Source organism: Macrosteles quadrilineatus, unplaced genomic scaffold, assembly GCF_028750875.1.
Source record: "Macrosteles quadrilineatus isolate MER2022 unplaced genomic scaffold, UCM_ALF_1.0 Scaffold_2__2_contigs__length_208266976, whole genome shotgun sequence".
In the NCBI taxonomy this organism is placed as follows: domain Eukaryota; kingdom Metazoa; phylum Arthropoda; class Insecta; order Hemiptera; family Cicadellidae; genus Macrosteles; species Macrosteles quadrilineatus.
The window spans coordinates 115,089,819-115,233,997 of NW_026542595.1; the positions used below are offsets into that span (position 1 = coordinate 115,089,819).

The 144,179-nt window shown below is 34.5% G+C and overlaps 6 protein-coding genes and 1 long non-coding RNA gene across 10 annotated transcripts; 3 read left to right on the forward strand and 4 right to left on the reverse strand.

The window, feature by feature from the left end:
• Positions 1-719: 719 nt before the first annotated feature.
• On the forward strand, positions 720-13,482 carry LOC128987823 (spondin-1). The gene is made up of 14 exons (XM_054408856.1): positions 720-781; positions 1,611-1,770; positions 2,172-2,412; positions 2,704-2,851; positions 5,021-5,227; positions 5,820-5,943; positions 6,420-6,550; positions 8,239-8,467; positions 9,321-9,492; positions 10,747-10,957; positions 11,383-11,584; positions 11,751-11,921; positions 12,906-13,060; positions 13,323-13,482. The coding sequence occupies exons 1-14, from the start codon at positions 779-781 to the stop codon at positions 13,407-13,409; spliced, it is 2,241 nt and encodes a 746-aa protein (XP_054264831.1). The 5' UTR covers positions 720-778; the 3' UTR covers positions 13,410-13,482.
• A 10,457-nt stretch (positions 13,483-23,939) lies between these two features.
• On the forward strand, positions 23,940-37,282 carry LOC128985659 (esterase FE4-like). Of its 2 annotated transcripts, none has more exons than XM_054405418.1 (11): positions 23,940-24,063; positions 26,476-26,628; positions 27,899-28,036; positions 28,841-28,994; positions 29,502-29,687; positions 30,244-30,449; positions 30,681-30,852; positions 31,389-31,555; positions 32,023-32,197; positions 33,658-33,793; positions 34,605-37,282. In XM_054405418.1, the coding sequence occupies exons 2-11, from the start codon at positions 26,485-26,487 to the stop codon at positions 34,768-34,770; spliced, it is 1,644 nt and encodes a 547-aa protein (XP_054261393.1). In that variant the 5' UTR covers positions 23,940-24,063; positions 26,476-26,484; the 3' UTR covers positions 34,771-37,282. The 2 variants fall into 2 exon arrangements, with proteins under 2 accessions (XP_054261393.1, XP_054261394.1); XM_054405419.1 differs by having other exon boundaries at positions 28,844-28,994.
• A 3,122-nt stretch (positions 37,283-40,404) lies between these two features.
• LOC128987163 (phosphoribosylformylglycinamidine synthase) lies at positions 40,405-69,382 on the forward strand. The gene is made up of 24 exons (XM_054407900.1): positions 40,405-40,515; positions 42,311-42,580; positions 43,164-43,314; positions 44,088-44,238; positions 44,676-44,812; positions 45,150-45,262; positions 45,713-45,853; positions 46,339-46,451; positions 47,912-48,172; positions 48,827-48,900; positions 49,582-49,738; positions 51,309-51,532; positions 58,665-58,790; positions 59,106-59,342; positions 60,460-60,585; positions 61,157-61,337; positions 61,904-62,137; positions 62,264-62,538; positions 63,316-63,520; positions 64,282-64,458; positions 65,234-65,392; positions 65,907-66,059; positions 66,828-66,956; positions 67,685-69,382. The coding sequence occupies exons 2-24, from the start codon at positions 42,312-42,314 to the stop codon at positions 67,861-67,863; spliced, it is 3,972 nt and encodes a 1,323-aa protein (XP_054263875.1). The 5' UTR covers positions 40,405-40,515; position 42,311; the 3' UTR covers positions 67,864-69,382.
• A 116-nt stretch (positions 69,383-69,498) lies between these two features.
• Positions 69,499-89,384, reverse strand: LOC128987170 (DNA ligase 3). Of its 2 annotated transcripts, none has more exons than XM_054407908.1 (23): positions 89,249-89,384; positions 87,287-87,511; positions 86,753-86,867; positions 85,288-85,545; positions 84,641-84,747; positions 83,737-83,829; positions 83,252-83,370; positions 82,619-82,696; positions 81,994-82,153; positions 80,582-80,737; positions 79,661-79,792; positions 78,339-78,418; positions 78,090-78,177; positions 77,819-77,896; positions 76,955-77,078; positions 75,764-75,876; positions 75,408-75,512; positions 74,472-74,618; positions 73,575-73,805; positions 72,608-72,676; positions 71,776-71,864; positions 71,304-71,364; positions 69,499-70,585 (listed from the first exon to the last, which is right to left on the reverse strand). In XM_054407908.1, exons 2-23 carry the CDS (start codon positions 87,482-87,484, stop codon positions 70,484-70,486), a joined length of 2,703 nt encoding a protein of 900 aa, XP_054263883.1. In that variant the 5' UTR covers positions 87,485-87,511; positions 89,249-89,384; the 3' UTR covers positions 69,499-70,483. The 2 variants fall into 2 exon arrangements, with proteins under 2 accessions (XP_054263883.1, XP_054263882.1); XM_054407907.1 differs by having other exon boundaries at positions 72,608-72,724.
• Positions 89,385-91,579: 2,195 nt separating this feature from the next.
• LOC128987355 (insulin-like growth factor II) lies at positions 91,580-96,337 on the reverse strand. Its single transcript, XM_054408155.1, has 4 exons — positions 96,300-96,337; positions 92,929-93,085; positions 92,074-92,170; positions 91,580-91,791 (listed from the first exon to the last, which is right to left on the reverse strand). The coding sequence occupies exons 2-4, from the start codon at positions 93,080-93,082 to the stop codon at positions 91,788-91,790; spliced, it is 255 nt and encodes an 84-aa protein (XP_054264130.1). The 5' UTR covers positions 93,083-93,085; positions 96,300-96,337; the 3' UTR covers positions 91,580-91,787.
• A 1,528-nt stretch (positions 96,338-97,865) lies between these two features.
• Positions 97,866-100,476, reverse strand: LOC128984132 (uncharacterized). 2 transcript variants are annotated; one of them, XR_008489980.1, is made up of 4 exons: positions 100,397-100,476; positions 99,054-99,207; positions 98,326-98,425; positions 97,866-98,024 (listed from the first exon to the last, which is right to left on the reverse strand). It is a non-coding gene; the product is annotated as an uncharacterized LOC128984132 (long non-coding RNA). The 2 variants fall into 2 exon arrangements; XR_008489981.1 differs by lacking the exon at positions 100,397-100,476 and adding an exon at positions 99,344-99,403.
• Positions 100,477-105,180: 4,704 nt separating this feature from the next.
• LOC128987909 (insulin-like growth factor I, adult form) lies at positions 105,181-143,972 on the reverse strand. Its single transcript, XM_054408998.1, has 6 exons — positions 143,889-143,972; positions 121,119-121,232; positions 112,892-113,069; positions 112,246-112,372; positions 107,644-107,986; positions 105,181-106,975 (listed from the first exon to the last, which is right to left on the reverse strand). The coding sequence occupies exons 3-6, from the start codon at positions 113,064-113,066 to the stop codon at positions 106,877-106,879; spliced, it is 744 nt and encodes a 247-aa protein (XP_054264973.1). The 5' UTR covers positions 113,067-113,069; positions 121,119-121,232; positions 143,889-143,972; the 3' UTR covers positions 105,181-106,876.
• Positions 143,973-144,179: the final 207 nt, after the last annotated feature.

Below are 144,179 nucleotides of genomic sequence, written 5' to 3' on the forward strand. Positions count from 1 at the left end.
TAGCGGTAGGGAGGAGGGGGGGGGGCGCGAAAAACGTCAGCCTACTGGCGACTAGAGCCTTAATCAGGCCATGTGTATTTTGTAGGTAAAAGTGATGTTTTAACAGAAATCATGTTTTCTATGAGTTCTTATCAACAACAAGTTGTACAGGCTTGTGTAGCAAAACATATTCTGTATGGTAATTATTTTTTAACAAAGCCTTAAACTGCAATGCAAAGTACTAATCTGATATGTATTAGGAAAAGTTACACTTTGTATTATTTTAACAACAAAAAACAAAATTGTTTTTATTTGCACTAGATACATTTTTAAACAATTTTGAAAAAAAATTCATTGTTGACCTTTTATAATTTTTTTAAGATCTAATAAGATTTTGTTACTGTCGCTCATGTTTTTTGGTAGCTTGTTCAACATGTTGATAGTAATGTACTCTATAGGACTATTCTCGCTTAAAGAAAATCTATATTTTGGCAATAAGTGGGGTGTATGATTAATATTTAACTTTTCAAAACTTGTCTGATTACAGTAATGCAACTTAACGACATCTTGTAAACTTAAACTTCTCAAAAGAGAATACTATCCTTGGTGAGTCAATTTAATTAATCCTTAAACATTTAATTGAGCGGACCAGTAAAGGATAGACGTAAAGATAGCGATGATTGGCAGCGGACAGAAGCTGTCTATCATGTGTTTTATCAGTCTCGTCTGTCAAAGTTTGATCTTGCGGAACAAACAAAGAAGCTCTTTGACCCTTGGTCAGTCCGACGCAGTCTTCAACATGGTAAGCTTGTTTGTTATTGCTTTGTTTCAACTAATTTACTTTTATATGTTTTGAAAATATATTAATTTTAAGTTTTATATTTTGACGTTTTATAGAGACAAAAGGGAAAAAGTCTATATCTATAAGTAATGTATTTGTTAAGAGAGCGTACGTTAAAGACGTTTCTAACACAAAAAAGTATTGGAAGAACATAAAATAATATATTTTATTGATGAATTCAATATTTGAGGATATATACATGTTGATTAAAATATACACAATGAAACAATTTAATAAACGGTTAATCTAAAGTGATACGTGTAATTTGATCATGCTTAAAAGTTACCAGCTAAATGAATGAAACTGACAAAAACTAGCGGAAACTGGATTTGATTGGAAACACAAATGAACTGATAGGAACCTTATTAATTATAGAACCTTATTATTATAAGGTTATTGTGTTGGCTATTTTTAGAACTCAAGCTTGTTACCAAAGATGTTAAAGTGCTTTCATAAGTTATAAAATCCAACAAATATGTTTTTTTCCCACGCTATTGACTTTGCGAGAATAAAACTAAAAGTTATTAGACTTGTAAATAAAAAATGTAGTTCAATAGAATACTGATATTTTAATATTTTTAATTATACGGACGATTCTGGAATGGGTATTCCAGTTTGATTGCAAACTGTAATGAATAAGTGAGTTAATGTAGAAATATAAGTCTGCTGGTATAAAAAATGCATAAAAGTGTAAAAAAACAAAACTAAACTATCGTGTGTTGAAAAGAGAGTGATGAAGTGGTGAAGTCATATTAAAGTGTGATTACTGGGGATATTTTTTGTCCCACAGTTGGTACTACTGATATTTAGTAGCTGCGTAGTGGCAAGCCTGGCAGTTTGTCCGTTAGACCCCGGGACTCAAGCTTCCCCACGTACTCCTGGAGACGGAGGGTTCAAGATAAGAATCAGCGGAGAACCTACAGAATATGTGCCTCAGTCGATGTATGTCGGTAAGTTGGAATAATTTCTATTTTGACATAGCTGGAATAATAATGTCAATAGGAAATATGAAGAAGACAATTTAAGTGGAAGCATATATGCTCTAAATAAGAAATGTATTAAAGCTTTTTTCTATCTACACGTCATTACACTACGAACTGACAAATAGTATCTCCCAGTAGCTTGGAATATTTGTGGGTAAAGACTGCACAACTAACATTAAAACTGTTTTCAAAGGATTTTTGTGAACTTTTTTCTGTAAATTTGACAAAGTCTCCCTTGAATACGAAATATTTTGTGATACAACTGCTATCCATCTTTATTCTACAATTTTATAATGCAGTATAATTAATCTGTGATACTACCAAATCTGAAACCAGTTTACAAGGGTACTTTTCTCTCACTTCCGCAGTAACGCTGGAAGGTCTCCAAGAATTCCGCAGGTTCACGCTCGTCGCAGACGCCAGCCCCAGCGATGGCTCGGATGTCTCGCCTCAGCGTGTCGGCAGCTACCAGCTGTTTGGAGGAGACGCTACCTCCACTTTCAACCCTGATTGTATCAACACCGTCAGCGAGACAAAGGATCGTCCCAAACCGGAGGCTAGAGTTATGTGGAACGCTCCTGCTCCGGGTAGCGGCTGTGTTACGTTGCGGTGAGTAGAGAAACCATATTTGTAATTGTGACCTCAATATTGAAAGGTCACTGGTTCAATCGTGAGAAAAGTAAATAGCTTTTTGATTGTTTGAAACTGGACCTATCTGTCTTTGATCATTGGGCTTTTAATAAATGATCCTGGCCGAGAAACAGCTGATTTCAGTCAGAAACAAAGCTACACAGATCATCTCATTCCATTTTAAAATATGCACCAAAGTGTGCGTTGTTGGCTTAAATAATTTACCTCATTTATTATTATTACTATGAATTAAATTATATTTGTTTGCAGAGCCATGGTGTTCGTGGACGAGAGTAGATGGTTTGCGGAGGACGGACAGTTGAGCCGAACAATCTGTGAGTTAACGGAGAAGCCATTAGTTGCACCCTCTACTGGCTACACTGAGGAATGTTGCGCCTGCGACCAGGCTAAGTACAAGGTTATTGTTTTGTAATTTAAGTTTGTATGAATCAATATTTTTTTTTTTTTTTTTTTTTAACAGAGGGCCAGGCTTACAAGTTACCATGGGATAGCATCGCAGCTAGAACAGCTTATTGTGCACCCTCGTTCACAGGTCCTCATTCTCCGTCAAATCCCAGGTCCTTGGTGAACCGTGAGAGCGTCTTGACTATGGTGACCTGTTCTTCCCTTTGATCTCCCATCAATAGGCCAAGGGATCTCATACGCAGACCTTGTAGGGCTGGGCACCTAAATATACCTTCACAGCTTTCACAAGGTCTCTGGCTGGGGCAAGCCGTAGCGAGATTTCCCTGAAAGGACTCAGCTCCTGAACTTACTTGACCAGCCAATCCTTTGTGGCTGCGTCAGCACAGCCTCCACCTTTCTTCCTGGAGGCTTCATTAGAGTCAGCTTTGGGGGTACCACCCTTGCCCTGCTTTTTCCCAGCATCCTAGTTCCCGGAGGAACTGGCTTTGCAGGCAGCAGAGTTAGGGTGCTTAGCAGCCCACACCAGCCTCCTCTCACTTCTGGATAGCACCTTTTCGCCTTTGGCTAAAGCATCCACTATCCTCCGTCTTTCCAACTCACCCCTGGAAAGTCCTTTTTGTACGAGGGATCTCATACGCAGACCTTGTAGGGCTGGGCACATAAATATACCTTCACAGCTTTCACAAGGTCTCTGGCTGGAGCAAGCCGTAGCGAGATTTCCCTGAAAGGTCTCAGCTCCTGAACTTGCTTGACCAGCCAATCCTTTGTGGCTGTGTCAGCACAGCCTCCACATTTCTTCCTGGAGGCTTCATTAGAGTCAGCTTTGGGGGTACCACCCTTGCTCTGCTTTTTCCCAGCATCCTAGTTCCCGGAGGAACTGGCTTTGCAGGCAGCAGAGTTAGGGTGCTTGGCAGCCCACACCAGCCTCCTCTCACTTCTGGATAGCACCTTTTCGCCTTTGGCTAAAGCATCCGCTATCCTCCATCTTTGCAACTCGCCCCTGGAAAGTAGTTTTTCGTTCCTTTCCGGTTTCTGCGAGCTTGTCGTCATCGTCAGATTTCAGTAGACCTTCCTCCTCCATTTGGGTCAGACTGTCTACATAGATCTCACGAATACCGGGTATTTAAGTCCACCTCCCCAGTGACCCGATTAGGGAGGTAAAGGGTGTGTACGACTGGGTTACCCCTGGTTCCCAGAAGGCTCCGTTAAGACACTGAATATTAGGCCCCCAGTGCCACAAGACTCTTGGCACGGATCGCATTACACTTTAGTCTAGGGCCCCCCTCACTTGGTTCTGTAGGTGGACCAACACCCAGTGGCAGAAGGTAGCTCTCCGCAGCTAACAAGTGAGAGTTGGGGTTTAGGTTGTGGCCAATCTGCCGAACCAACCCCGCATGCGAGGTTTGGCCGGAACGGCGCGAAATTTTCTCCCACTCACTAAACCCCCATACCTTCCATGAATCAATATAGTTAATTAATTATTCCAGAAGACTAACTCTAGTCTGTTCAGGACCACCATGCCACTAAATGATATTATTTTTTTAACAGAATCCATGCCATTTGCAGCACTGTAGCTGACATATACGTTTTGCTATGTGTCTAGAAAATGTTTACAAATTATTGTATCTCCCGCTGCATTTGAGATAAAATCAGTGATACGTTTTTGACCGCAAGAAACATAATGGCCCTAGAACGAGTACTGAGGTTAAGTGCAGAAAATGGTTAGGAAGTTTGAAAATGACTGTGAAAATGAGGACCGCTCAGTTCAGTATTGCTTTGACCTTGACAGAGAAGGTTAAGTGAGTTCCGACACTCCAAGGATTCTTATACTCAGTGGTGATTTGAGTTACTCATGTTTCATCTCCAGCAACGAATTTACTCAACATTTTATCCCCTTCTTCCTCAGATAGAAAGAAATATAGATATAGAAAGAACTCGCTATCCTATTTTCCTTTGTGCTATTCTGTGTGAAGTATTGTTACGCACCAAGGAACAATTTATTCAGAAATAGACATTTTCAATAGATAACATTCATTGGTGATTGGCAAGATTTTAACCTGTGTTCCCTGGGACCAAAGTCCCCCGTTCTACCACTAGATCAGCTCTGTCCCCAAACACTTAGGGTATAATTTACACTAATCTACTCATTCTGATATTTCAGTTTGTCTTCGAGGGTCTGTGGTCCAACGTCACTCATCCGAAGGACTTTCCGTTCAGCTTGTGGCTGACTCACTTCAGTGACGTGATCGGTGGATCACACGGTCGCAACTTCTCCGTGTGGAAGGAAGGATCGACAGCTTCCAACGCCCTACGACAGTTGGCGGAGTGGGGGTCTGTCCGGGCGATGGAACAGGAGCTGAGACTGAAGGTGGATGTTGCTGGATTACTGCAGATTAGCTGATTTTATAATATAAATATTGATTTGGATTTAACAAAGATAAAGCTAAAACTGGTAAAAACTTTGGTCAACCCATTTATTTAAATAGGTCATTGTACTGTACAATCAATTGCCTGAAATTCTACTGAAAATATTCTTTAGCAAACCTTTTTTTTATGAAAACTAAGAAATACTGAAATATTGCTGTTACTGTGTTTAAAAAGTTTGAATTAGATAAAAATAAATTTGATCATAAAATTGAATCGATGGATAAACAGACAAAACATCAGCTACTTCTGTAAGCAATCTATGCAACTTTATGTGTCAATTAATATTAATAATTTGACTTAATTTTTACTTGTGTATTGGTGATTTAAAAAGAGTACGGTATAAAACCTTTTTTACACTAGATACTGCTACAAATGTATTAAACAAATGTTGACAACCAGTTTTAAACATTTGCAAAGTCTGGTGTAAATGCTGCTTCATAGTCATCTAAGAAAATAAAAAATATTAGAATAAAATAGAAGATAACGGTTTACAAAAAATTCTTAAGCTAATTGATTGTTGAACATGTTTCCAGAGCCGAGGTCTTAAGACTCTCATAAAAGCAGCTGGACTTTGGTATCCGAACGTCAACAGTAACACTTCCTCTAGCTTCCGTGTGGACCGCAGCAAACATCTGGTCTCTCTCATATCCATGTTTGGTGAGGAAAATTATTTTAAAAAAATACTTCACAATGTTTCAAGGTATTTTGTTTGATATTTGGCTTTCATTTTTATTAAAAATTGACATATCCAGTTAAAATATGTAAAAGACACAAAGGACATAACCTTAAACAAAAGTAGTAGAAAAATTAAAAAATATTCCGGCGTCAATAAGTGGAATTCTCCACCTTTCAAAAATGTATTTGATAATTGACTCATTCTATTCAGATATATACTATATATTAAGTATCCTACTAGATAAAGATGTGACCTTAATTGGTCTTTGTGAGATGGTTTTTGGATGTGCTGCAATCAACGGGACAATCTGAAGAACATTACTTTAATTTTAGTCCTGAAGATGATGAACTGGGTTCGGCCACTACCTTCGTTGATGCAACGATGCGGTCATCTCCTAAAGATTGAGATTGATTAGTCTATTTTGAAGGTAGAAAATTATCTTATTTTGTTCGGCCAGGACCGTCCCCCGATTGGGTAGTAGGAGTGTCCGGATTAAATCTTTGTCAGTCCGATTGTACCTGGCTGTCCTCCAAGACTATTGATCTTCTCCCTTACGACGCCGGAACAGACAGCGGCATCACCTACATGGTAACTAGCAAACATTAATACTTAAATGCTACTGAAATCTTCCTCAGGATGATGTGAATTTTTAATTTTAGCGAATTTCCCATTTAGGGAATAAGCTATTACCGTAGTACTCATGGAAAGACCTGGACCCAAGACCGTTTTTTTTTTTTTCGTTTTGCGGTCCCTAGAGGCCAAAAACACCACCCGTTCAAATTCATATATATATATATTTATATATATATATGTGTGTCCGTTAGCGCGATAACTCGAGCAAAGATGATCCGATTTTGATGAAATTTGGTACAAACGTGTAAACCTAAGTTTATTCGAACGAGTTCGCGAACCAGCATGATCGGACCATAGGAACGGGGGTTTATGGGGGCTTTTATGGGGTAAAAATGGGGTTTTCCCATTTTTGACCCTAAAAACATAAAATTTAGCAATTTCTTCCCAAACAATTTTGTAGAGCTTAAAAAAACAAATAATTTAGTATATTGAAGCGTTATAATGCGCCTAATGATTACGGAGAAAATTCCAAAAAATTGTAAATTTAAAATTCTTATGTTATTCTTATGGAGAATAAGTAAACTGTTGTAGTTTGCTTATTCTCCATAAGAATAGAACATATTTTGCCCAAATTTGGAAAATGTTTTTATATCTTACTAACTATTAACATTTGAGATAAAAAACACTTTTACCCTCCCTGTTGCAGCAAACCTTAGTACTCGTTAAACTAATGTTCTTTAAATAGGGAATAAATGTGATATTTTTAAGGAGACAATTTAGTGTAAATCCAATCAGGTAAATGGAAATTCGCTTAGTCTGCAGGTTTGCTGCGGCGGGGGTATTGTATTACACTTACAGTAAAGTTCTTACTTTACTCATTATAATTGGAGTATCTGATCTTCCATTATTCTGTCTGTGTTATACGACTGCATGTGGACAATTGAGTACAGTGAGGATGTGGCTAACTGTACATGGTACAAACCCTTGTTTTTACTGTGATTCACTCAAAACAAATTGTTTTGATTAAATTTACGTATTACTGTGTAGGTGATATTCAACTATAAAACAAGAAATTAAAAATAGATTTCATTATTTTTTGTGCTATCCAAACTTGCTGGAACCAGTTTGAGTCACAATCAAAACGACTGTACATGTTATCTGCACATTAAGTTCGCTTTTTTGTATTTCAATCATTGTGTGCCATGTTCTTGTTTAGTGTTGTGATTAATTTCATTATTTACTTTGATGTTTGGACAAATGGAAAGCTTTGGCGATGTTGTGTCTGCAACATAACTACTCACACAATTTAGGTGGTTTTAGGGGAAGAAATATATCTCCTCCACTTGATACTACCTTTAAAACAATAGCTCAACAGCTGAGGTTTGTCTAAATGTCAATCAGGTGCAACATATAGATTGAGCAAAAAAAGTGGGGGGGGGGAGATCTTCCCCTCAAACCGTTTTTTTAAATAGTCAGCGCCATTGTGTTGGCAAACATTTAGACTTCAGATGGAGGTGAGGAAGCATATTTTAACAAAGTTCTTTACTGATTTTCAATGCTCACTAATTATTGCCTGATGAATAAAATCTAGGTATAATAGACTAATATCATCCTTATTGTTTACAAGGCATTTTGGGGAACCAACCTTGTACAGCTTCACAGGTCAAAGTAATTTATTCACCTTAACATAATCTCCTTTTCAGTCGCCCAACGCTCCGACCATTCCTCAAGAGCCGATTCACAAGATCACAAGTCTATACCCAGAAGACCCAAGGGCGCCTTTCTACGACCCTAGCGGGAAACAGATCCCACCCCTGGCACGTCTGTACATCACCCTGGACAAGGTGATCCCGCGGGCGTGTAGCGACAAGACCGAGGACGAACTGCTAGAGGAGGTCGGGGTCGCTGAGAACAACGAGGACTCAACGAGAAGTAAGGGTTTGGTGTTGCGTCTTTGACTACTTATATAACTAGACATTCTATTTCAAGTTAAAATCGTATCTAGTTTTTTAATGAAAATTGACTAGTTGGGTTGAGTTAGCATTAGATTGTGTTGATGTCATTTACTGGTTTATGTTGAATTCACAAACTTTTTAAGTAAACCAAGCTGTAAGAAACACTTCCTGAAGACGGTGGCATCTTTTATGTCACATAAATCATAGAAGTATTGAAATATAAGAGAGAAAATTGAACTTTACGTTTACAGTGACATGCTTTGTGGGCGGTTCATTCAACTATCTTCAAAAATTTGCTTCAGCTGATCAATATAGATGGAATTTGCACTTAGATATCCAATAGTGAATGGTTGAATGGTTGTAACAGAATGTATTATGAAAAGTTGATCGTTGATGTATAGATTGCGTTTCTGTGTTTGGAAGAAATTCATTAAAAAAAGATGGATTTTGATACATTTTGCACTTGAATATTAATTTTTTTTTAGTTCATAATCACGAAGAATAACTAATTTGATTTTAGTTAATGGACTTTTCCTACGCTAAGTGTTTAGGTCATGTAATGTGTAATCTGAGTGGGAAAAAAGAAAGAAAAATTTTGTAGGTTAGGTTAGATTAATGACGTCAATTTAGGTTATTAGTTAGTTATTTGAAAACAGGAGGAATTTCCTTACCTCCGGGAACTTACTGGTCAGAATACTTAATGGTAAAGCAGTACCTTTACGGAAAAGTCCATTTACCAAAATTAAAATTATGGATTGGGTTTAAACATCCTGGAGAAATCTATTGGATGGTCTCTGAAAAACAATACACTTTGTGCGTTTCTGTGGCAGGAGAATGTGCGGTGACAGAATATTCTGCGTGGTCTGTCTGTTCCGTGACATGTGGCAAAGGTTTGAGATCTCGCAATCGTAGCTACTTAGACCCAGAGTTGGCCAAACAAGCGGACTGTGACAGACAACTCGTATCCAGAGAGATGTGTGTCGCTGACAACCCGCTCTGTCCGTGAGTTGCTTCACATTTATTCAGTTAGAGATTATACTGGGTGGCGCATAAAGAACGCATGGATTTGAGTTGAGTGGTAAGAGCAATAAAAGCGTCCGTGGAGGGACTGGGCCTGGTTGTTTTGTAGGTTATGGCGTCCAGTTTTAGTAGTAATGGTGCAATCAACCTGACGCATCACGTTTTTGCTGTAGAACATTTATTCAAAAATAATGAATCTGATATAACTGTTCAATGGCTTTTCCGTGCATAGTTCAATGGTTCAAAACAAAACCCGATCGCAACACAATACTTTGTTGGGTAGCTTCTTTTCGCACAACTGAATCAGTTATGAAGCAGAAGTGGTTTGGTTGTCCTTGCACGGCGCGAACTCCACAAAATGTCGACAGAGTAAGGGCGTCTGTTACACTAGGCGATGCGCTCCAACTGTGTGCTTGTCTTGACGCTCGTTGCAGGGCAACCTGAAAGACGAGTTAAAATTTCATCCTTACAAAATTATGATCGAACAGAAGATTTATGAACGTGATTACGAAAATGGAAACTGTTTTGAGAGAATGGTTGATGTTCTTGCCACTGATGGCGTTTTGTGTGTGATGTTAATGATGGAGCGCAGTTTCATTTGGATAGTTATGTCAATAAGCAAAACTGGCACTATTTGGCAGCAGAAGACCCAAAAGAATTGCATCAAAAACCACTGCACGATTTGAAACTTAACGTTTGGTGTAACTTTCGTTATTTTTGGGCCTTACCGTACTTTTTTCAGGACTCGCGGAACATTGAACTTTGTGCAGAAAAGCCTTTGAACAGTTTTAACAGATTTAATGACTTTTGAATAAATGTTCTACCGCAAAAATCCGATGTACCACGGACCACTGCACCATTGCTACTAAAACTGGACACCCTAACCTACAAAACAACCAGGCCCAGTCCCTCCACCACGCTCCTATTGCTCTCACCACTCAACTCAAATCCATGCGTTCTTTATGCGCCACCCAGTACTACTGCGGACATTTATTATTAAGATTAGAACAAATATTTTCATAATGTTTCGGGATCTTTAATTTGATACTGTCTTCCAGCATGTGTGTACCTAAGATATAACAATATTACTGTCGATTAAAACAAATCTACTCGACAAAACAAAATCACCTAAAAACGACACAGAATTACATAGTACACAAACAAAAATCAACACAAAACCCTGTGTGTATTTGTTTCGTTTGTTACATTGTTAACAGTGCTTTTCACTTTGTGCAGGGGAGATGAAGAAGAACTAGCAGTGTTTGACGAACGTCTCTGCGCCGTTTCAGACTGGGAGCCGTGGTCGGACTGTACCTCGATTTGTGGTGAAGGTCTGAAGATGCGGACAAGACACTTTGTGGAAAGAGGCGCCATCAAGAAATGCCCTCACGTTACTCTTGTAGAGAAGGAGAAATGTATGGAGCCTCCGTGTAGCTATGAGGAAGTCGTGAGTACTGTGATTCGTTTTTGAGATCGTTTTGTTTCATAATTTCTTTTTTTTTATTGCAGAATTTCTACAATTTAAAAACATACTCAAAATTTGATTTAGCTGAGTGAAGAATCTTTTAGTGTTTACAAAAATACAAAACTTTATCTCACTTGATGCTGGTACACTTGACCTGAAATCTTGTTTCATATTGGTTGATACATTTTTTAGCCTGTGTTCTTGATGTTATAGTGTCAGAAAAAATGCAAGTTTACCAGTTACGAACAAGTTCTTGAATATTAGAGAACCTAAAACAACATTTTAAAAACTTACTATGTACTGTGATAAATGTACATTCTTCAACTCTGTTCATCCAATTACTTTTAAACATAAGTTTACTGTCTTTTCAATGGCATCTTCAGCCTAAGAGCGACTTTCCTTTACAGCCAGACCCCGAGTGTCCAGTGACCGAGTGGTCTGAGTGGTCTCCGTGCAGTGTCAGATGCGGCCCCGGTGTCCGGCTGCGCTCTCGTATTCTTCTCTCCGAGCCTCATCTCAACGCTACTTGCGCCGCGCGACGTCAGCTGCAACAGCAACATCCGTGCACCGGCCGACAGGATTGTGTTATTGATATGAACACTGCCAAAGGTAACACTGAAAGATTCTTTGGTAGTCTTGGTGTATGAATTAAGGTATGTATTGTAAAAAGTTTAAAATACATGGTGATTCCTCTGCCACAATGGACCACGCGTTTTGATGTTGTACATACATCATCAGGTCGCACGGAACCTAAACTGTTGTTCCTCTGTTCCAGCAATCTGCATGTTGGATGCTGAGGTAGGCCAATGCCGAGGCTACTTCCAACGTTGGTTCTTCAGCAGCATGAAGGCGATGTGTGTTCCGTTTGTGTACAGCGGATGTCGCGGGAACAGGAACAACTTTCTCACGGAGGAAGACTGCCATCGGACTTGTTCTGCAGTTAGAGGTGATTATATTAAGTACTAGCTGTAACCCGCGGGCTTTGCCCCGTTTAACTTCTTAATTTTCAAGATTATCTCGTTCGCATGGCTCAATCACGTCCTGGTTGAAGTTTGTTCGCTACGCTCACTCACCTTTAGGTTGGAGCTCGTTCGCTACGCTCACTCACCTTTAGGTTGGAGCTCGTTCGCTGCGCTCACTTGCCTTCAGATTAGCTCTTTCGCTACGCTAACTCGCCTCCAGGTTGAAGTTCGTTCGCTACGCTCACTCACCTTTTGGTTGCAAATTAGCTGTTGTCATAAATGTAAAAGAAATAATAGTGCTGCACCCTGTTGGTAATCCTTGTAACTTTAATGCTATTGAACATCATAGAACAGAACCAACTTGTTTAATTGAAACAGCTGTTAAGATTAAATAATTCCATTTCTCATAAGGTTAACATGGGAAACTCCAGAGCCACTGGGGCGGAGCCCGAAAGGATTTTTGAAATAAGAATATGCCTATATGTTAATCGGGAATGTGAGCTATCATCATGCCAAATTTCAGCCCAATCCGACCAGTATTTTTCGAGTTTACTTTTCCCATACACACATACACACATACAGCAACCACCTCTTTTTTATAATAGTATAGATATAGATTTAATAGAAGGTGGCTGAGATATTTATACATATCCTCTTCTGTTTCAGTTATTTCTAGCTCTATGTATCAAGTAAGCCTCCTCATCTCCTCATTTTAACATTTATTTTGATGAAATCCCAAATCATCAGTACCATCTCTGGGTGCACATAAAATGTTTTTTGGGGTTTTAACTTATTTTTGACCAAATAAGCAAGAAATCTAAAATCTAACCCATTAGTACCATCTCTGAATTAATTTAATATGTTTTTATGGAGTTACGACACAATTCTAACCAAATGAGTAAGATTATGATAGGTCTAAAGTTGTTCATATCACTGTGTTCTCCTGATTTACTTTACATGTTACACAGATGCTCTGCTGGAAGGAGATCGTCCTGCTGCGCCCGGAGTTGCCAAGGCCATCACAGGTCCGCCCGTGGACTGCGTCATGTCGGACTGGTCCGCTTGGTCTGACTGCTCCGTCAACTGTGGTAACGGCTTCCGTCAGAAAACACGAACTGTGCTGGTAAGAAGGTTACTGCCTCACGTAACGTTAAGGATAGCAAACTCAACTTAGATGATCCCAAAAGTACAATAAAATAAACCTCAGAGCTAATTTATCTGTATGTATACAAACCTAATGTATTTTTCTGATCTATTCCTGTTCTTTAATTTTTTAAACTCCAAACCGAGCAACAGAACTATAAATTAATAATATTACTCTGATCTCGAAATGAAGTCAACAGTTTATTATTAATTTATTATAATCTAATGATTTATTTTCACAGGTTGAACCAAGGAACGGAGGTCAGTCTTGCCCTCGTACCGTCTCTAGACGAAGACGTTGTCACATTCCTCCCGAGTACTGTCGTTGAACCCACAGCTTGTCAGATATTCTAGTGTATTTGAAATTTGTATATCTTTAAAATAAACATTCATTAAACTATATATACATCTCCTATTTTACTTTATCCACAGTAAAAACTAGAAACATGTAGAGGGATGAGGTTCAACTTCCGGCATATGCAACAAAATTTTAGATTTTTCCAACAAATTGTGGGTAAAAATTTTTTCATCTAAAACAATAACAGTTACTTTTGATTAACAATTGTGACAATAAATGTATTTGTAAGCTGCTTTTTTATTGTTTTTTTTTCTTGCCTCGCATGGTGTGCTACTTTTCAAATTTTTTTTGCTACCGTAGTGTTTGCTATTACTGTTGGTAGCAAGATTTAACCTAGACCCAGGACCGATTTACTTTATCACTTCGATGTCCCCAGCACCATAAAAACTAAAAAAAAATAACATAAAAATTGGATTTTCTCAAAAACGGCTCTAACGGTTTTGATTAAATTTTGTATGCTATGGTTCTTTTGATTCTTATCAAAATGGTAAAACCCCCAATGCTGTGAAAATTAAGAATCAAAAGTTATTATAATTTTTGTGATTTTCCCCTTGAAATATAATAGTTACTCCCACTGCTTATGCATAATAATGGTTATTGACAAGCTAATGGGAGAATGTATGTGTCAGTTTGCTGATACCGTTTATTCTACACATCGTATTATCAGGTATCAATCAATCAATTTATTGAACAATAATATTAAATACATGCATATTAGACAATAGGTGCAAAAACCATACAAGGCTTGTCTGCACCAACATATTATGAAAAATATTTTTAGTTAATTACTATATAAGTCAAGTTCAATCAGCAATCAACACAGTTCTATGAGTGTCCTAACTTTCCATTGAGTTATCATGCATAGTTAAATCATCAAAAACCACTGATATTTCAATCCAAATCTCATGCAAATAACAATATATAAATAGTATTACTAACAAACAATGAACAACAGCACAATAGACTATAACAAATAAATAACAATATCTTTTAAAATTTATAAATATAACTAAAAAGACAGAAACAAATATAGCCAACACCTGAAACAAGCATATAAATAGATAATAATTTAAACATTCAGATAACATTCACTAACAGAAAGACCAGTATCTATATTAAATTGGTACAAGTACTTCTAGAGACCTGCAACCATATTTATTTTTAAATCTGGGAACATTGTAATAGTTTCTTCTCACCCTGTAATTATGATTATTTACCTGTTTTAGTTCGTTTTGAAATAAATAATCTGTATAAATTAAGATCATGAACAGTTTACTTACAGGCAAAGTTTTGGTGTATCGAAAAGTTTCCAATGGTGGCAGTTGACTTGTATTTAAAGGTACAATACACCTGATTGTTTGTTCCTGAATATTTTCTATTTTTTTAGATGGGTCATTGAGGCACTACCCCAAGCCCGTAAACCATAACGTATCACAGATTCACACAAGGACCTGTATATTAACAATAAGACATCGTATTATGGCAAGACACATTTTAAATGAAACAGCTTAAAAGTACATGATCTTATCTTTTTGCAAACATAATCTATATGTATGTCCCATTTAAATTTGTGATCAACATGCACACCTAAATATTTAAAATTATTAACATTTTCCAAATTTGTACAACTACAATTATTAACTAATGAATAAGTGTTGCAATGCAAACAGTCAAAACTGTGGTATTTAATAACTTAACTTTAACTAAATAACTAAATTAACTAAGTTAACTAAAACTAGTTTAACTAAATTAACTTTAACTGTGTTACTTTGGAACACTGAAAAGCAGGCGAATGAATAGGCCTATGAATAACCATTGACTTGCTACCATTAATTATAAGGCCATTATCATGACACCATTCTAACAAGTTATTTACCTACTGCACTTTGCAGTGCGTATCTGCTTCAGCCTCTCTAATGTCATTCTTGGCAACCACAATAGCAGTATCATCTGCATACATGTATGTATTAGCCTTTTTAATATATTTGGGAAGGGTATTCTTTCTTGCAAATTTTGATACTTCCCAAAGAGCTAGAGACTTGAAACATAGCTAACAAATGGATGACAATGCAATATTATATTATTTAATTTTCATATTTCCCTTGGGCTACGCCCCATGGGCTTGTTTTTGTTAGCTAGCTTTCCTACAAATTTTGATTTCAATTTTAAACGAAGTGCCCGATGAGCTAGAGACTTGAAATTTGAAATATAGCTCACAATTAAGTGGATGACAATGCAATATTATATCATTTAATTTTCATATTTCCCTTGGGCTACGCCCCATGGGCTTCCAAATTTTCCTTGTTTACATTTTGAAAGAATGTAAATATATCAACAAATTTATGTCAGCTGTAAATACTAAAATTTGACAGTTCGAAGAACAGAGGTTAAGAGGTACAGGTTATGCTCCCAAGAGATTCTTTACACAAACAAACATTCCAAATAAAGATAAACAATCTGATTGCAGATATAAAGGGTTTTTTTTTTTTTAACAAGTATTTATTTACAATCTATTCAATACTAGAATAATAAGTAAATTCAATAACCATTTTAACATGGGTTAGTTACACTCCATCAAGTGCACTAACATACAAAAACTTTTAAAAAGTTTAACTAAAAACGATTTGGAAGGTCTATTGGATTAACTCTTTTGAGACTATATGTAGCTTCACTATTGTCGAGGAGGTTAACAGCCAGGAAATTTGGATGGGTTTCTAATTTTCTTTGGTATTTTTCACTTCGTTTCTTTATTTCTTCTTTAACATAGGGTAATTTCGTATCTTGATGAATTACTTTATTTGTGACAAACCAAGGGGCTTGTAAAATTTTTCTCAGTGTTTTCGATTGAAACCTTTGAACTATTTCTATGTTTGAGTTGGAAGTGGTTCCCCAGAGTTGGATACCGTAGGTCCAAATAGGTTTCAATATAATTTTGTATAAAAGTAATTTATTTTCAACAGATAATTTTGAATTTCGACCAATGAGCCAATTTAGTTTGTTTGTTTTTAAATTTAAATGAAGTCGTTTGTTCCAAATGTGTGAATGCCATGTAAGCCGTCTGTCGAGATGCATACCAAGGTACTTAACTTCGTTGGATTGTGGAAGCATGACATTATTCAATGTTACTGGGGGACAAGTTCTTGTAGACATAGTAAATGTAACTTGAACGGATTTGGTTTCATTTACTTTAATTTTCCAATTCTGTAGCCACTGAGACAAATCGTCTAATGCAGCCTGAAGGTTTGATGATGCCAGAATAGGATCCTGATTTGATGATAAAAAAGCAGTGTCGTCTGCAAATGTTGCAACCGTAATACCCTGAGTACTTGGAAGGTCATAAGTGAACAAAATATACAAAATAGGTCCAAGAACACTGCCTTGTGGTACACCTGATTCAATTTCATGCACATCTGTAACTATATCTTGATATTTAATTTGAAAAAATCGTTTGGACAAATACGATTTCAACACTCCATAGTATGTATGGGGCAACAAAGTTTTAATTTTGAACAATAATTAGATATAAAGGTGTTTGCTAATAATGTAAATTTTTATTTATTTAGTATTCTATAAATAAACAATAAATTAAATAGATTGATATATTTTTAGTTAGTAGGTAGGCCTAGGCCATACATTCAATCTAATACATAATTATACAAAAAGAAACTCAAATAAACCTTAGATTCCCCACATGTCTCTGTCTTAATCTCACATAGATGCTTGAAATAGATTTAACATCCACACACATTAAAAACTAAAAAGTAGAAAATAATTTACAAATAAAAACTTTTTTAAATCAAAACGTTTTTAAACGCACTAAAAAGTAGAAAATAATTTATAAATATGTGGAGAGTATAAATACTTGTAAGATTTAAAACGAAAAACGTGGGGTGCATGCAATAGATCATTCGCAATTACCTTCACCTATTTAAACTAATGTATAATCATCAATTGCATGCACCTCACGTTTTTCGTTTTAAATCTTACAAGTATTTATACTCTCCACATATTTATAAATTATTTTCTACTTTTTAGTGCGTTTAAAAACGTTTTGATTTAAAAAAGTTTTTTATTTGTAAATTATTAACTATCAATTTTCTACATGTCAGATAATCTGAAAACCAGTTAAGAAATCTACCTCTTATTCCTATACTCCTTAACGATCCTATTATCTTCTCAAATCGCAGCGTGTCAAAGGCTTTTGTAAAATCTACAAATGTAACCAATATTTGATTTCCTTTATCTATCTCTTTATTTATGTTATTAGCAAATGCTTGCAATAATAACTCTGTGCTTTTGTTTTTCTGAAACCCATATTAGCACTTATCTATAATGTTATTCTCTGTCAGATATCTGTTCAGGTTTAGGGATATGTAAAGTTCCATTATTTTATCTATTGCACATAATATTGATATAGGGCGGTAATTTTGATATAAATTGTGGCATCCTGATTTATAAATTGGTCTTACAATAGCTGTTTTAAGTCTGGTGGGAATTCTACCCTCTGAAAGTGAATTATTTATAATATTGACTAAAATTTCTGAGACATTGGCACTACATTTTTTTAAGTCCTCAACTCTAATTCCATCAATACCTGGACTTTTTTTTCCTTTTTTCTTTAATTTCATTAAAATCATTTCTATGTCTTGCTTTTTAGCTTTTGGGTCGTATAGAGAGGTGTTTTGTATTATTTCCTCACTTTGTTCATCATCAATTAATTTAACATGGCATTTATGAACAACACTATTTATTTCAGTTGTAAAAGTGTTTGAAAAATTATCACATATCTGTTTTAAAGTACTTCCTTTATTTACCATATATTTTTGTACCATCTCATCCAATGCTCTGCTTTTTCTTCCTTCCCAAAACTATATTAATCTCTTCCCATGTCTGTTTTATATCTTTTTTATTTTCCTCAAAAATCTCGCCATAATGTTTTACCTTTGCTCTAAATATATCTTTATTTATAAGATTCCTTAGATTTCTATATTCATTTATTAAGGTTGTATTCTCTGGATGTTTCTTAATCCACTTAAATAATTTATCTCGTCTCTTAATCTTATTAACTATATCCCAGTTCATCCAGGCCTTTCTTGGCTTTTTTTATGTTCTGTACGTGTGATTTTAGCCTTTTCGTAAATAGAACTAAACCTATTGTACAATTGTTGATAGCTGTCATTTGAGGAAAGACCTGAATTTTGTAGTGTTGTCCAATCTATATTTTTTATGCCCAGATTGATCAAATTTTTATCTAGTTTTATTTTATTAGAAATAATATTATTCAGGCTTAAGTTTCCCTCTCCTACTTGAAGATTCAACAGGCAAGGGTAGTGATCAGATATCTTTATCTTGACCACAGCTGACTTTGGCCTGCTGTTGTTTCCTCTAATGTAGATATGGTCGATAAGAGATCTAATCAGTTTTCCTTGTCTTACTTCCTCCCTAGTATACTTTTATCGATTTTAAACCATTGGCTGCCATTAGGTTTTTATATTCATTCACATTGTTACAAAGTTTATCTTTTAAGTTAATATTTAAATCTCCAAGTGAAATAGTATATTTCATTACTAGGACCGAAAGTGGCATTTTCCGTCGCGCGCTCAAGTTTTTGTGTGAGGCGAAGCCGAACACAGGGAACATCAATTTCACGTGCGAGGCGAAGCCGAGTATGTGAGAGCTATTTTCACGTACGAGGCGAAGCCAAGGACGGGAATAATGGAGCAAGTGCCGGATAATAACTTTCGGTACGAGTTATGAACGATACTTTTCATCACGACGCAAAAATACACAAACACAGAATAGCAGACCTCAGTAATATTACAACTATTTTATTTCTCAATTAATTTGATTGAACATCAAAATAAAATAACATTTTCTAAAAGGAAACCTACGTATATTTCTCAATACATTTGGTTTAAAAATCAAAATAAAAGAATAAAACAACTTCGAACAATACATACAGCTGATTCAAATCATTAAATTAAACCATAACAAAACACTAGCACGCGTAGTGAATAAATAGAGAACTAATTGAGAGCGAGGGAAAATCAGCTGATCGATTTTCCCTCGCCCTAAATTAGAGCTTGGGAAACGACCACTTTCATTGATGTCAGCTATTATCGAAAGTAATTACTTTCGTTACGGAGTGATGAAAAAACATTTTTACTTTTAATATCTATTAATACTTCTTTTAATTCATTTATGAAAACTTTCTCATTAGTTTTAGATGGTTTATAAACAGCTAACATGCAAATAGACATATATATCCTCCCAAAATAATTTCAAATAACATATGCTCGAAACTTGTCTTTTGTACATATGGCATTTTTTGAATGGTGTGTTCTTGTTTTATGAAAGCACAAATGCCTCCACCCTTACTGTGTTCTCTTAAATTATACACAACATCAAAATTATCCAAAATTGAAAAGATCAGTGAGGCTTTGTTTTATATTAACTTCTGTAAACAATTACATCCAGGTACTTAATGTAGTTATTAAATAGCAATACAAATTCATTCCAGTGCTTTTTTAAAGATGCTATATTTAAATGTAAAAAAGTAACACCATTTTCAAACTTACTGTTCCTACTAAGAGATGTCAGTTCTAATATATCCTGACAACAGACAGATTTAATTTCTTCTTCCTCTACAATACAATCTACCATGGAAAGAAATTAATAAAAATATAATATCTACTAGAACTTACATTTTTAAAACACTACTTTATCTTCTCTAAGTCTGCTTCATTTTCAATATGGATAACACTGCTGTCGTCTTCCTTTCTCACTCGGACCATCCCATTTTTGAACAAGGTGTACTTATAATTCAGTCCTTTTGCCTTCTTCTTCACCTTTTTTAGTAGGTTACGGTAGAAAAAGGAGAGGTTTTCACTTATGTAGATTCTTCCCCCATTCTCCCCGGTGACCTCCACATTAGTGACAACTGTCTTCTTCGCTGCCAAAACTTTATTCCGCACTTTCCTACTCACAAATTGTGCTATAATTGTTGCTGGTCGGCCCTCAGTTTTGGTTTTAGGTAGGCGATGGGCAATTTCGATATCTTCCTCCCTCAACCTCACACCTACTTTTCAGCAATCTTCATCACCAGAAATTCGACATTTTCATTTTGTACTTCCATTACCTCATTAAATTCCAAGTTTTTATTTCTACCATATTGTTCAAGTTGGTTCACTTGCATCGAAAGTTCTACAATCTGCTTGTCCTTTTCAACAATAGTTTCTCTCAGTTGTTTCAATTCATTTTCCAGCTTTGGTAAACACTTTAATGCTGCATTGAATTCATCATATTGATTTGATAAAAATTCTTGGCTAGCCTTAATATCATTAGTAATTTCTTTAAGAGAATCCATATCCGCAGAGATAACTCGAATGAGATCCAGTTTTTTTTTTTATCTACACTCTTCAAAATGTCCTCTGTTGAATATCCTTGAAAAGTTTCATCCTTAATCTTCTCTACATCTGGGGTCCCTTGATTACTTGGACCTTGTGCTTTCTTTTCAGTTTTCGATCCTTTACATTTAAGGCAGTACCATTTCAGTTTTGCATCCTCAGACATTTTATTAAAAACAGATTCTCTTAAACCAGCACAGTGATGGTGAAATGTATGCTCACACTGTGGCTCCACACATTTTATAGTTTTTTTAGGCTCTAAATTAGGGTCCTTACATTGGTCACAAGCCATGGTGGAAAAGAGAATTAAATTAAATAAATATAAATATAATTGAATAAATATAAAACAACTTACAGTCTTTAAAAACTTGAAAATTCCTTCTAGGAACACTGTACAGTATAAGGAAAACAGCACAGAAACTGATAAGACAACCTCTCTCAACCACTGCTGACTACTGACTGAAAAGTAATAAACGGTATCAGCATTCTGACACATACTTTCTCCCATAAGTTTGTCAACAACCTTTATCATGTGTAAGCGGTGAGAGTAAATATACGGAAATGGGATTTGTACAATTTTCTTCATAATTTAAAGGACTATAACATACTAAATCTTTATCAAAATCGTTCGAGCCATTTTTGGGAAAATCTGATTTTCCGTTATTTTATGGGGTTTTAAAGGGAAAATAACATAATTTACAATAACTTTTGAACCGTAATTTTTACAGAAATGGGATTTGTACCATTTTGTTCAGAACATAAAGGACTATAACATACTAAATTTTTATCAAAATCGTTCTGGCCATTTTTGGGAAAATCCTATTTTCCCGTTATTTTATGGGGAAATCCCCATTAAAAATAAAAATTTCTAAAAAATGAAAAAAAAAACTATCAAGATTGTAAGGACCATAACATACTATGTTAAATCAAAACCGGATTTTTGACTAAAATCCTATTTTTTGTTATTTTATGGGGTTTTTATGGGGAAATAACATAACTTACAATAACTTTTGAACCGTAATTTTTACAGAAATGGGATCTGTACCAGTTTGTTCAGAATTTAAAGGGCTACAAATTACTAAATTTTTATCAAAATCGTTCGGACCTTTTTGAGAAAATCCGATTTTTCTGGTTTTTCATGGGTTTTTATGGAAAAATCCCCATTAAAAATAAAAATTTCAAAAAAAAGAAAAAAACACCTGGAGATACCATGGATTAGAACCTACATACCAAATTTCATCAAAATCGGACCACAGGTGTAGGCTCTAGCTCTGTACATATCCAGACACACAGACACACACACACACACACACACACACAGACATCACTTCGAAAACCACTTTTTTGGGTCCAGGGGGACCCAAAACGAATATATCCACTCAAAACTCAAACTCAAAAATTTTGACAAAAACAATACTTTCTCCATATTCTATGGTATAGGGGGAGAAAGTAAAAATTATTATAATTTTTGTGATTTTCTACTTGAAATATAATAGTTACTCCCACAGCTCACACATTATAAAGGTTGTTGAGAAGCTAATGTGAGAAAATATTTATCAGTTTGCTGATACTGTAAATTCTACACATATTATTATCAGGTATCAGAAAAGCAAAAACAAGGGAGATACACAATTTGAGCTTTAACCAGTCATATGGTGAAATAGTGTGTTATCTAATCATGAAACCATGTCGACAAAATATTTAATGAATCCTACAAGTATAATCAAACAAACAAACAAACCCCCTCTGCTGGTGCAATGATTCTGACCCCATTTATAAAAGCTGAAAACATAACGAGATAAAACAGTACATGTATGAAAAGATAAATTTTGATTCTATTAGACAACACATTTAGTTGTTTAATAACTTAGGACAATTTTTATTATTGATTAAAGTAAACACAATATGTACTTGATCTTTTACTTATTTTTAAAAACTGGAATCACTTTTTCCTACAGTCCTGACAAAGCAGGCTTCATGCACTGATTATAGCACGCAAAGTAGCTAATTGCTGCATTTACTTACTTTTGTCTCTCTCATTTTACTTTGCTGCACTCCAGTATTCCAACCAAACGACACAAAATAGTGTGCTTTTATAAGGCACGTAATAAGTTTAGGCTTCAATATAAGTTGGTAACACTTTCACTTTACTATGATCAGCTAATGCAGTGTTTCACAGCCTTTAAGTATTGATACTATGACTTAACCTGTTGTTTTGTGTTAACATTCTATTTTTGTTCAACGCTTGGACTAACCTAAAACGTGTTGTTTAATGTTTGAAAGAGTAATTATTTATATGCAGTATAGTAACTGTAGGAAAAATATAATTTGTAACGTGAGCGCAAAGTGCCACTTCACACACTACACAAACAACTATTTACAATAAAAACCTAACAAAAACATTACACTAGATTTCTGAAACTAATGTTAATTTATTAATAATGACAATAATACAGGGGGAGAAACTAAAACTGACTTGCCACCCCCTTTTGATATATTACAAAATTTTGGATCTGTTTTTTTTTTCAACTTGTGGCATAAATCAGTATAGCAGTAAATGTAATTTGGAAGCATCTCAAATTTCTTATTCATGATAGAACAAATAAATGTGATTTTGAAATCTATTAATTTTTGTAAAAATAAGAATTTAAGTTAGTGTGATTTTAAAAACAAAAATTCCACAGTCTCCTATTTCAGAATATTTACAAAAAAATTTGTTTAATGGTGTTTCAAAAGGGAACTTACATAACCTAATTTAATTTGAAAAGCATTCACATCATTGCTGGTGAAATATATTAAATTGACTTAAAGCAATGTTTAAGCACTTTGTCTTGTTTGTTTGGCACTTTGTAGCAGCCAAAACATGTTTTTATAGTGGAAAACAATTTCTCCAACACCACGAATTAGGCTGAAGCTACATCAAACCCAATTAAACACATTTGAATGTGATTATCCATAATTATATTTAATTGGGGTTACACATAAATGGTGACCTTCTAATCTAATCAAGAGGATTACACTTGAGTTGGGGGGTAAAGGAATGGCTAATAATCAGCTGATTGGTGACAGAGAGGGGGGGGGGGAACAGCTGACCCCTGAAGCAGCTGGTTCTAACTTTCAGTTGGCCTAATTCCAACCACCTCTTTGTCCATTCTCACTTACAGTTTCAGTCTTGTTTTAGGCAATTGATGACACATAACATAACCTGAAAAATATTAGGTAAGTTTCAATGTAGTTTTATGTTCAAAGTGATATTTTTTATGTAGTAAATAATTAGTTAATTTTCTTTTTCAATTAGTTGAGATGTGTTTGTGTTTTCAATGTGCAGAATGAAACATTTTATAGAGTGTTTTAGAGTTTTAAAATCCTTTAATAAGTGCTTCTTTGACATCAGATTTAAGTACTGTAACAATATTATCATTTTGTCCTTTTTAGTTATAATTAAAAATTTTCTATTATTCTGCATTTTAAGAATTTGTTCAAAAGTCTGTGCAAATTATGGAGATATTCAAAAAGTTGGGCCAATAATAATATAAAAAAAAACACAAAATAAGTTAGTCTGGAAAAATTAATTAATACCATCTTGTTTATCTCATATTGTTTCCAGCTTTTCAGAACAACTGTGCCTCGTCAAATGATCAAAACAAATTCACACTTTGAATAAAACCTTTATGAATAGGTAATTCTTGTCACTATACCTTCCTATGAGATTATCAATTTCTTTTCCTTTAGTTACATTAGTAAAAAAAGGATAACAATAAAACTGAAGTCTCTGACGCATTTCCTTGTTAAATTATTCAACTACGGCACTGTACCAATTGTTCTTTTATTTGTTCACCAAAAAAGTCTCCCATCAAATCAATAAGTTGACAAGGAAAGAACTACTTCGTTAAATTAACTTCCTCACGCAAGTCTCATTGTTGTTGCGTATTGTTGTCATCCTATGAATCATTTTCAACGTTTGAATGAATAGATGAAATAATATGTTTGTTTTCCACATAATTTACAGAATGGACAAAATACATACTTTTAATGCATAAACAACTACAAAATATAAACTTAAACTAAAATATACAAAAAAAAAAAAAACTGTAACTACACACCACTTGCAATTTTGTATCCAGCAAGAAATAACATCAAGTAATAATATTTTTAGAAACCTAAGAAATATTATGCTTTCCGGTTGGCCAACAACAAACATACTAATACTCCTAGTTATGTAACTTTTTCTTTGAAAACACTTTAACTAACCTGCTAATTTAACAATAATGACACCTTGCATTAGATCCCAAGGATAATGTTTTATAGTCGAGGAAAACGTTTAACCTTGACAATATCTTTTAGTAGGCATTGTATTCCTATGCTTAAGTTGTTACCAACATTTCGGAATGAAAAAAAACAGTTTAACTGAACCATGGACACAAAGTGCTACGGTAAAATAAAATTTTTTCTAATCTACCTATTTTTGAACATGTCAAACTAAAATGCTACTTATTGTGAACTTAGTGTAGAAAAGTGTGTGGTGTTTTTAATGTAGAATGAAAAAATCAAGAGAAAATTGAATGCTAAAGAAGCACTCTATGGAGTTGTCTATTCAATTGATTAAAACAGATAAGATATCAAATATATTTTTATATGTAATCTTAAGAAGCCTTCAAAATTTTTTTTAAATAAGGTATAAACTATAACTGTTTTATCTAATCTTAAAACTTTTCAACAATATGGTTGAAGAACCCTGTGAGTACAATTTCCACAAACTTTTATACTAACATTTCTTTTATTCTAAATAAAATCGTTATCAAATGATATAGTTCAATACTACACATAGACTAATTTACTAACTAATTTCAGTTCCTTTGTTGAAGATTGGTTCAAAATCAGAATTATAGTAAAAGAATATTTAATTTTTATTTACCTCCAATTTACAATAATCATTTTTTTTTTATGTCGCATAAATCGTCTATATGAAGCAAACCGAGCTCGATTTAATACGCAATTTTCAAGGTAATGATCGGATTTTGATTAAATTTTGTATGAACGTGTAAACCTACATTTATTCAAAGGAGTTCGCGAACCAGCATGATCGAACTATGGGAACAGGAGCGGGTTTTATGGAGTAAAAATGGTGGGGCAACCTAAAAACATAAAATTTTGCAATTTCTTTCCAAACCATTTTTTAAAGCTAAAAAAACAAATAATTTAGTATAGTAAAGCGTTGTTATATAGGTAGCTAACGGGGAAAAAATTCCAAAAAAGGTAAATTTAAAATTACCATGTTATTTTTATGGAGAATAAATAAACTGTTGTAGCTTGCTGTCTATGGACATATTTTAATGAAATTTGAAAAAAATTTGCTTCAGACTAAGCTATCAATATTTCAATAAAAAACACACCTTATTATCTTCCCTGTAGCAAAAAACCTAAGTACTCATTAAAATTAATGATATTGAAATAGGAAATAAATCTGACAATTTTAAGGGAATAATTTAGTGGAATTCCAGCCAGGTAAATGGAAATTCGCTTGGTCTGCAGGTTTGCTGCGCCGGGAGTATTTTATCACATACACAAATATCTGTTATGTTAAGAATTTGTACAGATACTGGCTTTAATATTAACTTGTGACGATTTCAGCTTTTACAAATGGGGTCTGAATATGTGGAACTGGCAACTAAGTCAGGAAAGTTGAGGGGATTAGTGAAAACAACAGCTTTGGAAAAGAAGACTTACCAATCGTTTCAAGGAATTCCGTACGCAAAACCTCCGATTGGAGAGTTAAGATTCAAGGTACAGTGTAACGCTTTGTTGAAAAGTTTACTCTTGTTTATTTTAGATTTTCATAACATAGTGTGTAAACATTGTATGTATAAATATTGATAATAATAATAATAATATAATTTATAATAATATTTATAATAATAATAATATATTTTTTGCAACTATTATAAAATTTAAAGTAAAAAAAATCTTAAAAGGGTTTAAACGTTATGGAAGATAATTAAATTGTCAATCATACCACTAATTTTAAACAGAAGATTGTTATTATAGTTCGGCCGCTTAGAAAGCGACCTCCTCCAGCATTGGTTTAGCATTAGCGCACAGGTCGTTTTCTAAGCGGCCGAACTATAGTACTAACTACTATGTTAAGACTTGTGAGAATAATTACGTTAACAAAACTATTTTACACCCAATATGTAGATAGATCTAGAAACAGAAGTGTATGGGTACTTAAACACTTTGTTTGTCAGGCTTTATGATTAGATAAAGCGGCTATATTTACCAGAGAAATGGTACAGAATAGAGACCTTTCCTTATTTGAACATTTCAGCTTTTAATATTTTTTTTGTAAAAAAGTATACTTTTTCGTACCGTAATGTTAATTTGCAAGATTTTGAAATTTTAGATTTTGTTCGTTTATCAAATCATCCTATAAAAAGCCCAATGAAAAAGGACAGTTGGGTTCAGTTTTTAACCATTAAAAACTTAAAAAAGTTATTGACCTTTCTAAGGATCGAACGGTCAACCTTATAATACTAGGCAAACACTATATGTCCTCTCTTACATGTGTAAGAAATCTTTGATGGAAAGAATTTTACATTCTGAAAATGTAAGCTTGAATATCATTTACTTACATAGTGACAGTATTTTACTTAAACATTTTAAACTTTTTCACTACCGTAATACAAGAGACACAAATGATAATATATTTTTAAAAGCTAAATATTGGGAAAAATACTGTAAAAAGAAAAATTGTATATGCAAACTCCAAAAAAATGTCAACTTCATTAGTTTGTTCAGACAATTCTGTTTAAAAATTGTTACTTGTCTGTCTTGTATAATAAACATCGTAATTGTAATTGGTCCTACTTCATATACATGAATATTTTTATTTTACTAGCGTGCTTCGTGACAATCGTTTGTTAAAACCCTACATAAACAAACCTTTGTACCTTCTAACAAATTTAGTGGTATAATGCTAAATTATCTTTTAAACATTTTAAAACTATTTAACACTTTATATCCTAGAGTATATTTTTTTAATACCGATATTTTACAGCCGCCTGTACCGTTTGGTCCGTGGGAAGGAGTCCGAGATGCCTTGAAGGAAGGCAACGACTGTATTCAGAAACATATGTTGTTCAACACACCTACTGGGGATGAGGACTGTCTGTACCTCAACGTTTACACAACTCAGGTTCGTAGTTTTGGAACAATAAAAATACTTGTGAAAATTACTCGGTTCAATAGTTTATAGCTTGGACTATAGACATTCCATCCCCATGTTAAAGTTGCTAGTTTTTAATCAAAATGGAAGTAGTTTAAGTGAGCCAGATGGATCGAGCTGATATAAATTACTGATTTCTGTTGAATATGCAGAATTTTTAACCAAGTCAAACTTATAGGACAACTTATTGTAAGGTATAGTATATTTTACACTGCTTTTAACTATCTCAGTAATAAAAATAACCATAGCCAGTCACAATCTGTGACTGGCTCACAGAACTGTGTTATTTTTTAGTAAAAAAATTGACAACCTGCTGGTCCATATGAATGGAATGTCTACTTCCAATACCGTATCCAAAAGTCAGTGGTTATACTTGACTCAGAGAAATAAGGTACGGAGGCAACTTGTTTATGGGACAATCGTGAACTTTCAGCTCTAGTATGTTGTGCCGGAAATATACTTGTGACAAGCGAGGAAGAGCCCTAGCTGCAAGCACTGTTTGGAAGTTCCTATCGCACAGGGCACAGGGTCTTCCTCCACCGTGTGCGTTGTAGTATATACGGGCTTGGGGGTGGTGCTAGACTTTGCCCTAGACACCACTTAAGTGTACCATTGAATGTCTCCTTTGTGCCTTAATTTTCTGTGTACCTGAGTAGACTTGTCCTCATAATGTCAACATTAAGAGCAAACTAAAAGTCGTTATCAACTTTTCCATTCAAAGACAAGATAAGTTGCGTCTTTCTAATTCACATGTAACGCAAGCTCCATGTCCAGCAGGCTGGGGCGTCTGCCAAAAAGGCAGTCATGGTGTGGATCCACGGAGGTGGATTCGCTCGAGGTTCTGGATCTTCCGAGATCTACGGACCGGATTATCTTCTAGAAGAGGACGTCGTCGTAGTCACTATCAACTACCGTTGTGGAGTGTTTGGTAATTAAGTCATTAAATTTTTTATATTTTGTGATATAAAAAAAGGTTCTGAATTATGGGCAGTTAATTATTATCATATTATGGGCTTAGCGGTCTTTGATCATTTGATTTTTAAATGGTCCCGCGGTTTACAGAAATGCTTGGTTAGTAACAAGCTACATAAAAAATCTAGCTTACATCGCAAAATTAATATTAATTTATTATCATCACATTACATCAATGTTTGACAGGCGATTTGTCTTCAAACTAAAATCTATTCTAAACAAACAAAACAAATAACAACAACCAAATACCTTGACAATCCTCGAAGATTTCCTATGATGCTAACAAAACTAGTAATCTAATAATAGATAGTGGATTGACGACAACAAAGGTAGATAACCTATAATATAGTCTTATAATAAGAGATCAGCCGCATCCACATCCGATCAAGAACCTCAAACTATGTAACCATTTTTAACAATTAAATAGTGTTTACAAAATATTTTTGGTTAATTTGATTGATAGGTTTCTTGTCTTTGGAGAACGAGGCTGTGCCCGGCAACAATGGATTGAGAGATCAAACCTTAGCTCTACGCTGGGTCCAGGCGCACATCGAGAGCTTCGGAGGAGATCCTGGCAACGTTACGATCTTCGGAGAGAGTGCAGGCGGCGCTTCGGTCCACTACCACATACTCTCACCACTCTCTAAAGGTTAGAGTAACTCATAAAGGGTGTCTGAAGGTATTGCGATTAAAATCCTTTGTAAGTACATTTTTTGTGATGGTCAATTTATGGAACGTAAACAATATAAGGTTGGATGGATACCATCAAAGTTCTTGTCATTCGTCTATTGGATATGATAACGATAGGAGTGTCCTTCAAAAATCAGTCACCACTTACCATCTTTAATGTATTTACTGTGTAGTTAGTTAACAGTCTAATTGTAATAGTATATTACGTAACTAGTTCTGAAAAATAGGTGTTTACCAGACGAGTGTGGAAACGTGTCGTGTAATAGGCCTATCTAAATGTTTGTTTGTGTTATTTATTTATTGTTATGTTTTTTTTTTACCCTGACGGTGCCTGACTAACGGTGAGACATGTATGTTTTTATCCTAACATCAGCAAAATTTTGATTACTTGATGAGGTAATTATACCATAATTTATAGTTGATCAAGAATGTATTTATGAACTAAACATTTCCTCTTAAACATACATGTTCATTTTAAGATTTATGCATTTTAATTGACATTACACTATCCACAGGACTGTTCCACAAGGCTATTCTTCAGAGTGGTGCATCGCTATGCCAGTGGTCCTTCCAGGAAAAACCTGTGGAGAAAACTTTCCTATTGGCCAAGAACCTCGGGTGTTCCTCCCAGGATCCTGACAAAATCCTGGAGTTTCTCAAGTCCATCCCGGCTCTGGACCTAGTCAAAGCTCAAGACAACGAGTCACTACCTACGGACAAGGTGAGAGATAGACATCCTATCTGTATAGACCAGCTGTCGAAATTTGTTTATTACAAAAGAACATAGTTCTGTGAGTCAGTCAGAGAATGGGCTAGTGTTCAAAATCATATTTTCTACATTTTGGTTCCATTCAGTTCGCAAATGATGCCAGTAAGCGGCGAGGAGCCTTCTTGCGGTGTAACTTAAAAAACCACCCTCGTAATTAAGTTGATCCTGATATTCTTGTTTCAGGAGAAAATCCAGAAGTTTGCTTTGCTGTTTCTTCCGTGCGTTGAGAAGCCAGGGACGTCTGCCGCTCCGTTCTTGCCCGACTATCCTCGTAAACTCATGGAACGAGGAGAATTCAACAGAGTTCCTGTCATCCTTGGTTCAACCGACAAAGAAGGACTGCTGGCGCTTGCGTGTGAGTTGCCCGTTTGGTTATAAGCTTGGATAGCTGAGTTTTCATCATATTTCTTATAAACAAATAAATTTTGCAATATCATTTTCAATGATGCAACTAAATCTAGGACTAATTTGGTGACAAAAACAGTTTGTACAAAGTTCATTTTTGGCGATGGTGAGTTTGTGTTACCCTAGAGATTATTGCGGACCTTTTCCATCACAAGAAAAAATGTTTGCTTGCTTCAGGATCTGAAATCTGATCCAAAGCTGGCAAATCACAATAAAAAATCACATAGGGAACTTTTATGGTAGTCAAAAAAATCCCTTAAAAGACAATATAATTTAAAAAAACGAGGTCACTATACGAGGAGATTATCCATAGATAAATAGCTCTAGCGATGCTGGGGTTACAAGTTCTTCCAGCAATCGGCTTAAACGATGAGAACGAGATCAGGTAATAGCTAAAAAAATTTGTTTGTGTCAATAGGGTAAAAAAAGTGTATATTTCTTTTCATATTATCTATTCGATTTCTTGATTTGAAAAATAATTTCCAGTGAAAGAGGTGAAATGCAATTTGGTAAATGAAGACTTGTCTCTGATGATTCCGACCGATCTTGCCATCAATAATCAAGCCGAGGCAGTCAACCTCGGCCAAGAGATTCTTCAGTTCTATACCAACTCTGACTCATTCTCATGGGACGTCGTGGCTGGATATATTGATGTAAGTGGTTTTGGGTTAAACACCTTCCTGTGTAGGCTGAACAAAGAACAATTGTGTTGATTGTGACAAAATCGGAAGGCGTGTAGGGTGGGTAGTGTGAGACAAAACTTCCTCCAATATTCCGCTACAGTAGAACCTAAATAATCATTAAGCAAGCAATACTGGAAGCAAGCTTTTCAAACCGACTCTCTTAAGACATCAGATTTGGTTATCCTCATTTAATGTGTGTCCACTAAAACGTAGTTATCAAATAATTCATTTTATAGGTGCTTAAGAATAGGTGTATCTAAAGAGGCCGCCAACCTTTTTTAAAAAAAAAAAAAAAAAAAAAAAAAAAAAAAAAAATTCACAAAACAATTCATGGAGGGTAAAAGGAATCATTATAAGTATTATAGATCAAGATTCTATTACAAAAATTCTGAAATTACAACTCTGATCTTTACGTGAACTAAATGTGTTTGTTGCAGTACATCAGTGATGTAGGATTCACTATAGGATTGGAGAACTTGAGACAGTATTTACTCAAGCACGAAGCGAAGCCAGTTTACTCCTATCTCTTCACGTACACATGTCTACGAGCATTCTCCAACTTCTTGATCCCTCTAGCGTACCCTCAACAGGGTACTAAATATGTCGGCTGTGGTGAGTGGAATTTTCAGAAATATTTCAAACATTAGGAAAATATTGAAAAATTGAGTGCAGATTTTACCAAAGCGAAGGGCATCAAGAAGCTTTTTCAAGGGGCAAACAATTTTAAAAGAAAACGCTATAAAACATATTTTTTGGGTTGTGGTGAATTTTGAAATGTTCTCTTTCAAAAACATGTTGTAGTCATTCACAATTATTTTTAGTCACTAGCACGTTCGCTACTGAGCGTCGCATATATGCGACGCCGCGGTCATTGCCACAGACCGAGGTATACATTTGAATCTTACACATAGACCGTCTGTCACTTGGATAACAGTACACACAGACCACGGGCGAAAACCTGTAAAACAGTGATCATTTACATTGTAATACGCTACAATCGTGTTTGTAAATAAATTATTCTTGTTTTTTTTTGTATCTTTTATAACCTTTAGTAATGTCGCATATTTGCGACGCCCGGTCTACAGCGAAGACAATAGTGAAAATTATCATAGTTTTCTTGAAATAGACTAAACGTCGCATATATGCGACAGTTCATTTTTTTGTGTTTTAAGGTGAAAGTAAGTAAAAAAATTACAGATTATTCAAGAACAGTTTATAACTGAACAAATATAAAAGCTACATAGGATAATGCAGCATACATACTGCATACATACATACAGTGATGCAGAAAAGTAAAGACCAGTTTTTCCAACTATTATATGATATCACCAATCATCATATACACAGACCAAGCGACGCAGTTGTGCGTCAGACATCTCTGTAGACCACTGCAGGGAATTCAGTGCCTTCAAATAGACCACTATAAAGATATAAGCATTTTAATAACATTAGAACCCCGACGCAAATATGCGTCGGCAGTCTATTTTAATGTGACTAGCCGTCTATATATGCGACGGCAGTCTATGGGTGGAAACCGGCCGTCGCAAATGTGCGTCGCTGGTCCATGTGAATGGAAAATTTCGTACTATTGCAGTAGCGAACGTGCTAGTCAGTAACACACCCTGGTGTATTAGGACTGTAAAAATCTAATCTGCATGATCTATTTTATATGATTATTCATGAATTAAGCAAAATTTATTTTTCCTACCACTGCATGGAAATTATCACATTTCCATAATTGTAAACAGTACGCAAAAAGTACCATTCCCGCTCGCTTAATCAGCTGATTTCCCATAGTTTTTGTTTCTATACCAACCACAGCCGCGGATCTTGTACGTAAGTTAACAGCCGGTAGATAAATAACATAACCTTTAAAAAAGAAAACATAACGTTAATGACATTATATATACTTCTAAGCCAAAAAATAATTTGTGTGTTATTATAAGTTAATTATGGTGGTAGGAACAATTTTGTGTGTATTGTGAGCACAAACCGTCAATGCCACTATTGCCCCTCCCGCAAGATTGCTTGCTCGGAAAGATTTTCAACTTCACGATTGCCAACTGTTGCAGGGGCGTCTCACGGAGACGAGCTGGTACACCTGTTCAAGACCAACATGCCCCAAGTTCCAATCCTTCCTCCACCCCCAGAAGATCAAGCCTTCTTGAAGAAGTTTGTGAAAGCTTGGACTACCTTTGCAAAAACTGGGTAATTATCTGTGAACAACATAAAAAAGTTAACATTTTTTACACACTTTTTAAAGATGTAAAATGCAACTTACATCTTCCAATCTCAGATTTGTCCGTTCTCCATCACAGCTACGCCTCAAAGCCCTGTGGAACATGACAAGCAAAGCGATGGACGAGCTGGTAAAGTTCTTGAATAATTTTATGTAGGGACACAAGGACTTGAGTTTACTATGGTTGAGCCGCCGACCCTCCAACAATTAATTGGCTCATAGAATTAAAGTTCTCACGGTTTCAATGAATTGTAATCTAAAATGTGTTCAAGAAAACTCAGGACATGATTCACACATAAGTTCAAGGTTTCATGTTGTATTCTTTTAGAAGTTTACAAGAACGAACACGAGTTTAGTGGGACAAAAACTGTTATTTTTGACAAATATTTTGAATTATTGTGTTTTTTTTTCACGGAAAGTAAATAAAAGAAACGTCTTATAACACTTAAAACATATATTTACGCTTATACTGTTACTCACAAGACGGTAAATATACAAAAAAGGTGGTAAGTGGTGATCGATTTCGATTGGACACTCCAATCATCATCAGACCCAATAGGCGAATGTAATTGTGTTCATTCGCCTATTGGGTCTGATGATGATTGGAGTGTCCAATCGAAATCGATCACCACTTACCACCTTTTTTGTATATTTACCGTCTTGTGAGTAACAGTATAAGCGTAAATATATGTTTTAAGTGTTATAAGACGTTTCTTTTATTAACTTTCCGTAAATTTTATAACACGTACAATGCTGATCAAGAAGTTATTTTTTTTTCAGAAACCCAAATTGCGGGGAGCTTGGACTGACATGGAAAGAAGACGGCCTTGAAGCCCCAAGTTTCCTCAATCTTGGCAAGGAAATAAAATCAGTAGATGGAATAACATTCTCAGAGAGAAAGGCATTTTGGAAAAATATTTATGCAAAATACTCATTGAATTTCTAACTTGTTTACAGTACCTCAATTTCATTGCACCTAAATCAATGATTCATTAATGTTCATGTAAAAATGAATTATTAAGGAAATTGACAGGAAAGCAGGCTTACCTTTTAATAAGTCCATAGAGACACATAAAATACATCACAAAAGTACAGTAGTACGTTTTGAAAGAGTGGTGGATTTTGTTTACACTTCTTTTGCTTCTGATTCATTTTCTGCTTGAAGTTGGGTAAAGAAGACCTCAGCAGGTTCCTTTTTATTGTGAATCATCTTCTTGAGTGAAAATTTAAAAACGTACGTTTTCATGTCCCTGGCATTTTACTTCGTAGCTACTGGATTTGTAGTTTATTATTATGTGTTTTAATATTTTTTGGGATGGGGGCAACATGTTACACACATTTATTTGGTTTTAAATAGGTTCTAGGTATTTTTTTCGTATTTTTAAAGTCTCGAAATTCACGACCATGACGTGTCCCTAGGGTACATTTTCCAACTTTCAAACTGTTTTAAGACTAATTATTCATGCAGCAATATATAAAGCCATATTTTTATGTCATCAATGGTTATTAAACTTACAAAAAAGGAGCATATTATAATTTTATTGTCATTGCAAACTGACTACCATGACATAATAAGTCTGTCCCTCGATTTGGCGTCACGACCATTTGGGAAAATTTTTCAACTTTGGAGCACGACAGTGGCAAGCCTCGCGTTGATGGAGTCAGTTGGTTTTAGAGACTAGTTCGGGGTGTACGTCAGGATTGTAGTGAAGGTCGTTTCGAGTTGAAAGGAGGAATTACAAGATTAATACAGGAAAGGTTGTGTTTTTTGTAATTTTGGTGTGTCCATGACCGTACATAGTCATTCGATGAAGTAGACATGGTGTTAATTTTTGTTTATAAGATATTTCAATTGCTAGATTAACCTAGAAGTCCACTTTGTATCCTCGAACATGAGGTGCAGAGCTACCGCCAGAACAGAGCCAAATAACACGTAATTTCACGACCAAAGTTTCACGACCATCGCGGGTTTTTTCACGACCTATCCAGCCTTATGGATTATAGTGTGTTTGGTCGTGACAATAACTTTAATATAATTGTAATTTGAACAGTTTAGTTCAATTGAAACACATATTTTTATTATAACTAATAGTATAATTAAAGGATTGTTTAGAAAGATTTAGATTGTTTTATAAATTTCACGACCGTACCGCTTGTCCCTGACCATCACGTTTATGATTTCTGTCATAAAAATTTCAAAAATTAAAATATCGTCATATTTCAATGTTTTATACACAAAAGAAGCACGCCTCTATGCAAACATAACGATTTTTCGGGTCTCAGGTAAGTTTTTTCGGAGTTATACAAACTTAAAAAGATTTTATTGGCTTTTTTTCAATTTTTTTGAGTTTTTTATTTTTTTCTAGAAAGACCAAATATACTAAAAGCTCAGTGACCTTTTTAATGTATAATGGTCATAAAAGTAAATTAGTTTATAGCAAAACATAGTTATAAAAATAATATTAACTATTTTTAATATTCATTTAAACGTCTGTTATGGTCGTGACAGGATTTTGTGTTTTTCCACTAAAGATGCTCTTTTAAAAAAAAAACTACCAAAGATATTGCGTTACCATGGACATTTTATGAAACTTCAAATATTAATGAAATCAAAAAAATAATAAAAGTTTTGAAAAAAGGGGAAAAAATTTGCAAAGTGTGTTTCCTGAAAACGTACGTTTTTAAATTTTCACCCTCTTCTTGTTCTCAACTAGGTTACCTTGAGGGCGCTTCCAATGAGCCGGTCTAGTCCAGAATCGGTGGCTATCCATCTTCAAGTAATGATAATCACTCTCTCCAGGAGTGTGAAACAAAGTCTTCATAACTTCAGTTCTTGTTGGGAAATTTCCTTCAAATTTCCTCCATCTGTACGAAATGTCCCAACAAGAACTGAAGTTATGAAGACTTCTTTTTGATTGATATCCAAGTTGTTCTCATCATTGGAGAGATTGATTTATATCAACAACTTGGATATCAATCAAAAAGAAGAGAAGGATATTGAATTGGTTTCTGTTGCCAAGCTAAGGATGGCATCTGAAGGAAATTTCCCAACAAGAACTGAAGTTATGAAGACTTTGGTTCACACTCCTGGAGAGAGTGATTATCATTACTTGAAGATGGATATCCACAGACTCTAGACTGGACCGGCTCATTAGAAGCGCCCTCAAGGTAACCTAGTTGAGAACCAGAAGAAGATGATTAGCAAAAAAAGGAACCTGCTGAGATCCTCTACACCCAACTTCAAGCAGAAAATGAATCAGAAGCAAAAGGAGTGTCAAAAAAATCCACCACTCTTTCAAAACGTACTACTTTTGTGATGTATTATATGTGTATGGACTTATTTAAAGATAAGCCTGCTTTCCTGTCAATTTCCTTAATAATTCCTGGTGAATGCCCTATTTTTTTTATCAGATAAGCATGTAAAAATAAAGATTTTTTATTTATGTTAAAAGTATGTACTTTAATGGTTTTCCTTTATCCTCCTTTTCTTAAAATTTTGTTGTGAACTCAAGTAAAGTTATCTATGAAGAAAAATAATGGCCTAAACAAATTTGTATCAATACATTGTATCTTTGGTTGTATTTTACTGCTGTGAAATAACACAGAGAATTAAGAACAGAGGATGTGCTTATGAGATATCTATGCGCTTAGCTCTGGTATGTTGGGGCGGAAATATACTAGCTAATAATACAGAGCAAGAAAGAGCCCAAACAGTGATGGCCACAAAATCATATTTGTATAGCAGGTTGTAGCACACAGGGTATTCCTGCAGCGTGAGCGCTATAGTACATGATGGCGAGAGGGAAATAAGGAGAGCGGAAGTGGAAAAAAATATAATTTGCTCCAGACATCAGTGACTACGGTGCTAGACCCCACTTCTTAGGCGTTGAATGTATCATCTGTTTCTTACTTCTCTGTGGAAGTAATTTAGTATACATTCCATTCATATTAAACACTGGAGGGAGTATTAGAACAATAAAACAAATTGATTGCATTATGGCAGCAACTTGTTTTGATATTTTATTCATTAAACCAACTTCATAATAATAATTCAAACTGTAAAGGGCAACTTGTAGCAAAGCTTGGCTGAAGATAAAATCAACATTTAGATTTATGACATTTATAACATTTAGAGTTTATGAAAAGCTAACGGGATGTGAATCTCTTGAGTTGTGGATCTCAAAACTTTGGACTATGTATTACAACATAATATTTTTGTAGATTCTATTTAAATGAGTAGCCTCACAATATTTTTGCATCAAACCAAAAACTTAAGTTGTGGTAACATGGATGATAAAATAAGACCTTAATTTAGAAACAGAGTAGTTATCTGTAGTGATAAAAGGAGAATGCTTATTTTTGGTAAACAAAAATAACATTTTACAGACATTAGTTTTGCGTCAGACACCTCTTGCATCTTACGCTTTTGTTGTAGGTACAGCAAAGTGAGTAAACAAGAATAATTATCAATGAATTACATTATTTTAATTTAGCTAATTTTAAACTATGTTGGTTGCCTACTCTTTTGGAGTAAAGTGATTTATATTTTTATATACAATGTCAAGATATCGGTACCTAGTTAGTTACTAATACAATGTTCAAGTCCATTGCTGGGCTATATTATCTTCAAAATAAATTTCAAACTGTTATTGTATCATAGTACTATCCCTTGGCTTGATTAATTCCTTTACTTGACGAAGGGTTTGTATTCATTGATGAAGGTCATTAGGAATGTTAATTGAATGGTGGAAAGCATAATAAAATTTCTCACAATCTTCAGAAAATTACATAGTTATCATGGCCACATGATTAATATTATGTAAGTTGGTCCATAGAAAAAAAGAAAAGAACAGCTGATGTTATTGTATTGAAAGTTTGTAGGTTATGTCATGAGTTGTTGTTATGTCGGATAGCGCTGGGTTCACAACGATATGGTAGGCATTCGGATAAGTATCGATCGTCGTAGTATGAAATGAACTACTATCGAACATCGTAAATCGATTGCCTCCTAGAGCGCTAGAGCCGAGCAGCCCAGCCGACTCGACTCGACACACAAAGAGAAAGAGAAGACAGACAGAGAGACAACAAAAACTAAGAACTAGCACTAGCCTTCGAATAGGATAATATTTCTTTTATTATTTTTAATTTAGTATTTAGTTATTTAATTTATTTCAACTTTGTTCCGTTTTATTTATTATTATTATTATTATTCGGGTTAAAAGGTAGCTTGATGATTAACTTTGTAACTTATTTAATTTAATAGAATCTTCAATTTACAGTAGGCTAAGTGGTAAATTAAATTGTCTCACTACTTAATCTTGAGGTCACATTTTCAATCCTGAGCAGTTTGTCAAAATTTGGGCCGGAAATTGCCTAGGCCTATACTGATGGCTGTTTTATAACTTATATGAGGATTAAACTTAAGCTTGCTTGTTTTAATAGCCAGCAGGGCCTACCTTTGACTAAATACAACAACCCAGTACTCAACTCATGAAATATGCCCTCTGCTCAGTTTGAGAATTCAAGTATTTCTTTCCTTGCAATATCTGAGCCCTAGAAACGGGCTTTTTGAGAAATGTGTATTCCCAAGACAGCTCAATTTGTTATTGAATTAGACAAGTTAGGCTAATCTACGCCAAAATTGCGTAAGTTTATTGGAATATTTTTTAAATTCCTCCGTGATATTCTTCTATTCAAGTTCTTATATTCATCATGCTGGTTCAGCCGTAGGCTACTTACTGTAACTTAATGTTTAGGATTAAACATTTTCATTGGCAAATGTTATAAGTTACCAGGTTCAGATATTATGATGTACTTATTTATTTATTTGCATTCACTGTAATATTGTGAATTAAATTATGGTCTTCCCGTAAAGGGCACATTATGACGTTTGTGACGACAGGCATAGGAGAGGAGTTAGAAGCAGCAGCAGAAGGCACCAGCGCATTGGCAATAATTTACTTGTACTTCGATCTTCCACCATGAGATAGCCGGATCCGATACTAAAAAGTCGACGTCTGTCATCCGGTTGAAAACAAGGTCGATTCTTATCCGAATGCCTACCATATCGTTGTGAACCCAGCGCTATCCTGTTATGTCATGTCTACTACTTGTTGCTTTCTGCTAGCTAGTGATGGGATAACCGAATGGTTTCCATGACCGAATAATCAATCAGTTATTTTTTGCGTCAATCGGTTATTTTTAGTTGAATGAATCACCGAATCAATTTTAGTCATTTCATTAGTCACTATCACAAACCACAACTAATTTTTATCCTATGGGAAACTGAATGGCATTTAGTCTTTTAGCGTCAATCGGTGATTTTTAGTCGAACGAATCGCCGAATAAATTTTAGTTACCTGAAATGTGACAAACTAAATCAACTAAATAACTAAATCACCGAATCGCACGGTAAGACTAATTTAACCGAACCAGGATAAAATAACCGAATTAGTCTATTCAGCATCAATAACCGATTGATTCGGTTATTTTCATTCGGTGATTCCCACCACTACTGCTAGCAATGCTAGCATGCCGGGATAGGGTTATCTTTCAAACTTCTAATCGAACTTGTTCTTGATTTTATATTCTTTGATTGCTGGAACAGTTCATATAATTTGTATACTTTCAATTACATTATACGTCTACTTGCGTAATCTGAATAATATTATCACCAAATCGTGGGAATCAGGTTAGTAATAGTTCTAAAGTTAAGGTTTACAACCTTTGTAGAAAAGACAAAAGAACCTAAAAACTCTTTAATAATGAATTAACACTCGTATCATTTCCCACGTTGTAAGATTAAAAGTTAGCACATTTTTATTGGTTTCTCATTAAAAAAATTAAATTCTGGTAGCCTATTAACTTACTGCAAAAATCAAATTTATAAGTTAGTAAGTTAGCCTAGCCCTAAATTGGTATGGCTGATTTAGTTTTTAAGTTACATAACCAAACCCATACATCCCTTGATGGATGTGACAGTTGAACTAAATGGAATTAGGCTAAAACATAAAATTTTATTTATTTGGAAAATCCAGTCATTTAATTTAAGAGTTTTTGAAACTCTACAACGTTTTGACTGCTTAAGAAAACCAGATGATAGGCCTATGGCAATTATATCAAGGGTTTCTAACCCCGATATATTCCAGCATTCAGTATTTGTTATGCTTTAAGTTACACCGCAGCAGCAGTATTGGTTAAATTTTCATCTCGAAAGATCCAAAGTATACCAAGCAACATTTCTTCAAACAGCAAAATGTTGAATCGAACAAACATCCTAATTTTGTATTATTTAATAAATAAAACTACCGTACTGTACCTAATTCAGTTACAGATATGTTAATTCATATTTTACTCGCTCAAATAGTTATTTTCTGAACAGTAGTTTTTGAAATTGTTGAAAACTAAATATCAGCATAAGTTATAGGTAACAGTAAGTTAAGTAGTACATTTTTGATTGAACTTAAAGTTAAATTGATTTTGATCAACAGGTTATTTTCCAGGGTTATAAATTAGATATTTCCAGTTTCTAGATAGGATACAATCTTTTCAGTTTTCGGCTGTATAAGAAGTGAATCAGTTGAAAGGTTAAAGGTCAGTGATTATCTAGATAAGTCAAATATTTTTGTGTCCGTCAGATTTTACTGTTAATTTCATGTAGTAAACCTAGTATTTTTCTAACCTTAAATAACAAAGCATACACACAAGTATTTCATGAGTAAAGTTAATTGTAATTGTTTTATGTTATTTGTACACTTGTTGCATGCAAACTACAAAATCATAAATTAGGTCTAAGTTATCTTCTTTTTGTTGTTTTGAAAGTGCTTCAGTTCAAATTAGGAATAAGTTGGAATTTTTTGTTTAGCTAAAATGAACATTTAATAATTTTTTAAAACATTGTTGTCTCATTTCGTCAAGACTACTCATTTGCTAGACGCCAACACACGATTTTGAGTAACAATTAATTGAACACTGTGACCAATTAATTAATAACCTTTTTTCCTACGACAATCCACAGTAGGGTACTATCCTGATAATTAGACCAATTCGTTAATTGGCAAAAATGTGGTTCGGATTCCACTATAAACTGTAGATCCTTTAGTTGCCATTCGCTGTATGGGCTATTAATAAACAGCTGTGTCTAAGGAACATGTCGACCTTAGTCACTAACAAGTCACTAAAAAAATAGAAAAATAGGTTTACTACATGAAGTTAACAATAAAATCTGACGGACACAAAAATATTTGACTTATTTAGATAATCACTGACCTTTAACCTTTCACTCAACCTACACTCATCCTCCATTCATACTTGGCTTAAAATACTTACATTCGTATGGCCGCCATTTCTAAGTAGCCTATTATGTATTGTTAAGACGCAGACAAGTTGTGAAAAGGAGGAATCTTGACGGAAATGTTTACAATCTCGTATAACTAATATAACCTAGTTGTTACTTTCAATGCGTCAAATTTTTCCACATTTTTCAGCATGGTCGTGTTACACTTCTACCGAGAGCCCGGGTTGTCGGACGGGTCTCTGTCTCGGAAGCTGCGAGACCTGAAGGCTCTTTCGTCACTCGTAGAGTCCTTGCGTACGGAGTTGTGCTACAACGTGGAGGTGACTGAGCCGCTGAATGAGACGCAGGAGGGACAACTGCGATGGGTGTTGTCCGCTCCTCTCAAACCTTCCGGTCTACAGAGTGAGCCTCACCTACATGGGCAGCGTCTCAGTAGCCTACTGGTGGAGATTGGTCCGAGGTACGTGGCAATGTATCCAATTCACCTCATTAATTTAAGAAAGCGTGTGTTATCTAAGCTGATGAACAAAGTGTAGAGTATAATAAGATCTGTGTAAGGTTATACAACAGAATTTCAATTTATTTTTGTTTTTCTATTTGGAACAAGGTTTCCATAACAGATCATGTCATATTAGTAGGAGAGTGGTTTAGGCCTTACGTATATGAGATACATAAATAGCTAGTCTAAGAGTCTAATGAGAAAACCGTCATAGACAAAACAGGAAAATATTTATAAGCTTTTAGTTAGGGAAAACATTGTTGCTCGCAGAAATCTACTAATTGCTAAACAAACATAACAAGCTTATTATTTCCTAAAACAAAGGGCACTAATAATTTGTCACTCACAAATCAAATCAACGTTGAATATTCTTGACGTACTATTTATACACCGGCGAAAAACATTGCAAATTGAATTTCTGTTTTTTAAATCCTGTTGGAAGAAATACTGAATTTCTAAATTGTTGTAAGCCCTCTAAAACAGTGTTTTGTTTGTTGACAATGACTATGTATTGTTGACTATGCATTTAAAAAAGTTGTTTCAGGTTGAACTTTTGCACAGCGTTTTCCAGCAACGCCGTCTCGATCTGTAGGTCCATAGGCTTAACGGGGGTTACTAGGCTAGAAGTTTCTACTCGCTACCTCATCTACTGGAAATTAGAAGGCCTTGACATCAGCCGAACATTGGAAAATCAGGTCAGATCTTTAGCACAACGTTTTGAAACCTTATAATATGTATGTTAGATATCAATTTCATTTAGTGTAGCATATTATTTTTATTTCAACGCATATTTTTCCATTGCCCTGAGCTTTGGTTTCACCGTTTATCTTTCTACCCATGTCCGGCCGATAAGAATGGAATTTCCCGACCTTTGTACTTTTCCATCGTACGATGCCCGGCCGCGGCACAGTCCGCTACTATTCCTCTCGACATTAAGTCACTTTTTCATGCAGCAATACGCTCACCGCTATAACAGTTTTATCATATATCTCATTACAAATCAAATTCAACCCTCATTAGGCCATAAAAGATCGTTTTTGTTTTGCTTTATATCAAGAAGTGAGTTTTAAGTTTATTTTTTCGTGTACATAAACTATTTCTAAAGACTTTAAAAAGTGTGCAGTGCAATCCCGGACAGGACGACATGACGCCAGCAGGTGGGGTACCCCAGCCGTGAACACCTTTCTACAACTACAAGGTCGGTGGAAATCTATTTTAAATATAATAGAAGCTGAAGTCAATCATTATAAAATTGAACTATTTTTAATCTCATTTAATATAAAACGATCTTTTAAAAATAAGCTAATTATTTCTGGGTAGGCCTAAGAGCTCATTGCTCACGTTTTATTCCAACACAATGTAAATATTAAAAAGTTTGTGTCTGTATATTATTTTATACTATGTTTAATTCACTCTAATGTATGCTAATAAATTTGTCCACTTCCTAAAATATTAATCTTTATATCAGCTGGTTGGAGCTCTTCACGACCGTATGACCGAGTGTAGATATCTCGAGCCTATCCAGAGTTTCGACCATGGAATCGTCCCGGAACCTTGGTTTTCCGTAGATGTGATGGGAAAAGGAAGAAAAGCACTTGAAGAAGTCAACGCTAAACTAGGTTTGTTTTATTGCAATATTTGAAGCATTTTGACAGTTAGTAGGCCAAAGTCGACCGCCTAGTTTTGGGATTGAATAACGTGGAAATTTACTTAAAACTACATTGCTATTGCATAGGCCTATGATTATTTACATCGATCCTATGTCTAGGTCTTACCATTACACCTACGGTAATAGCTTATTCCCTAAAAACAATTTTCTTACCTCAAACCTGTTATTGGAAATTCGGCCTATGACAGTGTGATATTATTGCTATTTATAGACAGGTTTTTTTTGTTTCTTGTGCCATGATCAACAATTCCCTAAACCTAGCATTGCAAACATTTTTTTTACCGCTAAGACAGTGTCTTTGATCTATACAACTTACTTTTTATAATTCACCATCTTACCATAGTGAATGACTCTAGAAAAGGATTTAATGGAATTTGTTATTTTCAGGTCTCGCTTTTGACGATTGGGACCTTGAGTTTTACACCGAGTTGTTTTCCCAAAAACTCAAAAGGAACCCCACGAGTGTGGAGTGTTTTGACTTGGCTCAGTCTAACTCGGAGCACAGTCGGCATTGGTTCTTCAAAGTGAGTTATAGCTTGCAAAGATCATCAAATTATTTCAATCAACGTTAACAAATTCATCAACGTTAACTAACGCATCTATTACAAGACTCTGAATAGCAAGTCACCCTTGATTACAAGTGTCTTTTTCAAATACTCTTGATTTTGCTTGACCCCTAATCACGTGATTTGCAAACCTTAACGTATTTGAAAATGAGTTTCTATATTATTTAAAATGATAGCCTATGCCAAATCTTATTGATGAAAGAAAGAATTCAATTTCTTATATTTCTTTGAAGAAATATTATTTCGGATGACCTAGGTGCTCGATTGGTAGGCTAATTTTTATCATAATTTTCAGGGTAAAATGATAATCAACCAGAAAGAAATGCCTGATTCGCTGTTGGATATGATTTTTAAAACTCAAGATTCAACAAACCAAAACAACGTGATCAAATTCAGTGATAACAGTAGGTAAGTTTTTGAGTGAAAAGCAATTTCTTATTCATCCAATTTCCACTCATGAAAGCACAAGTTAATATAGCAACAGCAACACAATACTATTAAGCTGAATATGATTAAAGAATAAGAAAGTGTGGAATAGATTAAGATTGTTTTGCATAACTTACAAAGATCAGCTGTTTCCTTAACCAGAATCAATAATTTATTAAAATCACAATGATCAAGGACAGCTGGGTTAATTTCAAACCATTAAAAAGATATTTGGACTATTTTTCACAGGATAAAACATGTGTGAGATCCTGATTTTTAGACTAATTCTTAAAAGTTTTTCGTAGGTGCTAAAGATTCTGACTTATTGCTGTTCTACCCCTACAAATCTCTTGGTTTGGTGCGTTTACAACATTTCATGCTGCAGTGCCTAGCCGTAACATTACCTAGTTCATGACATAGCTTTGTTTTCAGTGCCATCCAAGGCTATGAGCTAGAAAGACTGCGTCCGTCCGCTGTAGACACGGCGAGTAAGTTTATCACTTCCCGTGGTCTTACCCACATTGCCTTCACTGCCGAGACTCATAACTTTCCCACCGGAGTGGCTCCATTTAGGTAAGTAAAAAATGTACTGTGTGATTAACCCCGTATTAACTGTTTGGAAAGTGATATTGAAAGTAGTTTAACCAAGTCTATTTCTCTATGAATTGTCTTATCTCACTTTGTTACATTTCTAAATTATCTTTTTCTTTTTTTCCTCTGTTTTTTCCTGTTCTGAAATGTTTAACTAACTGCTGCATTAAACTCTATCGCCCGTTCGTATCGGAGTGTCAAATCTTTTAACCACAAATATCAAAACATCAGAAAAGAACTTCCCTAAGAGTGGGAGAAGTCTCAACAATGTCACATATTAGCTGGATACATACATACCAATTGCAAATGTGTCTGTTGGATTTTTCAACGCTAGGAAGGCACGTTGGATTAATTCAACGTCCACAGCGAACGAGTTACTGTAACTAATGATCTGTTTATGCAAGTATTACAAAAGTAGATGACATGTGTTTCACGTAAATATTACTAAAGTTGATGATTTGTTACAGTGGGGCGACCACAGGCACGGGTGGTCGTATCAGAGACGTGCAGGGCGTGGGTAGAGGGGGACACTGTATAGCAGGGACTGCAGGGTACTGCGTCGGCAACCTGTTGATACCAGGTTGGTGGCTGGCTGTTTTGTTATACTCAAGTGTACTAGGTATTAAATGGATTAAACTTTTTGTTCGGAATGAGATTTATATTTCCTTATCGATTTTCAGGACAGGATTTGATCCCTATGAAAAACGTGTTTGTTTAAAAAAATATTCCGCAAATATTTGTGCGGATAGCAATATTGAAATTTTAAACTTGTTGCAATTTAGCTGTAAAACATCAGTCTAACTATAAAAAATAGCTAGCTCAAACAAACTTGAATCTTCTTCGTTTTTAACTGTGTAAGTGTTGAAAACCTGTAGGCTAATACCATTGACTATTCGATACAGAAGTAGACATCCCATCTATATGGACCAGCTGTCGCCAATTTTTTATTAAAAAAGAACGTAGTTGTGTGAGCCCGGCACAGAATGCGCTAGTGTCCAAAACTCTATTTCATAGCTTATTTTTTGTTGACCAGGTTGATGGGTCAAAACAGTTGCTATAGCTCACCATAAGTCATTTTAGCGAATTTCCCTATAGGGAAGTAGCTATTACCGTAGGTCTCATGGTAAGACTTAGGCCCGGGACCGATTTACTTTTTCATTTTGATGTCCCCAGAGGCCAAAAACACCACTCGTTCAAATTTTTATATATGTATATATATATATATATATATATGTGTCCGTGAACACGATAACTTGAGTAATTTTTATCCGATTTTGATGAAATTTGGTTTGAAGGTGTAAGGCGGGATAAACTTGAATGAGTTCGCGATCCAGCATGATCGGACCATGGGAACAGGGTTTTATGGGGGGTTTTATGGCGTAAAAATTGGTTTTTCTCAATTTTGACCCTCAAAACACAAAATTTCCCAATTTTTCTCTAAACCTTCTTAAAGAGCTTAAAAAAACAAACAATTCAGTATATCAAAGTGTTTTTGTACGGTTATTGGTTACGGAGAAAACTAAAAAAATGTTAAATTTAAAATTCCCATGTTATTCTTATGGAGAATATTGTAAAATGTTGTAGTTTGCTTGTTTATGGATATCTTTTGATCAAACTTGGCAAATATATTCATTTTATACTAAGCAATAATTATTTTACTTAAAACACACACTTTATTAGTTTCCTTGTAGCAGCAAACCTAGGTACTCGTTAAACCTAATGTTATTTAAATAGATCAATTGAAAATCAATTCAGCCAAATGGAAATTCGCTTAGGCGTCAGGTTTGCTGCGGCGGGGGTATTTTTAAATTAAAGCTGTTGCATAAGATCATCAATAATTTGCTGTAGAATCCATATTACTATACTAAATAATTTGAATTTGTTTTAATTTGATTGCTTCTTTGATTACTAGTTGCACAAACAACTTTCAAAAATTAATTTTGTTCAGTGGTTTAAAACTAGTAGGCGTAAACTGTAATTTTTGATAATACCTTAACCCTCTTTGCCTCAAGAAAAATGTAACTTAAGTTTTACTTCTAGATTATCAACAACCGTGGGAGGACGCAGGAGCAGAATATCCGCCCAACCTCGCGTCTCCGTTGGAGATATTGGTGGAAGCGAGCAATGGAGCATCCGACTACGGCAACAAGTTCGGAGAGCCGGTGGTTTGTGGGTTCACCCGAGCGTTCGGCCTTAGTGACGCGACAGGACAGCGGAGAGAGTGGATTAAACCTATCATGTTTAGCGGGGGCGTCGGGGCTGTGGAGGCGGGGCTAGTAGACAAGGAACCTCCAGAGAAAGGTGAGATATATTTTAAGTTAGGTAACTTGTTTTAATTGAAAAATAAAACTAATAGACTTGTCCTATGGTGTTTGAACTACATTACTTGTCAGGAGTAAGGGAAACTCCTTCCATTTTTAATTGACTCTATTTCTAAATTTACCTAGTTAGTCTATCCAACCTAACCTGACCGGTGTATATGACTTTTCCCCCTGCCTATAAACATTATAGATGGATAGCTGGATTACCTGGATGGACAAGAGTGCTGATTTTCACAAGAAACACACAACTTTACACTATATACACAAAACATTAGAATATTTCACTGCCACTGACAGCATTTCCAACTAAGGAAGAGAGTTTTTTCAATAATTTTGCCACCATTGCTGTGATCTCGGACGATGGTGGTGATTTTCTGTAACCTCGGGAAATATTCAAGATTTTGTCGGGATCACAGCTTCTGCCCGGTTGTAATAACGATTCTTATTACTATAGTTATAGGTTTTAAAATTTCTTTCTTTGGTAATTAATTTGAAAATGTGCGATTGGGATGGTTGGAATTTGGGATAATTGGAGTTCTACTGTACTTTTAGACATTGATCATAAAGTTACTAGATAGTTCAGATTTAATTCGCTTGTATAAAGTGTCTTGAACCTAAAACCTGACTGTTACAGGTATGGAGGTAGTGAAGGTAGGAGGACCCGTGTACAGGATCGGAGTCGGAGGAGGATCTGCTAGTTCCGTACAGGTAACTTGATGCTGACACGTTTTTTAATCCTCCTATTTAATTATAATTCAGAATCATTGCTATCTGTGAAAAATATTATTTTCCTATCTGGAATGAAATAATGAAATTGCCATGTAAACAGTGACGCAACAATAGCTAGTCCTAGTAATCAGCTGATCGGCGATGAAGTAAAGAAAACAGGGATACCAATATATAAGCATACAAGCTTGTCTTGTCATTTAATGTGTCTCACAGTACTTTTAATTTGGATTGCGATTGAAAAATAACACTCTGTATAAGTGGGTGTTAATTTGATTTAAAACCGAAAATTTCTGAAAACCAACAATCGATGACACAAAACCTGAACCGAAACCAAACTGATGGGAATTTTAACTGAAAATTGACTAATTTTGTAAACGATTGTGCTGCAATAACTACATTAGAGTGTTAAGATAGCACCTTGAGATTGTGGGTTCGATCCCGTCAGGTAACTCATGAGATTTTCACCATCTGTGGCAGAGATTGATGGCAAATTCCTATCTAAATTAGAAAATGAACGTTTCAGGTAAAAGTTGACAAGTTGCATAAATTGATATGATTTTCACCTCAGGTAATTTAAACTTTAAATGTACTGTATAACATTACTGACCATTTTACTGTATTTGTGTATTTCAACGTCCCAAACTGTGTTCTTGCTCACAGGTTCAAGGAGATAATCAGTCAGAGTTAGATTTCGGTGCGGTCCAGCGAGGAGACGCGGAGATGGAGCAGAAATTGAACCGAGTGATTCGAGCCTGCGTCGAGAATCCTGGGGGTAACCCGATATGTAGCATTCACGACCAAGGAGCTGGCGGTAACGGTGAGTGTTTTAGGTATTATTTTATGTGAGTGATCTCGACGATGTAGTTTTTTGCTCTATTTACATTTCCACAGCAAATGTAAATTCTTCAGCAAATGTAAAAGGTTCTTCTACATCTTCTTACATCACTAATACTAATTTACGGAAAGTAAATAAGAGAAACGTCTTATAACACTTAAAAGATATATTTACGCTTATACTGTTACTCACAAGACGGTAAATATACAAAAAAGATGGTAAGTGGTGATCGATTTCGATTGGACACTCCAATCATCATCAGACCCAATAGGCGAATCTTTTAATATATATCTTTTAAGTGTTATAAGACGTTTCTCTTATTTACTTTCCGTAAATTTAATAACACGTACAATGCTGTTCAAGAAGTTATCTAATACGGGTACAGTTTCTTAACTGGGCTATGCTAATATCGATTGAAACTATCGATTCGATTAGTAAACCTTCATGCGATTTTTTCATTATCAGCAAGTTTGGTTGGTTAGGTTAGGTTATGATAGTTTAATTTTATAATAGATATATTTAAAAATATTGATATTGATTATTAATATTTTCAATTCAATAGTTTCAATCGATATTAGCATAGCCCAGTTAAGAAACTGTACCCTCTAATACTAATGTCCAATAATATTTACACGCCAAGTCACTTGTGTTCGTACTCACTGGAGCAAGGTTTAATGGAGTACAAATGGGGTTTTGTCATTTTTGACCCTCAAAATATAGAACTTTCCTAAATGTTTTACTGGTTAATGGTTATTTAAGAGAAAAAAACTAAATTATTCTATAAAAAATTAGTAAACTGTTGTAGTTTACTTGTCTATGGATATATATTTTGAAAAAAATTTGGCAAAATTATTTCATATTAAGCTACTTATATTTTACCAAAGAACACAATTTATTATTGATAAAATAAAATTATTACCTTATCCAACCACAGTTGTTGGTATGACGACTAGTTCTGTTCCTTAGAACTTCATCAGGTCATTTTGTATGCAACCACATCATCAATGTATAATACATTGTGGTATGTCAATAGATTCTTTAAAAAACCGTCACAATCACAATAATTAAAACTTTTCATGTCGACAAAATAGTTAAAATTGAGTAAAAATTGATAAAACTGATTAAAACTGTATAGGCTGGCCAGTACTGTCTTATTATTGTCACTAACTAAATGAAAATGACTAAATCATGATGTTTCTTCTTCTTCAGTGCCACCTGTATTTCAGTTTGTTTTGTTCTTCTTATTTTATACTTCTTTGATTTGTAACTTGTCAATATATGTATCAAATATAATATTTGACTGGAAAGAAGTCAATTATTACCTAAAATTTATTACCTACCCTATAGCAGCAAACCTAAGTAATCACAATACCTGATGTTATTTAAGGGGGAAATAAATGTAACAATTTTAAGGTAGTGAAAAATGAAAATCCAATGGGAATAGAAATTCACTTTGTATTCAGGTTTGCTGTGGGGGGTAATATTTCTATGAAAAGTAAATCAAACTATTTTTGCGTATAAAGTTGAAGTGTACCACTAGTCAATTTCTTAGGTAACGTGCTGAAGGAGCTAGTGGAGCCTGCAGGAGCCGTTATATTCAGCAAGCACTTCACTCTCGGAGATCCGAGCATCAGCACGCTGGAATTGTGGGGTGCCGAGTACCAGGAGAATGATGCGTTGCTGTGCCGACCCGACCACGCTGACCTGCTGAGGCAGATCGCTGCTAGAGAGAGATGTCCGGTCAACTTTGTCGGAACTGTCACCGGCAACGGCAGGGTGAGTTGGCATAGATTTTAATTTAGAGAACTAAGGTAGAAAGGAAACTCGCTTCCGGGACGAGCTTGCGCTTTAGGTTCTAGTATGTTATGCCAGAAATATATATGTGCCGAGCAAGGAAGAGCCCGAGCGGTGAGCACTGTGCGATAATTCCTATAGCACAGGGTACAGTGTCTTCCTCCACCGTGAGCAGTGTAGTACATGATTTTTTTTTTAAGGGAGAGGAGGGAAAATTCTTTTACGCACACAGGTAGCCAGCCTGTAGTGTGAGACTCCTGAATCTATCACAGACTACTCACTAAAAAACCCCCTCTACTCTGTTGGACAGCGAGAGGGCGGTGTTGGACTTTGTCCTAGACACCAGCACTAGAGCTAGACACCACTTAAGTGTACCATTGAATGTTTCCTCTGTACCTTATTTCTCTGTGCTCTCACGACAAATATGAAAAGCTGTTGTTCTTTGTTTTAGTTTCATTTTTAGGTAAGCTAGGCTCACACTATTTAAGGGAAGTTCACAAAGTCACACAATATTTTAGCTAAAATAGCCTAAAATAATGCTAGCTTGTCCGAAGGAATTACAAATTATGGTACTGGTAATCAATTGCCTTTGTGACCAACTAAGTGGTAAGTGACCATGTAGTATTTAAATTTTGTACATGTGTATGTGTATATAAATGTGATTCCGATTAAAAGAACTCCCCATCTGTAGAGGTAAGCCTGGGTCGCCGGAAGACTGCCCCCCGGAAAACTACCCCCCCATAAGCAGGGTGCTACGTCATATTGACGTCAGAGACCGGGAGGCAGTTTTCCAGTCACGGACACTCAAATTTAGTTGTCAAACAGTTCTAATAAAATAAATAAATAAATAAATAACGTCTTTATTTATCCAGCGTACATCAGATACAAAGTTCTGTTTTACATGCAAACTTTTGTCATATACAAGTAAATTAAAAAGAAACATTCTTAAAAAATAAAACTAAAGGTGCATATCTTTAACATTCTTCTTAAATACCATTAATCCTTTTTCTTTTACCCCTGATGGTAGAGCATTGTAAACCAGGGGTCCAAAGTAGGAAAAGGCCTTTTTCCCCGACTCAGTTCTGACCCGCGGTAACTGCAACAAGCCTTCCTGACGAGTACTGCGCCCACAGACCTCAGATCTTCGTACCAACTTGGTATTCAGATACTGAGGTTGGTTTGTCAGCAGCGTCTTGTGAACCAAAATTGATGTTTGGAGATCAGAGATTTGCTGTATGGATAGTGTATGAGATTTCAATCTAAATTCACTAATATGGTCAAATTTCTTCAAATTATAAACAAACCTCAGTGCATTATTCTGGAGCCTTGTCAGTATTTTGATTTTTTCTTTCGTTAAGCAACCAGAAAAGGTAGAGAGGCAGTAGCTAATAGATGGATAAACCACTGCTTGCACTATTTGAAGTTTTGCTGAAGTAGGCAATATGAACCTCAACCTGTGCAACCGTCTCAACTTGCCAACAGCAACACGACAGATACGGCTCACCTGCTCAGAAAATTTAAGAGTATCATCCAGATGGACACCAAGGACTCTTAACGAAGAACAAAGTGATAAAGGCATATTATCCAATGAAATCATCATACTACCCCTATTAGAATTCAGTCTGCCTTGCAGAGAAGAATTACTGACATGCAAAACTGAGCACTTATCAGGATTTAGTTGCAGCCCATGATCATCAGACCATTGCTTAACCACACTCAGATCACAGTTCACATCCCTGATCGCGTCAAGGAGATTCGAAGATGGAAAAGAAGCGATAAGATGTGTATCATCTGCATATGAATGAATAGCACAATACCTCAGTTGACTCCCAAGGTCGGAAGTGTAAATCAAGAAAAGGATCGGCCCTAGACAACTACCTTGCGGAACACCTCTAATCTTTGGCAAAAATTCTGACGCTTTCAGATCAACCTTAGTCTGTTGGGACCTATTGTTTAGGTAAGAGGAAACCCAGGCCACAGAGGTTACATCAAATCGGTAAAACCGCAGTTTAGAGAGCAGAAGATCAAAATCCACCGAATCAAAGGCTTGTGAATAATCCAAACCTGTGACAAAACTCTGCCAACCCCTATCCTTAGCAGATAACAGCTCATCCATGATATTCAAGAGTGCAGAGCTCGTACTGAAACCTTTACGAAAGCCTGACTGAGTCTCAGGAAGAATATTCTCAGATTCCAAGAAAAATGTCAACTGCTCAACAACAACCTTTTCTAATATCTTAGACATCACTGGGAGGATAGAAATGGGCCTGAAATGAGAAACAGAAGTAGGATTTGATTGTTTTGCCAGAGGAATTAGTATACTTTTTTTCCAAACATTAGGAAAACATCCTGTAACCAAGGACAGATTTACTAAATGACAAATAGCTGAGGCACAGTACGGACTCAAAGACTTGATCATGTCGACAGAAATTCCATCCGTTCCCACGGCACGGGTGGTGATGTTGTTCATGACTGCCTTGATAATATCCTCAGTCACAGGTTTAAAAGAGAACCCCTTCTTCACATCATTACTACTGTTCTGGTTATAAAAGTTCAATTTTTCCGCACTAATACAACAATTATTGTTATTATTAGTTCCCATTGTAGAGAAATATCGATTAAGTTCCTGAGGTGTAAAAGAACAATCTTTATCATCGGCAGACTCCAACACCCCAGTGGCTTTCAGAGATGCCCAGAACTTTTTAGGATCTTTACCCTGTACTTGACTTTCAAGAAAACGTTTTTTTGCCCTTCTTATAGCTAAATTGAGCCTATTTCTTGCTTTGCAATATTCCGCTCTTGATTCACCGTTCCTGTGATTCATAAAAATCTTACTTGATTTGTTCTTTATTTTTGTTAGAACGGCAATACTCATGTCTCTCCATGGAGCCTTTTTCTTCGTAGCTCGCTTCCTCACGACCGGAGCGCATAAATCATAAATTAGAAGTATCCTCTCATTTAAGGCCAGTACAACGTCATCTACACTATTGAGAGATGAAATGTAGTCCCAGTCAACTACTGATGCGAGTTCAACAAACTGTTTTATGTTGATATTTTTCAAATCTCTGTAAGACACAAATTTAATCTTTTTCTTTTTGGCCATTTTATGAGGGAGGTCACAAAATACCAAACGGTGATCAGTTATTTTCTTCCCTCTATAGTCAAGAATAGTTGACGTATCAACCATTCCCACCTCCAGCTTCAGGTCTCTGTCAACAATGATCAAGTCTATGAGGGAGGATGTCAGATGAGTGACACGAGTAGGCTCCTTTATAAGCTGACTCAGATTCATGGACTGAAGAAGAGAAGACAAGTACTTGGAATCAGGTTTTAGATTTTCCATGAGATTCACGTTTAAGTCACCCTGCAGAATCACAGCATTTACCTCCATCATCTGGTCAATGAACAGGCCATGCAACAATGAACTCAGAACAGTATATGGGACAGAAGGTGACCTATATACAAAACAAACACAAAGCTTTGATTCTTTCAAAGAAACAACACCACATAAGTACTCAAGACGATCATCAACATTGCAGAGCTGTATTGAGCGGAAATTTACAGATTTTTTTATATACAAGGCAACACCACCTCCACTCATACCAAGGTGAGAAGATCTGTCACTTCTAACCATATCATAACCAGGAATAGTATATACATCAGAAGACGTTACATGAGACAACCACGTCTCTGTGACTCCCAACAAATCAAAATCAAAATCCTCTACAACTGCACAGAGCTCTTCAAATCCAGTATTCAGAGAACGGATGTTAACATGTGCTATCCTGAAGTTCGAGAGGTCTGAAACACATAGTTTTCCGAAATTGGTTGGGCAATCGAAGAACATGACGGCTCAACTGACAATACACTGGGCTTCTCTTCCAAAGAAGGCCAAGAAGTTACCTTACAATACGGGCTAAATATGTTCTGAAACATGAAGTCACCGAGAAGACGGTTCCCACGTTGATTAAGGTGCCTTCCATCCTTAGCCAGATGACGCTTAGAAATAACATGTGATGCATTAACAAATTCTACCCCAAAATTGTTACACATGAGAAATAATTGATCATTAAAGAGGGAAAGGGCTCTGTGGCCTATGTAATTTCGAATTAAGACACTATTCAACAAGATTCTAGCTTTGGGAAAATTGCTTTTGGCCGTACACAAAAGGTCGGCCATCGAGTGCAGTACCATTTTCTTCCCCCACCCCCCATTATATCCTGGCCCTCCATTATACCCTAGCACAAGATCATTAGTACCCACAAATAAATAAATTAGATCAGGTTGGTCAGAACTGTGATTAATCAGCTTTTGTTTGATGTCAGTGACTTTTGCCCCCGGATTTACATCAACTACAACTCCATTTTGTTTACACTTCCCCCCTGAGAACCTCAAGAGTGAGTCCCCAATCAACAAATTCCCCTTGAATAACCCCTCACCATTGTTGACCACTGTAGGTCCCTGGGCACAATGCTCACCCGCAGAGTTATTAGTAGGCTTTACAGCCGGTCTAGTTCGTTTTACAAGATGTTTAGGTGACTTAAGTAGCCACCTCCCTGATGAATTACATATTGTTGCATCATTTACATTTTTATTTTCCCTCCCAAGAACTTTAAACCGATTAGTACAGTTGACAACGGGTTGCTTGTGACAAGACATTTTAACATTTGATTTACTCAGTTTCCTGTTTTTCCTTTTTACTTTTTCCCATTTTTCAGAGACATTAATTGATGTCTCAATACGATTGACCCTGTCAGATATAGTCTCATTAACACCGTTAACACTATTGATAATATTTACAATGGTTGGTTCTACAGTTTTGACAAGAGGGAGTGCTTTAGATACAATTGCTTGGGACTCAGATGACGAGAGATTGTCATTAGCTAAAAGATTACAAGATACCTCGTTAAAACCCTTATACCAGTCAACAAATGAAAACTCTTTCCCTAAAGTCAGGTTTGTGCAAAAACCCTCGTAAATGAATTTGGTATTCACCAGAACTCTTAGACCACATTCGAAGATTTTTTTGCTGAGTACAACTCAACTCATGGAAACAGCTATCTTTAAATCCCAGTTTAGAAGCTACGTGTTTTGCAGCAAGTGAATTTGTAGCTTGGAGAGAATCTATATGGTATACTGACTGGTAGGAAATGTCGACATACATTAGACTCCAGTGCGTACCAGTGTCATCCTGAAGAGTAGCTAAGTTATTACTAATACATAAAAAAACATAGTTTACTTGGTGGAACTTTAAATCAGCTAGAAGATTTTTTACATCATTAGTAGTACCATGTTTTACTACTTGTGTCACAGAGGGACCCATAAACAACACTCTGGAAGATGCATCATTCTCACTAAAGGACTGAAAATAGTCATCAAGAATAGCATCATCAACCCATCTACTTTTTAGCCAAGAATTTTCCTCCGCTTTTTTAACTGAGGATTTTAGTTTTGTGGCAAGATCAGTCAATTCTAAATTTTGAAGCCTGCTAGTTTCCAAGTCTAAGTTAAGCTTAGCAATAATTTTATCATTTTGTTCAATAACAGACTTCAAGTGCAAATATTCATCAGTAATGTTATTTAGCTTAGACTTAACACTAATTAGACTAGAGGACATGATACATTTTTCCTTTAAAGCATTCTCTTTTTCTTCGCGGATGACATCCAGTTCATTAAAGGAAGCATTTAGATCACATTGTCGTTGTTGTTTTTCACGATCAAGCCGGGATTCAAGAGTTAATACATCGCATTGGAGGTCTTTGATCACTGCTCTAGAGCTATTATCTGAAGTTAGCGCATCGTCCAAACGCTGTAGCAATTTACATATACCTAATTGGATATCAGTCAAAATAATATCTTGGTGATTAGCTTCTAACTTTTTTAAGTCCAGGCAGAGATTAGAGACCAGCATCTCTGTTTCCAAGTCAATGTTACCAGAAGTGGCGAATGTTTCTTCAATTATATTTGCAGTAGTGCTCGACATACCACGTGTCACCACCATTTTACAGGGCAAATACTGCTTAAAATGATGTATAAGGGTCACTGTGTATATTCGGCAGGTGACGAAGTGTCCAACCCCTTCATAAGCGTAAATGCAAGTCTGCAGTACAGTCAGGTGATGAAGTTGCAGCACAGAAGTTGAAGGCGCAACATAAATCCTTCGCAGCGGCTAGGTAGGCAGCGCCAGTCGGTCGTCAAACAGCGGTTAGTGACAAGCGGACATTTACTGCGGTGGTCGCCCGACAGTTGGCAGCGGCGCACGACGTCTGCGCAGAACGTCAAGATGTAGCGAAGATGGAGATGACTTTCTTCAACTGGTTGAGCTGATGTTAGTTACCGAGTGTGACAATCAGTTACTTACTGACGTCTGACATCGTTCGTAGACGACACTGGTCCTCCAAATATTAATAAAGCGTTGAGACACACTAATAAATATAGTCACTGCCAAATAACGGCGATAAAACACAAAACAAATGCAGAGTCACAATCCGTGTCAATCTATTGCAGACCAGGTCTGCCACCGTCTAATATACTAGTGGGTCAATCTAAGGGTTAATCAGTACTAGGTTAATCTAACCTAACCTAACCAACCAAACTTGCTGTAACATTTAGAAAATCTGTTTTATATTCACCACATGCATTTTCTATTATCCAATGGAGTTACTCGCATTAAAATTAAAATTACATAGCATGATTTGTCTAGGGGGGGTAGTATTCCAGTCGCGGACATGGCTTCCATATTGGTTAGTTGGCAGATTTTGTGACGTCACGTTTCACCTGGGGGGATAGTATTCCGCATCCCCGTAAGCCTGCTCTTTCTATCAAAAACAAAATCAAATCTGATTAAAACAGGTGCTAGCATTCAATAAAGACTTTTTTGCCAAATAATGCCTAATTTGTGTAATCTAATTTCCCAATAAACAAAGAGTATGTAATGAGGCTTTATCAGTTGACATAACGTAAATTATATAAGTTTCGTGTAATGTTGGTAACCCTACACTCTCTCGGTCCCATAAGCCATATTATCAGGAGTCAACTGTATTTTGACTAATTACGATTCTAAGGTACTAAAACATCATCATTGTAGTACACATTTTCATATTTTTGTACACAGGTTGTTCTATCCGAAGAAGAAAATCCAGACCCGTCCAAGTACCTGGATTCCAACCACAACAGCGAAACAGAGAATCACCCCTTCAATTTGGATCTTGAGCTGGTACTTGGGAAAATGCCTCAGAAGGTAAAGTAGACAAATTTCTATTAAAAAATGTGTAATGTTTGGGTATGGTAATCCTTAGCTTAAAGTTAGATCAATCAACTATTTTCAGTTGAAGATTTGACGACAGCTGCTTTGTTTACTTTAGCATTTAAAGTATGTATTCTTGGGAAAAGTCAATAGCTAGTCTATTTGATGGCTTGACTTACCTGTTATTTATTAGGCTTTTAATAAACGTTTCTGACCAAGAAACAGCTGATCTCAGCCAGTAACAAAGCTAGATTCAGCTTTAAAATATGCAATGTAAGCCACTGTCTTAAAGAGTTGAATTTTTCACAGGAGTACGTAATGGAGAGACAGCCAGTGGTGGTGCAAGCGTTAAACCTCCCTCCAGCACTGACCGTGTTGGCAGCCCTGCAGAGAGTGTTGCGACTGACGAGCGTCGGCAGCAAGAGGTTCCTCACCAACAAAGTAGACCGTTGCGTCACGGGGTTGGTGGCGCAACAACAGTGTGTCGGACCCTTACACACTCCGCTCAGTGACGTGGCTGTGACGGCTCTATCACACTTTAGTACGGTGAGCCCTCTGGTTGGACATAATCCACCTCCTTTAGCCTGACGTACTGGGTTCAAATCCCGATAATCACCAAATTGATTTGATCTAAGTGATAATTAAGGAAAGACAAGTGGCTTGTTAAGAGTTTTTTTATCGTAAGTTTAAATTTACCAAGCTTTATTTTTGTAATGATAAACAACGGAATTGAACTCTAGATCCACGGTCATGGCAGTTTGTCAAATCTAGGTCTTTCAAAACAGTGTCATTGAATAAGTAAGACAAGAGCTAGTTTTACTTATTCAATGTCGTGGCCATCACCCGATGACCTAGGTATGGGATTGAATTTTACTGTTCACCCTGTAATTTAGATAATGTTTCAATCTAAAAATATTTACTGCAATCTGAGGTAACGTTTGGCTTCTTTGTAAGTTACGTCTTAAATAAGATATTTTGCTGCATAAGTTGTCCTTACAGATTTGTGTCCAGTAAAATCTTTTATTCTAATTTTGACTTTTATGTTGCTTATATGGGAAAATTTGTCCAAATCACTTATTGGGCCTTTACCATTTAGCACTGTGGTTAATTTATGTTAGGTTAGAACTGAGGTATAATCTAAACCTTAGATTGTGTATTGTTGCATAACTTATATAGTGGTAGTGGGGTATTAATTGGGAGTGAGCTGGTCTAGTGTTAGAGAGAGGGAGTTTGGTCCCAGAGGTACCGGTTTCAAATCCTGTCAACCACCAAATTGATTTAATCTAAGTGAAAATGCCCTCTAGACCTAGCCTGAAGTAATGTGGAAAACATTTTTGGGCTAGAATCTAGAGAAATAAAAATAGGTGGGTCAATAAAAATCGTTACGTTTATACCTTGGAGAGTCGATACCAATGAAATAAAATGACAAACGTCTTTATTTTGGAGGGAAAATTTTGGACTAGCAAGACTTTTCTACCACTTAACCTTTAAAACAGAAATAAAATACTCCTTTTACTAAATAAAATTAAAAAAAAATAAAATCAATCAATTATGACATGACCTAGCTAATCCAAACCAGAGTTCCAACTTGTATTGCTAGGACTCTACTGTTCCTATGGGTTTTATTTATAGTTTTTTACTGTTAATGGTGACGTGCTTCTAGGAAGGAGTGGCTACTGCGATCGGAGAGCAGCCTATCAAGGGACTAGTGGACTGTGCTGCTGGAGCTAGAATGGCAGTGGCAGAATCTCTAACTAATCTTGTCTTTGCTCGCATCACTGATATTCAAGTGCGTAAACATTCTAAATCTGTGAAACCTAAAACAATCTAACCAACAACTAATTTTACTCAGTTAAATTATTAATGGAAATACTATTGCCCGATGTGCTCGGTTAGGTTAGGTTAGGTTAGACTACTATGTAGCAACCTTGATACAGAATCTTTGTATTTGTTAAGTGTCACCCAATTTTTAGCATAGGTTGTGTACCTCTTGTTGTTATAATTTGACTGTCTATTGCTTAATGATGCCTAGACAGTTTTAGAGTCTAGTTCAAGTTTTATAAGATCGTCAAATAAACAAATCGTTACAAGACAATCCGCGTGGTAGTCATATAATGAAAAGGAGCAACCTCAAAACCAAAAAAAGGAGCTTGTGAAAAGGAGCAATGGTCTAGTGGTAGAGCACGGAACTTTGGTCCCTGAGGTTTAAGTACCAACAAATCACCAATGGATTTTGCCTAAGTGATAATGCCACAACCCCTAGGTCTAGCCTGAAGTAATGTTAAAACAAATTATACCACGCTGAAGCATAGTCATAAAACGGAAAAAGGTCTAGGATTTTATTGAGATGTTACTTGTAGGACGTGAAATGCAGCGGTAACTGGATGTGGGCGGCCAAGTTGCCAGGGGAAGGCGCTGCGCTGTACGACGCGTGTCAGGCGATGTGTCAACTCATGTGTCAGCTGGGCATCGCAGTCGACGGAGGAAAAGATTCCCTCAGTATGGCGGCGAGAGTGGGCACAGACACCGTCAAAGCACCAGGTCTTCAGATTTGTCGTACATTTTTGCTTCTGTAGTGTTGATTGTGTGTATAAGTCATTAGATTTTGAATGTAAAATACCTCAACTGCCTTTTAATTCTCCAATACTGATACGTGTAGTTATCTAAAGATATAAAAGTACTGTACGTTAGGCCCTTCTTTTTTAAGTGTGTGAATATTTAGAAAACATCAGATGTATCCACAGGTTATGAATGAAGAACAAAAAGTAGCTACACATTTGTTTGTCAATATGTATAAAAAAAATATATATGACCAACTTAACAATATTTATGTATTATAAAGATGTTCACATAAAAAAATGTATGTTTTTAGTGCAGGAAGCGCGAAATGTAACTTTCAGAGGATTTCTGTTGAGCGCAGGAAAGTAGCTCCATAGTAGTGCTTACCACCTGATAACTGTACAAACATCGACCAGTCTGAGTCCATCTACAGAATCGGCAGGAATACCTGCTTCTTTTCCATGACATTTAAAATCATTATGCAGATATATATACGTTACTATTACAACTCCCTCGTATAAACGTACCACTCCAGCACTTTGTTGTAGGTGCGTTGGTGGTGTCTAGCTACGCGCCGTGCCCAGACATCAGCCAGGTAGTGACGCCAGACCTGAAGGCGCCCGGCGCTGGCTGTCTGGTGCTGGTGGACCTGTCAGGACGCGCCAGGCTGGGTGGGTCTGCTCTGGCGCAATGCTACTCTCAGCTCGGAGACACTCCACCCGACGTCGACGACCCGCAGCTACTCAAGCGAGCGTTTGCCTGCACACAGAAACTGATCGGAGGTAAGCTACGGTTATTTATATCTCGGATGTAAGTCTTACCATCCATTACAGTAATAGCTTATTCCCTGTAGGGAAAATGAACTAAAACTAGTTAAATGCAATATGTGTTATGTGTTTGTCTGGTAGAGCGAGCCGTACTATCAGGCCATGACGTCAGTGACGGAGGTCTAGTCACCTGCCTCCTGGAGATGTGTTTTGCTGGCGTAGTCGGGGCCACCGTGGACGTGCAGCAACGTTGCCGTGGCGCCGAGACGCCTCTGCACGCTCTGTTCGCCGAGGAGCTGGGCTGGGTGTTGGAGGTGGAGAAAGCAAAGGTCAAGCATGTACAGGAAGTTTTCAGAGACAACAACGTACCTTGCCTCTACCTCGGAGAGAGCGGCAGTCGTGGCATGAGCTCAAAGGTATTTATAACTTTAGTAGCGATGTCTGGTGAGTTAGCATTTTCTCTCATAAAAGGCCTTAGTGCCTGCAATGGTTCAGTTAAGGTCATAATACAGAGTTTTGGGTGTTTTTTTCCATTTTACAGATTCAATGAATAATTTTTTTTAGAGTGACATAATTTGTGCAAGTATTTGAAGCTGGTATGAATGGAGAGTTTATGTAGAGTAGAGGTAGATAATGGATGTCGCTTTGTTATGTAAGATAATTAGGATGGTTATCGAAGAATATAAATTAGAAGCTTAATTATCCAGGACAGCTGGGTTAGTTTTAAACCTTAAAAGAAATTACTTATTTGTCTCAGAATCATATTGCCAACTTTACGATTTTTAGGGGAGAGCCATTCAGTATCTAGTAGTATAGAAAGTAGCACATCTGCTTCTTACACGAGAAAAACGTAAATGAAATAAGCTAAGTTTAAAATATCTGACATTGGTGTAACGTTTCGGGAAATGTACATGTAATAATGGAATACTACACATATACTTACACTTATATATTAAATGGTTTGGATTCGATTTATTTGACTGTGGAGATAAATGTTTCCATTACCAGAAAGTAAAAGCTAGATAAGATAACACAGAACATATTAAACTGCAGTAAACTAATTCTAAGGATATTATCTCTTATTATAGTTATAAAAAAACATTAAGTTTATATGTATAAATTAAAACAAGCTAACACAATTTAGCGCTTGGAGACTAAAGCCAATATTCAACAACACTTTTTATCCATTGCAGATTGTTATCCGTGACGGAGCCGAGGTTCTGCTGGACGAGACTGTTTGGTCGCTGATGCGACTGTGGGAGGAAACGAGTTACCACCTGGAGAAGCGACAAGCCAACCCCGACTGTGTTAAGGCGGAGTTTGAGTCTCTAGCGTCTCGGACAGGACCACAGTACCACCTCACATTTGATCCAACCCCTGCCAAACCTCTGGCACAAGGTAAATCTACGTGAACAGTTAATTGTTACATAGAACAAGACAATTTTGAAAAGTTGTTCTGTTACCATGTACACTAAATATCTTGTACATACACAAACGTCTTCTTATGTTTTGGTAAACCTAGGTCTGAGTGTTTAGTAGGCCTGTGTTATCTTCCCATATTCCAGTACAGTTATTTTTCTTATACAATTAATCTGAGTTTCCACTCATCTCTTCTTCTTTTACTTATCTATCTACCTTTTCCATGACTTACTCTTGGTCTCCTTTGCTTTATCATCTTCATCCTTATTTTGCTGATAACACTCTCTTCATATTTATGTTTAATTCAAACCATATTACTTTCTTATCTGTTCTTCAGCTTAGTCTGTCTTTAATTATCTTTCTTATGGTATCTTCATTCCCTACTCAATCTCATCTTGTTTTACTTTTGAATCTGCATACAAATTTTGTAACTTAAATCGTACGCTAAATATCTGATAACTGAATATACATGGTCTACAAAAAGTGAAATGCAACAAAACTAAAGTTACACATAAACCTAGACTACATCTACTACATCTAGAATTGACTATAGAAGCAAATATAATATTTTCCATGACACAAGGGATGGTCCACAAGGAGTCTGCAAACTTAGTCTCAAAAGGGGTTAGGATTAGATTTTACGTTAGATTTTTTTTATATTTTATTCAAACCAAATCTAATGTATTAGAATAACTCTAATTCTTATATATGATAACCAATAATATTTTCTCTGTCCACAGGTCCCAGAGTGGCTGTTATAAGAGAGGAAGGTTCCAACGGTGACCGTGAGATGGCCGCGTCTCTGTTTATGGCTGGGTTTGAGACTTGGGACGTCACGATGCAAGATTTGCTGGACAAGAAAGTCACCGTTGATCACTTCCAGGGTGTCGTCTTTCCTGGAGGCTTCAGTTATGCTGGTACGATACACAGTGTGTCCAAGAAGAGGCTTAAACATTTAATTTTATTTATCCAACTCATATATGCACTGAACATTTTGAAACCACACAGTTCATAAAGTAGGTTTTGAAAATATTTTAGATGATAGGCTTCCACGGTCACGGTAGATTGTGTGAATAGTGGTTTGCCCGGAAGATGGATAGCTGCTACACATCCGAAACGTCGGCCTCTAGTTTTACTATTTCAACAACGGGGTCTTTCTTCACCCGAAGATCTAGTTTTGAAAATATTATGTAAAAATCTCAGCTGTCTAACATTTGTTGAAACAAAATGGGAACAATTGTACAAAACAACAACAAATGTTATTTAAAAATTTAAAATTCTATAAAATAATTATAGATTGTGGAAATTTAGAGTGGTGAAGATGCAAATGCTCACAAGAACCCTTCCACCACCACTGATGCTATTATTATTTTGTACTGGGGAGCAAGCTGGTCCTATGGTAGAGTGCGGGACTTCTGTCACCGAGGTCCAGGGCTCAAATCCTGCCGGTCACCAATGGATAATGCTGTGACCCTCTAGGCCTGCATGAAGTGATGTGTAAAACGATTCCGGAATCCGGGCTAGAACCTAACATCTTAGTATGTGAAGGTGGGACATAAAAGAAAGTGTTACTCTCAGTGTTTAAAGCCTTTCCCTCTTCTACTATACGCCATCTTAATAGACACGATCTATACCAATTAAGATTCAACAAATCTATTGACGCAAAGTTTGTGATAGCGTCTTGTGTTTCAGACGTATTAGGCTCGGCCAAGGGCTGGGCCGCTAGTTTACTGTTTCATCCTTCGCTGAAAGCTCAGCTAGAGTCGTTCACCCGACGAACGGACACATTCAGTCTTGGAGTGTGCAACGGCTGTCAGCTCATGAGTCTGCTTGGCTGGGTCGGACTACCAGGTACGTTGTGGCAATTAGGCCTTCACTTGCAAACCATTATCACAAATGATATTGAGCTGAAGACAAATGAAGTGTTTAATGAATGAGATGATCTTTCTTACCAAGATGTACTGGTTTTTTAGTCAGGATCGTTTACTGAGGGCAATTTATGAACATAAATGTTTATTTTTGAATCTTTAAATGTATCAATATATATATATATATTTTTTACTAGATCATCTTTCACACAAATTAAACATTCTACTTTGTGCAAATTAACAAGTCAGCAAAGTTGAATATTAACTTTGCTCACTATTTTATTCACTCCAGATGACAACAAAACAAAACAAAATTGCAAAGAGAGTAACATCTATGACTATTAATACAACTAGACATTCCATCCCCGTGTTAAAGAATGTCCACTTCAGTATAGAATAGTCAATGGTAACGTGTTGAGAAATCAGCTGTTTTCCAACCAAATCTAGTGAGCAAAATGCCACTTATGAAAACAGCTGTAAAGTGTTTTCTGTTGCAGAGAGTTCCGCCAAGCCAGACGTGGTGTTGGACCACAACGTGTCGGGCAGGTTTGAGTGTCGCTGGTCTACTGTGAGGGTGGAGACGTCTGCGGCCATCCACCTGCGAGGGATGGCGGGAAGTGTGCTCGGAGTGTGGGTGGCTCACGGAGAAGGTATTGAACAATTGTCTGGGTAGCAGAGTATTTATAGCGCTCGCCTTCAAATCCAAAGGTCACTGGTCCGATTCCAAGCGTAATCGTTACCAGACTCAAATGCCATTTGTCATTGTGCAATCAATGAAGCTATCTAACAAAGGTCGAAGTTAGATAATAAGGTCAGGGTTTGGACTGTTCCCTTTCAAAACGTTACTGGGGATTAGAGTAACACTTGTTATCGAGGTGCTCTGCTTATTTAAAGTCATGTTAAAAAGATCAATGAATTCACTGATTATCTTCATAATTAGTGCATTTCAGAGTAACGCTTTTGCCAACTCGTCTATTTTTAAATTATAATTTATAGCGAAGATAAAGATAGGTATTGAGGATAGATAGGTGGCTGGATGGGTGTGAAGGTTTTTTAAAGATATGTAACAAAGTTAAATGTGTTAGTGACTAAACTACTAATTGGACCAAGATAACTGGTTTGAGAAAGGGGAGTGGTTAAGGAGGGTGGTGTGGGGGATTCAAGTCTAGACTTGTTGTAATACCTCAGTGACAATGTTTCCTCCATAACACCCGTTCAGGTGAATTTGAATTCCCGAGGGTACTGTTTAATACAGTTTAGAGTCATGTTGTTAAGCTTGTCTTCTCAAAACGAATTGTTAAAGAATTTTGAATTACATCGTGATTTGGGAAAATGGTGTGTTATTGAGGTTATTTTGGTTTTTTTGTTTTTATGTTTTTTATCAATACATTCAGTTTAAGAGTAAACATTTTTTCCAGGCCGATTTACCTTGAGAGAACCTAAAGTTCTCGAGCAACTTGAGCAAAGAAACTGCTTGGCCTTGAAGTATGTTGACGACAACAGCGAGCCTACCGAGCGTTACCCCTTCAATCCTAACGGAAGTGTTGGTAAGTTGGGTAAATATACAAGTTGGATACTTCACTTTGGGGATGGACGGGTCCCAAAATGTTTGAGAAAAATATATGCCCGATCTTCAAGCTATTGGATTTTTTCAGAAGGGATTTGTTCCAATACTCCGAAATTTTGTTACAATTACAAGTGACAATTATTCCGCAATTGCGATAATCTTGATTTTGTTTTGATCACAGAAGACGCCCATAATTTCACCGCTATGGATGCTGATGATGTCCTTGAAATTGTGGGGAAAAAGATAGTCCTACAAAAAAATTACAACAGTGCAGTAAAGACTGAGAATTGATTTTGTTATCATTACTTGTCATTTTTTTTCCAAATAGCCAGAGTTGCAGTGGAATTGCATAAACAATAAATGGTGTATTTTTATGACTGTAAATGGACACTTTCAATCACATTTTTATGATTCTGAATGGATGAATTTAAATAGAACCAACTGAATAATAAATGGACTGTCGGTCATATGCTGTTGTCAATTATTCCAAATATCTTGGTTGCATACAACATTCAAAGACTTCCGAGTCATCATATTCATTTCCGTTTCCTGGTTTTCTTGGTTAGCTGGACACCCTGGTTAGTATATAGTACAAAACTTTGATTTTTATTTAAATACAAACTTTTTTAAGCCGGCAGGTTTTGGATTGGTTAGACTTTCTTATTAGCAAATCTCTGGTGCATAATTAATTTGTATACATGAACATAGGTGGTGTAGCCGGTGTGTGTTCCCAAGACGGACGACATCTTGCCCTCATGCCTCACCCGGAAAGATGCACCCTCTCATGGCAGCAACCCTACGTACCTCCCCAGTGGCACAACCTCCCGGCCGCACCATGGCTCACCCTGTTCCATAATATGTACAAGTGGGCTGTGGAACAACACTAGAACGACTGGCAAACAGAGAACGACAATTGCCTGGCTTCCAATATACCCGTGATAAATTTATGGAAAAAAACTTGTTTAGGAGCTTTAAATATTGATAGAACTAAACATTCCACCCCCATGTTAATGATTTCCCCAGTTTTGGAGTGAAAATGGACATAGTTGAATTGGGTCACCTTATGTAAATTAATGATTTTCAACCGAGTCAAACTAATAATACTTATTGTAAGGTAAAGCATTTTTTATGTCCCATCATAGTTACAAAGACTAACGCAGAAAATATTTAAACTGATAAGCAAGTGACCTATGCACTCTAATTTTCTTAGGTAAACTAGCTAAATTATAACTCCTTTTCAAAGATATCCTAAAGCATAAATTTTTTTACCATACATACTGCGAGTGGCTCATTTTACTGTTCCTTTTAAACAAAAAATGTGCTACAGCTGAAATACTTATAAGAATTTCACTGTTGTGTTCACGTGTTAAACACCCTGCACTATTCAGTGAAAAACGTAAAATACTTAATTTGGTTGGTACACAGGAATAAGTAGAACAAATTTGAATCTTGATAACAAGTGTAATTTAATTTATCCCTTAGATTCTATGCCATCATCACATATTGCCAACCTCGATAAGAAGTCAATCTTCAAGTCTTGTTTAATAATCCCCTTGAGTGTCTTGTTATCGAGGTTCTACAGTGGAACCTTGGTAAGAAGACCCTCGATAACAAGTCGCCCTTGATAACAAGTGTCATTTTCAAATCCCCTTAAAATTATTTTACCCCCAATCACATGTTATTACAAACCTCGATAAGAAGTCAACCTTGATAACAAGTCTTATTTTACTATCCCCACGAGAGTCTTGTTATAAAGGTTCTACTGTATTTTACTTTTAAAGTAATATTTAACTATGCGGTTTTAATATGAATGTATAACTTGGATAAAAATCCCATAATTTACTTAGTAGTCTGTGAGTTTTGCTATTCTGATCGGCCTTAAACTTTAAAAATAAGTGTAGACCTGTTCAAAAATTTATTAATTTTATATTGTTAGTTGATATTTTTTTATGAATAAATTAGAGGTCAGTTAGCTTAAATCAGGAAAAACTAGAGTTTAGAGCTCATAGAAATAAAGAAGTTTTGGAAAATCACTCCTATACTATGATAAAAAAATCACTTTTATTTTGTGATACACATTTTTGATTAACTATATTTAAGTGCCTTAACTCGGATACTCTCATACAAACCAACTGAACACATTCCATTCCCTTTAAAAGAAAAGAAAAATTATTTACGATATATATTTTATCACTTAGTTATAGAGTATATATGAGGATCTGTTATACTGAACTTGCCCTTAAGTTTCTTGTTATTTTATATTTTTATAGATCGTAGTTTTAAATATTATACCAGTTATGAAAAATAAAGGGGTATTTCCCGATTTGCTCAAATCATTTGTTAGTTTGTTAGTCGGACAAGAACTTTTTATAAATTTGTTACATATATTGTTCAATAAAGATGTTATTTTGCTATTTTGTCTTTGATATTTCCAAGGCCAATGTAAGGTAAAAGAAATTCACATATTAGTAAAAATATATAATTGAATACTCTTCATCTGTATATAAAACTGTTAACAATATTTAAAAAGTAGCAAAACTGTCATCCAAAAAGTAAAAAATACATGCATTATTCTAAATATGGACATTGGTTCTGAATACTAAGAAAGGTTTGCTTGAAATTTATCAAAATTCCCACTATATAATGGAAGTTTTTAAAGTACTTTTAGCAAATATAGGGGATAAGCTATCACCGTAGGACTCATGGTAAGACTGAACCTGGCATCACTTTACTATATTTTTTTTGATGTCCCAAGAGGCCAAAAGCGCCTCTCCTAGAGTAAAAATGATTGATATTGATGAAATTTGGTACAAACATGTAAACCTAAGTTTATTTCAACAAGTTCACGAACCAGCATAGTTGGAATATGGAAACGGGGTTGTTTATTAGATTTTATAGGCTTAAAATTAATTTTTCCCATATTTGACCCCCAAAACATAAAACTTTGTAATTTCTTTCCAAACTATTCTGTAGGGCTTAAAAAAACAGATTGATTCTGATCAAAATTTATTTTGTTTCCGTCCTTTTAACTCTAAAGAAAATGGTGTTACCTCCGATGCTGTAAAAATTACGGTTAAAAAGTTATTACTTTTATTACCTATAAAATACCATAGTTACTCCCACCGCTTTCCCATAATGAGAGTTGACAAGCTAATGGGAGAAAGTAGGGTCAAATTGCTGATATGGTTAGTTATTTCGTATTCAACTGAGTTGCCAGTATATTTAAATTAACTAATATTCAGCGTAGAGGAAGAGAGGTGGGGGTAGATTTCTGTCTCTCTCGCACTAACCTCACAACTCGTCACCCTAACACGATCTATGACTGGTCAACATCCCTTATAGTTTCCTCGGCTGTTCCATAAGGACATTTAAAAGGAAGAATGTTAAATCCATGACCATTCTAGGCCCTATCAAAAGTTCACCTCAGAAACAAGTGTTTACAAATATCTCAGCCAAACGTACAATGTAACAACAATAAGACACAATTTCATGGAGATTACACAATGTTTACAATGATCGGGAGTAGTGACTAGAAACTTGTAGTGTCTGTAGTTTGATGCTGTCCCAGAGCCAGGCTTCACTCACCCCTACTCCTGATAGGGGAGGGTTCTGAAACAGAACATAAGGGGTTGAAAGTGGAATATTACAAAAAAGTATTATATACCTTTTAAGACATTGTTAAAAGTCTAGCTCAACACAGCATTTCGCGGCAAGGTAGCCGTGCTGCTAACCTGATAGCGTTTGAGTACTGTAGTTCGTATAGTCTCACCTGTGAGCGCTAGTGTTGCATTTTGTCTTTAGTTTACTCGTCCTTGCTCGTCATCAGTGACATCGTCGAGTTGAACAAGTTGCACTAACAGGTGTAGGTCTGAGGACTTTCTACATGTGCGGGTTCGATTACCATACACGTGTAATCCAAAGGTAACCGATCCCACGTTAATGGGTTAAAACGTGAAGCGTTTTCCCTTCTGAGGATTCTAAATCAACCACTTGACGGATTTTTATGATTCCCCTTATGTGTATTGGACAAAAGCAACAGATAATATTTTAAGAGAAAGAAAATTTCAAACCATAATGTTAATTTTGGGAATTCACTTCTTTTAGAAATTAAGTTTTGATTTAAAAGAGGTTTAACAGCCAACGCTAAAAATTTTAATTCGATTTTGGCCCAAGATATTAGTTTACTGAATAGACGCTTGATTCCCATGTTGACGAAATTCATACAACTCATCGTTTTGTTTAATGTTAACAATAACGATAAAACAATTATTTGAGTTAATATTAAAATAGTTGAATTGGTAAAGTTCCGTCTTAATTTACAACTTACCCCGCCTTCATCGACAATCGTGTGGGTTGCTTCGTCTGCAGGAACTATTTCACCTCCGTAGCTACAAAACTTGTTAAGGATATACTTAAATCACTGCGTTTGCCATTGGTCAATAAGTAAATACTGTTAAATGAGGTTCAAAACTGGTTTAAGCTTTTGTAAAATATCCTCGCACAAGAATTTCCTAGAGTTTGCAACAAATTTAGTGTGTAATAATAAATAGCAATAATTATATGTACAGTAATAAGTATATGTATAAGTAATAATAAATAGCAATAAATAGTAATAAATAAATAGCAATAAATAGAAATGATTTGGTTTACGTTTATACAATAGTCAAACCAACATATATACAAAAATGCTTGTAGCAATATACATTAACTACATAAAACTAAATACTGGTACAGTAATGTTAAACAAAGATAAGTAGCCTAGTAAACTTGAGACAATCAACAAACTTTTCAAAGGATACGCTATAAAATATCGCTCCAAGACATCTCTTTTCTCAATACCGTCCTCAGGGAGGTGAAGTCTAACACCAACAAAAACATCTGGTAGCGGCTGAAACAAGTTTGTAGAATTGTTATAAGTCAATTGCTGTGCTCGCCACTTATGATTATTCAACATTGTTTTAGAGAAAAAAATATTTAGTTTAGACCATAATATATAAGGACATAGTATAAAATGTTATAAATTTTAAATCATAATGATTTTTGTTACAAAACTAACGATACATGTAGTAACCTGTTAAATCAACAACAATGAGCTTAAATAAAACCTTTGGAAATATGTTATCTTTTACAGGTCTTTCTGTGTTTAGACGATTTGGTGAAAACAGTCATATGAGCTAAACAACTAAACAAACGAGAATTATCAGCTGACCAATTGATTTTTACAGTATTCAAAAATATTGATAAAACAGATGTTGAATTCATGTTTAACCTTGCAATCGTCTGAGTTTACCACAGAGAAGTAAGGTACAGAGAAAACATTCAATGGTACACTTAACTGGTGTCTAGAACTAGTTGCTGGTATCTAGGGTAAAGTGCAACAACGCCCCTCTCGCTCTCAAATAACAATGTTCATGGTAGAGGAAGACCCTGTGCAATAGGAATTTCCTCTCAGCGCTCAGGTTCTTACTTGCTTGACACAAATATATTTCCGGCACAACATACTAGGACTGAAAGCACCCGGTCGTCTTGTCCTATACGTTAGTTTCCTCTGTACCTCACTTCTCTGTAGTTTACCGAGTTGGGAGGGTTAGTTTCTGTATTTTGCACGATAAACTAATCAAACAAACTTACATTTTTTAGAACTCTCTGTTTCTTCTTAGGCGGAGGATCTAAACTTGAATCGTTATTCTCGTCATCAACCTGCAGAATATCTCGAGTGAATTCGTTACCCATCACATCTGTTAAGTGCTGCATAAAACATTTTCCCCATGAGAAAAAACCCCAACACCTCAAACCTTTTTATATACATAAATGTTAGTCATACTTGTTTTTAAAATGAATAGAATATTACAGTACGTCACAAGACCAAGAGTTAGGTTTTCATGGTACCATCATGATAGTTTTGCGTGAGTACCGTTAAAACCTTTCCGGATTAATTGTATACAATACTTTTTGCCACACTACCACCAACAAATATACAGGGTAAGTAAAACACAACCCATACATACAATCACAACACTGTTTAATGTACTGCAAAAGAGTGTTCAACTTTTTGAAAAGATAATGTTGTTAAAACTTTCCGATATTTATTTAAAATGCAATGTGTTGGTCCAAAAATGTCCAATATTAATTGATTGTGTAATTGAGAAGGTAACATTGAAGAAACTCAAATAATGCCTTTTTGATAAAGTTTAGTAACGGACTCCAGATGATTTTACTGATCCTTTTTGTAAACAAACACTTTCTGGTCTACAAATAGTACAGAAACCAGCTGCTTACTGTGTAGAGTGCTGTGGTGAATATGTTAGTCCCAAAAACTTGGTGTTTTGTTTGAAAAGGTATCGAGTTTGAGAAATGCCAGTTTATCAATAAACAGTACAAAAAATTAAAACGGAGAGTTAATGTTAATATTCCTATTTTCACATATAGATACTAAATTTACAACACTATTATATTGGAAGAAAAGAAATCTATTTAACTTATTAGAAAAACCCATCACTTATTTTTTCCAACAAATTTGAGGTTATGTTGCTGGCTGTCAAAGACTGATGGGATTCAAATTCTACTAGCAGTATCCAAAGCCAATGGTTTAGCTTACCACAGTAACACGCTTCAGCATTTTCTTCCCAGGAACTACGTCCACGGCCGAAGGTCTTTCAGGTTCTGAGGCTCGTTTCTTACGAGGAGACTCTTCAGGTTTCTTTCGAGGAGAATCGTCAGTAGCCGCTCGCTTTCTTGGAGAAGATGTCGGACTCGAACTGTTCGACGTGGAACCAGACGCTCCTCCTAAGGTGAAGTCTGACGTGTCCTTGGACGTCTTGTAGAGTTCCTGCCATTTTACAGTGTTTATAAACGTGTAATATTGGTTGTGGTTGATTAGGATGGACAGTTGCTGCTTTATAAAAGATAATAAACGACATATTTTCTGGGTATGTAGGTAAAGCTAGAGAAGGAAGGGCGGCAATTTAGTTCCTGAGTTTTGCAAGTTGGACTAGTTGGATACCTTTGAAACTAAACTAACAGATCACTGCGATGCAGAAGGTTGTAAAAAATCTTATTTGGTAAATTTTTTAAAATATGTCAGATGGGAATTTTAACCATACATGATTGCATTTTCAGTAACTCAGATTTTCTGGTCAATGACTCAGTCTTGGGTTAGTTACTCCCAGTGTGTACAGAGGCAAAATAGGGTAACCTTGGAAACACCAAACATTGATATTGGTGAGTCGAAACATCGGAAATGGGGACTTTTTGGTCTACTTGAAATTGTCTGGGTTTACCATAGGGATTTTAAGGTACAGTGGAAACCCACAGTAGTACATATGAAACCCCACTTGATTAAGCAGGTGGCAAACAGCTGTTTTCCAGACTGGCTATCTGTGGGAAGTCCTTTAAAACAGAGTTGTGGCAAAAACATGCTTTTTATGAGTGAGTGTTCTGGGTTTAGGTATTTATTCGGTGCTTGTACTTAGGTTCCTACATCAAATTGACGTACCTGAAGCTCAGGCAGAGAGGTCGCAGTCTCCCAGTCTTTATCGCTCCGTATTCTGGTAACTCGAGGAAACCTCACGGATATTCCGGACGCTGTGTGAACATCGTGTTTTGTAAACTCTGCCCCTGTGATCTCCCAAACTGGTTGCGCCTGTTGAAATATCACTAAGATATTGTGAAAAGAATTTGTAAATGATCCCAGAGTCCACTGGACTCTGTTCACATTACCAGTCCTTTTCGGATTAGTGATTAGCTAGAAATGGAGTAAAATGGAACAAAAAAATATAATTTTAAATGACTATAAATGTCCCTAGAATCACCATTTATAGAATTTTGTGAAATTTTCCTAGAAGCACATCTAAGACTCCAAAAAGGTAACATATAGCCTATATGTTGTTTTCCTTTTAAAATAAATATATTTTTCATAATAGTATGGAACTATTATCAAAATTGTAAAAACAAAACGCTTAAAACACTGTAATAAAGAATTGAGAAGAGGAAAGCAAAAATTGACTTTTGCTACACTCGCATATTTAATGTTCATGATGGTGCAACTTAACATCGTTGAATATACTTTCCTTATTACAGCAAAAGCCTTATGACCGAATTCTCATGTTTCTGAAAGTAATTATGTACAAATAAATAATGAGTACACAGCTCCTATCAAAGAGACTAAGTTAACATTTTTGTCTTCTGTGTCCTCACCTTTTTGAAAGCACACGCACCGTATTCACTTCACGTATTTAATTAAAAGGAAATACTTTTTTGAACCAGTCAAACACCTGTAAGAATTTTCCTGTACATACATGTATTTTTAGATAAATTTCATCACTTGTGTAACCTAAAATTTATTTGGATTTTGTCTATAGATCAGCCTACACAATAATTTGGCCAAATACAGTAATAATTAAGACAAACAAATTGTACATTAAAAACGTACCTTTGGATCTCTTGCTACAAAGTCTGGAACCATCGTCTTTGTACAGTTCAGCCAAGAAGGAACTTTCGAGGCATCTTTGCTGATTTTCACCATATCCAACTCCGTCTGCAAGTTGAGAAAAAACACTTTAAACGTAGAAAATGGAACAAAATTTGAACTTTAAAGATTTTTGTTAGGATAGGCTTAACTAATGGGAACCATATTTACCATATTTTGTACTTGAGAGAACATTGGACCTAAAGCCTTGGTTGAAAATGCTGTCAGTGATAATAGTGGTTCGAACGTTTGTGTTAGTAAAAGTATTTTGAGTTTTTTTTGTGCCAGACTCCATAATCAGGAATAATAATAGAACTTACCTGTAGCCTTTCCAATGTTTTGTCATCGTGGCCTGTGTGAACTTTGGTGACCGTGCAGAACTTCCTAGTTTGCGGATTGTAACATCCCATAAGGAAAACGGACATCATTCCACCTGTAAAATATATTTCGTTTAGCATTTGGAAGCAGATAATCAAATACCAAAATAGTTATTTGTGTAACTAGTGGTGAAAGTGGCACTTTGCTGCACACGAGAGCAATGTTTACGCACGAGCCGCAGGCGAGAATGATCTCGAGTGCAGCAAAGGCCTTTTTCACTCGTGTTACACATTATATTTTTCCTACAGTCACTATAAAGCATATAAATAATTAGTCTTTCAAACACTATACAACACGTTTTTAGGTTCAGCTGGCAACACAAATGGTGCCCTAGAGAAAGTAGTACCCGCGGTCCGTATCACTCCGCTATTTTTCCTCGGCAAGAAATGTGCTCCGCGTTTTGAGAATATAGTTCCGTATGTTTTTGTAATTTGATGTGGTTTCCGCGCCTAAAAAAATGCTTCAAAGGTATTTTCTTGTTTATTAAGATCGTAGGAATGTTTTTTAAAAACGTTTAAAAGAAAAGTCCAGAAAGTTCAGAAATACCGAAACTATAAACACGAAATGACAGGTTAAATCGTAGTTATAATAGTCAATCAGCTGCTCATAGTATTATTATCTTTAAGTGTTGCCAACCTATTTCCAAGCGTACACGGATTACGTGCATAGTGGAACCACGCTGTTTTGTGTTGTTTCGTTGGAATCCTGATGTGCGGCAAAGTATAAACCGTACGGCAAAGTATAAACCGTACGGCAAAGTATAAATATGCAGCAATTAGCAGCTTTCTGTACTATAAACAGTACAAGGAAGCAAACTTTGTCGGGCGACTGTAGGAAAAATTATTGAACTTCCATTTTCAACAATCTATGCGGGTATAACACAAGAAAAACTTCCAAAAATCCTGTACTTTTTTGGGGTCTATCACTCATAATATTTCATTTTAGGGAATTTCCCATATAGGGAATAATCTATTAGTGTAAGTCTAATGGTAAGACTTAGACAGGGCTGATTGACTTTTTCGTTTTGGTGTAAGCAGAGGCCAAATCAGTTCAAATCCAGGTTTGCTGCGGCAGGGGAAAAACAAACAACGATTCTTCTCAAGTTAACAATATTGTACGTAAAAAACACTTACCTTTCTGCCCAGTGCCATACCAAGCTCCCAACACTATCAAGTCAGCTGAGTCAGCCATCGCTCCGTCCATCAGGTAATCTTTTTTCACCTTTAGCCAATGCCGTTTACCAGGCTCATAAATACTCTGAAAAAATATTGGTTTACGTACATACTGTACATTTATGTACCTGACGCATGAATGTTCTCTAGGAATATTTCAATAAAGATTTTGTCTATTGTCTATTGGTATGAAATAGTTCTATATGAAATATTAGGAGTCTGCAGGTCCTCAGTATTTTTTTCGGGTTGGATCGAGCTATCAGTTGGCCTGAGACATCAATACGAAACCAGAAATTTTTTTTGAGCCAAGCTTGGCTCAGATCAGTTAGCTTAGAATGTGGGTGGCTCAATTTTTGGGCCAAACCGAGCTAAGAAATTATTTTCGTGATTGCAGAAAGCATCTGCGAATATATGTGATTGAAAATTTATATTGTTGTTACGATTGCGGAAGACGTTCATAATTTTGCCAAGAAGATGTATTTGGCTTCACAATGACCGCAGAAGATGATAACGATGTCGTTGGGACAGCGGAAGATGTTCATAAATCGCCACAACCCCAGAAGATGTTTTCAGATTTTTTGTTACGGATACAATATTTTTTTTTTTAACCATCTTTCCCAAAGCAACCTGATTTTGGCCTGACCTAAAGGCTAAAATGTTTGACTTAGCCCAAAGGCCAACATTTTTTACCCGACCAGAAGTAATAATCTTCCCCCAAGGAATAGTTAATAACAACTCATTCACTTAACTATTTACAATATTTTTATTATTTAAAACATAAACTCTATATCTAAGTCCCTTACCAATAAAAACTATATGACTCACCATCAAATCTTTCAGCACAAGCCCCTCCAAGCCTAATCTGAACACTTCCGTCATCTTGGCTTCCAAATCTTTAGGATTCTGGAAAAATATTATTACAAAATTACTGACAAAGTATAAGGCATTGCGTTATCAATGGTTTTGGATGTGAAATCAATGCATTGGTTTGAAGGTTGTGATTCAATATATTTAATTAGTCAAAGAATTTAATCAATTTTATTGGGAAAAAATAATTGCACATAAGGATAATAGTTGCTAACATGGTTTTACTTACATGAATCTCTTTCTGCTCAGAGAATACAATGTGATTTTTTATTTCATTCATATTCTTTTCCAAAATCTTCCTTCTTTCTTTCAGAGGTCTGAAACATAATGTAGGGTGTGAGATGAAATAAAACTACTGAAATTATAAAGCCTGGTTAAAAACAGAGGTTTTGTGTCTCAAATCATCATATTACATCTAATAATTCTAATTATATTAGATATTGGTTGTATTTCTAGTTAGAAACAACCAGATACTTACTTGTTCATAAGTGATTCTCCGTTGTAGTAGATGCAGTCGAACACAAACAAACAAACGTTTGCGTCTTTAAACTCCGCTTTCTGTAACATTTAATAATCTATCTTACTATTATAAAAAAGAGGTGGTTGCTGTATGTGTGTATGTGTGTATGGGAAAAGTAAACTCGAAAAATACTGGTCGGATTGGGCTGAAATTTGGCATGATGATAGCTCACATTCCCGATTAACATATAGGCATATTCATATTTCAAAAATCCTTTCGGGCTCCGCCCCAGTGGCTCTGGAGTTTCCCATGTTAACCTTATGAGAAATGGAATTATTGAATCTTAACAGCTGTTTCAATTAAACAAGTTGGTTCTGTTCTATGATGTTCAATAGCATTAAAGTTACAAGGATTACCAACAGGGTGCAGCACTATTATTTCTTTTACATTTATGACAACAGCTAATTTGCAACCAAAAGGTGAGTGAGCGTAGCGAACGAACTTCAACCTGGAGGCGAGTTAGCGTAGCGAACGAGCTAACCTGAAGGCAAGTGAGCGCAGCGAACGAGCTCCAACCTAAAGGTGAGTGAGCGTAGCGAACGAGCTCCAACCTAAAGGTGAGTGAGCGTAGCGAACGAGCTCCAACCTAAAGGTGAGTGAGCGTAGCGAACAAACTTCAACCAGGACGTGATTGAGCCATGCGAACGAGATAATCTTGAAAATTAAGAAGTTAAACGGGGCAAAGCCCGCGGGTTACAGCTAGTTAATAATAAAAAGCAGTAAACTTCAAAGTACTCTAGTCCATTCAAAAAATTTAAGTGGTATAAAGGGAAGGTTTGCTGAGTTCCCCCACCACTTTTTTTAACTTAATGTATAGGCATATCAGCTGATCTTTTAACTTAATGTTTAGGCATATCAGCTGATCTTTTAACTTAATATTTATGTATATCAGCTGATCAGCTGTCGGCTGTAGATTCAAAGTTAGGGTGAAGTGGAGGCTAATGGAATCACTTCCCCTCAAACCACCTAAATTTTGTGAACGGAGTATGATACAGCTATTGCTATTATTATTGTACTTAGAGTTATAAGTACAATAAAAGACTTAGACATTACATTACCATTTACCAAACATGCAAAACCAGTGCAATGCTACTAATGCTACATGTGCTCACTTATACACACCTCATCTTGGATTTGAACAAACAAAAAATGAGTCTAACAGGGAATGAGTCTAACATCACAGACATTGTACAGAAGATCCATAGTTTTGCTTTAAAACTATAAAATAAAGTTGTAAATAATATCTAGGCCTAGTTTGAGATATTTTATGAAAACAATACCTTGTGAATACCGAGTGTTCCGAATGGCAGGGGTTTGCTCGTATTGACGTCAATCATTAGAATTTCACTATCCAAGATCATGTCTTGACCGTACGGGAACGCCTGGGGAATGTAGTCTTTAAAATGACTAACCTGAAAAAATAAACAGTTACTTAGTATAAATGAAATAGTTTTCCAACCCAAAACGTATACTTGGCACGTATACTGTCAACGTATGTAACGTAGCGTATTGGTATTTGGAACGTGGACTTAGGAATTTAAGTCCAGAATCCAATGAGTGGCCTTAATTAAAATTTCCCCTAACAGATTTGTGCAGTAAAGGTTGAGAAACTATAGGTAGTTTAGGTTAGTTTAGGTTATGAGCTACTTTTGTGAGCTTGAGTCCTAAGTTCAAAATAGATAAGAGAAGTGATCAGAATACCTTGAAATGTTTACAGCTTACTTAACAATTAGTTTTCAGTTAAGGAACAATTGTTCTACAGAACATTGGATGCCCCGTGTTTCTATACGGAGGATTTGTATCCCGAAAACAGGATTTCTAGACCCACACCCAGGACTAATACAGGAATTTGACTCTGTTGCCTGTTTTTCAACTGCTTTTCTGATAAAAACTAACCTCAATTGAGTATATGATTCTCACACAGTTTAATAGCAAGTTTGAAAGAGCTTTTTAAGAATACACCAAAAAGATTCACTCAAAATAGAACAGGGTAATACTCGTACATAAAAAGACAGGATTTTCTCGACCCGGTAAGCAGGATTTTATTTTTGTCTTGTGGATAAACTGCTTATCAAGTAGTTTTGAAAGGTGTTATTACTTTTGGGTAAACTTCAGATTTTTTTATAGTTTGCACCAGGGTACGTTTCAGAGGTGACAAACAAGAGAGAGTCGTCTTTAATTGTTGTCTCTTGGCTACAAACCTTATGAGGCAGAACCGGTTTCAGACTTCTAGAGAAGAACTTGAACTCGTTCCCTTGCTTGTGCACTTGTACTCTTTCTCCGTCGTACTTAATCTCCGCATACATGCCGTTGGGACACTTCTTCATAGCTTGCTCAACAGACTTGCACGCCTCCGCCTGCAAAATAAATGTCAATTGATTCAGGACTCGTTGAAAATTAATATGTGTAATACAGGGAGAGTTGTTCTATGAACAATACTGGAAATATTATGTTTATTGTTATGCAGGTGGTGTCAACTGTTCTTGTGCCCCTTACGAAGAAGCTAAAGAACAATTACTTATTTCTATAACTTAATGGTTTTTGGAGATGGTATTTTGAGCTAACGATTTGAATTTTTACTTAAATATAACAGTCCCGTTAATCTTTTATATATAAAATAAATATATATACACCTATTCAGAACCACTTGCTGGGGAGAAACGGTGACTGTATTTTCATAAAAACAAAGTTAAGTGGTGTAAAATACTACCCATTGTGTTCAGAAAAAAGAATACCTTGAAAATCGGGAACTACATACACATTTTTATGACCTGGAAAAAGTATGTAGTATAGAACCGGGAAATTTTTAATGATTACCAAAAGCATATGGCTGAGTATTTACTCATAAACAACATTCTCACCCCACTACACCTCTGTTAACATGTTCAGTACTAGGGGCGGGAATTCTCGTCCTACTGAACCGGCACCACTGGTGTGGGGCGGAAAACGTTGTCCTCCTTGCTTAACAACAATCTTGCTTCAGTGAGAGCTCAGCCTCGCACATGGAACGTTGTTTCCGATTGCCGCTTGTTGGGCCAGTTTTATACTTCAAACCAGTATAATTTGTTTTCAGAAATGACTATTTTATCGGTGGAAGGGACAGTTCAAAATTTAGTGTAGTGTGGGTTTTTGGCTTGGATTTAGTGAAATGGAATGGATAATTATGATGATAAATGCAGTGAAGCATTGTGGAAGGAACCTAACCTCAAAATTGTGCTTGACGCCTTTTGCGATATTTTTTGATGGTGTATACAGATTTTTCGTCCCAGCTTTTTTCCTCCATTTGGCAATACTGAGAGCAGCTGTTTAGTGCTGCTTTATGTTGGGTTCTTGTAAAACTATGTACGACTGAAACGCAGTACATGTTACAATATGCTTCTCCTATTGGGTGAATCTAAATTTAAACATTTTCGCGCACTCATCCACGCAACACATTGGTTGCTCCTGCCACCATCTGCGTCCGGCCATCGCACGACCTGTTAATAAGGTAACCGATGTACGATAGCATAAAGGATTCACCGTACACCTAAGGTGATAAACTTGGGTGCTAAAAAGGGAAACCGTTGGAGTAGCAAAAGGTACACCAACCAAACAAAACTGAAAGAATACCTACCAACATAGGTAATACAGGAGTGAGCGTTTTGACGCCAATTTTGAGCGTCGCCTGAGGAGCGCCTGAATGACTGCGTGTTGGCATAACACTTGTAACTACGCTACCGATATCTCTGGTGGTTTGGAATGCTTGATACGCATCTGGATGTATGCCTTCTAGTCTGTAAACAGCCATAATAAAGCTGAATTAGTGTTAATTAGTATATTTTATTACAAGTAACGAAAGTGGCATTTTCCTGTAAGTGCTCAAGACGTTTAAGTTTCATGTGCAAGAAAACACAAAATTTCTTGTGCAAGGCAAAGCCGGGGATGAGAATAATTGAAAAGTGGCGGAAAATTAATTTCAGTACAAGGTATGAACCACAATTAATTTTCATCATAATAAAAAAGTACACACCTACAGGATAGCAGACCTCAGTAGAATTAAAACTATTTCTCGATAAACATTTTTTTTATGTGAAATTAACCAAATGGAACATAACAATGTAAAAGATACATAACGTTACGTTAAAAACACAGCAAAACTAACTTGCCTATTTCTGTTTGTTTAGAAAAAAAACTCTTTTTGGATTACATTTGAATTGATTTTTTAAATTTTTATAGCTGAATATATTACAAATACTTACATGTGTTTAGGCCCAGCGTTAATCCTTAAATCATGTTTAACCAGGCGTATGATCATCTTCAAATCATTAGGAGTGCACCTAAAAACATTATCTTAAGATATATTTAAAGTACTAACATTTTTTAAATAGATTAAGTTTGTGAATCCATCCAATTGTTGAATCTTTGAAAGGGCGATCGGTATTGCATTGGATAAGTTTTGCCTTAGAAACTAGTTTTGAAATCTATCAAAAGATGCAATCTACGCTTGTGTCCCTTCGTTTTGAATTATTTAATTTAATAGATCATATCTTGGACTAGTTCAGCGCTGTATTGAAATATGCTAAACCTTTAACATTTTCAAAGTCCATTGCAATATTACACTGTTAAAAAACTGAATAAATTACTAATATTAACCATACCATTTTTATTTAGTTGTGAATTCATAGAATTGTGTTTTCTGACTAAACGGTAATTGGCAAAAGTGGAAGCGAGTGCTCATCAATTTTCGCTTTACTGTGTTTTGTTATCAATCAACTTCTTTATTTCATAAAATGTACAGACTAGTACATGAAATTGTGTCAACATAATGCATTATGCTCGCTAGTATTTTTGTATGATAATATTATGTCTTTAAACTAATTAAGAATACTTACTTGTCGACAATTTGTTTGAAGTGATTGATTTGCTCTTCTTCTTTAGTAAGCTTGGATAGCTTTTCTAAAAAAACATCAACATCCGGTAAAGTAAGAAGGCTTTTCTTAGCTGGAATGGCCTGGAAAAATTCCCAAAAGACAGATGAGATCCAATTTAAAGAAATAATTATGTAAATTTATTGTTAAGTATTAAGTAATCTTCTAACAAAATTACTACAGCTTTGACTTTAAACTTTTTGAACTCCTTATGATGATTCCTTATTAGCCATATACAGTTTTTTCTCAATACATGACCATTGGTAGCCCAAAAAAAATGTAAACATCAGCCCATCATTATAGGCTTTGTTTTTGTAGTGTGAGGAAGACCATAGGCCTATGCATAAAATGTCCTTTCTCTTTACTTACATTAAATGATGTATCTTACAATTGGAGATTAAATACTTTACTATATCGAACATTAAAAGCAACTAATTAATTCTACTTACCAATTTACTCTGTTCAAAAAAGACCCTGATGGTTTCTGCAACATCCCCTTGTTCCAAATCTTCTAACATTTCGTCTTGATCTGTGCCAAAAATCTGAAACCAGAAAAACAGTTTAAGTAGTTAATAGTTTTCTGAGTATTTTAATCACTCTATATGAAATTAACCATGAAACAATAGTTGCCAATTATAATTGTGTTGTGCTAAAAATGTTTTAGAAATAATTTATTTTTGATTGATATTATCATAGATAAATCATACTCCCTTTATGGAACAGCTGAAGCCAATTTTATTGTTAGTTCTGTACGTCCGACTGTAGAGGTTATGTTTTGTTTACAATTTGTTTCTTGTTATTTCAGTAATTTAAAACCTCATTTAACCAAATAAAACGATTTAATCATAAAAAATAACTGGTTTCCTAGTTATATAACCAAATAAGTAGTAAAGCACAAATCATGAAAATAACCCTAAAATAATAGAAACAAAATGTTGTCTACCCCAGCGATCGGTGTGGACGTACATGAACTAGACACGAAAAACAAGCTTCAAAATTTACAATGAGATGACGAGTCTACTTGTGTTGCTTAGTCTATGATATTATTTTAATGTTATAATATTTCCAATGATTTCCGCAATGTGAAATGAAATGAAAAATGATTTATTTAGATAGGAAACGTTAGGTTCACATGACTCTTTCTTACACTTAACCTCTCAAATCACTGTGTAAGATTCCTCAATATTGTCAGATAATATACAATAGAACCTCGACAACAAGACTCTCATAGGGATTATTAAATCAGACTTGTGATCAAGGTTGACAACTGACACATTATCGAGGTTCTACTGTACATTCTAAATAATATTTTATACATTTTCTCCAATATGTGTAAATTATTAGTTTACTCACGCGACTGAATAGTTTGATGATTTGCTTGGATTGTAAATTGTACACTCTCTTGACTGCGCCTGGCAAGAGCAGACGACACCACAGCAGAATATCACCTCGAAATGCATCTGAAGATAAAATACATTGTGATATATACATTAATAAAACACATACATTCCCTAAGGTTCGGATGGTCTGTACCATGTCTCGGAAATGAGTCATAATAACGCAGGAGGATTCCAGATCCCGAAACGTTGTGTATTGTTTTTTACAATCGTGATGGAAAATGTCCGCAATAAACCTTTGAACAACGCCAACGGCCAACGGCAGAAATCAACAGAATTATACAAGTATACACTTGATTCTTCCGTCTCCACACACTTTGTATAATCTACAACGTTGTACCAAGTGCGAACAGACGGAAGAACGAAGTTTGAATATACACGATTTGTTCAGCGCCACACGGATTTCACCAGATACCTTATCTTCAAGGATTAAGTTATATAGGCCTACGTCTTAATTAAAAGCAAATTAATTAATTTCAGTTAAAGATTTTGCTCGCAATCTCTGGTACATGATTGTGCTTCCACCTTATGACTTCCAACAACAAACAGTATTCCTACGTCTTAATCTTTACTGAACAAATCATTTAAAGCGGATAACCTTACCTTTTTCAGTTCCTTTATCAAAAAATTCTTTTACAATAGATGTTTTAGTCAAATAACTGCTGGCGTTTGCAATGTCTGCACACAACCTTCGAAATTCTCTGAACGAGTTGTCTTTATGATTCTTGTCTGTCAAGGTGGCAGAACTGGTAACAGTTGGTGCTGAAGTTGTGGCAACACTGGTTACAGTTGACGTTGCCTTGGCTGGCGTTGCTTTCTTGGGTTTTGTTGGCGTCTTTTTAACCTTTACCGATCCAGCTACTGTAAATAAATTACTTATTATAATTTTTTTTAATATCCTAGGTTAAATTTTAGTTATGTTAAATACATTTAAACAAATGCAAATAATAAATAGGAAAAAAATTAAATAAAATTATTAGTTTTTAGAGTTAATAATTTATACTTACTGGTACCTATTGCAATGGTGTAAACAAATAATCCAAAAAATATTGAAGAATAAATCTTCATGAGTTAAAACAAAAAATGATTTTGTTGCTTCAACACAACAAATTAATTCCATGATGACTGGTTTCATTTGAAGCGGATTTTTTAACTAATGTTAGTGGATCTTATCAAGCAAATCTTTTACAGATTACAGTACACCATTGATTCCATTGAAAAAATAGTTTTACAAAACAAAACCATTTTTATTGTCCTTATTTAAATAAAAATTTGTTCAGTAGTTTATAACAAAACATTCTAGACGTAAGATTGATAAATTAACTACAGTAGATATTGTTACAAATAATTATTATATTTTGTAATAAGTAAACGGTGTCAGCTAACTGAATCCTACATTCATCTATTTTTTTTGTTTACCCTAAAATTAAACATCTACAAATATATTGGGTGATTGGCAGGGACAACCATGAGTTTTTAAGGTATAGGGAAAATTTACAAATATTGCAATGAACCATAGTTTTTAATAGGCCTAGCATTGGGGGTTGTGCCATTTTGTTCTAAATCCAAAGGTTTATAACATGCCAAATCTTTATCAAAGCCATTATGTATGAGAAAAAAATATGTATTTCATTATTTTATAGGTTCTTATGGGAAAATCGCCATTAAATTAAACATAAAAATTTCTAAACATATTTTTAAAACTCCTGGGTTACTACATGGTTAACTCCTACCAAATGTCATCAAAATCAGACCACAGGTGTAGTCTATAGCTTTGTACACATACACATACACACACAGCACATCACTTAAAAACCACTCTTTTGGGTTCTGGGCCTGGGGGACTCAAAAAAAGATCCACCCAAAACTCAAACTCCAAAATAAAGTTGAAAGCAATACTTTCTGCACAATACTAAACGTAGGGGTGGAAAGTAAAAATAAAATTAATTTATATAGGTAGCCTACTTAGGTACCTAAGAAGTAGCTATGTATACCTACTTTACAACTAACCTAACCTAACCGATGGTGTTTACAAAAACTAAACCTAATCAGAAACACAGAAACTTACAGTTAGCAACAAGTTGTAATATTTCCTCTTGATCTTCCGGCGAGAGATTGTCCCAGCCTTCCACGTCGTCTCCCGATTCTATACGAGCTGTTGTTGCTCTTTGTTTTGCAAAGACCTGTAACAAAAAAGCCTCTTTATTTTATGTAATATCCATAGGCATACCAGTTGGTATACTCTTGCATACTAGTTTAAGTTAGGTTAGGTTGGATTACAATCAATAGCAACAATTAATAGTAAGCTTACATTAAAATTGATTTCTCTACATTCCGAATAACATGATATACACTTTCAAGGCTACAAAATTTTCTTCAATTTAACTCCGTTGAGAGGGATGAAAGATTGACTAAGAGAGAAATTTTGACAGCAAGACAAAGAATTGAATAGAAATTGTTCATAAGTTAGGTTTATCACTGTGGTGTTTCCTCCACGAAGGCTTGTTGTTGGACTTTTGATTAGGCCTATTTGTTAAATGAATCACTGTAAATGGGCATGCCTATGAAATAAATTAATTGAATATAGCTAGTAAATCCTTACCTCAAACATACAATTGGCGTGATGCCACATCTTCATAGCTCCACCCCCACTACCAAAGGGGTTCGGAGCAATTTTAGCGATTCGGAGAGCTCCTGTTTCAATTTTCTGTTTACATTTTTTACAACCTGCTCGTCCAAGTTTAGCTCTGTCGGCTGCAAACCTCTTCTGCTCGTCTTCTGGTTGCTGATCATCTTCCATTTTTAAGGTGGAATTACAATTTTAACTCTGCAAAAGTTTAAAATATTAGATACACACAAACCATACACAGTATTTGTATAATTATTTTGCAGGGAATAGTTTTAAGCAGTCGATTGAATAAGAGATTGAATAAGAGGGCTGTCCGTAAATTAAGGTCTCTATCAAACTCTTTCATGAACAAACAAGTTAATTCAAATCCAAAACCAGAGACTTGTTCGTTATTTCATCCATTGCTATGATAACCGGTTCCCAACCTTATATGATGGTTAGTCTCATAATTGTAATCAGAAACGATTTGAAGGAAAATCAACGCTCTCTTCAAGTATGAATTACATGGTTTGCTTAAGTTTTTTTTTGGAAGCGGAAGAATGGTATATTCATAAATTTTTTAGTTAGGGAACATTCACCATCATCAAAGAAAATACTAACATCGGAGGTGTTCTAGATGCTACAACGATCACAGGAGATGTCGAATGTTTCATCAAAACCTCAGGCAACATTAAGACTGAAAAAACTCGGCTCACATCTTAATACAATATAGTATTCTCTGAAAAATCAGAGTGGGAAAACTGCACCCCCATGTTTCTAGCCCACTACATCACTAGGCTCAACCCCTATTGAAATCCGTTGCTAGTTGATTGATGCGAATCAAGCAGAGTGTTATGATGCCGTGTACGCATATTTCCAAAACGAGGCCAGCAGCAGGTGGTTGTCATTTTCCATCGAGTAAGTGATTTAGGTTGAGAAAACTTTGCTTGATGGTATGTTTACCATTGCCCTTGGTAGTATTAAAGGTTGCTCCAATCACTTAATCAATCACAATCACCTGTTAAGTCACACCGCAATCCTCATGAAAAATTTCCTAAATTTGGTCACGAGAATGATGAAAGACAAAAGTTGGCCTACATCATGTACAACATAAACATTGTGCAACTGTTTACAACCACTTCCGAACTCATCTACTGCTTACTCGTACAATTTCCTCAGCTAGGTCTAAAACACTGTATCCTAAAACAATGCATTTCAATAGATGTTGATTCCTTAGAACGGAAATCTAATCACAGGATGCTATTCATACTGGGCAAGAGCCTTGACTTTTATTCACGCTGTTTTCAGTTACTATGACAATCCCATTATCGCATTTTGGTAGGAAACCATATAGACTATATTATATTTAGTGGATAATGTAATAATTAAAATGCTTTTGTAAAATGTTTACCATCTAGGTCATCCAAGAGAGCTTGTTGAAGGCCTTATTACAGACAGCTCTTGTATACAGGGAATAAAGAGGATTCAAGAAATTTGATCATACGTCATAAGTTAGGCTACAGGTTGTGTACCCATTTGGTAGGCCTATATTTAAAAATTAAAATCAAATGTATATTGTCACTGACATTTTGATACAAGGATGGTTCTAAAAAAACAACATAACCTGTATATGCGATCTTAATATGATTTCTGTACCCTATAACGATAGGCCCTAGCTCTTGTAGGCTATATTGTGTTCTAGAAAATTTCTCATTCGACATAACTTAGTAAGAGAGTTATCCATAATTTCGTACATTGTTAGCCTTGTAAAATGGAATAGATTATGAGATTGTATATTAATTCTGGACCTTAACCGAGGCTAGGTCAATCAAAGCCCATTCTATTAAGCACTTATTAACTTTGACAATACTTATAATTTCAAAACATAGCTATTGTAAATCATATTATTACTAAGTAACATTACATCTTTATGTCTATTTTCGAAATACAACTTACCAATTAAGCGTTCCAGGGTTTTTTCCTTCTGTCAGTCATCAACGTGTAAATTTGTTATCTAGGGCCTATCTATTAGACTTTCTATAGACTAATAATTTGTTTATTTGAGGTTATGTTATGATGTCTCCAGGTGCAGACAGCAAAACAATAACGAATTCCGCAACGCGGGAATTTAATTTGTTACGAGTAATGCTGGATAGCGCTGGGTTCACAACGATATGGTAGGCATACGGTTAAGTATCGATCTTCGTAGTATGAAAACAGCTACTATCGAATATCGTAAATCGATTGGCTTCCATAGCGCCAACCCAAGATGTATGGCGCCAACCAACCAACCAAAACGTAAACAAACCAGTTTAGCTGCTAACTAATGTTTTCCAATTTTTATTTTAATAAAAATGTCATCGTATTTAATTATTAATTGTTTAATGTAAAACAGATTGTAAATAAACTTTGTTAAAAAAAAAACCAAACCAACCAACACCGACAGACAGAAGAGAGAAGACAAGAGATTACAAAAACTACTAGCACTAGCCTAAAAGGAGAGGAAAATATTTGATTTAATTTATTCCAACATTGTTCCTTTTGATCAGTTTCATGGTGCATAGTGCATTATTATGGAGGAAATATGCAAAGGTCATCTAAACGCTTTTAAAAGTAAGGGGGTGGTAATTTATCCGGCGTTAATTGCGCAAGTTACTGGAATATTAATTTTAAAATTCCTCCGTAATTTAAGTTCTTATATATTTATCATGCTGGTTATCAGCCTTACTGTAATTGGATAAACATTTTCATTGGCAAATTTTATGCCAGGTTCAGATATTATGTTGTACTTATTTATTTGCATTCACTCTCACTGTAATATTGTGAATAAAATTATGGCCTTCCGTCGTCAAGGCCACATTATGACGTTTGACGACAGACATAGGAGCTATAGGAGCAGCTGCAGCAGAAGGCACCAAGGCAATAGTTTACTATTCCACCATGAGTATGAGACAGCCGGTGCGGTGAGCCAGAGAGCCGATACCGATACTAAAAGTCGATGTCTGTCATCCGGTAGAAAACAAGCTCGATATTTGACCGAATGCCTACCATATCGTTGTGAACCCAGCGCTATCCAGTAAGGATAAGCAATCAATAAGCTATGCAGCTTGAGAGAAGCATTATAATGCTTCTTGTTATTAGTGGTTTTACACCATAGATTATGGTATTTTTTAAAGTATAATAATCTGTTAGGCATGAAATAAAAAATATTTTGCTGAAACCTGAAACACCCCTGATTAAAACCAATAGAAATGCTTTCGTACTTATCATTTCTGCACTTTAATCATCGCAGTTAAACTCTGTTCCAAGCTGTATCAAAAACAAATCTATAAGTATAAAAGAGGATGTTTGTATATATATATATTTGGCAGTGATAAACACAGACACCGCTGAACCGATTGCCACGAAACTTGGAACATACGTGTAGAATTTCATGGAATAGGTTTGTACACCATCAATTTCGTGATCCGTCCAATCGGCTCCGCCCCAGTGGCTCTGGAGTTTCCCATGTTTAACCTTATGAGAAATGGAATTAATGAATCTTAACAGCTGTTTCAATTAAACAAGTTGGTTCTGTGTTCTGTTCTATGATGTTCAATAGCATTAAAGTTACAAGGATTACCAACAGGGTGCAGCACTATTATTTCTTTTACATTTATGACAACAGCTAATTTGCAACCAAAAGGTGAGTGAGCATAGCGAACGAACTTCAACCTGGAGGCGAGTTAGCGTAGTGAACGAGCTAACCTGAAGGCAAGTGAGCGTAGCGAACGAGCTAACCTGAAGGCAAGTGAGCGCAGCGAACGAGCTCCAACCTAAAGGTGAGTGAGCGTAGCGAACGGAGCTCCAACCAGGACGTGATTGAGCCATGCGAACGAGATCATATTGAAAATTAAGAAGTTAAACGGGGCAAAGCCCGCGGGTTATAGCTAGTAATATATAATTTAATCCTATTTTGTTTACTGTTAGTACAAGTTGGTTATGATAACAAGTACAAGGAACTTTTAGACGAAATAACCTAGACTAAATACGAATAAGAATCAACGACTTTTGAACTATCTCCTTAGTTTAGTACTTCTATTATAAATTTTTAGTACTTCTATTAATTTCACCTTTTTAATTTTTCATTTTTGAGTCTCCTGGATAAAAATGTTTAACTGCATTTTTTTACCACCACTGTTATCACTCTACACTTAATACTAAAAGAAAAATTACCAGGCTATGAGTGTTTAAACTGACCTTGAAATGATGAAGAACTAATAAGGTTAAACATGAATAACAAGAGGGTATGAACCAACATATTTTTTATTTCTACAGTAAATATTCTCACAAGATGTTGATTAGGTTTCCCTTGATTTTATTTCTAGAGATTTTTATATTTTTAAATCTGGTATCCACATCAAGTGGTCGACATGAATCATCGAAATATGTCGTCTGTTCTCCAATCCAATATCTTCACTTCCTAACTGCAACTGTACTTGACTTGTGTCTGTGCTTAGCTGCAAAAAATAATTTTAATTTTTGAAATATCTATAGAATCACAATTGTTTTTAAAACATCTATTCGTTTTTACCCTCTCCCTCATCTCCACTTTAGTACCAGAAGTACAAACCTACCTATTACATTTTGAAACACACTTTTATCTAAAGATTAAATAAGTTCCTCTTTTCTGAAAAGTAATTTGGAATGTGCAACAACTTCAAAAACAAAGAAATGATATTTTGATTTAGTTCAAATTGATAAATCCAGGTAAATATTTCTTTACAAAAATGTAAAATTACCTAAGCACACAGTAGGCTTTAATGTCGGCTAATGTACAATACTTCATGCAGCATTCTTCGCTAATGCTGCGTTTTTGCCTCTCAATGTTATATGTTTCTGCAAAAATAAGACAAAAACATCATGATACAATAAATAAATATGTTTATCTTATACAGTAACAATGAATAAAGTGTATTAATTCTAGTTTTAGTGAATTCCCCCTAAAAGGGAAGAAGTTCTTACTATGTAGGTGGCTCGGTAAAACCTACACCCACCAATTTATTTGTTCATTTTGGTGTCTCAGGAGCCATAAACACTATTTGTACAAATATTTTTCTACGTGCGTATTTTGAATGTGTGTGTGTCTGTCCGAGAACAGATGAATAACTTGAGAAACTCGCTCGCTTGGTTGGCGAGCTCGATGAAGACCTTTTAATATAGGGAAAATCCTCTTTATTTAAATACAGTATATGACACATAGGAAAATGGCTAAATATGAATGAATAAATAAACGTTGAGCCTGAACTTTAAATCTGATGTCTTGCAGTATTCTTTATCATACTATGGAGGGTGTATTTAAGAATAAGAATAAGTATATCTTTATTGTCGTCAAATACAAAAGTACAATAGACAACGTCAGAATATATAAAATTTTTCTATGAATTAGGTATTTTATTTTATTTTATGTATTAGGTATTTTGATGTGTATGGGTGTAGTTTTTAATACAAATTTATTATTGCAAAGAGCAGTTTATATTAGCTCGAAAATTTAGTAGTGCTGATGGTCCTGCGGTGTCCGAATAAAAAAATATACTTTATAGTCATTAATATTTTAGTCCTTGAAATGTAAACTAGTTAGACCTTTTGGCACTTACCCTCTGATCCAATAGGTTCAAACCTATTACATATTAACTTCAAAGTTCTAGCCAATGTTTTCCCGCAAAACCTGAAGGTCGAAGCTTGTAGGGAACTCTGGACAAGAATCATAATGCAGCATGCAGTCAAAAACCACACTGCAGGTCGAGTCATCTTCTGTAATACACATGGAAAACATCATCACTGGAATATTTGCAATTTAGGGAAACAATATGAATATGAATATAATTTAGAATATACAACTTGCTTAGTATTCCAAGCTGCTATACACTTGCCTGTGCGATCATTGTAAAGCCGCGTTTATACGACGTCAAATGGCAGACAGGTTGCCTAAGGTAACTTAAAATACATTAGAGGCAAGTAACCTGTCGCGTAACCTACCTGCCCTACTCGCCTCCTGTAAACGTGGCTTAAAGGTAGAAGAGTTTTGGTTTAAGCATTGTCTTTCGAATAGTACGAGTAGCTCTTATCTTAAGCTGAGTTTTCCTAGGCAAAGAAGAGGAGCACGGAACACAGAGAGCATAGCGCAGAGAAGCAAATTTTATTGGTGGCCCACTCCGCTTGTATGAAAAGCGTACCGTAAATTCTTAAAACAAGAGGAGAGCGGACCCTCCGTGCCGAGGAAAACCCAGATTTATCGTAAAATCTTAGATCTGTCTTGTATTTCATGCCGGCAACACTTGTGTAAAGTAAAAATAAAAGTGTATTTCTATTTTAGAGTAGTCTTTAAAATTTGTCTTACTTTTCAGGGTAATACTAAAAGATAAGTTAAAGTTCATAAAAATAGGATTGTTATCTTCAATTTTGGTTTTCAAATTGGTTGAAAAAAAAATATTTGACAACGAAACTATTTTCGACAGAAACCGGGCAGAACTAAACGTTATTTTTTAGTTGAATCCATGAAGATGAAAAGTCCTTGAGTATTTTTGAGTTTAAGTCAGTGTTGACTCAAATGATAAGGTATTATCATGTGCGGCTGACTCAAACCAACAATGTATCACTAAAATACTGTGCTCTTTAAGCAACCAAACGTCCAAGCTAAATGATCATTTTAGAGACTGGTCAAAATTCAATTTTACTATATTTTATTTCTTTTTTTTTAAGTTAGTTGACATTGCCCCAAGAAATTCGCAGAAATATGTTGTTGGTCATTGTAAAAATTGTTTCAATCTAAAAAAGGGTTTAAAATTAAATTATAAATAAAAATACATTCAAATCAGGTACTTATTAGTTGTCTTCTCTTTCATGAGAATAAATTATGAACTAGATACATTTTAGTATGATAATATTTTTGTTGGGCATCACTCACCTTATTGAAGTCACGAGAACGTAGTCCTTGTCATGTCACAATCATACACAGTTCATTGCACATAAAATATACAAAAATAAAAATAAAAATAAATCCAAATTTAAAATATTAGACAAAAGTTCTCAACACCGACGTTTCGCCGCACCAAAATCAACGTGCGGCGTTTTCAAGGTTATTCCTCTTCTCACGTAATCGTTGTGAGCGCCTAACCACGACTGACGACCCCGGTGGTGGAGGAGGGGGAGGGGGGACTCTGTTATCAAGAACAGCTGATGGCATTATCTTCTTTTGTTTAGATTTTTCTATGCATCCTTTAATTTCTTTCTCTATTAGTGTATTGTAAACCGGGCTGATATCAATGGATGCGTTGGCTAATGAATCTTGATCTGAAGAAAAATAAGAAAAATATCCAGCTCTGATACAAGTTTACCACCTAAAGATAACAAACCTCTGGCCACAGTATGCATTCCGTATATTAAAAACCTTTCGGAGAAAATACGGCGCGTGAATGCTAAGCAAGGTATTAGGACGGTCTTTACCTCAAAAAACACGATAAGAAGACAGGTATCTAAAGTGAAACCTCCTAACTGTGGTAATGACAATAAAAACGTGGTGTACAAGGTCCCATGCTCGTGTAAACGTAGCTATGTAGGTCAAACTTCAAGACCGGCTCTCATACGGGTTCATGAACACATGAAAAAAGTTGATACACGTGTAACCTATGGTTCAAAAATATCTGAACATGTTCATGACACCGGGCATTGTATAAAGTGGGAGGAGAGCTGTATATTATACAAGGAGCCTAATTGGAAGAAAAGGAATATTATTGAGGCTTTGTTTATTACTTCAGATCAAGATTCATTAGCCAACGCATCCATTGATATCAGCCCGGTTTACAATACACTAATAGAGAAAGAAATTAAAGGATGCATAGAAAAATCTAAACAAAAGAAGATAATGCCATCAGCTGTTCTTGATAACAGAGTCCCCCCTCCCCCTCCTCCACCACCGGGGTCGTCAGTCGTGGTTAGGCGCTCACAACGATTACGTGAGAAGAGGAATAACCTTGAAAACGCCGCACGTTGATTTTGGTGCGGCGAAACGTCGGTGTTGAGAACTTTTGTCTAATATTTTAAATTTGGATTTATTTTTATTTTTATTTTTGTATATTTTATGTGCAATGAACTGTGTATGATTGTGACATGACAAGGACTACGTTCTCGTGACTTCAATAAGGTGAGTGATGCCCAACAAAAATATTATCATACTGAAGTATTGACCTCACCTAATATACCATGTCGTTTAAGAATAGATACATTTTCCCTGAACCTAGTCTTAGAAGAAATTCTACATCAGCACGAAATATATACATTTTCCCTCAACCTACTCTGAGAAGAAGACCTACTGAAATATCAGTGCTATGTTTTTTAAGTTGTTTTATTGAGTACGTATCAATCTCCTGAACTCATTTCCTTTAAGACAATCCAATTGGTGTCCTTTGTAGTATCATAAATATTTGATAGTGTTACTCTTGTTTTCGATTTTCTATCAGTATTATAGCAAGACATTTACTTGATAGTTTTTAAAATAGATAGATAAATTATTATAATACTTTATATTATTTGATCATTTTTTTCACAGAGTTTAAAACAGTAAAAATAAAAGTTTTAAAATTAAAATTAAATAGGTTGGCTTAGTTGGGATAAAAATATTACTGGAAAAAACTATATCTACTACCACTGTAGTTCAAATTTATCATCAATAAGGGTAACCAATAATGAAGATTTAAAAATTGTAAATCTATTAAAAGTGAAAATTCACCAATTTGTTGTAGCTAAAATTACTCACATAAACTTTGACTGTAAAATGGTCTGAGACACTATAAATTACAAACAATAACAAATCATAGATCTTACGTATTGAATTATTCTTAAAACAATTTTTAGAATCCAAAAAAATATTTCACATGTTCAAAAGATAAAAAACAATAGTAAAAATTTACACTAATATAAACAAAAATTATATAAACTTACGGTAACCCCCAACCAACTCAAAAAGTACCTTCTCGAAGAGCTGGTTCAAAGAAGACTGTCCATCGACCAATCCTTATACAAGTTTTATTTATACTCTTTGTTATCTAAGCTGCCGGTGATTCATTGTTGATGTCTCTACTTTATCTACAGTTTATTATGAACAAATAAAAAAACACTACTGTAAATTAGCGATACGGTATTGGTTGATTTTACAATGAAAACTAATTGAGCAATGTTTCTTGAGAACGGAGGTCAAAATAACAAATAGCAAATGTACACAATGAAGGCCATGCCACACCGACGTGCTGAAGTTTTACCACGAACGAGCCATTCCACACGAAAAGTGTACTGCGTCCTAGTGGGAGTTTTGAGGTAGCAGGGGCCAGCACTGCCTCTTAGAATTTGGGCTATGCTAGTAATCTAGGCAAAGAAGACAAAAAATAATAAATAGAGGAAAAAATATGCACGTATGAGCCAAATTTGGTTCAGTTGTAAATTAATGCTCCTTAAACAACATATACTAAAAATTTGATGATTTCATTTGATAATAATTTAATTTTATAATTTATTTATTTGCAAATAAATTATCATTATCATTACCCATACTAAAAGAAATGATTGGTGGGGGTGTTGCTTAGGGGGCTAGGGGGCTCTAAAATGTCTCTCTTTTTAGGTTTTTTGTAAATAACTAAAAAAAACCATGGCGTTCAGAAAAACGTCAGTCATATATTAAATAATCTTAAATGATCTACAAGAAAGTCATATTTTTTGTTATTAGTTATAGAGAGGAGAACATAGAAATCAGTATTTTAAACCTTTTTGTTTTATTACTAGTAATGAGAAATGTTCGAGGCGCACCTCTGCACATGCGCTAGACAAAACTACCGCTGTGAAGTGGTAGTCTAAAAAATTGCTCGGCAAGCGGTTGTGGCGTAGTATTTTTACAATCCAATATTTGGTATTTTCCAATTTTGTACTCGTTACTGCACTTGCGCTATGAGAAAATATTGTTGCAGCTTTTATAATTTTGATGAAACCTTCTCTTTAATTATTTTATTTACCCTCATTGAAACAAATTGATTACAGCAGTTTGAGTAACAACTAAAACACTCAATCACTAATATTAATGGCATTCTATCAATATCATGTTTATCACAGCCTCGACAAGGAATAGCCAGCTGAAGGAGTACAGCTGCTGAGCCTACTCTTTTTGTATGAATTTCATGTCAGTGTTATTGTTGTTAACCCATTAGCGCATTTGCTCATTGTTTTTTTTTTTTTTTTTTTTTTTTTTTTAACAGTTGCAAATAAAATATTAAAGACAAAAATGATTTAAAGCCCAATGATCAGGAACGGCTGGGTCCATTTTCGAACCATCACAAACCTACTGACTTTCCTCAATACCGACCTTTTGATTGAATTAGTTGACCAATTTAACCAATAATCTTTACAACCTCTATTTTATATAGCTTCTGTACTTCCAGAATGTGTGTTTATACTGACCTTGAAATATGGACTATTTATAAGGTTAAATATAAATAACAAGACGCAAATTAAAAATATTATTTTTTATTTCTACATTAAATATTCTCACAAAATGTTTGTTGGAGTTGTTTCTTGATTTCTTCTAGCTTTTTGACCTTTTTTAAGCTGGTACCTACAAGTGTTTGAAACATCGAAATACGTTTTCAGTTCTCCATTCCAATATCCTCACTTCCTAACTGCATCTGTACTTGACTCTGCCAGCGCTTAACTGCAAAAATTTAAAATATCTATAGAATGAACACTATTTTAAAAATACCTGTTCTTTTATTTACTAATATCCACTTTAGTCCCAAAATGTTTGTTATACAAACATATTGGTTGTATTGATATTGTCTTAATAATTTGTCCATCTCTTATGTCTAACAACACAAACTTTTATCTAAGATTAAAGTTCCTTTTCTGAAAAGTAAATTGGAATATTGTTCAACAACTTCAAAAGCAAAGAAAAATTTGATTTAGTTTAACTTGATAAATCCAGTACCAACATTTAAAAAAAAAAGTAAAATTACCTTTCATTATCACAGAAGAGTTCCAAGTCTGCCATTGTACAACGACGACGTATGCAGCAATCCTCTATAATATTGCGTTTGAACCTCCTATCATTTGTTTCTGTAAGAATAAGACAAAAACATGATACGATGAATTTGTATTCTATACAGTCACAAGCATATAAAGAAATACCATTAATCCTAGTTTTAGCGAATTCCCTCGGAAAGAAAAAGCTATTACTATAGATAAAAAATACTCCCTTGTATCATTTTGTCTGTGCTATTACCATAGGTTGCATAATAAGACCTAGATCCAAGACCGATTTATTATTGAGAGGAACAGTTTATACAATCACAAAAAGTAGTATTTTTTATAGAGGTGGGGGCCTTTTTTACCTTGCATTTGCCCGTCCACATGGGCCACAGAGGCCTGAGTCCTGAGCATGCGTGGCTATATCAAATATATGCATTTATATTTGTATAATGCAAATCTTGAATAAAGTCTATCTGAATCTGAATATCCTTTGTTGATAAAGTACAATGGTGAAATTTTTAACGTAAAAGTATAGTGGCAGGTAACAGGAATGCTGCCTTGGGGGTTACTAGCTGAGCCATCGACTCAACATGTTAAAATGCTTATGGTCCCATAAATGAATCTCTACGAATGAAAAAAGTCTACTGTACAATAATTAATGAATAATGTTTTAGACCTTGAAACCTTAACAAAATTTCTTTCTTTTGGTACTTACTCTCTGTCCAAGTCGGCCCATCATACTTGGCCTTACAAAGCAGCTCTATGGCTTCAGAAATTTGTTTTCCGCAAAGCCTCAATCGTACGCTACTCTGTACAAGTGTCATAAAGCAGCAAGCAGTTAAAAACCACACCACAGGTCGAGTCATCTTCTGTAATATACATCGAGAAACATATATCACTGGAGTATTTACAATTTAGGGACACAGTGTACCATATGAATATATTTAGATTATACAACTACTTCAACAGATACTAAACGCCCTCGACAGAACTAAGTCAACTAACCTTAGTTTTCAGTTTGGTACATGAAGATGAAAGGTCTTTGAGTGAAAGTCACTGTCTGTGTTGACTGAAATGATAAGATATTGTGTGAGTCTGGAAGTGACCAACAATGTCTGTATCGGCCAAAAATACAATTAATCACTGAAATACTGAGTTCGGTAAACAACTAAATGTTTTTACATTTTAGATTTTTAGTGTGCTGCCAACTACTTTGTTTTAAGTTAAAGTGCCTGCCACAAACCGCCGTAGAAATATAGGATATTAAGAAAACTTTGTTCAAAAAAAGAAAAAAAATGTAAACTATTTGTTTGTTAGCCTTATATTGTATCAATTGGACCTCACCTACAAGTTTTTTTTTTAACTTGGTGAGGCCAAGCTGTTGTAATTTTCATAATAAAAATATTTGTATTTGTTTTTAACTTTGGAGCCAAATGAGTATTTTGGAGACTGTTTAAAACTCAATTCTACTTTGATTCTATTTTTTTTTTAATAAGGTTTCTTTGCCAGAAAAACATAAGTCACAGAAATATGTTGTTGGTAAAATATAGTTTTTATAACAAAAATAGTTAATAAAAAAATAATATCAAAGTTAAAATAGTCAAAATGGTGAACTATAGATAAAAAAACATTTAAATTTACTTAGTTGTCTTCTCTTTTCATACGAGAATAATTATGAAATATGTACATTGATCTTCAACCTACTGTCTGAAGAAGATCTGCATCAGGATTAAGTATCAGTGTTATGTTTTTATATGTTTAGCTCCTGGACTCATTTCCTTAAAAACAATACTTACTTGCCAATTGACTTTCCTTTGTAATATACATAAATATTTTAAAGTGTACGAAGGTTAAATTACTGAAATAAACTTTGACTATGAAATGGTCTGAGACACTTATAATTTATAAACAATATTAAACCTAGATCTTAAGTAATGAATATTGTTGTGATAATTCTTTAGAATAAATTTTACCAAGACAACAATAATTTACATGATCAAAATGAAAAAAAAAACAATAGTTAAAAAATCTACACTAACTTTTTAAATAAAAACTTACGGAAACCACCAACTGAAAAAAGTGCCTTCTCGAAGAGCTGGCTTAAAGATGACTGTACATCGACTAATCCTTATACAAGTTTATTTATACTCTGTGTTATCTGTGCCGGGTGATTCATTGTTAATTCCTCCATTTTATCTTTGTTATATACGTTTTAGGTTTATTATGAACAAATAAAAAGCATTAAATAAGCGACATTGGTTAATTTTACAATGAAAACTAATTGAACAATGTTTCTTGCGAGCGAAGGTCAAAATAACAAAGGTACATATTGATCTTTGACCTATAGAGCAAAAGGTTTAAAACTATGTTACATGACCCATGATGTGCATTATAATCTGGACGGAAGTAGATATTCAGCCATGAGTGTGGTCTGGCAACATCGTCTAATAGGTGATCCTTAAGTGCCCCAGCCCCTAAAATGACTTCTGAAATTTGGAAATCTTATTAATAACAAAAACATATGTGTTGTCTTTGCAATCAAGGGAAATGTTTAATATTCCCGCAATCTTCACGGTTGTATGGGCATCCATATAACTGTTCCATAAGGGGACTGGAGGGCATGATGGGTAAGGAATAACCCCCAGTGAAAAGGGGGGATTCAGGGGTCCTCCCCCAAACAATTTTAAAATCGATGTACAAAATGGTTTATTTCACACATTTTGTAACTGAATTTGCTTTAGGTAATGTAAATTTACTGTTGTTTTGCATAATTTTGAAAATTCGGTTAATGTGGGGGCTCATATAGGAGGGGTGAGGGGCTAGGGGCTCCCCTTGTCCTTATTGATGGACGCCCATGGACAGATGATGATGACTTCATGATCGATGGTGATGTTCAAAATTTGGTCATGATCGCAGGAGACGATTATTATGTCTTTGCAATGTCTCTATTTTAAAACAATCCAGGGTTTTGGTTCCAAGATCTACAATAGTGTTGAATTCAGAGTTTCTAGCACGTTTAGAAGAGGTTAGAGAATTGGACAATCAGGTGGTAAATTTAAATTGGGGGGAAGTTATAGCTAGAAAATCAAACTTAAAAAAATAATTTAGTATTATGCTCAAGAACCCCAACTAAACAGGGGGTCAAGAACCCCAAAAAACCTATTTATTGGTAAGCAATCCAAATTTTTCCATGACCTCGATGAGGTTTTCCACACAAATTTATGACTACAACACTGTAACTAAGTCAACTATTAAGTCTATAATTAACTCTTACTGTTTAGTAAAATAATCATATTATCGTTGGGGTTTAGATTTTTTTTTGGTAGAGGGGGAGAAGGGAGACTGGATATTTTTTAAAATTTTATTAGTGTTTGAGCTTATGGGGAGGAATGGTCAAAGAACTAATACTGGGTCCCTTAAAGTTCTATAAAACTTTTCATTGAACGCTAACTAAATGTTTGGGCCCTCCTTTATAACGTTTGAATAGAACATTAACAATTTCTTAGGTAATTCAAGTAAGACCAACTTTTAGAATTACTTAGTTAGCTACCTAAACTACAGCAGAACAACTGAACTTTTTACACACATTTAATGACCGGTAACAGCTAGTTTTAACACGTCTATTTTTAGAATAGATTTGTTTTGGTTGGTCACCGAACTCTATATCTGAAGATAAGACATCAGGAAGAATGTAAACATTAGTGATAAACTTTACTTTCGGTGACATAACATTTGTTGGTTCAATGAGGTAAATTAGAAACTGGCTTGAAAAACATGTTTAAGTCAAACATTTGAAGAGGATGCTCATAATACACTACCAAAATGAAAAGAAAAAATAACTCTATGAAGAACTTCAAACTTTTTTCTCAGAATTTCTTTTCCCAAATTTTTTGGATAAATGGTCCTAATGACACAGCTGATCTTAGTCAGTAACAAAACTATAAAGATCATCTCACTCCATTCTACCATAGAGAAAAACAATTAAATATATAGACTGTCAGCCGTGCTGCGGTTACCATAGTTTCTGGCGCGCACCGCTGGGAGCACCGTGTAGTTACGCAGCGCGTACGACGTAACTACATGGCGCTCCCAGCAGTGTGCGCCAGAACCTATGGTAAGCGCAACATGGCTGACAATCTATATTTAATTATATTTATTTGTCTATGATTCTACACTCATCCTTCACTCATGGATTAAAATACGAGCTTAGGTGGCGAACCCATCTCAATTGATAATGATAATGCGCTTTCCACGCTAAAGGCGTTATTTTAAAGTTTTTTGTAAGGGAATGGTCCTTACCCTCATCTTGTTATTATCAAATAACAACCGATTGTTAAGCATCATTTGACAGCCCAATGACATCTCTGGGTCTTTAATCGATCTCGGTTTGAATAAAGCCAGCAACCCCCAACGTGAATACCACGATTAGCAAGGCGAGCACGAATTCAATATTGCTACCCAGACAATTATGATGCCATGCACCTCCTTCATAAGGTGTGGGCTAAGTCTGAAAACTATAGGGAGCTGGTTAAAATTATTAAGGATAGCAAATTAAACTGTAAAAGTAGGTAATCAACAGAATCCGCAAAACTCTTCGTACACCATTAAATGTTGAAAGAGTGTAAGTCGCAGTAACTCGAAGTCCAAAGAGGTTTGCCAGGAAGCTTTCCTTGGAAGCTTTACATTGGCTCTTGTCTTTCATTGGGGGTTCTCACTATAAGCTACTTAAAGTATAAGGTTTTTCATTACCCAAAAGAGATTTGATGGAACTGAAGCTAAGAATTGTTCAGGAAATTAGGGTGATTCCTGAAGAAAGGCTCGAACGAGTATTCAATGGAATTTTCAATCAACGAATGAACGTTAAGTAGGACAACAATGTCAATTGAAGGATGTTGATGGAAAATTGCCTCTGTCAAGTTAAAATGGCATCAGATAAACTGTGCTATTTATATGTATAGGGTATAGTATTGAATTTGTACTATTTATAAATGAGCGCTCTCATTGCCTTGCCCTGTAGTTACAGCTAATTTCATTCCTACTATCTCATATTCTTTTTGACCAGATACAGAACTAATATTTACATTTACATGTAGTCATCTATTTCTGATTCAAACACTGATACTACCTCAAAAACCTTGTCTCAAATTATTTACAAGCAACCATAACAAAGCTTTTGAATTAAAAATAAAATACCTGAATGTTACCGGTATTGCAAACAGAATTTTAGTTACCTATATTTCTTTAAGATGAAAAGTCATATAAAAAGTTAAATTAAATTTGCACCTTAACTCCATAAGTTTACTTTCCATCAATAAGTCATATTAAATTATTTAAAAAAATAGATCATGTAAATTAGAAGCAAACAGGATGTCGCCTTCGTTAATTTCAATCAATTATCATCAATTCTTTGAAACGGCGAAGCCAACTTGGATGCGTATTTTAAGCTCAATATGAATGAAAGGTTAGTGTAGAATAGAGTGAGATGATCTGTGTAGCTTAACTGACTAAGATCAGCTGTTTCATTTGTCAGGAGCATTTATAGCCCAATGAGCAGGAACAGCTGGGTCCAGTATCGAACCATCAAATTGCTTCTAGCTTTCCTCAGGATCTAACCGGCAACCTTCTGGTTACTAGTGAGCACTATAATCACTCAGCTACTTAGCAACATATATATTCACATATTTTTCCTACAGTTACCTAACAATGTACATGTTCTCTCACTGATTTGAGAAAGCAAAGGTGGCCAATTCGCTCATCAGTGAGACAATGTTAACATTTTCTCACTCCAGATTTGCAACGTGAAGGCACGAAATAGTGAGCGCGTAACATGCCGACAAGGTCTTATGGGCGCGAAATACGTTGGCAGCACTGGCTGTAAATCAGCTGGTCAGCTGTTGTACTGTTGTATCATTAAATGTCATATTAAATGTTCACTTCTGAGTAAAAATATGTTACGCTTCTTTACCAATTTATTTGTTTTATGGTAACTGTAGGAAAAATATAATGTGCAACTTGGGTGCAAAGTGCAATTGCCTCACTCGAGAAACCATTCCAGTAAGTAAGTAAGTAAGTAAGTATTTCTCTCGAGTGAGTCAATTGCTCACTAGTTGCACAAATAACTATTTCACATGCTTACTAAATATATTTCTTGCATTTTATTCCTCACGTCGTATTTTCTAATAATCTTAAACATTTGATTGCGGTTGGATTAATTCATTACCACTGTGTCTAGGGGTGAGACTCTCAGGGTTGTTGGAAGCTTTTCCTCGCCCCTCCCTACACACCATCTAAATCAACAGAATTTTCCCTAGTGTAGCGATATCCCATCTGGACCAACTAAAGCAAATCTTAATATCCAGCAACAATTCCCAGGCTTACTGATAGATGAAAAAGTTTTGACTCTAAACTGGAAATAATATATCTTCTTAATATGCAAACTATCATATTACCCAAAAAGATTTTCAATACAGTTAAACATCACTAACTCGACAATTTATGGACGGAGGTTATCAAGTTATCCAGAACATAAAATTTTTAGTGGGTTCTAATAAATGGATACAATATAACAGACTAATTCAAAATGTTTACTTACAGGAGTGTTTTTACATATTGAGTAAACAATCTTCAAATAAATGTTTAATATTTTACAATTAATAAACTTTATGTTCTGAAAAAATTTATTTTTTTGCTTGTGCTGTCAGCTGTTGACGGGGTTACACAGACTGTCAAGTTAAACACAGACTCTAAGATTACTAGGTGTCGAGTTTCGAGGTTTCACTGTAGTTTCTGTCAACTAAATAGCTATTCTAAGTAAAAAGGATTTGTCAAGAAAATAAAACAACTTTTTGTATTCATGGTTTTTTATTTGTTCAAACTTATGCGTTAAACTAAATCAGAACTTTACAAATAACAATTAGGAGACATAAATATGTACAATAAATTTACCTACAAAAATATATACAGAAAAATAGTTTACATTGTTCATTTTTACAATTAAAGCTTACATAACTATTTTCACAATAAGGCACAGTTTTTAAAAACCTGATGATCATATTAATGGCTTGTAATTACTGTAGTAAATAAATAAAAATTGAAAAATTGAATAATTTGTTAGTTTTAAAGTACAGGACTGCGACTGTTTGATTAGTATTTTACTTTCTAGTAAAACTAATCATAATCAATTAAATTTTTTAAATATTTAATTACGGAGACAAAAATGGGAAAAATTACATATTAAATTTAAAATAGAACAATTTTTATAAATTATGTAGACTTTCTAATATATGAATTAAGTTTAAATTATTTTGGCATACAATATAGTCAATGATGCTACCAAGGTTCAACTATAAAAAACAAAGTTTTAATTTCTATTATACATTGTAGAAGCATTCCCTGCATTTTGTAAACAAAATGAACTTATAATATATTTCTCATATAGTCTTTAAACCTGGGTTTTCCTAGCCGCGGAAGCGGAATGTGGTAAAGCGATTTTCCACTTGTCCAGTAGCAGTCCACTCCGCTTAGAGGAAAAAGTACCATTATATTATCTTAGACAATAGGACGGCCGCCCCAAGGAAAACCCAGCCTTAATGTATCATTACAAAATAAAACTTACTTTAGACATATGTGGCGTCCCCATCTCAAATGAATATGGATATATTTCAAGTTGGAAATGAAGTTGAAGACTCAGTTTTATTTTATTTCACTAAAAGCTTGAGATCAGATTTATACTTAGCTTACAAAAAAGACGCAAGAACAGAAAGCTAAGTGAACAAAATGAGTATATCAAAACTACAATCTAGCATAACAACTATAGGTAAATTGCATGTTATAGCTGAACAAAACATGCAAATGTGTTACGTATGGCAGAAGCAATAGAATAACTTAACCGATAATATTTGTAAAATCAGTAAAAAAGATTCAAAAATGTTCTTAAAAGTGTTATAATAAAGTAAAAATAAAGATAAAACACACATGGATTTAAATTGAAAGATAAAACATTAATTTTTACCGTAGAACTTTATACAATCCAATATTTTTGTACTCGTTACTGCACTTACGCTAACGCATTGAGAAGATTGTTGCAGCTTTTATAGTTTTTATGAAAGCTTCTCTTTAATTATTTTTACCTCATTGAAAAAAAATTTATTACAGTAGTTTGAATTACAACTATTAATAGATCTCACTAATTTTAATGGCTTTCTAACATCCTAGTTTATCACAGGTATTTATCCTACCCTCGTAAGTACAAAATATATACATCTTATCACGTTTAGTATTAACATATAATTGTAACTGGAATTTTAATAACTGACAAAACCTCAATGATTTTACACAAACATATTATAACACAATATCAAACTTACGATGTGTTTCAACAACAAAACACAAGAAAGTCGTAAAAAATGTAAAATACTATTCTCATCTATAATACCATAGGTGGACATTTTGTTACAGGAAACAGTGTAACCTAACCTAACTAAGGTGTCCGGTAAGTAGGAATTATATATCACAGTCGGCGATATTACCAATGAAGGATTACGATTGTGGTACGTAGCTTCTGTACGACGCAAACGCTCGGCCCGCAAAGTACGGCTTCACCGTTCCAATCTCAAATGTCTTGGTACTGTGGTAATTCTGCAAATGAAAAAAGGTTGAAATAATATTAAGTAGTATTATGTTGTAACTTAAGATGGTGAGAAAAACTTTGGAGTGACTAACAGATAAAATAGCAGCATTTTTCTATAACAAGTCTTTCATGGGATGGTGATTAATACAACAAAACCTCGATAACAAGTCACCCTTGATAACAAATGTCATTTTCAAACACCAATCGATTATGTATTACCACCCTTGATCACATGTTATTAAAATATTGACAAGAGTCTACCTTGATGAAAAGAACTAAAACTTGTTATCGAGGTTCTACTGTGATTAGTTATTCATCATGCACAATTTTAAAAATTTGTTTTTAGCCTGGGATCATTTTCAAATTTACTTTAGGCTGGACCTAGAGGTTGAGGTATTATTACTTAGATAGAATCCTTTGTTGACTTGGCAAATTCAAACCCGGGACCGAAGTCCCACGTTCTACCACTGGACCAGCTCGCTGACCTTTGTCAATTGGCAAACATTAAAAAATTAAACGGTAATTTCTTCTCCTTGAGGACATCCAGGTATTTGGCAATCCGGACAGTTTTAGTTCTACTGTTCTCAAAAATCTCACCACCTATAATTTCTTCACCCTCAAACTGACTTTCAGGAAAATTCTTGTCACAAAGAGTCAATAATAAACACATTTTTACCTTGTCTTTTTTCGCCTTCGTAGATGCCTTACGACTGTGAAATTTCCTCCTGTAGTGATGATGGTTCTTGTGGTGTCGGAGAGGAGGAATGTTCGATAGAAATTCTTCCGTTGTGTCATTCGGCGTAGTCTTTGTCACCAAAGCCTTCGTCAGTTTGTTTGTAAAATGTTCTGCGGATGCTAAGAGATTTATCATTTTGTAGTTTTCACCTTCCTTCGGGTTGGTCACACTGTTGGTAGTCTTTGTTTCCATCGTGTTGGTATTTGTTGCTTCGGGCTTTGATGGGATGGTGCTCGTGACTTCTGATTGTTCTGTGCTCTCTGATCCGCTGTCACTTCGTTTCCTGCATAAAAAGTATTCATTATGTTGTAATTGTTGTAAGGTTAGAATGATGTGGAATCTATGACCATGAGGAAAACCAAATCTATCTTATAATGAAGTGATTTATCTTATAAAAGTGATCTATCTAATTAACTAATATCATGCTGTTATTTCTGTCTATTTCATTGATGTTTTTTGAGCGAAGCTCTTATACGTCGACTCTTATGCATTTCGTAATACGCAAACTCCTCCTAGACGGCTGAATCAATCGTTTTCAAATTTTGTATGGTGATAAAGACCATATCGGTGAGTGCCAACATCTATATGGCGTTAAAAAAGTCCCTCAGGAATCCGCCCCACTGGGTTTCAAAGTTTCAATGCAGTCCTTATATGGAAGCAGTATTTGACACATAAACAAAGACATATGATCAGCTGTTGACTTTTGAATGCAGTAGATAAAGAAATAACTGATAGCATTATTCCACAGATATTAGAACAGAAACGATATGGATGAAAAATATATTTCAATGACGACACTAGCTTGAGGTCCGTGACGTAGGAAATGGTTAAGGACGTAGTAAAGGTGAGCAGTCTGGAGTGTGGAAACTGTTATTGACGATTAGATTAAGGTAACTGCAATCCTTAAATGCTATTGGAAGGGAAGGAAACAGGTCCGCGACAAAGGAAGTGGTGGAGGAATTAGTAATGGCGAGCTGTTCGGGGTATGGGATCTGTTTATGACCCTTAGAATAAGGTATTTGCAATCCTATGATGCTATGTGAAGGGAGGGAAACTGGTCCGCGATGTAGGAAGTGGTGAAGGAAGTAGCAAAGGCAAGCAGTCCGGACTGTGGGAACTGTTTGTGACGATAAAATTAAGGTATCTGCAATCCTAAAATGCTATTGGAAGGGAAGAAAACAGGTCCGCGACGTAGGAAGTGGTGAAGGAAGTAGTAAAGGCGAGCTGTTCGGGGTATGGGATCTGTTTATGACGATTAGATTAAGGTATCTACAATCCTAAAATGCTATAGGAAGGGAGGAAAACCGGTCCGCGATGTAGGAAGTGGTGAAGGAAGTAGTCAAGGCGAGCTGTCCGAAGTGTGTGAACTGTTTATTATGATTAGATTAAGGTTTCTGCAATCCTAAAATGCTATAGAAAGGGAGGGAAACAGGTCCGTGACGTAGGAAGTGGTGAAGGTAGTAGTAAAGGCGAGTTGTTCGGAGTGTGGTATCTGTTTATGACCGATAGATTAAGGTATTTGCAATCCAATAATGCTAAGGGAAGGGAGGTAATCAGGTTCGTGGCGTTGGAAGTGGTGAAGGAAGTAGTAAATGGGAGCAGTCCGGAGTGTGGGAACTTTTTATAACGATTATATTAAGGTATCTGTAATCCTAAAATGCTATGGAAAGGGAGGGAAACAGGTCCGTGACGTAGGAAGTGGTGAAGGAAGTAGTAAAGGCGAGTTGTTCGGAGTGTGGTATATATTTATGACCAATATATTAAGGTATTTGCAATCCAATAATGCTAAGGGAAGGGAGGTAAACAGGTCCATGGCGTAGGAAGTGTCGAATGAAGTAGTAAATGCTAGCAGTCCGGAGTGTGGGAACTGTTTATGACGATTAGATTTAGGTATCTGCAATCCTAAAATGCTATGGGAAGGGAGGAAAACAGGTCCGCGACGTAGGAAGTGGTGAAGGAAGTTGTCAAGGCGAGCTGTCTGGAGTGTGGAAACTGTTTATGACGATTAGATTAAGGTATCTACAATCCTAAAATGCTATGGGAAGGGGGGAAAAGAGGTCCGCGATGTAGGAAGTGGTGAAGGAAGTAGTCAAGGCGAGCTGTCCGGAGTGCGGGAACTGTTTATGTCGAATAGATTAAGGTATCTGCAATCCTAAAATGCTATGGGAAGGGAGGAAAACAGGTCCGCGACGTAGGAAGTGGTGAAGGAAGTAGTCAAGGCGAGCTTTCTGAAGTGTGTGAACTGTTTATTACGATTAGATTAAGGTTTCTGCAATCCTAAAATGCTATAGAAAGGGAGGGAAACAGGTCCGTGACGTAGAAAGTGGTGAAGGTAGTAGTAAAGGCGAGTTTTTCGGAGTGTGGTATCTGTTTATGACCAATAGATTAAGGTATTTGCAATCCAATAATGCTAAGGGAAGGGAGGTAATCAGGTTCGTGGCGTAGGAAGTGGTGAAGGAAGTAGTAAATGCGAGCAGTCCGGAGTATGGGAACTGTTTATGACGATTAGATAAAGGAATCTGCAATCCTAAAATGCTATGGGAAGGGATGGAAACAGGTCCACGATGTAGGAAGTTGCTTAGGATGTAGTAAAGTATGAGCATAGTGTGAGAACCTTCTGTGGCAGTTAGATTAATGTTTCTTCAATCCTAAAATGCTCTGAGAAGGAAAGGAAACAGGCCCCACGATGTAGGAAGTGGTGAATGAAGTAGTAAAGGCTGGCAGTGCAGAGTGGGGGAACCGTTTGGGCGGTTAGATAAATGTATCTAATACTTAAATGCTATGAGAAGGGAAGGAAACAGGTCTATGACGTTGTAAATGGTGAAGGAAGTAGTAAGGCTTGCAGTGCAGAGTGTGGGAACTGTATTTGGCACTTACATTAATGTATTTGCAATCCTAAAATGCTATGGGAAGAGAGGGAAACAGGTCCACGACGTAGGTGGTGGTGATGGAAGTAGTAAAGTTGAGCAGTGTTGAGTGTGGGAATCAATTAATGTATCTGCAATGCTAAAATGCTATGGGAAGAGACTGTAGACTGTAGGTTTAAATAATTACGAAGCACGAATCGATACTTATTTCGATATATGCAATCGTTTACAATAGAAATTTACAACTGAGATGACAACAGCTGATTTTTACTCCACAGAGGCTAAAAATGATTTTTACTCCCTGAGAGTAAAAATTCTATTTTAAACCCGCAACGCATGCATTAAAAACGACTGTTTTTACTGCAGTATAACAAAAACAATATAATATGAACCATTGATGACTCCGCTCAATTTTGTGGATGCCTCTGCAAACGCCACCGCCACCTAGTAATACACACTATGAAAACAACTTCTATTCTTTCTATTTGACTATCCACTTTTATGACTAAAAGAATACTTCTGCATAAGCAGTAGTAGTTATAAGGATGAAAGGAGGAGTCTCTAGTATCAATTTGTACGTAATTTTGATCAGTCCATGGAACTCTGCAGAGCCGTAAAGATTGTAAATACAAAAAGTAAACTTTGGATTTTAGCTAGGAAAAAAATTTTTCCTACAGTCACCCGACAAAGTTGGCTTCCTTGTACTGTTTATAGTACAGAAAGCTGCTAATTGCTGCATATTTATACTTTGCCGTACGGTTTATACTTTGCCGCACATCAGGATTCCAACGAAACAACACAAAACAGCGTGGTTCTATTATGCACGTAATCCGTGTACGCTTGGAAATAGGTTGGCAACACTTGAAGATAATAATACTATGAGCAGCTGATTGACTATTATAACTACGATTAAACCTGTCATTTCGTGTTTATAGTTTCGGTATTTCTGAACTTTCTGGACTTTTCTTTTAAACGTTTTTAAAACATTCCTACGATCTTAATAAACAAGAAAATACCTTTAAAGAATTTTTTTTAGGCGCGGAAAACACTTCAAATTACAAAAACATACGGAACTATATTCTCAAAACGCGGAGCACATTTCTTGCCGAGGAAAAATAGCGGAGTGATATGGACCGCGGGTACTACTTTCTCTAGGGCACCATTTGTGTTGCCAGCTGAACCTAAAAACGTGTTGTATAGTGTTTGAAAGACTAATTATTTAAATGCCTTATAGTGACTGTAGGAAAAATATAATGTGCAACACGAGTGAAAAAGGCCTTTGCTGCACTCGAGATCATTCCGCACTCGCCTGCGGCTCGTGCGTAAACATTGCTCTCGTATGCAGCAAAGTGCCACTTTCACCACTAGTTACACAAATAACTATTTTAAAGCGTTTTACGTCAAAATTTTGTTAGCAGAGGATTTTTCCTCGACTCTACTCGACGCTGGCTTGTGCGTTGACAAATTTTCTGCAGGGTCTAGACTTATTAAGGTTGCTTTAAAACCTTTTTTCCAACTCTTTAAACTTTTGAGTAGCTGTATGCCTTAGCTGCTTAGCTAGCTGTAGTTCTTTGACTATCCTACTTGTGTTATCTACTCTACTTGTAGTATTTTTAGGTTCGGTTTTCCATTTGCAAATCTTGATCCAATCAAATAAGTTTATCGACTGACCTACCTGATCTGTATGTTTGATGGAGGTTCGGTGGGGTCAGCTATGCAGTACAGTTCCAGCACGGCGGGGGAGCAGCTCTTCCGACAACACTCCTCGACAATGCCCCGCCGGATCCGCCTGGCTCTTGTACCTGTAACAGGTACGATTTTAGTTTCAAGAGCTAGTTTATAGGTTATAAATGCAAATAAAGCTATATTTCATCAAGGAGGAGCAGATAAAAAAATCTTTTGCTGAAGCTATCATGCTATCAAGCCTGAAAGGCTGAAAGACAGTTAAAAATTTTCAAAATATTTGTATTTGTAAAATAAGATTTAAAATTGTTGCAGAGTTCTAGAGTTTTGCATTGCAATCTTTAATGTTTTGATAGGTACTCAATGATAAAATAACAATTGGGTTTATACGGTAACTGTAGCAAAAAATCATCCACGAGGAAAATCTTGGCAATCCTTTAAGAAATAAAAGAAATTTGTAACCACTTTTTCTTGGACTTTTTTTACAAAGAAATAATGGTTTTACCGCAAGACCTCTAACCTAAGATGACAAAAGATGTTGCACTTCATGAAAATTCACAAATTTGGGACAGTGATGTAAGTGATTAACTTCCAGAAAATATTTAAGGTTTATTCAAACTGATTTTTAAAACTCTTACCTTCCGGTTTAAGGGCGAAATTGTACCCTCTTCCGGAGCACATGAGGGAGAGCATGTCTGCCAACTTGTCTCCACACACCTGGCTCTGCTGAACCTCGTAGTTGCGCCATGGAGCTGCGTAGACGAGAGTCGCATAGCAGACGACAAGAATTGGCAGCACTGACAACAGCCCCATAGTCTGAAACAACAATGCGATGTTGATCATCTGGACTTGAAGAAGTGGATGAAACGTCTATGCATGAATCCATGAGGGGTGGTGGAGTTGAAAGGGAAAAAATACTCATTCATAATATTCAAACCACATTAATTGTTTATGACAGCGATGAAATATTTGATTATCTCAATTTAAAGAAACTGAGAGTGTATTGTGCGGATTTTAAATCAAAAGATTTAAAATCCGCGCCAGGCAATGGACAAGTCATCCAACCATGACGAAACGTGGAAGGATACAAACATCGAGGGACTGGAAAACCGTTGGGGGCCTGTTGGGAACCGTGCCGTGTACAAACCGTCTCGTCGTCACTTGTGGTCCAGTGCTCGCACAAACAACAGCTTTGAAGAATGCACAGCAATAATCATTAACATCTTTGAAAATCTGACAAGGACTGGGAGAAACATTAGAGAACAGTGAAGCATTTCTCCTTATATTCACAAATTCTACAAGTGCTGTTGTAGTTTAAGGGGAAAATACTATAAATTTATAACTTTCATAATCTGTTTAAGCTGACAAAAAACTATCTAAATCAACAGCCATTTAATTTCTGGACACTTTAGCTTTAAGTGTAATTTGTCTCTACATTGTCTTTCAAAACCTAACAATTACATTGGTGTAGAAAACATACAATAAAAAAGTTTGTATTCAAGAATCTTATAAGGGCTGATCAGGTTGAAGGGAAAATAATACACATTCATAGTGTCCATTTGTCATTCAAACTTCATTCACACACATTGAAACTATTTTCTAGGACCAAAAAACCACCTACGATGTGATAAAAATAGAGTTACGATATATTTTAATTTTACTACGAATTCTTAATCATCAAATATAAAGGCAACACAAAATAACAGAGGATGTTCAAATCATTAATCTTACAGGACGTATAATACACACGGACATAAAAGACCAATGGATAACAAAGGCATAGAATGTCTTGGAGTTTCAGAATCTCAATAAACATTGAAGGAAAATTGTGATTAATCTTTTCGATTGTTGATGATGAGAAACACAACAAAAGAGTGGTTTATAATTTTGCCATCAATCTTTCAAACACAGATGCGCTCCCTTTACAATTTACATCAAAGCCCCACTTTGTTTGAACAGAGTAAAATAATGTTATTTTGTTATACCTTACATCTATCTAAAAAGTAATTTACTTAAAATGTGTTTTGATGTTTAGCTGTTTGCAAGGTAAAAGAAATCTCCTAAGTTAAATTCCCTTAAATGCAACAAACCTACTTCCAGGTTGGATTTTCACTAAAATATCTCCTTAAAAATGTCAGGTTTATTCTATATCTAAATAACATAATGTTCAATGAGTACTTGTGTTATTGCTGCTAAAGGGAAAGTAATAATGTGGTTTTTAAAGTGAAATGTTGATAGCTTTTCCTGATTATCTGGCAAATATAATTAATTTATAAACCTGATGATTAATGGAATTTGTGAATTAATTGAAGTTGAGTAATTTAAAAGATTACAGTCATTGCTTAGGATTAAACTAGTTGCCCTCTGTGTTGCATGCTTTGTTACAATTTCTTTTAAATCAGTAAGTATTAAAATAGGGCACTTCAAACTTCAAAAGTAAAAAAAAATAAAAATATTAAAATCCAAACATTAATTATTAATTAATTTTGCTATACAAACTAGTAAGAAAATGGATCAATAAATAATTAATTAAAATATAAATATGGTTTGGATATTAACAAAGCATATATAATACAAGTTTTGTTAAAATTGAAGTGCATAATTAAGTTTTAAGGTTAATGAATGGTTATATCATTGAATGGAAAGAGAAATAACTTTGATCCAAAAGCTGTTATATTTGAAAATCCACATACAAAACTATTTTCAATATTTTTTGATTGACAAGTTTAATCTAAAAGCAATCAATGATTATATACTTTTAAATTCCAATAAAAAACTCATTAACCAAAAATATTATACAGTCTATTACTTTTCCCATCAAAACTTATGGGTAAAATAAACAAAATGGAGATCTACTTGAATATTAAACAGATCTAATTAAAACTTTACTTAAACCTGGAGAAGAGATTGAGCTTTAATTTATTTTTAGCGATGTTTTACTTTTGATTGCCTTTGGGACTTGAATATTTTAAATGGCCACTGTGAAATCAAGTTTCATCGATATTTCATCGAATTCTCATTCATAAGTTATTTTGAGTGGTCGCAGTAAAATTTTTATCAGCGTTTTCATTTACAAACTTATTTTGAATAACCAAACGGTTTATCGTAATGATATTACATTTAAATTTATACATTTTGGGTAATTTTTATGGTCGTAGTACGGTAAAATATTTTTGACTGATATTTTTCCTCTATATCAGAGTTTTCAGGTTTTTGGGAAAAAAATTGTTTAAGAACGAAAACAAAAATTGTTATACAGTTAAATATACGTAAACAGTTTAAAAAATTCAAAATTAACATTAATGAAGTCCCCAAAGCTCTACCTAAAGGCCAAACCCATAACCAAAAAATATGAAATTCGTCAACCAAATTAATTACAAATCAGTACCTAGCTAAGGTAAGCTTTCTTTAGAACACAAATGGAAATTTACAATAGATGAAAATAGATGTTGCACCGGACTCAATGGTCAGTAATATATAGGTCAGGTGATCTTTGACCTAACTATTAGACCTGCCGCCAAGCGTCTGTTGTCTGCAATTGTCAATTGACACCTTACTGGTGCATAAGTGAAGGTCACAAAGGGCAGTTATTTACACAAAGTTACAACAATGCAATTTATATTAGTTTATTTTTTATTTTTAGAGAATTATCCCATAGGGAAGTAACTAGTGCCGTAGGTGGCAGTTAGAGACACTGGACCCGGGACAGATTTACAAACTATTTTGGTGTCCTCAGAGGTCAAATAGTAGTTTTCATTACTCGTCCCTAAAGTAAGTTTTTTGGGACGATCGGAAATTCGATTAAGTCACAAAAAAGCATTTTAGGACGAGTTACGAGCAATATTTTTCATTATATTGTCATATCCTATAGCAGAAAATACTGTCATTACTCCAAAATACAGTAACACTGAATTAATTGGGTTATGTAAGAAACAAAGTTTGTTTATATATTGTTGAAGCATTTTAAAGGATCAGAACAGCTGATTTGTACCTATTTGAGATAAGCTTTGACATAACCATATGATTCGAGTCCGCAAAAAGCTATCTTTAGGGACTCCAAACCATCTGGATCCGTAAGACAGCTGTTTTTGAGACAGTGTAATGAAAAACACTATTCGTTCAAAGGTTTATGTACAATTCAAAACGCATAACAAATGAATTTTGAAGTATGATGTTTTTGGCATCTATGGACATCAACACGGAATACGGTAAAAGCTTCCTTAAATATGAAATTCGCTAAATTCATCATAAATTTAACACTTTTGAAAATTCATTTATTTAAATAATAAGAAACATCATGATATTTTGAACCTCATAACATTCTCAAATTTTGGAAAAAGTGTCAAACTTCTTCTCACTGTTTTGGATTTAATTTTAAACAATTCACCGAGCGAAGCTCGGCCACCACAGAGCTTGTCATTTTCGAATGTGAAAAGACGAACCTTGGTCTCAAGGCTGGGAACGGACCACACAAAGTGTCATTTCTGTGGAATTATGACAAACAGCTGTCTGTAGTCTACCGAAACTGAGAAACAGTTTGCAAAGACGCTAATACAACTAGCAAATGTTAGACTTGGGTATGTTTCCAGGACAACAGTTTCACCATGGAATAAACGTACTCGCTTCACTTATAAAATCTTCATATATCTTCGGTTGTATGAGAAAAGATGACTTGACTATAGCAAAATGTTAGAATAAAATACTATTTTAATTTAAGTGTGGTTAATTTAGTATAAAAAATGATTCGCTATAATAGTTTCGACAATGGGAAATCTTATCGTAAAGTAGATATACATTAAATGGGATAAAAATTTTACCTGAAATAAAGTCTAAGATTAACAATCCCATAATCAGCTTGACGTTTTAAAACACATAACGTGTTAATTTCCCATGTAGGGAATAAGCTATTACCGTAGTATCATGGTGAAACATGGATACGGGACAGATTTCCTTGTTAAATATTTATAGGGAACATATCTTAAAAGTTAAGGAAATATCTTAATGAAAAGCAAATCATGCAAATGAAAATTCGTTTAGTCTACAGGTTTGCTGTGGTGGGGAATTATAAAATGTACAAACATCTGCTTTAAACAAGCATGCTGTTTCGCAAGTAATTTGATGTCTAGTTTGAATAATGTAGTTGTGAAACAATTTTTTCCATGGGAAAAGCAAAACTAGAATATTTTGCTCTTGTGGTAAATTAGATGATTCATGTTATTATTTTCCAAATGCCAACTCATTTCCGACTATTAACGCATCCTGTATATGAACAATGCTAAAAAGTCACTGTTACAAATAAATTTAAAAGTATCAATTAGATGACATGTGTTCTGTAATAGTATATTTCGTACCTAGGGCCGAAAATGAGGTTTTGCCGGCTCGAGATAGTTTTTAAGTTCGAGACGAAGTCGAGAACTTAAATCGATCGAGAGCTGCAAAACCATTTCGGTCCGTGGTACGAACGCTATTTTTCACCACACTTTACCCTATTACTACTATTCACCACTATAATAATGCACACTGATAGTCAACACAACTACAACTTTAAGGTTATGTGAAGAAATAATTTGAGGAATCAGCAAAAATAAAAATAAATAGTTGCTAGGCAACGGTGACAATAACACAATTCTATTGCATTGCTATGGATTTTGATTGTGTATTTAAAATGCATTCTGTTTTAAGTAAGTAAGCGGACAGCTGATTTTGCGGCCCCGGCCTGTAAAAACCTGCTCGGTCCCCAAATTACGATGACAGCTGGCATGGCCAGCAAAACGTAACTTTCAGCCACCAATTAACGTATGTAATTCATCCAAAAACATCATAGTGTGGTGAAAATTATATTTCAATGAAAGTAGTGTAGAAAAAATAAGAATTGTATGTATATTTTATAAAATTTTACATGTAAACCGTCTTTAAATATTTTATAGTTGTATTATCTCTGCAAACAATTTTATAAACGAGATTTTAGTTAGTTTTGGACAATTTCGAAGAGAATCAAAGAGATTTTGAAGGGCTTGAAAAGGTAGGATGTGGATAATGGATTAAAAGAGGTTGGATAATGGAGAAAGGTTTAATTTTCCCGACGGATTTCCAAAGCTATTATAACTGCTAGAGTTTTCATTGAATTAAATTCCGAGTGAGTTAATTGAAATTACTCTTAGTTTCATACTTATCATTTGAAGCTGCATTATAGTAATTAATTTATAGTTTCATTCGTAACCAGTGGTCTTCTAGTGTTCGAAGACCAAATAATATAAAATGTATATACTTCTCTATTTTCACCCCACACGGTAAATTAAAACATGTGATTGGGATTTCTTCAATTTGTTTTTAATTTTCTGTTTATATTTTGTAAGCAGTATGGCAACCCATAAGGTCCGTGTTAATTCTTTAAATTTATAATTAATTTTTTGTCCTTGTTTTTTAGCTTATTTTAATTTATAAAGGGATTCTGTACACCTACAGGATAATATATTTCTGTATGCGTAGATTTTCCCTATGATGCACACGAGCTGAGAAGAAAGTTTTAGAGAAACATTCTTGCCTATTAATACATAGATTATTCACTAGTCAATACTTATGTTGGTTAGAAATATACAAAATAATAACTTATACATTAAAATCCCTTCTGTGTACGTTATAGGAATGCGAAAATTCAATTTAAAAACCTCAAATTTTTTTAAATAACACATATTCCATATTTATTCAAAACATTCGGATTCTACATGATCAAATACGGTTTTTAGATTTTAATAAGACAGAACTATTACTGTATCATATAATAGACTAAAAACGTCAAAGTTTAAGAATGCTATATAATGTAGATGTTTAGGTGAATTGGAATACTATTTTAATGTTTATAAATTTAATTGCAAAAAACACTAAAATACTATTGTTTATTGATTAGCTAGTTCAGTAAATATTTTATTGTGAAAATTAAATTGTGTAAACATAAATTTTACTTAGTAGAACTTTCACAATAATCACAAACAAATTTTTAAGGTTTTACTTAAGCTTATTAATATTTAAAAAATAACTGTAAGAAAAATTGAAAAGAAACTTCACTGACCATCTCGCTGTATAGGTTAGTGAAAATTCAGTAACATTTTTATTTGATACCCTATTTTAGTTGTTTAAGTTGTTTAATTTTAATTTTTTTAATCTAAAACGGTGTTAAAATAAAATGTTAAGTTTAAATAATTACCATTAAGTGAAAAAAGTTGGAGTTGAAGAACTTTACGCAATGATTAAAGATGTTTTAAATTAAATCAATTAATTACATAATAATAACAAATATACCCACACTTCTTACTGCAAAATGTTTTTGATATTTAATGTACACATTAGGTATTTCAAACGTAAATTCCACTTGCTAGAATTACCTAAATACTTATAAACACATTTTAAACATTAAAATTCAGTAATTCTTAGTGACATTTTTGGTGAGTTATTATAACCAAAAGAATAATAACAAGCCTTAAAATGCATTCTGTATAGGTCGGAGAAAATTTTCTGTATATTCTCAACTCATAGATTGGTTTTTAGATAGATTTTTTTAATGTACACATTTTATTCTACACTTTAGTTTAAAGGTAAAAGTTTAATGGCTATAATGAAGTGAGTAGGGAATAAATATTTAAGTTTAGGAATGTTACATAATGTGTAAGGAAGTTTTATTAAAATAATGGATAATTTTTGTACCTATAAGTTTTTATTGAAAGCATACTAATTTACTTTAATACAAAAAATATTAATGGTTTCATGAATAATTTAAATGTAAAACTAGATTATATAAGAGTACATTTACCTACTACGTAGTCCACAATTATAAACACAATAAAAAACTTTAAACAATTTTTTAAGACAAGTTCACTTTTCACAAACTGCAATTACGTAAAAAAAACTGCGGAAGCGAACCGCAACAGACCAGCCACCTGAAGAAACCCGAGGAGACTAAAACAGCTGACAGCAAAACAGCTGATCAGTAAAACAGCTGATACACAATCTCTTGTTTAGCCACGTGCACTATGGACTTTCTTCTTGTTTGACAAACATATTTTTATACTCTTTGGCTTGTTTGATTCCTCAAACTTATTTGTGACATGTCGTCGACCAGATAATGCGTCTATGAAGACTGGAAATGCAAAGCGGAGTTTAAACAAATCAGAATATTTTGGTCCAGGAGACCATTTTGAGTGCATTGTTGTCGTGTCAATAACCTCTGTGATTTGACTTTTGTGTTTGTAGACTTTGTGACGTAAGAGGTTTCTTGGATTTTAGTTTGATAGGTACAAGTTTAAGATTATAGATTGTTGACTAAAGGATTAGATATCGCATTTATGTTGGTCAGCTGTTTGTTGTATATATAATATGTTTGGTAAATACAACTGTATTTTACATCTATACTCTATAAAAGCTTATTTGGAATTAATTTTTTAAGGTGGTAATTTATAGTAAATCGTATTAAAAAATATCGTTGAAACTATGTGATCGAAATAAGGTATATTCATGCTAATTTAACATTCTATAATAAAATAGCTTACCCCCGTAGCAAACCTTCAGACCAAGCGAATTTCCATTTGTGTTAGGCCTATCGGATTTTGACTAAAACATTTACATAGGAATATCGGTAGGGGCCCATTGTTTTGTATTCATACGAAGATTATTTTCTCGTAAAAATTTAATATACAAGATATAATACGTAAATAGACTTGAAACATATTTTTTCGGAAAAATACACACAACACAATAAAACGTGCTTGCTAAATTTTAGAATGAAAAAGATCGGATAAAAGATTGAAATTCATTGATATTAGGCTAAATTAATTGTATCCCCGACATTCTATACAAGCACTGTATACTTACAGTAATATTCTACGCTCTTAGAAGAAGAAGATCTTGAGAAAACAGCTTTGGAATGTATTTCCAAGGTGTTTCTGGACAGTCTAAACCAGGAATTTCTTTGCTTGAAAATTTTGACTGCAACAGAAAAATGTAAATCATTATAGACTAAAAGACTAAACCAACTAAAAATAATGTAATGTGGTTCTGGTTCTTTTATAGGGATGTTTAAGTTAAAAACAGTACCTATTTCTAATTGAAAAAGTTTCTATGATTTGTTTTATGGTAGGTTTTGACGGGAAGTTTTTATAGGACGTCTACTTAAAGGTTTTTGAAACACACTCAAGTTATAGGCCTACCAACCTGGTTCAGACAGACATTTCCACATTTTCCAAAATTCAAAATTATCTTGCGCAAGGATTCTTCTGTACTGCTCAACTGTATTGATTACTTTATGGTTTTCACTTTTTCCTTTTTTTCGTGCTACTTATCATCGTTTTATTGACTAATCAGGATCGAACCGGTGACCTCACGACGAACACTAAAACCACTCAACGTTACCAGGCGTTCAACAACTCCACAATTTCTGCAATTCCTTGTGAGTTACGCAATACGCAATGCCACTACGGATTGCAGATTGCACCGATAGACGGAGATAGAGATAGAGTGTGTGAGAGGGGAGATTGTGTGTTTCTCAACTTGACACACATCCACAACTGTGTCACAGCCAGCTGTTGACACGTGACACAGCATCTCAGGACGTCTCGATCAAGGATCAAGGACATCCTTTTCCTTTTTGATCTTACAGGATTTCAGTACTATACTAAATTTGTAGCACGGAGTCTTCTAAAGAAGAGACCACTCTTTTACGGTTAGGTTAGGTTCATAGTTTATGATGATGGCAAGCAAGGTAACATACAAAATTTACATTATTTCAAATTTTCTAGGTAGCAGAGTGGCAATAGTGCTCGCCTTCAAATCTGAAGGTCGCTGGTTCGAATCCAAGCGAGATCGTTACCAGACCCATATGTCATTTGTGATTGGCTATCGATTAATTATGCTTTATAACAAGTCGACGTTAGACAGTAATTAGACCAGGGTTTGGACCGTTCCCTTGGACGATTTATAAATACAATTGGCGTAGATAGACACACAAAAACACACGAAAAAGATGCTACAATCCATTGATGTATTTGTAAAATTTTCTCTTAGATTATAGCTTTTGTTTGTTCCCTCCACTAAACTAAACTAACCTAAACAAACTTTAATCCACCTAACCTTACCACCGCAGCGTAAAATAGTACTCTATATGAGAAGATCCGTTTTGCTGCATTTATTATAGGGCTCCAACGGGTGTTAAATTCAAAGTAGTTTTTGTGGTTGAAATTCCTTAGTTTTCCCAACTCCTCCCAAGATAGGTTAGGTATGATAGTTAAATTCATATAAAGTTTGAGCGTGATATATAATAGGATTTTTTGAAGGGATACTAACTAAACAACCAACATTAGAGTGAATTAAACTATGTGTAGTTTCAAATTAATTTACAGCAAATTTATTTACTGTATGGACCACCTAGGGAGGTATCCTTATTAAAAAACCTTATTCTCTGATCGATTTTGTATAGTTTTTTCCTCTCATCCTCGTTGTAACACACAAGAAAATTATCCAACATAACCTCAATAATTTAATAGGATCAAAGATTTAAATCTGCGATGAAGGATAGTACCATAAAACAAAACGTGAAAGATTGATAATGAACTTGTAATAAAAAAATATAAAAAAAACACGATCTATCCAAAGAATTTATAAACAGTTAATTTTCAAATTTGTATCCAACCAACAGTGTAATAGTCACCAAATGCATTTGTACGATTATCAACGACAGATGAGCACAATGACTTCAACAACAAAGGACCTACGACGATGCATTGGTGTGATGCAACTATGGCTCAGTGGGCGACTGTTGCAACAATCAATCATGGAGTTGTCACGTGATCAGGTGGCCGAGCTTTGCTTTGAGAGTTGAACAGAAATACATTGTTCAGGGGGTTGACAAATGAAAGGGCATCTATATGTTTATTACTTGTTTATTGATCGACCATGTATTTATTGGGCATTGGATAAAAAAAAATTACTTTTCATTGTTGAATCAGCTGATCTTTATAATTTTCTAGTTTCCATTACAGTTTTGTTATTGAAAATTGAAGACTCGAAATAAATCATTTTGTCTTTTGAAATTCGAAGAATGAGAATAAATGTTTTAAATTGCAACGAAAGTGTCGACAAACATAAGCAACTACACAGGCCAAAAAGACTTCAGCGGTTTCTGGAAGCTGGTGTTGTGATAGAAAACTGACAGCAGACAACATCGGATATCTGAAGAAAATTTCTAAAAAGATAATTTAATGTTCTGTTGCTCTATCCGATGCCATAAAATCATACTTGTACAATTAGTAGGATTCAAGAAAATCATATCTAACACAGATCTTTATGTGTTATTCAAATTGTTATGGTAGATTAATTTTGTTATCACGTGTATACTAAAGTATTATACGGAAAGTAAATAAAGATACGTCTTATAACACTTAAAACGTATGTTTACGCTTATACTGTTAATCACAAGACGGTAAATATACAAAAGATGGTAAGTGGTGATCGATTTCGATTGGACACTCTAATCATCATCAGACCCAATAGGCGAATGAGTCACTAATTTTATAAAGTATTATAAAATGATTTTTAAATGGTGGTCAGTTTTACACAAACGAAAATAACATCTACTTTTGTAATGAGTGATACTCCTGGGTGGAAAGGTTATAGTGCTCGCCCCATTATCAAAGGTTGCCGGGTTCAATCCATCAAAGTGAATAGAATTTGATGGTTTATAATTCCTAGCCGTCCTTCATCATTGGTAGTTTTGATAGATAATCTTGGCTTAAGAAAACAGCTTATCTTAGTCAGTAACAGATATCTACTCAATTGTACATTCAAATTCAGCTTAAAATACTTAAAGAAATAACTTATCTGTTTTGGTGACTAAGTAAATGTTTATTTCCTCATGACTGTAATTTATTTAACGATAAGACTAGTCATCTACGGTAGTAAAAAAACTTCAACAACAATTATTGCAATTATACATAGCAAGATCCAATATTTTCCTTACATTGCAAGACTCAAAATTTATTTTTTTAACACCGATGTTTCGTAAACCACATTGAACTTGCAGATGTCTCTGGAATGATTTGACACGACTGTACCTTGAAAGAAAACCTACTTATGTAGATGGCAGAAATACGCCTACTGTTTAACATAAGTCATCTACGCTCTGTTTATAAATGGCCTGGTGTATTTACACCTTATTTACATATTGACAAAAGTTGTTTACAATACGTGTGGTCCTATTTTACATTCTGGGTACGTTTTGGACCTGTTTTGAATTGCAGGACAGTTTATTTGTAGCAGACAAACGTAGGTTAAATACATCGAGTGGTTCTTCTACTAATATTGATGAAGAAAATAGTTCACGTTCACAAAATTTATCGCGGATTAATTTGTGTGTGTTATTAGTACAAATATATTTCTTTATCAAGATCTAAAGTCATTAAAATGCAAAAATACAGTTCAGTAGTTAGAACTTAGTCTTATTGAGTTTGCAGAGTAATACTTAAAGCATCCAAAGAAAAACAGCTGATCGTATTAAAGGAAGTTAAACAAAAACCATTGTTGCAGTTAATTATTAAAGGGTAGCTTTGTAAGAAAAGATTTTTTCTCAATTCTTTCAGCTGATTCTCTTGAGAAAATGCATTAATATTTATTTATGTTTTCAATACATGTTTGGCGGAGGTAAAGTAGTTCCTTATATGGTCAAGCATATCAGCTTTACATTTCTTTTCTTAATTTCCTCCGCTGTTGTTAATAAATAAATTAGTTCGAAATTAAAAATGTACTATGATATTGTTATTCTAATGCATATTGGTTTGCTATTATGTTAAATTGTCTATGTTACTACAATAAGCCCATTTAGCGATATCTAGACAAATTGAAATGAAAGACATTTCAATAACTTTAATGGAAAATGTTAATACTATGGTGGTGTAGTATTTGTTGCATAAAACTTTCGGTTTTGAAGGAATAGACAAAATATTTCTGTATACTATTAGATATTTTTATTCAATATTTTTCATAAAATGTAAAACTATACACTTAACGAACAATATACTTTAGAAATCAAAAACAAAGGCACCTTTAGTGTTCTTTTTATTTGTTATACATTGACTTTGAATAATGCAATTATATTTCTCGTCCTATTATATTTTAATCAAATCTTTGTGTGCGTTTTTTGTCCGGTAACGTATAGATAAGGCTAGACCAAAGATAAGGATCTTGTCTAGACGCAAAGCAAGCAAATATCTCATGAGTCACATATTCTGACAATATAGACTATTAATAACCTCAAAAATATCCGTTAGTAGGTCTCCTGTTACCAATAAGTTGTAGAAATTATAATACTGACAATTGAAAATGCATATTTTGAAAATGGATGATAAAAAATATTAATTGATAATAATTTACATATTCAATATAATTCGTTATAATATATGCACTATGTCGCTGACCCAAGTTTTAAATCAGCTGTTTCAATTATTGCATTGTTGGCATTTTCAATGTTAATTAAATTATGTTTAACATATAACATATCTCATTCGGCAAATTTTCATATTACAGTATTCTACGTTATTTTATTTTAGGTACGTATTTTCTTTGATTGGCGTGTTATAAGCTAAATACATCCTTACACCAGCAGTTTCATTAATATAAAAATGACAACATATACAGAAAAACGACTAACAAATTAAACATCAAGAGAAGACTTGACCAAAACAAGAATGACAACCACTCCTCCTATACCCTTTAGTTGAAAGCTTTTGTTTGACAGTTCTTGCCAACTTTTAAACAATAAAATACTCTCGTGATCACCTGATGTGTTTATAAAATTTATTACAAAATAATTTATCAATGCAAATTCAAACTTTAGATACTAAATTAAACCTTTAAAGATAGGGACAAGACATTTAGGGGTTAAGTGAAGTATTATTTTTGGCAACCTTACGTCAGAAAGTTAAAGGAGAGAAAATGAATTTATTTTACCCTCCTAAATCATATACACAAAAAGTCTGTTTGTTGTTAGTTGTAGGAAAACACTTAAAATATCATCTACGTGCTATCAACGAAAAAAAATCAACACACAAATAACAAATGACACCATACTAGTACAAGTTTCCGATTTTCGAAAGTTAACTGTATACCCAAATTACACTACAAGGTTTCAAAACATACCTAAACACTCTACATATAAATTCCTAGAAGTCAGTTTCGTATGTTTACAACATCAAAGTGACTGACGGATTGACAATCCATATGTTCCTGTCTTTTTTGATGGACAAGATATTAATGAAGGTTACGCAATTGAAGGTAGACGCCCACAGTTGTACTATTAATCATTTAGGGTCCTTGAGTAGAAATGTTTTGAAGTCAAAACAACCGTAAGTCCTTGTATGGTCCTGATTAACGTCTTGATTAACGTCCGCACGAGTGAGTACTACGACTATGCGCAGTACTATCCTGATAATTAGACCAATTCTTTAATACCAAGGCAAACATGTGGTTCGGATTCCACTATAAACTGTAGGTCCCTCAGTTACATTATCTGTATGGGCTTTTAATTAACAGCTGTGTCTAAGGAATATGTCGGCTTTAGTCACTAACAAGACTATAAGATCGCACCACTCATCCTACACTCATCTCCATTCATGATTGGCTTAAAATACCTACTTTGTATGGTCGCCATTTCAATGAAAAATATTAAAGTATATTTTCACTACTAACCTAAAAAGAATCTTACATGAGCTACTAAAATATTATATTACTTTGAATAGTGAAGGTAAAAATTCCATCACTGTATGTGCACTAGTTGTGGTCTTTTTACAAAAGAAAAATAGTAAAATTAGCCTCACAAAGAGTGTGCTACTAATGAAGATGTGTGTTATAAAATAGTTTTCCACACTATGACATTGCTAGGGATATTAAAAAGGAAGGTCCTTGCCCTTTTACCTATTTTATAATAAATAAAGTATATAGTCCTTTTAGTTTAGCACCAAAACATTCAATATTGCCTGGAATAAAAAAAACCAATGCAGCACTAAAATAAAAATACGCGAACATGAATTAAAATTAAGTTAAATATTCGCAAGAAAATAAAATCGGGTAGACATAATACAATTAATTAACAGGGAATGACGTACTGTACATCGTACGTAAATATTAGAAACATTGTTAACTTGCTTTTACTTAATATTCTTTATATTTTACTAACTTATAATTTACATTTTATTCCTTTCAATTTTAATATTCAGTAATTTTTGCTTAGTTTTTATTGTTAACTTTCAAGACTGATTATATGAAAATATAGCATATTAACATTGTCCACTCCTTTATATAAAATCCTACTGACATTTTCTTCATGTACAGCTTTATTAAAGAGACGAAAAATCGCCAACATTAAACTAGATTAAATTTACACAACTTAATAAATCCAATTAACTTTTAAACAGCTGGATAATTGTTTATAATCATTTGTGTTACACAATCTGCTTAATGTATGTGAACTTCTGAACAATGCTCAACAAAAATGCTGTATTTATGTGAAAGACAGGGTGAGCTTGTTGGATTTAATTGTTGGCAAGATTTCCCAGAATTCTAATTAAGCACGATTCTATCTCAATTCGCAATCTAGAAACCCTTATGTCCTTTATTCGAGAACGGGTCCTTTTGGGATGTCATTTCTCTTTATGCCAGCTATCATGGACCATTGTGATATTAATTAATGATCCTAGCATATGAATCAGCTGACTAATGAATCAGCTGACTAATGAATCAGCTGACTAATAAATCAGCTGATTGGAGTCAGTAATAAAGCAACACAAGTAGCGCAACCAAAATATTTTTCATGTACAAGTACTTGTTTGAATTGAAAAAGATTGATTCGAACCTTTTTTTTTAATTACTAAACGAATACGGTAACCAACATTTTCTTAATAAATATAGCTTTACTAGTAAAATAAACATAAGAATTGCATAAATTGTTTGAAAGGTCATAAATATTTAAATTTAACCTGGTATATTTGTGGATTTTCAATTTCAAATATTTTATGACAGCATGCATTCCTAATAAGTATAAAATAAATTAATATAGGAAATCTGTTTATCTTCTATTTTGACTTATTTGAAACATATATTATATTATAAACTATAGAGATCATCAATAAATAACGAAGTTAACTGGAAACATGAGGAATAAGCTTTAGTTGTTTAAGTGAAATTTGTCTTCGTAAACCATTAAATCTTTCTGATCTTTAGAATAAGATTAAAAAATTTATTCTTAACACAATTCGAATGAAAAACTAGTCAAGTTTCTTAAAATCATAGTTAAAAAATACTATTCAATAATGTTGCGGTGTTTTAAAAGAATATATTTAGTAAAATTTTCTTAAACGACACTTAGTTTGATTCACATTACAATTCAGATTTCAAAATTTCTTCTAAACGGTAATTTAAATATTTTAGCAAATTTCCATTTGGTATACTTAGAGCATTAAAATACTGAATACTTGTATTATTTTAACTGAAAATACAAACGTATAGCACCAGAGAATAATCAAAGTATTATTTTATACGTACAATTTAATTTTTATTTCAGTGCCTAAAGTTTGAACTTCTACGATTAAAGATTGCCATAATCTTAGAAACTGCTCACAACTAGACTCGTGGTCGACCCATGTTAACCTTAAAATTTGCTGTGGTTTCACCACTATCAATTATATTGTACCACTATTAGGTTAGAAACTTTTCAATTTCCTAGCTGTAAATAATAAAATGTTGTTTAAATTTTATTAAATTATAAAAATGTGTATGCTAATGTACTTAAACCGTGGTATGAATTAATTGTACAAAATCTAAGAAGTTTTTTTTTATCACGAAGCATTTTCTATAGCTCAAAGTTGGAATTCGGAACCGAAACTAGTTGCTTACAATTCAAGGAATTGCCATTAACACGTACTAACACTGTAAATAAGTTTTGAATAGTTTATAAACTGTTTTAAACGTCAAAGAACCTTTGTAAGCTATGTGAGTAAACTTTTTGAAGATCTTGCCTTTCATCTCTTAGCTAGAAATATACTGTATTGAAATGAATTCAGATGCAATCTTTCTGAGAATTTACTAGGAAAATATGTATGTCACAACGCAATTATTTACAGTGCAACGATGTTCAAAAGGTTTTCAAAGGATTTTATATATATTTTAAGTTCAGTTTTTACATTTCCTTCAACGCAATCAAAGATTTCAATATAATATCCATAGATATATTTTGTAGGCCATTAACCAAATTTGTTCTTTCCTTGTTCAAAATTGATAAAAACACATGAAATATCAATTTGACGAATTTAGATAGAATTCTAATTAATTTAACAGTAAATAATTTGAAATCAGTAAATCATGCATGGAAGAAGTCTGTAGGTTTTGCACCGATGTTGTTTTGTGTATTTCCGTTAACACTTTTAGATTCAATTATGTATATCAAATTTAATACAAGGTAAAAATTCAGTATAGTTAAAATTATAAAAAAAATCAGGAGTTGTCTAGTACAAAGTTTTAAAATTCAAACATGGAAATGTTTAAATGGTTTTTGCATGGGTGTATACTGAATTTGTTTTTATTATGTCTATTTGTATTTTTCAAAATACATAATAATCCTACACACAAGAAAAGTGATTTAACTATTGAATAGATAAATAGTGTACCATTAAGTGTGGAAATCAAAATTCATTTGACAGTTAGTTCTGCTTGTTTACATTTTTAAACTTTGTAGGTTTGTTCTTTGTTACCATGGATACCATCAATCAATATTTACTTTTAAATCTCTCACCTAAAATTTTTGAAAGCCCACGGGGCAGAGCCCTAGGACAATATCAAAGCGGGGGTAGTTCTATATGTATCCTCGGAGCTGTTGCTTCATTAGTGTCCAATTTGAGCCCAGTCGGTTCAGTAGTTTTTGAGATTACCTCATACAAACACACACACACACACAGACACCACCTCTTCTTTATAATAGTATAGATAGATTAAGTGTGTCAAATAAGGAAGAGGTCTATGGATTTCGCACTATTATGCAATTTGTTGTGTTTCCGATGAAAACAAGAATTCCCTCCACCACTTGTGGTGACCTCGGTGACCTTGGTGACCTTCCTTATCAGCTGACCTTGACCTCTCACGTGCCCTTATCACGGTCACTCATCACGGATTAAATAGGACATGATAGATAACACATTCGTTTCAGGTCGATCTATAGATTTGCAAATCCGCTTTCAGAGGCAGTTAAAAAAATTAGGGAATGTTTTTAATTTGAATCTTTGACTATTATAACTAGATATTCCATGCTCACGTTAAAGTAATCACCTGTTAATCAAAATTAACTTAGTTTAAGTGCGTTACCGATAGATTGCGTTGAAGTAAATTAGCGATTTCTGTCCAAAATGCGTACTTTTAGCCAAGTTAAACTTATAGGACAACTTATTGTAAGCTAATGCATCTTTTATGTCTCGTCACTTCAGTAAAAACATAATAAGACAGGAAATACTGTAGAATGTTAGACACTAGCGCAATCTGTTCTCTAACACAGTAAATATGTTCTTTTTTATAGCTACAGCTGGTCCATATGATGGGATGTCTACTTCAAAAGACAATAATACGAAACGTAACAATGTTAAACGTCTGGATGTTATATCCAGAAGACAATAATTTAAATCGGCTTGAAGTTATTTTACATAAAGGAGGTACTGTATTTAAATCTAGTTCACACAATCGAGGCTAAACTAAACAAAACTACCCTTGATGATATTTATTTTTTAAGTACTGTAAGGTATTATATTATTTGCTTAACGAATTAATTGTCTTAGGTTGTGACACACTTGTCATCAAAATAAGAGAAATATTTAAAAAAATTTAGGGAAAAACTAAAATGTGATGAATTAAAAACTTTTTTCAGCCGAAGGTTCACATACGTATTATATCTGGTATTATTTTATGGGAAATTGATCGTTCGAACAAAAATTAGTGTTGAATCATGATAAAATGTAGCCCATTGACTTAAATTTGACAGGATGGTAAATGTATTATTAACAGGTCAATTTGAAGTAATGTCCACGTTTATTAGAATTCAGTGCCAGAATAACAAATGAACATATTAATGACATAAAATAGTATTTCTATTTGGAATATAATTAAAATTGTTATTTCTATTGATTCATTATTCACTTTTTTTAATTATCACCTTTCTGTAGCTAGTGTTATATGATTATACGAGTTTTCAGATGTTTAACTAGACAATTTAAATAACTGCATCCAAACGAACCCCAATCCAATTACCTGAAGTAAATTACAGACCTCTTTCGCTTCGACCAAATTGGCCCAACACAGCCATTTTGTGACCCTTTAAACCTAAGTTGAAACCAGCCTGATAACAGTTTTATCTGTTTAAAAAGGTTGAGTTGACAAAAACTCTATCATAGTTCATTGTTCAGAATTAATATTTTTCTCAGACAAAATCCATCGATGGAAAATTCCACTGAAAAATACGTTTTAAATAATTTTTTGGACAATATCGTTGGGGAATAACGGATTGGATGCATTTCTATGCAGACGTAATAAGTTGTTTTCCTAAAAATTATTATTAATTTGTTGATATAAAAATATATAGAAAGGCAATTCGGTTTTGTTCAGTTCTTTTGTAGGGATTATTTTACTTATAAATTTTACAAAATTTTTTAATTTTTTAAATCAGTATTGTACGTTTGGATGTAAAATAGATAACTAAAGAAAAGCAATTTTCACCTTGTACATTATAAATATTCTCTTTGTGGACCAAACCACGAATACCTAATAACCTATAAGAGGAATAAATTAAAATCTAAAATTGTTACTATCACATTTAAAATGTTCATTATGACTATATCCTACTAAAAGGCTTATGTCATAAACTTATGATCCTACATGTTAAGATATATGCCTAATGTACATACTATGTAGTGAGGAAGTTACGCCCATTTTGACGTCTGAATGAGGCTAGGGATGTCTTAAGTTTTGTTCAACATATTTATAATGATTTTATTGTTGAATATGTTAAATTATAATTTGATCTAGGGTGTATATGTGAACTGTAAACTCAATGTTCAACGAATTAAAGTTGTAAAAACTGTATTGTTAAATATGAAAGTATTTTGATTTGAGTTCACGTTTGTGAAATTTGATAGCACTAAATGTTCCTCTATTACTATTAGGCTTGACGATTTGTATTTTACTCTTTGGTTTAATGCTAGAATATATTGGATATAATGAGTTAAAATAGTTATAAACTTGCTTAAATTTCACCTTGATTGTACTGTGATAAATCAGTTTTTATTTCGTGTTCACTACATACAAACTATTTTTCCATACAATCGAAGGACTTGAATGAGGATGACGATAGTATAAATGAGTTCGTTCATTGTATGTTCAACTGTTTCTGGAAACACATGCCAACCACGTACAACTCACAACTGCTAGTTGTTTTAGCCTCTTTGAAGTCGCCGGTTCCGAGTTTCGATAGACTACAGAGAGCGGTGTATCATATTTCCACGGAAATGGCACGTTGTGTGGTCCGTTCCCAGCTTTGATGCTAAAATTTGTCTCCTTGTATTCGACAATAAGTCCAGTTGTGTGATGGCCAAGCTTTGCTCAGTGAAAAGAGGAAAAAATATTTTAAGAATAGGGCTCCACTTTTGTGTAGTAAGATGTGGTGGAGTAATACTGTAGTGGATTTATAACTGTATATGTGGAATAGATGTGGTGTATATGGTGTATTGCGGTGGTCAAGTAAGGTCAGTTCAGTAGATGATAAGTACAAACAAAATCACATTAAATGTGATTATATAAATTTTAGAAAAATAAAAGTTGTGCATTTGTGTTATTTGTTAAAAAAGACAAGTTTAGAAGAAGTAGGTAGTTTGGTTTTAGTGGCTTTTGCCTTGTGCTTTATGTATTTTTTTGGCAATAAAGACATTCTGATTCTGATTCACAACGTTATCTAGTTTGTCATCGTTATAAACTAACTAACCCAACCTAACCCAACCTAACCTAACCTAACTTAATACCTATAAAAGAGTGGTGAGCCTTTTTTAGAACACACCCTAAAAATTCTAATATTGTAATTGAGAAAATTATTTGGGATTTTTCAAAATTTGTCAATGTTTACATTTTGGCTATCTATTCAATAGTGAAAGACTGCATTTAGAAAAAGTGAGCACTTACTATTACTGTACATATTGCGATGATACGTTATTTGACAATCACACCTTTGAAAGCACTTTATCCTCTATGTGTATCACGAGTGTACTCTATGGCTTACTCAATATTCATCGAGTTACTCCATGTTATTGTTGGTTTCCGGTGCTCCGCTCATCAGAAGCTAATGGAAGTTTTATCAGCCAACTGCGACAATGTATCTTCGTCACGTGTTGGCGAACTGATCAAAAGTAGACTTCCGATTGTGCTGGATTCTTTTTGGGTAAGCCATTTAACGGACTTTGAAATATTGAAGAGTTTGGTCTGTTTTAACCTTGTATTTGCTTCAGATGGGTCACATAGGGATGTGTGTGGAAAGTTTAAAGAAAAATAAGTAGTAAGATGGTACCAATAAATTTTCAATAGCGAGGATTCTAACCCACGACATCGCTGCTATGGTAATAATGTGGAGTGACAACGACACCGACTCACCTAATTGAAGGAAGTTATTTGAACTGTGTTTAAAAGTGTATAGCTATCAAATCAGTTTGAAATTTGTTTAGTCTTTTTTTAAATTAATGTCAAAAAAGTTACAGTAGTTGGATGTCCACTGTACTTTCCAAAATGGTGTGATACATATTGTGAAGTTTTAATCACCAAAAATACAAATAAATTTGATTGAGTTTTATTTTGAAGGTGGGACTCAAGGTGCACCAAGACCGATACATGGTTGAAACTATTTTATATCATACTTTTAATTGGCTTAAAAAGATTAACAATTTAGTGCCAAGTATTATCATAGGCTAACCAACTATCCTGTTTAAAGGTTACCAAGTATACAGTGTGTAAATTAAGTATTGAAACAAATCTGTATTTTTAAAACCGAAGTAGATAGACATATTCTGATTGTGGCAATAATTGTTAACAAATGTTCCTAAATTTTTTACATAATAAATATTTGTTTACGCCCCTAACAGGTCAGGGGGTAGGGGGTGACTTATTTTTTTTCAAATAGCATACCCTATTAAGTGACCCCTCATTTTGAAGGGTTTGTCAAAATAAACACAATGACGCAAATCCGAGGTGAATATCTCACCCCTAGCCAAAATGGCGGATATTCCAAAATGGATGCTTTTTTACAAAAATTAAATTTTGTAATACCCGCCATTTAGGCTAGGGATGAAATATCAACCTCGGGTTTGCGTCATTGTTTTTCTTTTAACAAACCCTTAAAAATGAGGGGTCACTCAATAGGGGTTGTTATTGAAAAAAAAGTCACCCCCACCCCCTACCTTGTTAATGGGGTTGAAAAAAATATTGTTGATGTAAAAAATCGCGGAACCTATGTTAACAATCAATTCCACTAACAGAATATTTCTATCTATTTCGGTTGTAAAAATACATATGTCTTTCAAATATTTGTGAAATTGGTGCTTTTTCACATACAGTAAATCAACTTTTTGAATGCCTACCATTTTGGCTAGGGGTGAGATATTCACCTCGGATTTGCGTCATTGTGTTTCTTTTGACAAACCTTTCAAAATGAGGGGTCACTCAATAGGGGTTGCTATTTGAAAAAAATGAGTCACCCTCTACCCCCTACCCTGTTAGGGGGGTAAAAAAATATTTTTGATGTGAAAAATTGCGGAACCTTTGTTAACAATCAACGCCTCAAACAGAATATTTCTATCTATTTCGGTTTAAAAAATACAGATTTGTTTCAATACTTAATTTACACACTGTATATAACTGATCGTAGTCCTTTTCCCCCCTTTATCCTGAAGAAGTAAACAATTGAAAAAAAATATGAATACTAAGTATGTGCAAATGGTAAATTAATAAGAACCAGGTAGAGTAAAATTACATTGAAAAATTGTAATTTTACCTAATATGCATGTTTGTTACAACAGGAGGTATTTTAGCCAACTAACAACGTTACCACAAATAAAAAATAACGTGCAATACAGCTGACAAATAAACGAGATACAAGGAAAAGTTGACAATAAAATAGAGAAATCTTCACACCTTGTAGGATTAAACGAAGTGTCATTTCGTGTTGGAAATGTCATATGTTTAGGAAGGAGCAAACCGAATTACTTCCAAGCTCTGGGGAGAGAGAGAGAGAGATATTTAGAGAATGAGAGCTACAAACTGACAATGACGAGCAAGATGTTAATTTAATTCAGCTCAAACTGACAAGAGATGTTACATTAACTTTCTAGATACGTTTCCGTGAAACTTGGGACTGGAAATAACATTTTATGCAAATGTGAACAAAATGTTTTGGAACAACTTTACTGAAAACGGTGTTTGCATTTAATTACTTAAGTTAATATAAGTGGAAATTATCCGTAAGTGTGTTAAAAGTTTTGCTTTATGAGTTTGTACGTTTGGGATGCTTTTGAATTTGAGTGATGGGATAGTAGCATTTATTAAGAGGGAAATATTGTTCTACTAATTCTAAAAAAAGGGTTTAACCAGGTATTGTTACTGAAAGAGTTTGGATAGGTCTCAAGATAAAAAAAAATTAAAAATTTCCACTGGTTTAGTAAACAAGAACGTCACAAAAAGGTTTTGATTGAGTTTTATTTTATTAGCTCTGTATTAAATGAAGCTCTGAATTAGTGTGTGATAATATTTAGTTACTAAAATGTGTAAAATTGTAAATAATTCTATTTTTTATTTGAACTTCCATTGCGCTACAAAAATACCATTGAGTTTGGATACTGAGTTACCGAACGTGAAATTCTTATATTAATCTACACATTTGGCCTTATGAATTTTGAGTTTATAGGTTTACAAACAATTAATCATAAAAAAAGATTTGAGTAATTTTGGTTGTCTTTTGAAATTACCAAAGCTTAGTATTCAATTTCTAATTTGAATAAAATTGCAAAAAAAATCATTACTTATTGTGAATTTAGGGGAAATTATACTACGTATTCACAATGTGTTTCAGTATTGCTTAAACAAAAATCGTCCATGAAATCAAAGTCTTTCATATTAACTTATTTTTTCTACACGCAGTATAAACATAGTGTAAGTTTACTGTTCAGTAAGAAAGAATAAATAAATAAATTTATTTTTAGTAAAAAATATTATTAATAATATTAATAATATAAATTACAAAAAAAATGAAAATTATAATTTATTTTTATTAATAAACAAAAACAAGAAAAAATTATGCACCTCTAAACAAATATTTATTATAGAAATGCTAGGAAAAATTTTGTTTATGTAGGAAAAAGTTGTAGAAAACTTGTTAAAATAACACTATCAAACAAAAACATATTTTATTTTTAAATTACTTTGTATACTGAATGGTTAATGAATATTAAGAAAAATGTTTGCTCAAAAACGGTATTCGAACCACACACCTCTCAATTTTAGAATTTGCTACCTATAATAGCGAAACAAAAGTGAAATTATGAATTACATTTTTTCTAAATAAAAATGACTAGTAGGGTGTGTGAAAATGACATTTTCTGAAGATTTGGTAAAGCTATGATATTTGTACGATTATGTACATGTATTATACGTACATTGATATAAACACTGCTGAAAAATGCTTCACTCAGGAAAACATTTCGGATGTTAATTTACAACAGTCATGATGAGAAATGCCAATTCTCATTGTCTCGGTTGGTACAAAAAACCAGGAACTTTGATGTTTTGTTTGAAGTATTATGTACGTTTGGAAGATTGATATACAGGAAAAAAACTTAAATGAAAAGAGAAAACACACACTGAACGTTTAATACAATTAACTTCTAAAATACTCAAATCAGCTGATCGATTTGTAACAATTAGATCAGCATGTCGAGACTTGATTAAATGGATTTACTCCCATCGGAATTTATATTGTTATACTTGAAGCTTAATTGAAATTGTGCTATTCAGTTTTGTATAGTGCAGTTAATAAATTAACATTACTAATTAAATAAGCTACAAAAGACATTTATTTAACGTAATGTTTTTGTATTCAGATTTAAAAATATTACATTATTACAGGGTGATTTTAAATTATTATTACACTTTTAAAACTCTATAAATGAAAAACTGAAAAACTATACAACCTATCATCACGGGGTGAGAATCAATTGAAAGAAGAGATTCTTAAGTTTTGTTTGACACTACTTTGGTAAAAAAAGTTGAAAAATTAGCCTCTACAGACATTTTTAGATCACAGAACACTTTTTGCTCTTTCGAAGTCATGTCCCTCACAGCTTACAATAATGGTGAACAAAAATAACTGAGCGGTAAATTATAGAACTAATTGACCCTTAGTCGTATTACTTAAACCTTTTGACAATTTAACATAGAGTATGAAGTTTTGAGATTCAGAGAGGTAAAAGTGTGTACTGAATTTAAAATCTAAAAATATCTCTAGACGCTAATTTTTTTACTATATTTACCAAAGTGGTGTCAAACAAAACTTTAGAATCTCCTCTTTCAATTGATTCTCACCCTGTGATGATAGGTTGTACAGTTTTTCATTCATAGAGTTTCAAAAGTCTAATTTAGAATCACCCTGTATTATGTGTGTATTATTCTTACAATTAATTGGTACTTTTCCACTTCTTTTGACATAATAAAACTAGTGGATAAGATTAAATAGGTCAATATTTGTACTATTATTGCGCAATCTTATTGAAGAGAGACCACACACACAATAAATGTGTGCAACCAACATTATTGTTTTCAAGTCGTTGATATTGGTTTAGTTTCAGGGCAGTCATATGTTTAAGTTCAGCTATCATGTGTGATTTAATTGCTGCAGCTAGTCGATTGTTGACGAAACCAAAGAATTAGATGAAGGAGTAGTTGGAAAAAGGAGTGACTTTACTTATAAGACTGCTATATGAGCTTCGGATAAAAAACCAAGTTAAAAAACCTTCTCGGATTAGACGAAGAATCGTTTGATAAGCAAGTTGAAGTATTAACCCAAATAATAACCCTCCCGGGCAGCAAACCCGCAAACTAAGCGAATTTCCATTTACCTGGCTGGTTTTCTACTGAAATATTTCTTGAAAATTGTCAGATCTATTTCCTATTTAATGAACATTAATATTAATGAGTAGCACACTTAGTTTTGCTTCTACAGGGAAGTTAATGAGGTTTTTTAATTGAAATGTTGATATCTTAGTGTGAAATAAACAAAATTGCGAAATTTGATTATAATATGTCCATAAACAAGCAAACTAAAACAGTTTATTTATTCTCCATAAAAATAACATGAAAACTTCGAATTAAATTTTTTCCATTGTCTCCGTAACCGATAGGCAAACAAAATGCTTCTATTTACCAAATTACTTATTTTTTGAGCTCTACAGAATGTTTTGGAAAGAAATTGTTGTGAAATTTTCTGTTTTTAGGGTCAAAAATGGGAAAAATCCATTTTTATCCTATGGTTATACTCACCACGAATATTTCAACGGATGGTGTTATTTTTGCCTCTATGGATCTCAAAACGAAAAAGTAAATCGGTCCCGGGTCTAGGTCTTACCACGAGACCTACACTAATTGTGTATTCCCTATATAGGAAATTAGCTGAAACTACCTAGGTACTTTTAGCAGATGAACTGGCATACTGACAGGCAGCAGTGTCTAAGGAATATATCGGCCTTAGTCACCAACAAGACTACAAGATCGCACCACTCATCCTACACTCATCTTCATTCATACTTGGCTTAAAACACCTACCTTTGTATAGTCGCCATTTCAAAGAAAAAGTATTAAAAGTAAAAAAAAAATATATTGCACAATACTTCCTCATACATGATTCAATATTTTTGAAGATTGTGCAATAATTTTCAAAACTTTTCCCATACACGGTCAATATTATTGCACAACATTATTGAATGTGCATGGACTATATTGAAGGCGAAAATCAGATTGTGCAATATATTGAGTGAATAGAAAGAGTTTAGAAAATTATTGCGCAATCTTAAAAATATTGAATTATTCCACATATACTACTCCTTCATCCTGTTCTTCGGCTTCGTCAACAATGCAACTAACACATGCTGCAGCATTTAAATCACATATGATAAAAAAAAACTGAAACATATGACTGCCATGAAACTAATCCAATATTGACGACTTTAACTCCACCGTGGGTTGCACAAACTTATTGAACTGTGTATAAACTCTTTAATAAAATTGCGAAATAAATGTACTATTAATATTGACCGTGTATGAGGTCCTAAGGAATTGGAATGCGTTCGAAAATAATATTCATTGTTTGTAGAATTGGTACACCAACGTCTACGTTTAAACTTGGAAGTTCAATTCGATTCAAATATGTTCAAATATCTTCAAGAAGAACTGTTAAGGTTTAAATTATCTTTTCAAGAATTTTCGATTTCTATGATAAATTGCAAATCACTTAACCAATGACTAAAAATATTACCGGATTAAATACTTGATCACCATTGTATTATTAAATTTACGGAAACTACGTAATACTGCATTCACCAATAAAAGATTTTAACAAATTCAACTCTTCTGGTTTCAATAAAAACCATTTTCTGCATGGAGAAACGTGCAAGAAATTGTGGTCACACGATAAACAAATATTGCAGCAATAGACAATTCCAAATATGTGTAAAACTGTAAAACCTTATAGAGTATTTCTGGACATTAACTTTTAGTAGGACGCTTGACCTGGTTTAGGTACAATTAATTTTATGAGGACATTCAGTTAGCGATTTCGTTTATACTCTTAAACCCAATTTATCATCTTGGATACAATAAATGGCGCTGTTATAGCTCCAATATATAGTAGGTACTTCAGACTTACTTATACTTCAGACAGTAACAGGGAACTACTTTTACAATGTGTTGTAGTATTTAAAAATAAATATTGTAAATTTGTGTTATTTTTATTTTTATTTATGGGCATGTAAATATTTCATTTGAAGCAATAAAATAATTGATTGTGAATCAGCTGGTGTTTGTATTTAATGTATTTTGGTAGGTATAGTGTTTTATTATTGAAAAATGGCTAATTTAAGTATGATAGCCACCAACATTGTTTTAAAAATTCAAGTACAAAAATGCTTTTGTTCCTTTGTTTATTAAGCTACTTTTCACAATTGGACCATTTTGATCAGGTTTTGCTGCAGTGTGACGAAAAAGTATGTATATGAAAAACCCTTTATTTTCATAATACTTTTAGCTTCCCCCGGGCTTCAAATCGAGACGAAAACGCACAAGTAGTTCTTTAAAATTTCTGTAAGAACAAACTACGGAACCACCATTGATTATATAATCTCAATTTTACCTCAAACATAAAAAAAAATTGAATAGCTTGAATTGAAATTCAACTGTCAGTCCAAGAAAAATGTAATTAACGTGAAAATAAACAGAAAATTATTGACGTTCTTTAAGTTACCACGGAGATCAATAAATATTTAACCTTTAAAGGTCCATCGGTTGAATTTGTGTAATGCCTGGAAAAAACTGGAAGTCATATAATCAAATTAGCAATAACTTATAACATTTTAGCATGCTTAAGTACCTACATTTTCGTGAATTTTCTGTTTGATAATAGTTTTGTGATGGAAAGGTAGACGGGAGGATAATAATGATTATCATTTCTTAAAATCTTTCATATAAACAAGTAATCACATTGTAATTTATATTTCAAACATCAGAATAACCATTTAACAAACATATGGTTATGAAAATAAACAATAGTATGCTCAGTAAACAAAATCGTTTACTTTTTAAAGATGTAGGACTTTGTCTACCAATAATTGTTTATGTTCAACTTTCGATTGAGAAGTTTGGTTTGTTGAGTTAGTAAAGCAAATCTATGAATAATCGAGATTTCAACTTCGGCTCTCCAAAATGTATAAGGAACTTAGTTTGCAAATCATTACTCGACTAATAAGCTTGAATAATAACTAAGCAGTTTAACCTTACTGTGATTAATAAGTGAATATAAAATTAAGTGAAATACCTTTTGCAGCTTCCTTTGTTACTAAAAATCAGCTGTTTTTCATAGCTATTTATTCATTAATTCATTCATGTGTTTGTTTTAATCTAACTCTTCTTTGATGTTCTCAAATAACTATTTAGTAATCAAGTAAAAAGTATACATTTTCAATACTCAATTAGAGGCCTATTAGATTACGTTCTCATGAGCAAACCTGACTACATCTGGTCCGTAAAGATAGGATGAGTAATCCAGTATCCAAAGCCAATGGATTAAGCTTGTTTACATCAAAAACGAAGATTAACTTTGATTTCTCATTTATTTTGTTTCGCAAAACCGCAGATCTCTCTACAGATAAAACCAAAATCACGTTTATGTAGTACTAAAAAAATACCTCTTACAGCCAATGTTATTTCTTTAGTTTGTATTTCGTTCCGTTTAATGTATTGTAATATCCAAGAAATTGTATGGTTTTAGTTTTGCATTTTGAATACCGTACCACTCTTAGAATAAATCTGTTGTGGGCTCAAAGTGTTAATAGGTTGTATTGGTGCTTTCTTAGAGAATAGAAAGCAAGAATATAAACATTACTAATTATTCATTTATTCATTGAATAGGCTACATTGAACTTAGTACATACATTGAACTTTGTTTGTAATACAAATTAAAATTGTATTCATACGTTATCCAAAAAATAATAAAAAATTAAAATACCGCGCAAAACATTATGTATGACAGATATTGACGAACTGATTATTTTTTAGCGAAGCTCTTATACTACAATCCTGCTTTTATTTTACAAATACTCCTCCTGAACGGCTGAAGCGATGTGCACAAAAATTAGCACAATCATAGTAACCAACCATGGGAAGGTATAAATCTGAAATGGTACAAATCGGACCACAGGACATTTCCCTACGTGAATTTAAGCTTTTGGAAATTTAACATGGGCCTTATGGGTTAATTGGTTGCCATGACATTATTTGCGAAATAATAAAAAGGTAAACAAAAGTCGCAACATATGTTAGTCAACGAATAATCTAAATAGTACATTACAAATACCGTACAGAGGAAGGGAAAGAACAATCGGATTAATATCATTGAGCATAATTTACTACAAAATGAATAACCAATAATTATGGTCGCCGGAATAAGGATGAAGCACCATTGACTTTAATCCAAATAGCCATTCAATTTACGTGAACCGAATATAGGCCTACCATTGAGTTTGGATACTGCAAGTAGACTCCATTTATACTAGACCATTCAATAATGCATGCTTTGAATAGATACTACAATTAGGAATTCCATTAATGTGAACCAGACGTACCATTGACTGTGAATACTGAAAATAGTAATTCAATTGATATGAACCAAATATACCATTGACTTTGGATACTGCAAGTATATAATCTCATTTACGAGGGACAGATGTACCATTGACTTTAGAAAAGTATTGGATTAATATGCTAGCTCCGCTCAATAATGCAAGCAGACAACTGCATTGTACACCTAGTAATAAATAATTTTTGTATGTTTGAACTGCTTATAAAATTCGTTTAGAGTTGAGTTAGATTAATGTATTTTTCAACATTTCAAGACTCAATGGCTGTACAAACTCTGAACTGTCAAAGTTGTATTTTCCATTAGTTTTCGATTCATTCCTTTCCTCCTTGCAAAAAATATTTTTTAATAATTATTCAATAAAAATTGTGTACTAGAGTTTTTGTTTGAAATACTAATAGTTGGTAGACAAATTTGTATGGATATGTAGAATAATAAGGGTTTAGTTGGGGCTGAATAATAAAACAAAGTTATATTTATAAGATTTGTACGGTTTGGAAAGCATCAATATTTTGTAAATATGATTTTTAACAGGTTTTGTGAAAATTTGCGTTTTAAAATTCATCACCTTAAAACCTAAATAATTCTAGGAAAGTTTTGATTAATGAGGTGCCTGTCAATAGCTGGTTTGTCACTTACTATTTATTATTTCTTGATTAGTTGGGTTAAAATTAAACCCAGATTAACTATTTTGACTATGAATTTAAATTGTATCCAAATTATAAAGATATAAAAACATGTCACAATGTTTCTTATGATTATCTACCTTTGCGTCTGAATAAAATTATTACAAATTTACCTTTACGTGAAAACATCAATACAAATTTGTAATTGATATTGTAAATTTAACAAAAAAATATAAGTTAACACACAACAAAATTAAAAATTGTTATTTTATGAAACTTCAACGACTCAGACATGCACTTAAAAAACTACAAATAATATATTTAGTACGTATATAATATGTTCCTAACGTACTTTATACATATTTAACACATTTCAACATGCATCCCCTTTTACAGCTGATTAATATGTAATATTTCAATATTTAATATGCATACAGATTTTATTCAACAACAATTAACATTAGCACTTTAAATAATTACAATTATATGTAAATAATATGTAAATACCTGATGGATAGTATCCATACACTCGGGTCTGCTGAAGGAAGGGGAGTTGACTCACGAAAGCCGTGATTCGAACTGACACCGAGCGGCGGGAGATGAAGGAACCCCCCCCCCCCACCAATAATTGTGGGGGGTAATGGTGGTGGGGGGGATCGTGTTATCAGCACAGTAGTGAGTTATCAAACCGACCAAAGTGGTCGACGAAAGACGTGTCGAATAGCGATTGGGAAAACAGTTTATATAAAATTACTTAAAAATACCCCCGCTGCAGCAAGCCTACAGACTACGTGAATT

Coding starts and splice junctions, on each gene's coding strand:
- LOC128987170 (XM_054407907.1), bottom strand. CDS start 87,484: ATGGAAGATGATCAGCAACCAGAAGACGAGCAGAAGAGGTTTGCAGCC. Junction 84,748..85,287: donor TGATAAAGGAACTGAAAAAG/GTAAGGTTATCC, acceptor TTTTATCTTCAG/ATGCATTTCGAGGTGATATT. Junction 77,897..78,089: donor CTGAGCAGAAAGAGATTCAT/GTAAGTAAAACC, acceptor ATATTTTTCCAG/AATCCTAAAGATTTGGAAGC.
- LOC128987355 (XM_054408155.1), bottom strand. CDS start 93,082: ATGACTCGACCTGCAGTGTGGTTTTTGACTGCATGCTGCATTATGATT. Junction 92,171..92,928: donor TGAACCTATTGGATCAGAGG/GTAAGTGCCAAA, acceptor TTATTTTTGCAG/AAACATATAACATTGAGAGG.
- LOC128985659 (XM_054405418.1), top strand. CDS start 26,485: ATGGGGTCTGAATATGTGGAACTGGCAACTAAGTCAGGAAAGTTGAGG. Junction 28,995..29,501: donor CTACCGTTGTGGAGTGTTTG/GTAATTAAGTCA, acceptor TTTGATTGATAG/GTTTCTTGTCTTTGGAGAAC. Junction 33,794..34,604: donor ACTACCTTTGCAAAAACTGG/GTAATTATCTGT, acceptor TTTTTTTTTCAG/AAACCCAAATTGCGGGGAGC.
- LOC128987909 (XM_054408998.1), bottom strand. CDS start 113,066: ATGGGGCTGTTGTCAGTGCTGCCAATTCTTGTCGTCTGCTATGCGACT. Junction 112,373..112,891: donor TTTCGCCCTTAAACCGGAAG/GTAAGAGTTTTA, acceptor TACCTGTTACAG/GTACAAGAGCCAGGCGGATC. Junction 106,976..107,643: donor CGAAGGCGAAAAAAGACAAG/GTAAAAATGTGT, acceptor TTTCATTTGCAG/AATTACCACAGTACCAAGAC.
- LOC128987163 (XM_054407900.1), top strand. CDS start 42,312: ATGGTCGTGTTACACTTCTACCGAGAGCCCGGGTTGTCGGACGGGTCT. Junction 51,533..58,664: donor CTGTCACCGGCAACGGCAGG/GTGAGTTGGCAT, acceptor TTTTGTACACAG/GTTGTTCTATCCGAAGAAGA. Junction 60,586..61,156: donor CTCGCATCACTGATATTCAA/GTGCGTAAACAT, acceptor TGTTACTTGTAG/GACGTGAAATGCAGCGGTAA.
- LOC128987823 (XM_054408856.1), top strand. Junction 8,468..9,320: donor CAACGAGGACTCAACGAGAA/GTAAGGGTTTGG, acceptor TTTCTGTGGCAG/GAGAATGTGCGGTGACAGAA. Junction 9,493..10,746: donor GCTGACAACCCGCTCTGTCC/GTGAGTTGCTTC, acceptor CACTTTGTGCAG/GGGAGATGAAGAAGAACTAG.